This window comes from Numenius arquata, chromosome 11, assembly GCF_964106895.1.
Source record: "Numenius arquata chromosome 11, bNumArq3.hap1.1, whole genome shotgun sequence".
NCBI lineage: Eukaryota > Metazoa > Chordata > Aves > Charadriiformes > Scolopacidae > Numenius > Numenius arquata.
Genome location: NC_133586.1, coordinates 13,144,769 through 13,288,947, shown reverse-complemented (window position 1 = coordinate 13,288,947; position 144,179 = coordinate 13,144,769). Strand labels below are relative to the sequence as shown.

The 144,179-nt window shown below is 37.7% G+C and overlaps 3 protein-coding genes across 9 annotated transcripts in view; 1 reads left to right on the top strand and 2 right to left on the bottom strand.

Moving 5' to 3' along the window:
- CYP19A1 (cytochrome P450 family 19 subfamily A member 1) overlaps positions 1-12,274 on the bottom strand; it is a 15,050-nt gene extending 2,776 nt beyond the window's left edge. The window contains exons 1-7 of the mRNA XM_074155989.1: positions 11,917-12,274; positions 10,126-10,276; positions 7,394-7,548; positions 5,386-5,562; positions 4,534-4,648; positions 2,573-2,687; positions 1,293-1,455 (exon numbers count right to left, since the gene is read on the bottom strand). Coding sequence (XP_074012090.1) covers positions 1,293-1,455; positions 2,573-2,687; positions 4,534-4,648; positions 5,386-5,562; positions 7,394-7,548; positions 10,126-10,276; positions 11,917-12,061 — 1,021 coding nt within the window. The 5' untranslated portion in view covers positions 12,062-12,274. The remainder of the gene's footprint in view (positions 1-1,292; positions 1,456-2,572; positions 2,688-4,533; positions 4,649-5,385; positions 5,563-7,393; positions 7,549-10,125; positions 10,277-11,916) is intronic.
- A 24,696-nt stretch (positions 12,275-36,970) lies between these two features.
- On the top strand, positions 36,971-55,627 carry GLDN (gliomedin). Its single transcript, XM_074155947.1, has 10 exons — positions 36,971-37,261; positions 40,883-40,934; positions 42,988-43,005; positions 44,168-44,275; positions 44,607-44,753; positions 45,450-45,575; positions 50,636-50,716; positions 50,798-50,923; positions 51,642-51,792; positions 55,168-55,627. The coding sequence occupies exons 1-10, from the start codon at positions 36,971-36,973 to the stop codon at positions 55,625-55,627; spliced, it is 1,560 nt and encodes a 519-aa protein (XP_074012048.1).
- Positions 55,628-58,919: 3,292 nt separating this feature from the next.
- DMXL2 (Dmx like 2) lies at positions 58,920-113,891 on the bottom strand. Of its 7 annotated transcripts, none has more exons than XM_074155938.1 (44): positions 113,805-113,891; positions 105,349-105,474; positions 103,559-103,630; positions 102,791-102,869; positions 102,012-102,168; positions 100,971-101,037; positions 98,996-99,174; positions 98,106-98,289; positions 96,919-97,093; positions 95,907-96,140; positions 94,767-95,044; positions 93,888-94,584; positions 90,742-90,863; positions 89,590-89,679; positions 88,099-88,216; positions 87,219-87,338; positions 86,527-86,754; positions 84,121-85,800; positions 83,707-83,817; positions 82,761-82,930; positions 81,320-81,417; positions 80,995-81,160; positions 79,757-80,021; positions 77,900-78,996; positions 76,590-76,781; positions 75,513-75,589; positions 74,706-74,836; positions 73,804-74,052; positions 72,108-72,289; positions 71,603-71,733; positions 69,020-69,105; positions 68,593-68,794; positions 67,424-67,541; positions 66,548-66,610; positions 66,066-66,152; positions 65,864-65,985; positions 64,982-65,120; positions 64,332-64,392; positions 64,118-64,245; positions 62,484-62,561; positions 61,771-61,862; positions 61,123-61,175; positions 60,349-60,566; positions 58,920-59,270 (listed from the first exon to the last, which is right to left on the bottom strand). In XM_074155938.1, the coding sequence occupies exons 1-44, from the start codon at positions 113,889-113,891 to the stop codon at positions 59,061-59,063; spliced, it is 9,219 nt and encodes a 3,072-aa protein (XP_074012039.1). In that variant the 3' UTR covers positions 58,920-59,060. The 7 variants fall into 7 exon arrangements, with proteins under 7 accessions (XP_074012039.1, XP_074012041.1, XP_074012042.1 ...); XM_074155940.1 differs by having other exon boundaries at positions 74,706-74,833; XM_074155941.1 differs by lacking the exon at positions 66,548-66,610.
- Between the last annotated feature and the right edge of the window lie 30,288 nt (positions 113,892-144,179).

Sequence of the window (144,179 nt, the reverse complement as noted above, 5' to 3'; positions counted from 1 at the left end):
AGTTTTATGTAACCGTGCATATTTGGGAAATCTGGTATATTTTTCATCAGCATAAACCCCAGTTTATTAATTTATGATATTCTCACCTTTTCTTTTGAATACATTATGAGCCTTTGTTCTGCTTTCTTGTTAATGACAAAACTCCTTCCTTGACTTTTGTATCACTGAGGGCAACAAGACACAGTAAATAAATCTTTGCTGAAGAGCTGACAGCAAAGGGAACCTGGGAGTAGTCTGCAGATGGGCAATAACTTTGTGAGGACCTTAAATTTTCACCATGTGATTGGGTTTGGCTGGATGTACAGCTAGGTCCTACTGTGGCCTGGCTATTTTGGTTACCATGAGTAACTTCCTCCTAGCTTGATTCCATCAGCACCGGTATCAGCGTTGCCAGTGGGAGCCTTACTTCAACTTTCAAGCCATGGGCAGTTCTAGAAGTACAGGCTCACCACTGCGCTGGCAGGTTTTCAAGATAAAAGGCATCTTTGCTACCCTAGTTGGTCATTTGCTTAAGGGAAAGGCAACAATATTCTACTGTCTTAGAAATCAAGGCTGTGAGAAAGAAATAGGCAAGATGATTAAGTGAGTGGTCAGCTCTCATGAGGACAGTAACATAAGGTTAATTGAAAGTACCTTAGAAAAAGAGTAAAAGACTTGTTATACGCTTTCCAGTGTTTAACTGACCAGAAGTAAATATTGAAAGAGAGTGGATGAAATTAGTTTCTGTATTAGTTCAGTATCAAGCTTTGAATGAAATCTAGAGAAAGGGAAAAATACAAATTTGGAATACCTTGATTGTAATTAAAGAGGAGACCAGTTTGATATCAAAATGGATGACAGCAGAATATAATTTTAATTTTCTCTAATCTTTCCCTTCTGCAGTCAGAGTGAAACTTAGAGAGGTTCCATATATACACAGAGAAATATTGGTGATTTAGAAGTATTTGAAATGAGTGTCCCCTTTGCTATTTCAAGGTAAATGGAAAATAATTTCAATGGAACTTACGAGGTGAGTGCTGATTTGCACTGCTGTTGCTGAGGAGTGACTATAGTGCATTCTTTCTAATAGATTGTCATTTCTGATTATTCCTATTTATCTTACAGATTGCTCATCTTCTTTCATTTGATCTTGAATAAAATATTCTTAATATAATGGTAGTTCACATATTTTATAGCAAATGCTTCTGTTAGAAGAAAACACTTAGAATTTTCAGCCTTTGAAGAATTGAAATTAGATCACTGCTGAAGCAAAATTATAATCCCACATCACTGAGTTTGCAGCTCCTGCTTACCCATAACAGTTTCAATTTCTCTCATCATTTCCTCTTCCACTGTGGGGTGTTCTGCAATCAGTATTAGCATGAAGAAGAGAGTCACAGACAGAGTATCAGGAGCAGCAATCATCATCTCCAGCACACACTGGTTCACGTTCTCGGCAGTCAGATCCCCTCTGTTCTGAAAAAATTGGAAATTTTGGGGAAAATGTTGATTGCTGACCTCTGATGCCAAACAAAGGTCCTATAGCAGTAGAATGGGAAGGACTTAGAATATCTGCTTTAAACAAAAGTAAAAATCTTGATAGTCTTTCAGTCTCATCTCATTTATTTTTTGTCTTTTAGAGAAAAACAAAAAACTCATGTTTTGATGGGTGTGTATTATCTTTCTTTTATTGTCCAGAGGAGGCCACAAAGATGATCAGAGGGCTGGAGCACCTCTGCTGTGAGAACAGGCTGAGAGTGTTGGGGTGGTTCAGTCTGGAGAAGAGAAGGGTCTGAGGAGACGTTATAGCCCCTTCCAGTATCTAAAAGGGCTACAGGAGAGATGGGGAGGCACTCTTTTATCAGGGAGTGTTGTGATAGGACGAGGGGTAACAGTTTTAAACTGAAAGAGGGGAGATTTAGATTAGATATTGGAAGAAATTCTTTACTGTGAGGGTGGTGAGACCCTGGCACAGCTTACTCATGGAAGTTGTGGATGCCCCATTCCTGGAGGTATTCAAAGCCAGGCTGGATGGGTCTTTGAGCAGCCTGGTCTAGTGGGGGGTGTCCCTGCCCATGGCAGGGGGGTTGGAACTAGATGATCTTTAGGGTCCCTTCCAATTCTAACCATTCTATGGTTCTATGATTCTATCTTTCAGAAAAGCAAGAGGTTGTTCTTAGCTCAGATTCTTATTGATTCATTGCCTTTTCTCACAGAGTTTGTGAGCTGTCAGAGATTATACAAGATACGATTTTCATAGCATTTGAAGCCTTTGCAAGCAAAAGGCAATACATCAAGATAAAATACAGGGATTAGGGAAAGACTGGAGGACATTCAAGGATAGATGCAAGAGTTTTCAGGATGTTGTTTAAGCCGTGAAAAAAATCAGCCAAGCACCTGTTCCAGAAAATGCAACTATTCAATGTTTGAATTGCTCTTAGGGACTCTCCAGAACTAACTACTTTGTATCCCTTTATGATGACATGACTTTCAAATAGATACATGAAATTCAAGTTGCAAAGCCTGTGCTGTTAGTGACAGGAAAATGTCAGAAAAGTCAAAGTTAACCATGTTTTGAGTACATTGCCAATACCTGTGCAAAAATCAACTGGGATGCAAAATCCATGTGTTCATCCAACTTTTCAACAGTGGAAAGCTTTTGTCGTTTTTGTTCTATTAAGATTTCCATTGCTCCTTTCAGATCCTTGCTGAAAACAGGTGAAATCCAACATATTGACTTCTAGTATACACTAGCATATTATTAGAAACATAGAGTTTATACCAATAAAAACATCTAAGAATGGCAGAAATTAAGTTTTCCTGAGTGGTTATATGGTTCTCTACAAAAGCAGTAATACTAAGGGAAAGGTGTATTTTCTTATTATTTCTTATCAATGATTGCTTGTTAGTTTGGACAGAAATCTTATTCTTTTTTTAATAGGATAGACTGAAAAGGATGTGTATCCTATTAATGAATAAAGTTTTTAAAGATTTATTAACACTTCCAAATAATTTATTTCCTTCTATTTTATGCTGTATTAGTGAATAAAATAAACTTTGAGAATGTGAGTGACAATTCTTAGAAAACTGTAGATAAGTGTTAGAAAAACTGTACTGTCTTGAAGGTAGAGTTGGTCTAAATGTTTCATATTTAAATAGTAATACTGTGTCAACAGTTTGTGTTTCTGTGGTGGAAAAAAGCAAAGTCCAACAGTTTTTATAATTTTATTTGGGATTTTCAATTATCTATAGATTTGAAGGCAATTCTTTTTAAAAGGTATTTTGAAAAGTTTTTGAATTGAATTCTCAGGCTTTCCATTGGTGTTTGTTATTGTTGGGGTAGAAAATTTGACTGGGTTTTGTAGGGGTAAATGCATTTAAAACTTCAAACTTGGTACAGTTCTTATTATTTATAACATTTTTTTTGTGTATTAGAAATAGCAAATGGTCCTTTTTGCCAGCTCTATCAGAAGTCATCATATCCTGTGGTGGTTCTTTGCATTGCTTTAAGTCCATCAATCTTTATAAATTTTTTTTACAGTAGAAATTTATGAATAAGTCTATTTTAATGGGATTGCTTTTGAAACATCATTTGCTTGCAGGGTAAAGTAATGACTGGGCCACCACAGTTATCTATTATTAGAATCACAGGATAAAGCACTGATCAGTGCCATAATAAAACTGGCAAGCAAATGTTAGAGAAGGTATATTTTGTGTCTAGTTCATAAGAGTTGTCAATTACTTTAGATGAACCTCCATCTTTCCCTTAAAGCCATTATGTTATATTGCACTATCAAAACAATTTATTACACATGCTTCATAAGTAGTAGTTTCTCTCACTCGATGGAATCAATATCCAAAATGAAGAAACTGATTGCTACTTCTTTTTACAGCCAGCCCTCTTTTGGCAAACGACAGCAAATGAGATTGTAAAAAAAAAAAATAAAGAAGAGGCATTTTGTGTTTTTGCAAAGAGGAAGATGGCAAAACATATTTGTTCCTTATTTAGGGTTAAAAAACCCTCGAAATGGATTATCATGCTGACCACCAAGTTTTAACTCAAAAATGAGTTATTGACTCAAAAATGCATGTTGGGGGCACCAATAAATAGAATTGTATCAATGGTTACCTCTTCTGGGACAGTGCCGTGAATGTAGACGGGTTTTCTTGTTTTGATGAACTGTAGCCTACTATTGACTGTCCTCAACTAGAGAGCAAGTGTGACTTCACCCCATATGGTGGCTTTTCCTTGCCTGTTTGAACTGAACCAGTGATTTCAATTTACTTTCACAGTTGAGCTGGCAATAACTAATATTTTGGTGAGTAAACTAAGACTGAATAGACAAGTGCTTTAAATCATCCCCCCAGATCAGCCACTTGTAGCATCAGTGGCAAATTTTGTTCTGTTGCTACCTTGGGTCTGCAGGTAGGGGACTTCAGCCAGCCACCTTTGTGAGTTTCAGAGTTTGTTTTCTAAAAGGCAGAGGAAAATATCAAGGAAGATCTCTTTCTTAGAATCTTATGCAAATGATTTGTAACACTATTAATACTTACACTGCCTCTTCGTATTTCTTGCACAGCCAAGAAATCTTAAAAAAGATGTCGGGCTTTAATAAAAGTGCTTGCCAAGCATCAAAGTAGTTCTGAATCTTTAGTACAATGGCACTTTCTGAAAATAAATGTTAAAAAAACATTATAAAATATAAACCTCAATAGTCAAATAACACAAATGCTTCAGAAAAATTAATAGTAAGGCTCTGTTTCCTACCCTGACTAAGTTCATGGGAATTTGATAAACAATTGGTTTTAATATGTGGTAGACAGCATTAGGAAACATTCATAGCAGACTGTAGAAAAGATATAGAACTTTGTAAAAACTCCTGGTAGCTAGCAAAAAGGAGACAGTGATGTGTCAACCAGAGTCAAATAGTCTCCCACAGGAGAGCAGAAGCAGAACTCTCGCAGCGTATTGAAATGGGATAATTTATACATCACGATAATGCTATTTCTGTCATATGGTTTTGAGGATGAAGAAATCACAGAAGACATAAATTTTCCAGTGAACTTTTCAAGGTAATCATTTAGTTTGGCAGAAAGATTTCCGATTCTTACATGCATATAATATCGGGATTGTACCAACTCAGTGCATAAAAATCTCTTTAAATGGTAGTATTTACTAAGGTGAATGGGACAAGCTAAATGTATTTTTTTTTTTGTCATATAAAATTCTCTTTTAGAACTAAAATAACTCATAAATCAATTTCAATTAATGATATGGTGATGTAAGAGTCTGTTCTTGCTCTGTAAGTGACTGTTCTGAAACAAACTGCTGAGTGATGTCAATGAGTTTTCTTTGGACAGGTGCTTTAGATCCACCATAGGGTATAAAAATAAAGGTGTTAGTACCGTCCAAAGGGATCCCGAGAAAAAGCTTGTTAGATGTGTCAAGCATGATCCGTCTCATGAGGTTCAACACATTGATGTTTCCTACTTCAGTGGTTACCTCCTCTAGTTTGTCCAGGTGGTCAATTGTTGATTCAACACAAATTGCTATCATACGCACCAGACCAGGGCCAGACAGAGCTGAAATGCATGTGCAAAATGATCATAAGATTGGTTAACTTTCCTACTTAGTTACAACTTACCAATTGGTAATAATGGTGTCAATAAAACGTGAAACGTTACCATGTGAGTGAGAGGTATAAAATCATTCTGAAACTTACTGATTTTTCATCTTTTGAAAGAAAACTGTCAGCATTTTGATTTAAACTGGCAATGAACTCGAAGCCCAAACTTTGCTTGCATCCAGCCACCTCATATTTCAGACACACAGTTTATGTTAGGTTCGTACCACACTAAGGAGAGATATTTGGCATCATTTGTTCTACCTTCCTGTGTGGGAGGGTATCCATATCCTCATGTCCATTACAGGCACCGTGGATGTCCTGTCTCATTTCCTTGCAATGACACTGAGTAGGGAAGGCAGCTTGGGGATTTGTGGGGTATTTCTGAAAACATAATTCCTGGGTGCTCTTAAGGTGCATATAAGCTTTGCAGCAACCTACTGGCAACCTGTAACATCGCTCTGGACACGCTGAAGCCTAGCCTGGCCGTGGGCTTTGTGTTAGCCTGCCTTGGTCTGCCAACCTATCAGTGGAGATAGTGTCAGGAGGGATTCATTGCATTTTAAGAATTCAAAATCAACTAAAAGCAGTGGTCAGTTCTGCTGCTATGTAATTCAGTGGGATTTTGATAGGCTTCAGCTGGAATGGATCCAGATAATTTTTAATGACTTTGGAAATCTTGCTGCAAGTACTCCATTTAAATCAGTTTTCCATAGCAGAATTGCTGTAATTGCCTCAAGGGTATTATTTTTTCACATATAAGTTGAGAGGGATTGTATGTTTGTAATTGAGAAGAGAGGAGGTCTGTTTCATAAATAGAGAGAACTGGTAGTTATAGGAGTAAGTAGAAAAACAATATTATTTTTTTTCCTGCCGTCTTCAACCAGTACAAAGTTGCTGATATTTTTCCATAGCAAAATCATGTAGGAAAGGCCCAAGTGTCATATAGGAGCACAGATATATCACACAACAGTACATAAAATTTAAACCAATAGATAAGTAATTTCTTTTAGGTGTCACTTTACTTTCATTTTCAGGCTCTGGAATCACTGTCATAAACTACTGCAGTCTTGGCTGGTGAGAATCTTTTCTGAACTGTGGAGGTTGCAGAACAACAAATGTGGTGATTTTGTTAGGAAGGCTATAACATCATCAGAAGTAGCTAATTCTAATGATATGCAAATGCTGAAAATTTTCCATTTGTGGCAAGAAGGTGAATCAAAATACTGCAGATTCATAAAATAGTAACACTGGAGTTTATTTAGGTAATTTCCTATTTGATTTCAACCTAGTGATATTAATTGCTTCAATCTTTTTCTCTGTTACTACATTGATTTCTGTCATATTAAAGAGATTAATAAATAGTTCTGCTATGCACATCTTCTAAATTAATTTTGAAACTAAAGCTTTTTCCTCCAATTAGAATAAGACAGAAAAGTCTTTGAACTTGGTGGAGGCTGGGATAGGGACAGCCAACTGCATTTATGGAAGTTCCAGTTGAGCCACTATAAATGCAGGACTTGAAATGTAAAAACATTTAAAAACATGGCTTGTTGGCATAATTTAATTTTTTTTTAGTTGGATGAAATTAAGAATCTTCAAAACTACTTCAGGACCATTTCAAATAACATACCAAGCAGGATAAGCATGAAAGAACATGTGCAATAAAATATTTCTATGGATTATGTAAAGAGAACTGATTTCTGTAATTTAAGTATGCAAAGGACAAACAGCATTTCAGAAAATATACGTGCTACAGTGATACAGTGTATTAAGGTGCACTGATTTACCTTTGGTAAAAAAGGGTCGAATTTCTTTCCAGTGTGCTGGGTTGTTATTAAATATGATCCCATTTTCATACATGCCAATGCACTGTAATCCAAGCTTGCTCCCAAATCGAGAAACATAATGCCAGTGTTTCATTACATGGAACACACTTGAGGATCTGGGAAAGAAAGAGGGGGAGTAAAAAGCCCAAAACAAAAATACTGTTTCATAGACTGTATGCAGCATTTTTATTCTGACATGTTGTAGTTGCACTGCAGTGCTGACTTGCATTCTCAATTTAGCAGGAAGTTGAATGCTTGACATTAAATATTGTTCCTTTTACATAATTAAAGAAAATTGATGATGAATGCATTCAGAATGTATAATAGATTTCAGATTTAAAACTGTTTTTCAGTTAAAATGCAAACGGTTACCAAAAGATTTTAATCTGAATAGTGTGGATACATAGAAACATGTAGATACACCAGGGCAATGACCAATGTCAGATATTTCAGAAGATGAGGTGTAAAATATTTGACAGTTGATAATTTCATTTAACAGTTGACAGATGTGTATTGAATTACAGCTATACTTTTGTAGCTATTTGGTACATACAGAAAGCATAAATACACATGCATCATTTAAATATGCCATCGTAATAGGATGATATGTGTGGGATAAATATTCCTCAATAGAAATGTTAGGGAAATCCATCATACGTATAATTCTTTTTACAGTTGACAAGGTTAGTTACATATGCTAGCAAACAGGTTGTGACCAGCATTATTGCTTTAAGATATAATTTCCTTTAGAGGGAGCTAGCATTTTAGAAATGCTGACGATGAAAATCTGATCAAATGAAATCCAACAAAAAGAAAGAAATCAGAACAGAAACTGAAATGAAACAATATGCTACTTTCTTTGCCACGTAGCATACTCTATGGACCAAATCCCAGGCTGCTTAGGTGGATTACTTTAATTTTTCAGTCAGGCAAAGTAAATGGGACTTTTGCTTCGGCAAAATACTGACTTTAGCAGTGCTAGGTTTTCCCCGTAGTTTTGCATTGCCAGAGGTAAAGTTAACAGTGAGATGCTGTATGGTACAAATAGATAAATATGGATTAAGGACTGGAGTAAAAACAGGGAGGAGTGTATCTGCAGGTCCGACCTTCCAAGGAATTCAGCATTTTCTCTCTTTCCTACACTTCCCCACATCTGCTGTCTTTTCTGATTTCCTTAAAAGATTTTTGCATGTCAAGAACACAATCTCTATTTTCATGAACATGAAAAGATAGCATTGAATTATGACAGCTGTCCCGAGGAATGGAAAGGTGCAGGTGGCTCATTTTGTTTCCTTCCATTGCACACATCTACACAGGAGACACATAATAATGTTTTAAGGAAGGACTTTGACATGTGACCCTGTATAAGCAGGTTTGCCTTATGAAATTTTTTTATGAAGTCCTCTAAAAGACGACATCTGTTGTAAACAAGACTGCTACTCCTCTCTATCCATTAGCATCTTGGTATAATTAGATTTGATGGTAAAAATTCAGATGACATTAGTGGAAATAGTATTCTTTTATAGAATCCAGGTTATGTTTAGTTTTGCAGTGAAAGTATGATCCACTGAAAACTTTATTCTAAATTATTGGTTTTTAAAAAAAGTTAAATACTAGTTATCTATGTACTGTCAATGCTTTTAAGCAAGAAGTTTCTAAGTCTGAAGTAATGTATTGACTGTAAAGTCTGCTGCAGCTGTGGCATTGTTTATCAGCACTCCTGATTTGTTTCTGATGAATTGGCAGTACAGAAGGTAGAAGATGGCAATAAGAGTTCATAGCATTTTACATTACCAAAACATTACAACACATTAGTTGATCTATGGGGGATAGGAATTTAAATAGTTTTGCTGTCATGATTACCTCTTTTTACAGCCATAAAACCAGACAGAGATGAAGCTGACTTGCTTCATGTGGCTAATCCTGTGATAGTCCTCTGTACTACGTTGCTTTTTGAAAGCTTTTACTAAATGAAAACTGAGTATGGATCGATTGATATTGCTAATAAAAATGTTGTGATTCCTTATCGATTACACATGGTAAATGTTTTACTACCTCTTTTTTTCATAGCATAACTCAGAAGCATCCAGAAGATCTAATGTAAGAAGAAAGCAACCATCCATGGAGCTAATAAAATGATAGACTGTGGTTTAGCATTATGTTTAATACTGTGTATAATCGAAGTCTACGAGCAATCTCATTAATTGTTGTGGAATTGCTCATTATCCTATAATGCTGCATTTGTTTAATTAGCATGCTGAATTGGAGCCATAATCTTCAAGCATTACTCCCATTTTAAGGAGAAACTTAAGAATTTTGTTTAAGGAAACAAAAGTTTGGCTTAATCCTACGTTGTAGTCAGTCTAGGTTCCTGTATAGTATGTAATCCTAATATTAAATGGAATAGTAAGAGAGACAGTAAACATTTTTAGGATTGAGCCACAGTGCTTAATCTTCCTTTCCATGAGGAAAATGAGAGAATTCACATAGACTTCAGTACTCAAAATATAGTATTTTCTAGTATTCAAAATACTAGAAAAAGGTCTGTGAACAGCAGGAAGTAAAAGGCTTATGTTAGGATAATTTTTGAAAAAGAATAACTTCAATTCTTCTTCAGAAAAAAAAGTAGCAAAGACATTGTAAAGACATGCAAAAGCTCCTCATATTATTAAAGATAGAAAACAAGGATTTACTTGCTGATTATAAATGTTTCTTCACCGCTGATCCAAACCCTCACAAATTCTCCATATGTCTTATTGTAGTAGTTGCAGGCGTTACCTACTCCCATCCAGAGAAATCTCCCATGTGAAATGAGGGGACCAATTCCCATACAGTATCCTGGCCCTAGGAAAGAGGGTAAGAAAAGTTTGGTCTGAGTAGTGCTCACTGACAAGGATACATCTCTGATCATCACCCTTTTCAAAGGAGCTTTTTAATGGATCAGTCAGGGTCCGCACTGCACAGTTCACATATACAATCCCATTCTCAGGTTCTGTCCTAGAGAAGATTGCATCTACATTGTTGAAACCTATGTTAGCCTATATTATTGTTCTATATTAATATCTATGGAAGTCTATAGTCCATTCAATGTATATACAATAAATGACTAATTACTTTTTGATACAACTCCAAATTGCTGCTTTGAGACTAAGAAGAAATGATCTAGAAAAAAATGTATCTGGTTTATTAATTTGTGATTTTAACAAATCCTTTGAGTGATTTTTGTGTTGAAGAGTCATAGTAACACCTACAAAAGTCAATATCCTTTTGATGTAATTAAATGTAATTAATTACATTTCTCTTAAAGTTATTAATACTATAGTGAGAAAACAGATATTTAAAGGAAAAAGTAGTTTACTGCTGTGAACTTATGAAAACATGCTTAAGTAGGAGCTAAGAGTGGATTAATAAGGCTTTAGTCAACAAAGTTCTCAACTAAATCCTTCCCCTATAACTCAGCACCAAATTTCCTTCTTACTACAAAAAGGAAAAAGTGGAAACAACAGGAGAGAATTTGCCTGTAATTATTTTTAAAAGAAAGTTTCCTTCTTCAGGGAAAGCTTAATTTGCCTCTTTTGTCTGCAAAACAAAAATCTAGCTCTATAAAATGAAACAAATTAATTACTTATAAAACTCTTGCATATGCTTTAAAAGTGTAAAAGTTGCTTATGGCTCCACTGTGAACTTAAATCATATTAATTTAGATCTATCTTCTTGTTAATCCAATCAAGCATTCAAATAGAATGAATAACCTTCTGTGAATACTTTCCCCTGTTCTCTAACTTTTGATGAGTTTTAGCACATTGAAGGATGTTTGGCAAGGGTCTTTTCTCAGAATTTCATTCACGTGCGACTGTATTAGTTCAGGATTATTCCTGTTGACACCTTTGGGAGGTGTGTGCACTGCTCTCATTCAGGCAGTAGGTCATTGCATTGCAGCTAACGATGAATAGGTTGAATCAATAGCCATAGTCCCCTACCATAAGCCTCCAAAATATTACAGATGGGGCCCTCTGAAAGGGAAACCATTTGATGTTATTCTGTTCTGCATGGTCTTCAGTGCCAAACATGGAGAGAAAAGTTGGTAATCTACTAAAAGCAAAATAATTTCATAAATAATATTTTGTTTCTAGTAAAGACCACTTAGAAAGCTTTAAACTTAAAACATGTAAAAAGTAGAAGTTTATAGTGCACAGGAAAATACAAACATCCAGAGTTTGTAAAATGGTATTATATCTTTGTAACATATATATAATAAAGCAGAAAACTAAATGTTGTATGTTTATATAACCAAGCCAGGTTTATTACGGAAGTTCTGAGGTTAAATAGAGCCTGATTCCTTTTATCAGTTATTTTAAAAAGCTGTTTTATTTAAACTGACTCAGTAAATTTTGTTGGCATACAATCATTATTCAGCATTACTTTCCCACTTAAATTTGAGAAACCAAAGCTTTTAGGTGATACTATAGGTAAAGTTGAATTACCTGGTATTGATGAAGTTTCTTCATGATTCCATATTAGAAACAGAAAGCACATGAGAATAAGTATGGGCACTGTGGCCACTGGCATCGTATCTGGTACGAGGCTGGTGATGTTGTAGTGCATTGGATTCAGAGTTTCCAGTACCATCTTTTCCAAGAGATTCTGCTTTGCTTTAGAGAGAGAGAAAGGGGAAAGAAGCAGAGTTTTTCAGTGATATATTCAGCTTTAGTCCATACCTCTCAACCCCTTGTAGGTCCTGTAAATGAGCAAATTAGCTCTTGAGGTAGCTTTATTTTATAATGAGAGTGAGTGCCTGGACTGCTTGCCAGGACAAGCTACATCACCAGTCAAAACAGACATGCAGCAGATACTCTTTTTGCTTGGAAATAACAAAGCTTTTCTGACCTTGATATTGAAGCATAGTTTTGGATGCTTTGGCTGACAGAGCTCTTATCTCTGATATTGGCTTGGCTGGGCAATATGGAGGTCTACTCCTTGCAAATTTCTAACCAAAACACAAGAAATTAAACTTTCAGCACATGTGGAAGCACTGAATGAGTTCACTCACAAGCTTTTATCTCTGTTACTTAGCTCTTTTCCTTTCTGCATGCCTGTAGTGCCAGAGTCCTTGAATTTCCAGAATAACTACATCAGTTTTTTGTGATGCAGACAGAGTGTACTCCGGGTTTTTGTTTGAAACAACGTATTGTGGGTTTTTTTATTGTCAGTCTTTGAGTGTACTGTAATGCATGGTTCTTTATGGTTTCTTTATGGTTCTTCTGCTAAATACTTTGAAAAATATAGTGTAGGTCATAACAAACAAGATAATGGATTGTCTGTTACCATATTTCCCCTAGGGCAGTAACCAGCACTTGGCACAGGAAAGAAAAACCAAGCAAATGGACAGGTCTGTTATGCACAGGGGGAGTGGAAGGATTCCTTCAAATTTGTTTTTGACTTTAAGTAATAAAATATGAGAGGTGATTGTACCCGAGAAGGAAGGTGTTATTCTGTGAATGAGAACTCATGTAACCACTGAAAGATACTGCCTGCATCTGCACAGTAATTTAGTAAAACAACTTCTTAATCCTGCTCTGGCAGTAATTAAGAATAGATTTGCTTTGTTCCTTCCAGTGACAATATTTCAAAATTGAATGATGTATTTACTTAATAGGAAGCTTTTTGTTACTGTTTACTTTCATTAAGTGCTTTCTTGTTGATCTTGTACTTTGATCTCACATTGCAGAAGAAAGTACAGCTTACTTTGTAGTAAGTGTCATTGCTATAGTTATATTAAACTAAGCCAAGTACATGATAGATGTTTTCTAGCTAGTAAGGAGATTGGTATTTATGGTCTAAGGGGAAAACGTATAGAGTACAGGCAAAACCCTGGGGAAGAGAGCAAGCAGTGGCTCAAAACCTTGCAGGTGCAATCAACACTCCAGTATTTTTGACAATTGCTCTGCAAGGCTTCTGGTATTGCTGTGATCCGAAATGACCGTGACACAATGCGCCTTTCAGAAGCCTGTATGCTATGCCAATAGGTAGCGGTACACCTCTTAGGAGAGTGTTCATGTACACATCACATCTTGCGCGTGTTCAACTGTTGTATTGTCTTGCATGTTGTGAAAAAATGTTTTTTGTATTTATTAGTTTCACTAATGTACTGTTGCACACTAATGATATTTGTTTATTACAAGTAAAAATGCTAGCTTTAAACTTCCTTGAGGACTATTCGCTACCACAATAAAAACATACCTGCATGTATATATAAATACTTTTATTAGTTTCAGCCCCTTTCACTATATGAGCTCATATTATAGGAGGAAATAACTACACTTAGGGCATATAGTTTCACTTTTTTATTGCTTTTCTCTGGATCTGGATGAACTTCATCTTTGTACTCCTTTGCCAGAGATGGGCTCTGATGTTCTTTGCTTTTTGTTGTTTTTTTCATCTCTGAGACATTCTGGTGTGTCTGTACATTAGTTTCTCTGCCTCATATTCCTTATGAAGAGAAGTATGTAGGTAGTTATGCATTTGGGTGGTATGAAATAAACACACCTATGTGTACAAACCTGTATCTATGAATATTAAATCCATATATATGGTGGAAGCAGGGACAGGAATGGGGCAAAAAAGCTTTTAAAATCAGATAGTGGGAGGAAAGAGACTTATAATAAGGAAGTGCTTTTGTGACAAGAGAGATGGATGTGCACAGGCTGCCTGACTCAACAATTACTGTAGATCTTAACAGCTGGGAAAGCATTTGCCAGCAGAGGGCCCTTCGGATCACTGATCTTTAAGTCTTGACTGTTAGATAAAAAGCACTGAGAAAATTCTGGGTTCTGTTGAATGTTTTCTTGCAAAAGGTGATATGATGAATGCTGACAGGGTCCACAGTAAAGAAAAAAGTCCGTCTATCTAAAGGATAACTGCATTGACCCCTTTTATTCCAGTTAGAATTTTGTACTTAATGACTGTATCAGTAAAAGAGCAAGTTATTTATCACATTATGGAATTGGAGCTGAAAATTTCTGATAATTTTGAGACGAAGGTTGTAAAACTTCTTGAAAACTCTTGAAGAACCATTCCTGAGTGCTGGAATTCTTTCCTCTGTGGTGGTTCATCTGTCAGGAAAGACAATGGGGAAAAAAATCTGCTACTTAATCCCCAAATGTTAGTGACCAGTATCAGCAGTATCTGAAGCAATTACCTAGGTTTAACTAAACAGTTTGGAAAAATAAAATTTTAAGTAGACTGTTTTCAAATAAAAATAAATCTATTGACTTGTATAATCCCAGTAAGTCTTTATTTTTTCAGATAAAATGTTGTAGCCTTCCTGTCTCTCTAGAAGCTGATTCTACGTATTAGCTGTTTTCACACAATTGAGATTGACAGTTTCCTGCAGACTATAAAGGTTCAGTCTTCTACGTGTAAGTGTGTAGATAGTTTTTGCTGTGCATTTCACAAGTAGAAGGCTATTGTCTACCTAGGTAAGTAGTGGGTTTCTTGTATTTGTTCTGTGGATGCTGCCTGAGTGTGCAATAGTCCAGGAGGACAGTGACTCATGGTGTCTGGTGGTTGAGTTTGTATTGGGATATGCTTTGATAGCAAATCTTCAGATTGTTCACATTGCCTTGCTTCATTACATGTCACAGAGCAATCTCAGAGCATGCAAACTGGGGTCTTTTTGGATGAAAATAAATCAGGTAACGTACTCCAAAAGCTGTGTCTCATGCACACCACCTTTTAACGGGGATTCAAATGACAAAACCAATTTAGATCTATATTGAAGTGAACTCCCTTGAAATGTGTATAGTGTAGGGAGTGGATCATTACCACCTGGGTTTTTTTACAGATCTGCTCCCATTGGACCACAGTGTTTGCCAATGTTGGTCACAACCCTCATTTTGTGTACTTGCCATCTTTGTGCCTCTCATTCTAGGTTATCTACTGAGATATCTTTTGGATTAAATTCAAAGTTGTCACATTTTAAACATGGAGTCATTTAAACACACGTTTAGGTATTATGGAGGAGCCATGTATTGAGCTTGGAGCTGTAATTTCTGCAACTTGATAGTCAAAGAGGTATCCTACAGGCTGCTCTTGTGATTTATGTAAGTGATTTTTCTAGTACAATGGAGCTGTAAGTCCTGCCTTTAAACATTCCAAAGAAGTTACTGGATCCCTCTAGTGGTCCTTAACGCCAAAGATCTAATACTGCTGACATATAACCAAGTACTGATCAAGATGATAAATTATTGCTGAAATGGCTAATTTAGGTTTTTATGTTGCTATTGATCATGGAGCTTAGTGAGCTTCCAAAATAAAGTATTTATAATGTACTGTCAGGTTGGTTTGGATGCTGTCTTTGGGAGTAGCCAGTGAAAGCTTTGATATTCTGAACATCTTGATTCAAGTGTATCCTTCTAGAAATCGCTAGTTACTTTAGATGTCTAAACTGATCTTCGGAGCATGAATATTCACATCCTGAAAAATCACTTTCCACTAGAATGTTAAGTCTTCAAAGTAAGTAGCCAGTTGTAAAAACACAATTGCCTGTAGCGAGCAAGACTTGGAGCGATAATGTGCTACAATTGGTAGCCATCTCTCTCATTTCTGGCCAGTGTCCATACTATTTTCTTGCAGCTATTTATACAACATAGATGTGTGAGGCAAGGTACACTATGTGCTTCCCAGATAACTGTACAATAAGGGTTTCTACTTTCTGAACAATCTGTAATTATATGGTGATTTTTCTTTCAGAAGAATAATGATCTGAAATTAGAATTTGGACTATGTCCTCTTCTGATGTTTTAGTTGCAGTCTGATGTATGATTTGGAAAAATAACTTGCCAGTTTCAGTACCTTTCACAAGAGGTCTGATTGTTGCTTAGGAACCAACATTATGTCCATGAAAAATACTATCCACATTAGATAGTAAAAGGGTTTCATCTGAAATGTAGATCTCATGAAGCAGAATAGGTATGTCAGTGCTTGTAAGCCATCAAAAAGAGCTACGGAGATATGCAAACTTATGCAGTGTTGTTAAGAATGTATTTTACTGCCTGTCTACCTCAGAGTTTCCCTGGAATGCTGTAAGTTCTAATTAACTCAAAGCTAACCAGAAAATGAGTTGTGGATGGACAACTGAAATTTCTCTCTACCACACTTCTTGTCAGACTTCCTTGTTATGACTATGGCAAAGCAGACCTCTATAAGGAGGGGTTTCTGTATGTAGCTACTCTCGGTTTTCCTTTACTACTGGGTGGGTAGTTTTGATTCTAATTTGACAGATAGAAGGCAGTTCTCTCTGCCATAATTATGTCTACTGTAGTACTTTTATTGCTAGCAAATACTTTGATCAACTTAAGCAAAAAGTTAGTTGACACAGAAAGGACTACTCTGTAAGAAATGTAAATTAAATTTTTGGCTTTTTTTCTGGCTATAAATACCAAGTATTCTATCAAAGTATGTAAATTAATCCTGAGGAAAATTTATCTGAGTATTTGGAAAAACAAAACTAAGGAAGAATGCATGACATCTCGAACCATTCTTCCTGCAAATGACTTTATTAATCAGGATATATATCATTATAATATACAATATTACTATATATATGTTTTATATATATAATGATAATTACTATATTAATTATTAACTCAGATGTCATAGCTTAAAGAAAGACATAACTTTTCCACAGCAAGCACCAACTGAGAGATCAAGCTAGGATAGAATAAACAAAATATCTGGGTCACTTCCAGATTTGTTCTACCTGATGACCTTCTTTTGACCTCACTCAATCTGTTTTTTCCCTGCTGTGACAACGATGCTTGGAAATGTTGGTTTGTCCAAATTCACTCACTTGCCAACTAATTCCACATTGCTATACATCATTAACAGTCGACAGTGTTCATTCCATGCAATGTATTCTACCTTAACTTTGTCATGATACAAATCTTTGCATGAAATGTAGTAAATGGAACAAAGTGCACTTTAGGGTACATAGAATGAAATCAGAGACCACAGAAACACTGAACAGTTTGGTTTTTTTAATCAGTGGAGCCTGATTGTGGTATCTATAAAACCTAAAAAGTTTTAGTATTTGTTGATGTGATATAAACAGTTTGAAAGGTTGAATGAAGTGAACGCTTCCAAAGGATGACTGTTCTTCAAGAACACTGGGCTATTGTTTTAAAAAGAAACTTTGTAGAATACTTACAAAATATATAACACATTATTGTTATTTTAATACCAAGGATTTGGTTTAAGACCTGCAGATTTTCTACTAAAAAAAAAAAAAATCTTTATTTAGATAGTGACAACATATAATTTACGCAAAGTTAATTACAGTAACTCAAATCAAAGCAGCTCCAGAAGGCACACTTCCCACTCAAAACCAAAATAATAAACATTTCTGTAATCTCTCACACTGTTTGAAGAGAAAGGCTTGAAAACAAATTAAGAATTTACCTGTGTCGTCTTGTTACTTCTTGATTTTTACCAGTGAAGAGTGCTATCGTTGTTACTGATGTGCTCCTTTTAAAGATCTGAATTGGTTTTCTGGTGATCACTCTCTGTGGCATCTTTTATGCAGGTGCTTCTTGTTGCTAAGAGATCAGTTGCTTAGAGATGGAAGTTTGTTTTTTGTAATGGATCAGGGGCCATTGCTATTGAAAAGAAAATTTTGTAATTTTACCTCTACAGCTGAATGTATCTGCTGCAAAATAGCCAGTGATAGAGATACACATGCCTAATGCTGATTAGAATTGTAACTGGAGAGTAAAACAGAAAAGTAAACAAAGTTTATCATTATGTTTGATGGCTCTGAATATCCAGGAAAAAGATTTGTCATTTAACTGGAGGTGCAACTAGCAGAAATTATATTAATACTTTGCCTACGTATCTAAACGTATTTTAATTTCCAACAGAAGGGAAGAAAAGTCTGAAAGCTTTGCTCTAAAATTGGGGTCCACAAAGTTGTCAATAACCTTCTGTAAGACACAATCCTGCACTGACATTGGAAAGTCTTACTGACTATCCTATATATTTTTGTACATACTGTTTCCTTTATATTTCCAGTTGGTTTTCTAACTCTTCAGAATTACTATACAAACTAACAGCTGGTTTCTCTGCTTTGTGGTGCTTCTCTTTTTTGCTGTAGACTTGGGCAACTTGACTTAGGAAACTCAGGAAAATCCAAATGTTTTCAAGAACTGCATTAAGCAATTACAGGAGACAGTAAAATAATGACTGAAGATCTATAGGAAAAGGTAATGATGTTATTAAATGATGATACTAACATAGAAGTATGAATAAGGTAATTGTGCCTGTTACTGTTTGATACACCAATAGAAGTCTGAATTTTCTCAGTTTCTGCTATGGGAAATCCTTAACTGACTCACCTGCCTCTTCTATGAATTTACTCCAAAGAGTCCAAATAGACTGTTTTGTGAAATAGGTTAAAATACTCTTTTTTTTGCTTAGAGCTCTCAAGTTTAGGAAATCCAGTCACTCCAGTCTGTTTTCAGCAAGGCTGTGTTACGTCCTCTGGCAGCGAGACACTGTGCATCCTTGTCTTTCACTGCCAGGCCACAAATGTAAAAGATTCCTGTAAAATGTTTTCATTCTTCTTTTTCTGAATTCACTTAAGGCTTTAGCATTAGCATTTAAAAGGAATAAATAAAAACAAAATAGAACACTTTTAATAAGAAAACCCATCTAATGCGTAAAGGCTCTTAGATCTAAAGGACTGTGATCTCGCTTGGAACAAAAGGTATTTAAGAGTTACGCACAATAGGTCTAGTGATGGAATATTTTTAACTCGGAGAAGTCTAGAATTTTTTTGAATGTGAAATCTCTTTTGAGAAGCCTTTCTTAAAGTAAGTAAGTAAATAAATAAATAATGCAGACAGTTTGGGGAGAATAAGGACTGAATTCATGCGGAAATGCTTCCGGCATTACTGCAACCTCATTGAAGATACACAGCTTGCACAAGCAGAAGCCAACATAATTTCAGTCTGAGAACTGAACTCTTGTTCTTTTTCCATGTGCACACACTCTTCCATATCTATTTATTATGCAGAGAATTGTCTTTCAGAATAATTTCACTGTATAATTTTCCTGGAATCAAAAGTACAAGCAGAAATGGGCGGAACTTTAGTGAACAATTCTATTGTGTCCTGTATTTAGAGCTGGTCACAATAATGATTAAAACCTGTTGTATAGTATTTGATGTTCTGAAAGTGATAGAATCACTTTGTTTTATTTCAAAAAGAGATGACAGTGGTTTTATTTTTTATGCCTACCTAAAAATTTTGGGGCAAGTCATGCATTAATATTTTTTTTGTTTTAACAAGCCAGCTGTATGATTTACTGCTTGTAGTCTAAAGATATTAACATTCTGGAGGAGCTAGATTTGGAGGCCGATTTTGGTCCATTTCATGTTATATTTATTATAGATTCTTAATGTGGACAAACTAGTATGAATGATCAGTTCTGAAGCAGATGGATAATTATTCCATGGATACCAAATCAAGCTTTACGTAGCAGTATAAGTAAGTTACCATAGAAAGTTTCCAGCTCTTTCCCATGATTTGAAACTGGTTTACTGCATTTAGTGTTGCTTTGGTTTCAGCTGCTGAGAGGAATAACAGCTTGCATTGAACTTTGCTTGCTAGTTTTCTTGTTGTGTTTTTCTTTGAGTATTTGCCACTGCAAACACATCTCATGGATTTTGTGTTCTGTCTAGGTTATAAAGGGATATCTCACCCTTGCGTGGTTGCAGCTGTCACTCACAGACTTTGGAGATGGGATGTTGTTTTATAGGTGTTGGATCAGGCTGTAATATTAGACAGTAACTTGGCTATTGGAAAAAGAGCTCTGGGAGGCATATCCTTGGATATTCTTTATTATACATACAAATGGTAAGTATAAACTATTTAACTACTCATATTCTTGCACTCATATTCTTTTAAAAAACTTTGGAATGAGGAGTAGAAACGTTAATACAAGGAATGCAAAACAAATACAATTTCTTTCTTTGTCAGCATGTGTTGCTTGAGGTTTAGGGGAGACCAAGAATGATCTGGCTGATTTCCCCCACAAACATGTTTTGATTCCTTGCTCCATGATCATTTATTTAATCAAAAGTACTGATTTCTAAAAGGAAAAATCTAGTAAAGTTTTTGTTGGGGCTCCTTCTTCTGTCACTGCTATGTATCTGTGTATCTATTTATTCTTACTGATATAAAGAATTTGAGCATGAATAGTAATTCATTGCCAAGAAGCCAATTGAATTGGTCATGAAGAAGTCAGAATAGGGGTTAAATAATGTGAAAATACTTGTTTATAGTTAAACTAGGTTTTTTCAACACTGACTTCTGTGGGATATGTCTTTAAATCAAATATTATTTCCATATACCAGAAAATGTATTTGAGTTCTTTCATACCAAAGAATTCCTGGAACTTTGTATAATGCAACCAGAATGATTGGACTTGTTGTTCACTACAAAGATCTATGGTTGAATATTACAAATTCTTCAGACCCTGAGTAGGCATTCACTGAATTAACAAAGTTCTTTTTTATACTGTTAAAAATAAAGCAGGTTTTTTTTTTGTCCTAAGTATTTCACAATAGACTTTTGAGAAAAAAGGATGCAAAATGCTCTTCATAGTTGAGCAGAAGCGTACACAACCCCATACAGACTCTGTGGCTCTTATGGTAAAATTGATTAGAGTTCTGTTTTAGTAATTCAGGCTTGAATCTGATCTAGTAACTACGTAGAAAGAAATTAACTTCAGTTAAATCAGTGGAAATGAAAATCACTAATATAAGAAGCCGTATTATGAAACTAGTAGGATGGGATCAGGCTCAGATCTTAGTTCTTTTTATGTCCTGATGGTTTTACTGCAGTCATTAGGGTATGAGATAAATGCTCGCCTTACCCCAAGGATGGACGGCCGCTGGCAAATCTGTCCCTAAGATACTCCATGTTGGTTTAGGATAAAAGGAAACAAAGACATCTGTATGAACATAAACTGTCAGCACAAGGTCACACTAAAGATCCATCTGGCTTGGAGCTGCATCTCAGACCCAAGAACAGATGCTAAGTGGCGAGTATAAGTATTGGGCAAATATATATACCTTCCTCTCCCTGCCTCCCCTCCATTATTTAAGGATAAAGGAATTTAAAGTGACAGTCTTAGTCATCCCTATGATTGTGATAACGGCTACCTATCTTTTCTAGGAACTTCAAGAAAGACATTATACTAATTTAACCAAGCATTTTACTCCTACCTTTTCTCTTAACTTTACCATATTTACTATTTTCCTGTTATCCTAAACAAGTCAGATGTCAAGTTCTGAGAGAGCTGAGACTACTGCAAGTATCTGTATTCAAAAATTTCCTGTGCTACTTTATTATTTAGAAGTGTATATTAGCCACAGGAGTAGCTAATATTAAAACTGTCAGGTTCTCTCACTGGTGAGCAAAATTATTCAAGAAAACATACACTGGATATGTCAAAACTTATAATTCCCTTAAAATTTTATTGGATGAACTGCTTGCAAGTTTTGTTTGTTTGATTCTGTTTCTGTCCACTATTAAAGTAATTATTACTAGTGAAGTGCAAAGTACAGCAGAAAGCTTGTGGGCAATCTGCTTTTAGCCCTTGTCTTCCATTTGCAGTGAAGACTTGCAACGCTGCCTTGGCAGGTGCCTGAATGCTTCTTCTAAGCACCTCCTTTGTTTGGCCAGCATCCACTGCACTCTGGAACCTGCTTATATCTCTTCCATCGCATCTTTGTAAGTTATTCTTTCATCCTTTTACAATAGCGTATCTATTCGTTGTCATAAATTCACCCTTTCAAAGAACAGAGTGTACATATGCAGGTGTATTCTGAGGGACTTAGTAGCCCACAACATTGGAAATCACTCATTTCACATTTTGTGCATTAATTTTTCTTATCCAATGTCTTGGAAGAAGCTGGCCTATTTGGCTGTTTTAACATTATGCTCAGTACAGAGATGACCATTTTTGCCTTGCCAGCAAATTTTTCTTAACGCAAATTAGAGTTTGGCTTCTCTAGCTAATGCCGTTTTAAAAAGATCACCTAAGGACTCTTTGATCATGGGCTTGACTGAAATCCATTTATACTACCCACAGTTTTTCTTCAACACCAAGCTTTAGAAGACCTATATTGCTTGTGGTTCTAACACCAGGCTGATTTGGCAATTCTGCTTCTTAGACCTTCACAACTCACTTTCTAAGGTATCTTTCAAACCCCCCAAAAGGGGTGTTGGAAAGTGTTCTACGTGGATGTTCAACATCCAGAGTGCCATGGGGGCCATCGGTTTCAGTAAAGTACATTAGCTGTTATTCTGGATGTTGGATGCTAGGAAATTAATTTTATTTATTTATTTATTTGGGGGCTTTTGCTTATTTTTTAGTGCTGTGTGAACAGAGAAATAATGGCAGAAAATACACATAGTTTAAAGCAAAATGTAGTTGTGCAGGGAATTCCATTTCTGCAGAAAATGAACTTTTTATAGAATTCAATTAAGAAAATAATCACAGGTGGGTAAATTTGCCTTGTCATTTGGTCTGTCTCAACTAGACACAATGGATTTGTTGTATGTGGTGATTGCTAAACAGGTTTATACAATCTGCCAATTGTAGTAAAATAAAAGTAATCTACTTTATAAATTAGATTAACAAAGAATGAGGTAGGCTTATGCCATAAGCCCCTTGTTTCTGCTCTTTCGATGAAGGTGTAGTTATTTCCATAACATCTAAGCTATAACTGCTTTCTGCCTTTTATGTTTCTATTTTGTAATTAAGTGGGTTAGAAAAAAGCCCAGAACAGCCAAAAAAAGTCAGATAATATGCATCTTTGTGTCTCCCCTTGAAGAATAATAAATAATAGAGGAAACTAAAAGAATAGTGGGTTCTGTGAAGCAAACACTTCTCCATGTAAAATCATTCTAGAGTGACCAACTTTTTTCTTAGATAATAGCTGCTGCTGCGTTAAGCAGGAGGCTGGGCTACATGACCTCCCAAGGTCCATTTCAACCTTAATTTTTCTGTGTCCCTATTCTTCTGACATCTTTCCAACAGTGTATCTGCTTCTCTGGTCCCAATCCAACCTATCTCAACCTTACACCAGTGGCTTGGAAATGGAGGGGGTTTTGGATCCCATTTTTCAGTCATCCATAATTCAGGACTCTACTTAGTCAAAAAATTTTAACTACTATCTCCTACTTCTTCCTCTTTAATGAGCAAAGAGAAAGTTTCTGCATAAGCTTGCTGTAACACTCCTGTGCGTAGCAGCTAAATATTTGTGGTGGCTGCTACTCTGATAATATATTACATGTAAAAATCAAAATATCTGTGTGTTTAGTGCAGTGGTCTTAAGCAGACATTCCATATGCTTCCACTAATTACAGGATGCTTCCCCAGAATCTCTGCTTGCTGAAAATTCTTTAGAAAAGTTTAAAGAATACAAAAAAGAAATAAAAGCTTTGGAGAAGCTCATTATACTGTCAGGTACAAAGCATTCAATAAGTGCCTCTTGAAATCCTTTCTGCCTGTACTGCCTTGAGATAGGTACAAGACTTCAGAGATTATCACCTTTGTGGATTTGGTGTTTATATTTTGTTGGGTTTTTTTGGTTGCTTCTGTTGTTGATGGAAAGAGGTTTATAAAAGAAATTCTTTGTGGGCTTAAGCACTCAGATCTCTTCAGTAATTTATTTTATCTGTCTGGAACAGATGCAGATGCAGGAAAAACTTAAGTGGTATGGCTGGATACAGATTCTTTAGGAGCCATTTGTGTATACGTGTTTTTATTTTGTTAAAACCAGGTTTCACTTGGTGCTTGTGTGCTCAGTGCTTCGTTACGACCATTCCTTCCCTGAATAATACATTTGTGTGTAGCTGCACAGGAGCCAGTGGGCTAGTTCAGATTTTCTTTTGAGGGCCATTTTCACCCCAAACCTGTATTGCTTAGCTTAAAGGAGGAGCTGCACACACCGCATTGTTGTTTTGGTGATTTTAGATCTTTTAGCTACTGATAAAAATCATGTAATTCACTCTGGGATTGTATCAGTATCAGAATGTTAACTGTTACTTGAGAATCACCTACCTCAACTGCTACTGCATGAACTGATTACTATTTTGGACTGTACTTTGGAATATTTTGACTAGATTTTGAAAAATATTTGAATATCTAACAGCCCTTCTACAAAGGGACTAGTGATGGCATTCATTGATAAGTCTTTTAGAAATACTTGTAAAGAAAAACTGTCTCTTTGCTTGGTAGTATTGTCTGTAGGAGGTGGTAATAAACCTATTGTCAGGCCTCCAAAACCATGAAAACCTTTCTGAAGCTACAGTATAGCTATAAGGAGGTGATGGGCTGTTTCCCCAGTATTTGATCAGGGCAAGATGCTAGTCCATATAAAAATACCAGATTCTGACCTCTGAAAGTTGTACCAGTGTACTTTTTGACTATCAGATTGATGGATTCTTTTGTTTGATGAATGAGGAGATAATTTTGACATTTCTTCTAAATTTCAAGAGCTTGACTTGCTGGGAACTTTCAATAGTATTTTGTTATACTCCTCATGCTTATGGCAGTTTACAGGAAAATAGCTTTTTCTTAACACTAAACATATGTTGTCATTTAGAAAAGGCCAAAAAAATAATGGAAAGCTTTTGAGGAGAAATGGTATTGTAGGAAAGAGGGAAGTGATGGATAATGGAAAAATTATGTATTTGTATGTAGTTACACTACTATGTGGAGACCAACTACGAATTTTAAAGCATTTTGCTGCAGCGCTAACACAAAACATGACTGAAAGATGTGGTAAAAAGTCTCTCTGTGCTGAGGCGTGCGTAGGGCATAATGCTGTTGGCTCTGTACTTATAGTGTTCCCTATATTGAATATAAAAGTTTATATACTCAGAGGAGCACTAAGTAGACAGTGAAGTTCAATGGAGTTTCCGCTTTAAATGATGGGCTTTTTGTTCTAAATTCAGTAAGAATAGGATAGGTGTCCATTAAAGTATACAGAAAGATGATAAGGTAAGGTTCCAGGGAAAGGATTTTGAAGTTTGATTGTTAAGGCTTGACTTATCTCTGCCTATTTTTACCTCAAAATCTTCTCTCAGAAATCGAGCATATGCTAGTGGTGTGCATTATGAAATTATCCTTCATCCTAATTCACGGTTATCTAGAAAACAACTTCACTTATCTGCCATGTTTTCCAAATATATCTAATAAGGTTATTATTCTTTTTTTAATGATTAAAGGGGTCCTAGGGTTGAAGGGATGTACCGGACTTTGAGATCCTTGAAGAAAAAGGGTTATATTGCTATTGCCTTTTGAAATAGGCATTAGGTAGCTGTTACTCAGCACTTTTCTTGCCTATTAAGAGGATTTAAACCTTGTAATAAAATTAAACTGTGTTTTCTTGGTGACTTCCCCCAGAATCACTCTTTTCATTCTGTCCACATCAGGTTGGTAGAACAGTATTAAAAATCTCCTAATGAAAGTCAAAATGGAAAGAGTTAACAATATGGATATTTTTCTCCTACTAGTCTACCTGCATAAGTTCAGGTCTTCAGACTCTGGTAAACTACACTTGTTAATTCAAGAACTACTACTTATTTTGAAGATGGGGACAGTGTGTTCTTGTCACAGGCAGAAGCAGCTGTAATGAAGTATTATAGGAACAGGTCACGGTTGTGCTATGTAAAACTAACTCTGTATCAAGTATCTGAGCATCTACAGTTTCAGCTTGTTAGCTGTTCAACTTGTTTACATTTTTTTTATTCTCCTGAATTCGTATTACAGCTGGCAAGAAAAAGGAAGAGGTGAAGACTTCTTTGTCCTCAATGTGCAGGAACTAGTGAGGATTATCTCAGATTTTCTCTCTTTGTCCATGGATATAAGACTAATTTGAGAGCAGCTCTTTGGGGTATGGAGAAAGGTGGTTTGAGGGACAATCTGTTCCCTTGTCATGGAAAAATGTTCAGGCTATTCCACGTAGTTTAGGCTGAGTCTTCAGATTGCTACAGGTTTCTTTGACAGCTAAATTCTACTTCCCCTCCTTCCCCCCCCCCCCCCCCTTTTTTTTGTAAGTTCTGCTGCCACAGTCGAGTGACTGTCTCTGCAATTCTTGTGCAGCATTCTCTTATGTGAAGACTACAATAAAAGTGATACAGAACTTGTACTTGAATGTGCAGCCAGAAGCAGGGTACATTCTGATAAATGTTTAAACCACTTCTCCCATTTTTTTCCATTTTAATGTCTTTGAATATGCATGCTATACAAGTATTTCTTATTATTGTTTATAAGAACCTGGTTTCCTCAGGATTTTATCACACTGATACAATGTAAATACTGTCTACTTTACATTGTAACTGCTTGAATGCCAGAGGAGTTCATGTCAGTAAATTTATTTCCTCTTTTGTACAACATGAGGTTTAAAATAATCCTTTATTGGAGTTGGAAAATGTAAGAGTTGAAAAATCTTTTATTAGAACTTTTGTTTCTTATAGTCAACTTTTTCTTTATAAAATGGTGTGTGATTAAAAGCTCATCTGGGTTACATTAATATAACTAAGCATATATATGTGGGCCCACTGCAATGGCTGCAGCCTCCTTTTCTGCAGTATCTAGTTGTAGTGTGTTTTTCTCAACCTGTTGACAGGATTCAGGTTCTTCTGTCTTTCTTTGAGAGAAGCTCCCAAAGAGATAATACACAGTGCTGCTAGTTACCTCTTTCTTCCATTGTTAAGCTTTTCCCTTACTTTTGGATCTTGTCTGTTGCTGCTTACCTCTTCAAAAGTTTAAATTGCTAAGCACTGGTTTTGTTGCTCTAATTATTCATACTTGATGGACTGTGAGCAAATCTCTTCCCTAACTTCCATCAGCTTATCCTATAGAGAACTAAGGAACGTTGGGAATATCTGCTTCTCTGAGTTTTCTTTGCACTGTGATTCCAGTTTCTTGGCCTGTTTTTAAAGTGGATGTGGATGTTTCAGGTATTTTTTAACAAATAGGGATGCTTTCCACCAAAAGTTCAAAACAAAAATGTTAAACTTTTGCTAAAAGCAAAGTACAGCCAAAGCTCTAGTGCATATAATCCCAACCAGTCAAAGCAGCCACTATAAGAGTGCTCACAGAACAAAACATTTTCAATGCTGAAGGTGCTGCAGGCATTTCCTCAGTAGAATTAAAACACTCCATACAAGACTCGAGTTTAGCTCAGAAAGAAGGTACGCAATAATCAAATGAAAATGCTACTAACCACTTTGGGTTTTCCTGAATCCTCTAAACTGCTTTTTCAAGTGCTGTTGCTTATTTTGCTAATGGTACCGATTTCTCTGTCAAGACAGCCTTGGCTGTACAAGCTCTGAAGTGGACAGGGTTCAGAGAAGCCTCTCTGCACCCGCTTTCTGACTGCCATACTGCTTGAAGGCATGGCAGGTTTGCAAACACATTTTCTGTGCATGGTTCTTATTGCTTAACTAAAAGGGTTTTTCAGTAAGTGGTTTTTTACTGTTATATAAATTTGCCTGTACATCAGTCCAAGTTATGAAGTATTTTGTGACTGATCAGCTCCTCATAAAATGCTGGGTTTTTTCCATTTGTGCTGTTTTGGCAAATACAAGAAGCAAGGAATTTGAAATGGTCTATGGAGAAAAAAAATACCATGAATCCAACTTAAAGCCCTGTAGAATTTCAGGTTGAAAATGCTCCTTTAAAATAATTCCCTCTGTGTTGAAATATATTGTTCTAAACTTCTGTATTACCTTCATGTTGTAGAGGCTGAAAATCAGTTTTGTAGAAACACGCATTTTGTATGTTTAGGCCCTCTCATGTAAGTGTTTGATGGAATATTACAACCTAATGCTATACAACACCGTGCAATAATTGTAATTTTCTGCAGAAGAAGCTGCTGGCAAAACCAAAATAGTTACATGAGGTTATGTACCAAAACAACCAAAATTGCCCTGCAGAACTGCAGTCCTACAGCATCCAGTTTGTCGTGCACATTCAAAAGTCTGATAAAATTACTCTTTTCTTAAAAGTCTTTCTGACTTGATCTACTTATTTAGAAAATTACTGGGGTTTTTTTATGTCATGATTTGTGGCATTTCTTATCCTTTTGGTATCGTCAGATCCTTTAATGTGGAGACAAGAAACATAAATTCAGTGAGTGCAATCTGAGGAGGTTCTTCCCAGACGTGGAATGTGCCAAATTGCTTGCTCGCTGATGTGGGCTGTAGCTCCAATGCCTGTAAAGGAACTGAGCATTCTGCCAGGGTGCCCCCTCCATCCTGTATTCCCAGAACAATTTGAATGTTGTGTCATAGCCATGTGCCATTTTGAGATCTGCACGGACTTGCACATTTTCTACTCTGCAAATTAAGACGTACACAGCTCTGAAACAAAGGTGGTTGGGGAAGGGGAGAGAACACGCCCCTTCTTCCCCCTGGAGAAACCTCAATCCCTTCCACACTTTCTCCCTAAACAAGGGAAAATATTCAAAATGCGCTTTTATGTGTGTGCATTCCATTATTGAATATATGTGCGGCTTTCCTGAAAACTGTGTACGTAGGCCATTTATATAAAAAACCCTAGTTAAATTTAGAGTCTAATCTAATAATAACAATCTAATATGTAAGGACTCCATCTCTTGCTTCTTTGTTTAGATGCTATCCCTGTTCTGTGACACCTTGAGATGAAATGATAAAATCTTTGAAATTGAGACAATCTTTTAAGAAATGTGTCTGAATAAGGTCTATCTTAGTATCCCACTTTCCCTGAGTGGTAATACTGCTATGGATACGATTCATTTTCCTTAACTTCAGACCTGTAAGTCTAAACCTGTCTTCTGGACTTGCTTTGTTAGCAGTAAAGGAACAGTAGTCATTTCTAGGTTGTGATTCCTCTTGTTCTCAGGTAGGAGTCTGTGTGGTTGCTCAGTTTCCATACCTGTCTGTAAGAGGCATTGAGGTGTCTGGGAGAAGTATTTAAGGTTCCTCGTTGGTTAATCCAGTGTATGTGATTTTTATCCTGACTATGAGTAAATAGGTACTTGGTAATTATTAGGTTACTAATGGAAATTCTAACTCTTCTGACTGAAGAAGTTCCAATTCTAGATTATTAGTAGACTTTAAAGATTAAAATGGCAGAGTAAATTGCTTTAATACAGTTGGTTTTAATGTCATTCTAACGCATGATTTTACTATCTTTAATAGAGTCTTCTAGTTACCTTTCAGTTATCCCTCTGTATCTTTAAAATTGCAATAAGTTTTACTATCAGGACCTCAAGGAATATGTTCTGTGGGTTTTTCTTGAGTTGATATATAGTGCTGATAATAATCTAATACAGTTAGCCGTTCTCTTTTTCTTGTGAATGTTCTGAGATCACATTGCCATCTTCTTCATTTTTATAAATTATCCTAATGCAGTTGGAGCATTTCTTTTGCAGCTATTATTAAGTTCACTTTTCCGAAAGTTGCAGATACCTGTAGTAAATTCATTATTTGAAATTTCTTCTGTATGATTTGTTAAACAGATTATATAGCGCTATTTCTTTCTCTTGGCTTTATATGTAGTCTTATGATGTATATTTATGTGTGTATAGTAATATATCAAATTAATACATTAAAAGTACTCAAATAGAGAAAAAAATAGTTTTAATTCCCTTTGAATCACAATGGTAAATAATATGAATGACAGAAAGTTGAGGGGAAAGAAACTGGAATACTGTTTGTATTCAATACTTTCTGATTGAAAATTACCAAGAGATACAGATAGCTTTACTCAGCTCTTTGTTAGATTGTACTATGTTCAATACTCGCTGTAAGAGGGATGGATGCAATGTACACGTGATATAATGTGGAGAGGAGGAGAAATTTCTGAAGCAGAGGGGCAACCTTAATGCTGCCCTACTTTATATGCAGCTATTTTTCTTCTTCCAGTCTGATATCCTTGGGCCACAGAGACATCGACACTTTCTCCTTGGATAGATTCCTGGAAAGTGGATGATGTAAGAGCGTTCCCAGAGTATACAAACTCCAAATTTTTCCTTGGTTGTTGGAATACCTGTACCAAAAAAAATGATTTTTTGTTATTTTGTCTGCCACTCTCAATATAGAGACAATTTTGGTTTGATAATTTGTTTGATAATGAATATTCAGTATTTGATTCCTGGTTGGGTTTGGGGGAGGTTGAGGAGTGTCCTTTGATTCCTTACTGAACTGCAGGACCCTTTGCAAAAAGCAAGGCCTGTTTTTCAAGGGTAGCTGTCTGTGGATTTCTCCAGTTCTAGTCATTATTTGCAGATTCCGGTGGTGTTACGAAGATGTGCTAGACCTGTTGACCTCCCTATCATTTGTCATGTGTTTTGATCAGTAGCTTTTATTCCCATAGTTTAAATTATGAATGGGAGGTTGTAGCCATGGTGTTTGAATTGTTCTGTTTGACTTTGCTCCTTAAGTCATCTTTCTCTATGATTCAGCTTCAATTTTGTATAACATATGTATGTGTGTTGGAGGAATTCTGAGTAGTTTTCTGGGAAATTAGTCTTTAGCTGCCAGTGCCCTAATGATGCATCTCTAAGGCATCTTCCTCTGAGATTACTGAATGTTCATTCAAAGACAGTGAAACATTCTGCTGATGCCATTGAATAGTCCTCTTTGTGCTGCATTACTTGCAGATATCTATGGGGTTTATTTTGAATTTTAAACACTGGCTTGGCTTACCTAGTAACAAATTTTCATTGGTTCTTAATTTATCTTTTATCATTAAGACCAGATATTCCAAAATAACAACTGGTACCTCCTTTGCTCTGCATAACTTTATTTATTCTTGCAACTCTGTATTAAGTAGGAATTTCCTGAAATCAGAGGTGGTACTTAAGGTTTCTGATTCCTTAAGGAGCTTCACATCCTTGTGCCACTCATATACACAATGGAAACTTGAAGCTTCAGCTTTTTCAGATAGTAATTTGTTAAGCATTATCTAGCTATTCCAACTCCATGCTGCTGCTTGAAAGGATGTTGCCCTATCTAATTAAATATTCCTATCACCAATTTTCCTTATTCCAGTACTGTTCAATCTGTAACCTTTTTTTTTTAATTGGCTGCTGTTTTGGTAATAATGTATGTTTGTTTAGGGCCTGTCCATTTTCTGGATCTGAATTAATGATTAAGTCTTCCTGCCAAAGTATTGCAATGAAAAAATAATTCCACACACATTTCTTCCTATTAACACTTTCCACCCCAGGCTGAAATACAAAACTACTTGCATTAACCTTTCTGCAGTACTATATAAGAGCATCCAAGGCTTCTTCCAAGAAAAAAAGCCCTGCCTCCTCTGATACAAAATGATCAGAATCATACTATTTTCTGTATATTTTATTTCCTCTAATTCTCAAAAAAAGTTGGTTTTTTTATTCTCCTTTCTTGAAAAGCAAGGCTGTGTATCCAATATGCTATAATCTGTGTGGAATGCGTGTGCAGAAATGGAGTGGGTTGCATTCTGGTGTCTCTCACTGATACAAGCCTGAAGTAATTCTGTGGGGTGAGGTTAATGACAGAGCTTAGTGTAGTCTGAATGACTGTAAGTCTGCTATTGTAGCTGACCTACAGCTACTGCAAAGACATTTCAAACCTACGTATTTTTTCCAAACATGAATAGACTAGGACCTAATATGAATTTCAAAATCAAGCCTTTCTTTTTGCATGTGGTCAGAAGCCCTTCAGCATTTTAAAGCTAAGCCTTCGCTATAGGAACAAGGTTGGTTTCAGTGCCAATATTGAATTGCAACTGTGCTTGGGATAGAGGAGCTCAGCTGCCAGTGTGTCACAGGGTTGGAGCAGTGATAACAGAGGTGAAGAGAAAGGGCATTTCTAGCTCTTACTGTGACTTGCCTTCCTGAGCATATTCAGGCTCAACATAGAGTTGCAACATGTACCAATATCAACTTGTTGCAAAGGAAAGCACAAGAAACTAAAAAGCATTAACTGTGCATCAGTTTGAGAGTCCAAAGAATGATCTTCCCCTTCTACTTTGTTGGTTTGGAGAGCAGAGTAGATTTGGAATCCTAAACCAAATATATTAAACCTCTATCATATTTCCTGAGAAGAAGGGGATTCAGTAAAATCTGGCTGTTGTCAAGGGAGGTTAGGAAAGCTTTGTAAGACCTTTTTCACTTTAACTAGTTCAGGAAAAGAGAATACCTTCTTTCTAATAGCACTCATAAAGATTATAATCTGTGTAATCTTTTAATGGCATCATTGGAGGAAGTTTGGTTATCTCATAAGAGCATCATCCTAAGCAACTCAGCCCACCTCTCAGCTTTAGCTACCCAAGTGAAAACAACATGCCAGTCTCCAGTGGGCTTTATCACTGGGGGGCTGCCTAAATAGATGAGATTTCATTAATAACCATTTTTGCAAAGTAAAACATCAGTGGGAGCATTAGTTAAGTGTGACATGATCTGAATATGTTCTGGGCCTCAGAATAATCAAGTGATATTCTTTATTGTACACGTAGTGTGTAATTTGGTTACAAAAATACCTCTTGCGGTGAAGCTATGTTTTCTCTCCTAACAATCTATTTCTGTATGACTGTACGACTAAGCTGGAATTGTGAAAAGCAGAAATGTGATGTCTTATCTGCAGTTTGCATATTTATATTGATAGTTTATTTCTATTTCCTGTATAACTGGAGATTTCCATCATCTTTGTATGTCATGCTTCACTGCATGTCAGTTATGATGCATGTTTGTGTTAGGACATGCTTTAGAGAAACAAATTCTGAAATGCCAAGAAATAATTGAAGTGTGGCTGGCTAGCATTCTGCCTACCTGAAAAAAAGACTCATGGGTATGTGGGATAACAGTTTTCTCACAGTGGTTGAGATTGCTAATGAGCGTATTTTTTTCTGCCCTTTTGGTAAGGAAATAGGAGTAAGGTTTCCAGAACATATCGGCAGCATTCCCAAGCCTCCATTCTGCTTTGCTGATTGCCGGTCTACCAATGGGACTTCTGATTTTCTTCATGGAGAAGGAATGGAGCCGTCAAGCATGAAGCTGCATTGCAGTTGATGACAAGTGCTGTATGGATGGACCAACATTTCAGGTGTGTTATACAGGGACAAGATTACTAGAAGGAGACATAGGATTATGGGTGGTAGCGGAGGGTGAGAGGATACAGATATGTTTGGATGAAGTACTGGTTAATATGGTATGAGGAGAGACTTGGTGGGAAGCTGGGAAAGGCATGTCTGCAGCCCAGTAAGACAGCTGCTTCTGCTGCTGGAGGAGCTGATAGGACTTTCTAAGCAGTCTGAGCTTGGGAACCCCTTGCCATAAAACTGCACTGTCAACTGATTACTGACTTTCAAAAACAAGGCAATTTCTTGACAGAGGTGAAGCTCTTTGTGTCCTAGCAAACTAAGCACGGTACTGCCCAGACTGCCATGTAACCATATAACCTGTGGTATAGGTAGCAGCTTTGGAGCAATTAACAGTCTAGGGAAGAATCTTGCAACTCTGCCAACTAAGCAGGTTCTGTACCACAGCCTTAGTTAAGATCTTCACAGTGATCCAATGGCTCATTTTTTTAACAAACAACATTCAGTTTCTTTTTGATCATGATGCAGAGAAAATCCTGCAAGATTAGCCAGATGGGGAAACAAGAGTGCTGTATTGCTTCTGTTATTCTCCAAATGGTAGCTCATTATTATTATACTCTTTTTACTTAACTATTATGCTCTGAAAAGGACAATAAAGATGAAGAATTGCTGTTTGTTATACTATAGCTATATGGTCTCTGGAGTGCAGTTCAATTTATGTTCTCAGAAAGAAAGCATTAGTTTCCTGTTATGATAGATACTTACTAGTTTTATTATACCTGTGAAATTATAATCTAAGCTTGCCTAAGATGCAATGTCTTCTGGGAATTCTATGCAAGGTCATATATCTTTTTTTTTTCCTTCACAAGATTAATACTACAAGCAAAACCAAATATGCACTTCTATGATAAGCTAGGATATCAACTGCAGGTAAACAATTATTCCTTTAATCTTCATTGGCATCAGAAAAACTATCCACATATAAGTAGAACTTTGTGATAGCTTCAGAATAGTCTGTCGAGGCCCAAGATGTGCTTTTTCAGGAGGGTTTTACATATTTGGTTTTGTTATTATTTCTTAGAATGTCAGTATTTTAGTGGTGGAACACATTCTAAGACTGTTCATCCTGCAAAAAAGATACGCACATCTGGATGATGTTAGTCATCTTACACATAATAGATTATCTGCAACAATACAGTAAAGAGCTCAAGCAGTAATTTAAATTTCAGTGAGATTCTTTTTTTGGTGAACATTTCATAGGAGGCTACTAGTGGGAATATAAATAGAATCAGATAATGTAGTTGCTGTTTTGTCAAGTTGTTTGGGTTTTTTTAATAGCGAAAATAATTTTGAAATAGTGTACCGTCTTCTGAAAATAGCAATTCAGGTATTAGATTCCGGATTTTTTTTTATAGAAAGCTGAAAAACTTACTGTGATATGGCAGAATTTGAGCAGAACAGATCTGAGATAGTCTAACTGGTTCCTAGGCCATAATATATAGGAAGTGTTTGCACAATACAGTGGAACTTTGAGGTTTTTTCCAAATCTGTCTTCTGTACAGGGTGAAAAAGGCATTTTGTATATATTTGCAGTATGTATGATCTACCAAAGAGATCCCCGTGATCCTGTATTACAGCACACGCAAGAGTAGACTTTAAGACTGTGCAGTGATGCTACAGGGCATCTGTTCAGAATTTTGAGAAAGAGATTAGCATTGTTGGAGCAGGCCCAGAGGAGATGATCAGAGGGAGATTCCTGTGAGGACAGGCTGAGAGAGTTGGGGTTGTTCAGCCTGGAGAAGAGAAGGCTCCAGGGAAACCTTATTGAGGCCTTTCAGTACTTGAAGAGGGCCTACAGGAAAGATGGGGACAGACGTTTAAGCCTGGCCTGTTGCAATAGGACAAGGAATAATGGCTTTAAACTAAAAGAGGGGAGATTTAGACTCGATAGAAGTAAAAAATTTTTTACGATGAAGGTGGTGAGACACTGGCCCAGGTTACCCAGAGAGGTGGTCGATGCCCCATCCCTGGAAACATTCAAGGTCAGGTTGGATGGGACTCTGAGCAACCTGATCTAGTTGAAGATATCCCTGCTTATTGCAGGGAAGTTGGACTAGATGACCTTTAAAGGTCCCTTCCAACCCAAACTATTCTGTGATTCCGTGCTGGTGAGCCTTACACCTTTGGATGTATGATAATTTGCTTCTGTCTTATTTGTCATTACATGGCGAGATGAAATGATGTTTGTCCCTTCTACTTTCACCCTGCTCTACCTAAACCTATCATGACTGTTTCAGAAGGAAAGAGTCTCCAATGCAATGCCTGAGGACACTTTTTGCAGTAATTTTTTATTTCAGAGAGATGAGAACTCTAATATGATGGAGTTATTTTCCTCTCTTGGCTTCTCTACTGTGTTTAACTGATGCAGCAATTCAAATTTGTTTTGACCAAATAGTTCACCCTTCAGTGCCTTGTGGGATTAGTGTGAATTGCAGGTCAATGGCATAGTGAGAATGGAGGCAAAATGCTGTGCCTCATCAGTTGCAGAGAACTGTCATTATCACAGAGTTGGGATCAAGAACCCGCTCTTGGAGGAAACTTGGCATTCAAAAAGCTGTGGATTTCTTGAGACCGATTTGAAGTAGTAACAGTGTAAGAAAGCACATTTGCTTTGTCTTTGAAATTAAAATGTCAGCATTTTAAATAACTTTTCTAAAAAACGTTCTGAGTTTAGTAACTTTTATATTCTTCGGGCAGTCTTCATATTCGGTCAGATTCTGCTGTTCTTTCAATAGTGATACTCTGGATAATTCATTTTCTTATCTTTCCTATGAATTAATTGGGAGCAAAATCTATTATATTAGAGATGTCCCATGTCACAGAAGGGTTTGCAGGAATAATTTCCGAAAAGCTTGTGTTTGAACATCTAAAGCAACAGGTAAAGTGTTATTAGTGAATGACATAAGATGTTCTTAAAACAGCAAAGTGCTTGTATGAGCTGCAGAATGACGGTGTATGTGTCAATTCTGGCAATGCACCGCCATTCGCCGTGGGGGAAGGAAGCAAAGGAGAACCTTGATACCTGGGCAAACGCATGTGCGATTGGAGTCCTTTAAAAGTACGCCGTGACTACAGGCAGGGGCAGTTTAAGGCTGTCCCGCCCATTCCCCTCTGGAAACTACTAACCGCAGCCCCCCGCTCCCTCCCGGGGGTGCGCCCCGCCGTGCTGGGGGCTGCCCGGGCCGCGCTCCCTCCCCTCGCCCCCGGTCCCTGCCCGGTGCCTCCGCTCCGCCGCCACTCCCCGCCCCCCCGCCCCGCGCCCAGCCGGCGTCCCACGGCTCCCGGAGGGGGGGACATAAATCCCTCCCCGCCCGCCGTTGGGACCCCGCGGCGATGGCGAGCGGGCGGGCGCTGCCGTGCCTGCTGGCCGCCCTGGGGCTGCTCTCGGCGCTCAGCGCCGCCGGCACCCTCTTCCTCCTGGCGCAGTGGCGGGAGCTGGGCGCGGCGCTGCGGCAGCTGGAGGCGGCCAACGGCGACCTGCGGGACCTGCCGGGCACCCCCGGTCCCCCCGGCCCGGCTCCCCCCGCCCGCAGCAAGCGGAGCCGCCGCGGGGAGCGCGCCCGCGGAGAGGTGCGCGCCGAGAACGAGGAGATGCTGATGCTGATGACCTACTCCATGGTGCCGGTAGGGCGGCCCGGCCCTACGCGGGGCACTGCCCGCGAATGGCTCCCGCTGGGGCCAGGGCAGCGGCGGGGGTGTCCCGGAGGGGCCTGCGCGCAGAGACACGGGGCCCGGGTAGGAGGGAGGGAGGGAGGGGAGCCGGCAACGACAGCCCTCGGTGCCACCGGTCCCTGGGGCTGGGGACTTTGAGGACAGCGGGGCTGAGGCTGGTCCCAGCTTCCGCCTGAAGCTGCACCAGGCAGGACGTGAGATGCTGGCACTTGCGGTGCCAGGTCTGGCCCGCTGCTGCTATAGGGTTTGTGCTGTGTAAAAATACCTACTTGATGCTTTCCGACTACAGCGCCTGAGAAACAGTAGTCACCTGCTGTCATCTGAGGTCTTGAGAGCCCAGGGGCCACATAGATTACAGGTTATGATTAAACTTTTAGAATTATAGTTACATAGGCAAATGGAGTCATTTGTAGTAGAGTGGATTTAACGAAACTTCGGAAACTTAGTTGCAATAAAAAGCCTTCCATTTTCCAAGGTTTCAGGTTTTTAAATCTCTGCACCACTAAAGGACACTCCCCTCTCTCCTCCCCGCGCTGTGTTCTCTGCTGTTCAGCACCGCAACATGAGGTGCTGGATGTTACTTTACCACCACATTTCTTTGTAATTGATCCATGGCCTTTCGTTGAGTGTTAAATTTAAGGCGGTATTTGATGGGTCAGAAAGAGAGAGCTCTATGTCCTTTCTCTGGCAAAACAGCATAGTTTTTTGCACTTCAGTGAAAAGATTAGCCTTGCTTGGTAGGAACTAGGTCATACAGTCGAAAAACTTTGAATAGATTGAAAAGCTTTTAAGTTCTGAGTCAGAAGAAATGCAAGAAAAATATTACTATTGAAGGAAACTTAGTGGAAACTCTGTCCCAGAAAGGATTGTGGGCCTAGGCCCCCAAAAAAGCAGGAAAGGCTGACTCGAGCTCTTACTGAGGTAACTAATATTACTGACTTAAAAAATTACTTACGGGAAATACCTTTTCAGTGATGTTCTGCTGGCATTTTTGTTAATCAACCATTGCAATTGATTTAACCGTGTTAACATCTCCAGTAATATTAGATCTAATGAGATTGTAGAGCACAGGTGTTCGTAGCATAGAGTTTTGATAATGCAGTTGTTTTGGGTTTTAGAATAAATACTCATTACTTTTTTTTCACCTAAGTCCATTGAAATCCTTGTGCTTTGGGTTTAGCATTTGCAGTACAAGACTTCTGCAAGAGTGTCTTTTATTGAGAGGCAAACTGAAAAGATACTGGATATTTGGTTCTAGTTCTTACTTCCACTTACTAAAGTAGCAACATTTTTTGCTGGACCCTGTGCATCTTACTGGAGTGTTTAATTTCCTGAAGTTTTAAAATCGTATGGTTTTGTACTCAAAATGGTCTTAAAACTAACATCAGTAATACACATTTCAGCTCTTTGTCAATTCAGAAAAAAATATACATTATTTTAGGTCAAAGTGGAATGGAAATCATTATTTTTTGAACCATAATGCTTAAGTTACCGAGGGGGGCTATTTCAAATTTGAAAACTTAGATGACTTTCTAGAAACATAAACAAACAAAAAAAAGGAAAAAAACCAGTATGTTTTCTTTAGATCTTTTTGGATAAGGTAATGTTGAAAAATTTGCTGGGCCAGTGAAATACTCTTCTGTGTGCACCCAAGCTTTTCATCAAAACATTTAGTCAAAGCTTCGTCCTGTTTCTTTTAAGAAATCATCTTTGTGTTTGGCAGCTACAGGCCGTTGTGTTCCGTCCAGTCTGAATCCCTTCTTTGAGTCAAAGGGATCCACAAATAAAATTATTGGTGAAAAGATTCAGATGCTGACAAGGGGCTAAGCGCTGTTAATGCCGTTTACTGTCAGGCGCTCAGGCTGCGATCATTCGTGGCAGTGGATGTCTAGATGGCGGTTCAAATTTTCAAGCATCCCCCTCCCATACCTTCAGTTTTGTGTTTTGTATTTAACTCACACTAATGTAGTAACAAAGACCTGGATACTTCTGTAGCGTGAGACAAAGCTCCTTACAGCTGGTGAGATAATCCCTACTATGCTGGTGGGCTGTAGAATGATGTTGAAGTTGGGCCCTGAATGGAGGCTTTGCCTGAGCAGGATCTCTCCTGTAGTGGAGGCACAGATTTCTGCAGATCGGTGTCAACATCCCCTGCTCTGCACAGCCGCTGGGCAGGAGAGGCCTGTTGTGGCCACTGGTCAAGAGTCTTTGAAATAACTTTAGGCATAAAAAATCATATTTTAGCTTTAATAGTGTCTGTATATTTTTGGTTCTGTGCCTTTTGTTTATTTATTTATGTATTTATAAATATATATATTTAGCTTGTAAGCATAAATATAGGAAAATGGAAAATCTGCTGCTGTAGAAAGGCTGATGAGAGGGTAACGGTCCAGTAAGTTTGTAAGCAGTAAGTCTGAAAGTGAGATGTAAAACAGTGCAAGAAGTGGTGGTTTATGGATATCTAATTATCTGAGTATTGGCCCCATAGTTTAGGTTGTCTTTTTTTTTTTTTTTTTTCACCCTCTCTTCATGAGAAAACTAAGCTTTTAGCATTTAAATAAGATACTTTTATCTGTAGCTTTTCTTGCTGGCAGAGGTGATGCTGGCTGGTTGGGTGACTGGGGTACTTGTCTTTCGTAGTTAAGCTGGAGGTTCTGTTGTGGGCTGTTTGCTATAGCACTCGCTTTGAGTGCCATGTTTTTTAATTGTCACCTGACTTACACTGATTGGTAAAAATAATGCTGCTGAGCTCATTGGAGGGCCCCAAAGCAAGTTGTAATCACTTCAGCAAAAATTAGATTTTCCCATAAAGAGTTGAGGCATTTCTAGTTCATAATATTCTCATGTTTATAATATTCTTATTTCTGCTGGATGCTTTGATGAGTTGCAAAACATTTTAGAGTGTGGACTCTCAGCATGCAGGACATGCAACGTGAATGTTTGCCCAGCCAAAACCCATGTATTTTGTAAAGATTACTTTTTAATTGATAAATCGTAGCCTACTCTAGATTAAAAGCATCTGTATGAATGTCTCTTCCAGCTTGGTTTTTATGAAGTTGGGATTGGGATGTTGGGATTTACAGATCTTGGTTATTCCAAGATAAGAAATCACCTACTTGGAACATAGGTCATCATTCTCATTGGATATGCAATGTTGGAAAAGTTTCCATCATTTGATACAAATATAAAAATAAAATTGAATATAGTTTTTATTGGCTAATGTTGGCTCTTAATACCTTCCACTGGTAGAGTCAATGCATAGACAGCCCCACATGTTTTACAGTAGCGTGTGAACTTTAATGCCTAGATGATACATGGGTTTGGTTGCCCAATATTTTCTTCGTATCTTCAGTAAAGTTTAAAATGAGGTATATTGAACAGATTTCCTATGAGAGAATCACTGCTGAAGAGATGGATGGTGTCACAATGCTAAAGTAGTTCTAAATAGTTTATTTTTATAAGCACAGAGCGGACAGTTGTATCATTGTTTTTGGAATTATTGCTGTAGGCAAAGTAAACTAGATACTTCTATGGTATGCATTGTTTTCAACTTAACTTTCTTTGCAATATTAGGTCCGAGTGATGGTGGATTTATGTAACAGCACCAAAGGGATATGCTTGACAGGTATGTTTATTGCCTTAGGCATTGCACCTATCTTACCTCCTAGAACAGAGAATGACAATGATTTAAAAGAACTTGAGGTCAATGACTACGTCAAAGAACTATGCTATTTACTCTATCAGAATTTACTTATCAATTGGGTTATTCATTTAAAAAAAGATAATAGGTGCTACTTTGGGACTTATCTATACCTGCTTACTATAAATGCTGGAGCTCAGTTGGTGGTCTTTCTTTTCTGAGGTATTTCTTTCCCATTTTCATAAGCAAATCTTAATAGACTCAGGTGTTTCAAATACTAGTTGAGGTTTAGTTTTGGTATTTTTGAGTATGTCCCCACACTTTGAGGCAAACATGGGATGAACATATAGTGTAGAAACTTGCTTCCACTGTTGTAACTGTTGTGGAGCAGTGGGACGTTGATGAGCAATGTGTTTGCTCATCCTGCCTTGGACCACGGTAACAGGACATTTGGTTTCGCGTGTTACCAGGGGGGAGCTGGGACAAGAAAAGATGTGACGTTTATGTGGGATTTGCTGCAGAGAATGTCAGGTAGTACCAATTTAAGGGCTATGGTACAGCTTTAAAGCCTGTAACACACAGAGTCGTGTTCTTTTTGGAAATGAAAAAATAAAAAATAAACCGCTTTTTATAAGTTTAAGAAAACACTTCACTTGCTGTCTGGTTTGTATTTTCAAATGGCTATAAGGGCCATTTGGCTTAGCCGATTTCAACATAAATGAGAACTACCAGAGTACACACAGATGTTAAGCGCTTCTGAAATTGTAGATCAGTTGTGATTGCAACTGGTGCTGAACCACAGACAACCTGAAAGTTTGTTTCTTTGGGCTCCAGACTTCTGAATTCATGCTATTTGGTGCCTTCTGCCCCCATTTTGCTCTCTTGACACTATTAAATTTTGTATCTATTACTGGCTTTCTCTGCTATGCAACATTTCCTACTTTTCAAGCACCTTTTTATTTATCTTACGCTTATGCAAGGAGAAATCAAGATCCTCAGTTTTTGAGACGAGGAAGTAATTGAATGCACTAATGGATGTACCATTGTAGTGTGGAAAAAAAAGGTCATTTACTGGAAAACTGGCAGAAAGATGTTAACTGATGTTACTGCCTGTACTGATTAAAAGGGATAATTGCTGTAATGGTATTATAAAATGGTTTTCACTTTACTCATAATGCTTTCTAATTAATGCTGAAAATTGTCATCTTTGGGGAAATCGGGTAATTACTGTTATTTTCTGTTGTAGAGAGATTTGTTGAAACAAGACAGTACTTTGCTGGCTGGGTAAAAGTGTTCACAGAACTAATTTGATTCTTTAATTGCAGCTACCACCTTTCTTTGTATTCTCCTAACCCGCTTTTCCTGTTTGGTTTTGTGATGGTGTTTGGTTTTTTTTAATTTTTTTTTTTTTTTAATAAAATGTGTACTGGGGATCATATAAGATAGATCTTATTACAGAAACATTTTCTGGTTTACTCTTGCTTTACTCTTTCCTGCTCTGCTCTCTTCTCATTAAGGCCCTGTACTTGAACTGAGTCAGAGAGAGTGAGACAGATTTTATTGTGTTACATGTTCCTGAATAACTGAACTGAGTCCAATTTCTATTACACCAACCAGGTTCTGTGGGGACCTTGGTCCAGTCTGGAGAACAACTATGTGAGAAAGGCCTGCTTGGGATTTAGATGTAGTTAATAGGAATGACAAGACTTTTTTTTTTTTTTTTTCCTATTTAAATAGTCTGAATCCTGAACTGCAATGAAATACACATAAAACACAGAGAAGTGTAGCAGGTAGTTTTATGTGTATTTTCAACAGGATTTGTATTTGTGACCTCGTCAGTATTGTAAGGCTATTCTTCTACTATAATAGGATCTTGGAGAATGCTTATATAAAAGAAAGGTGTTCATTTTGAAATCTTAGGGGCTTTCCTCCCCGTTTACTGTTCTGATCTGGTGTTAATTCAATCTGGAATTGCTTTTTGTTTTCTTGCCAGGTTAAACTCATCTTTTCTTCTTTCTTTTGCTTGTTCTTGTTGTAGGCCCCCCAGGCCCCCCAGGTAAGATACTTGGACAATTGCAGTTGCATTTTTGGGTAATTGAAACAGTTGCTGGTACAAAATATGGAACTGTAGAAATGGATCTTTTCTAGAATAGTCTTCCTTTGCTAATTAGAATGAGGGAGGGTTGAATGACTGCCTGCCTTTATAATTTTTGTATTTAGGTCAACTTGTGCCCCTTCTGAGAGGGGGGAGGTTTTAGACATTATACTTTTCTAGTGGCTGGAATAGAATAGTTTCACATTTGCTAAAACATATTTGATCAAAATCAAATGGAATTGAGAGTGTTTAAGTAGAGATGAATATATATATATATATAAAAAAAAAACCCAAGTAAACTGATATTGTGATTTAACACTAAAAACATCTCTTTAAAAAATGTTGGTTACTGATTCCACCCTCCTGCCTCCCCCATCACTTTTCCTCCTTTCTTATTTAATTCCCTCTCTCTGTTGTCACTCGTGGTTGCTAGGCTGGATGAACTGTCACTTGTGCTTTTTTCTCTGCTGCTGTAGCTGTGGGTCTGCTTAGAATCATCCTCTGTATCAGAAAAGTATCAGGTTCTTTTTGTTTGTGGGGTTTCAAATAGTGACACAGGGGGAGTGATGTCTTCTCTATCAGCCAAACATGGTTTGGCACCGCAGTGTTCTGGGCTAGTAGGTAAATGCTTTCCTTGTGTCAGACCAGTCTGGCCAATATCATAAGTAACATTAAAGCTTATGTGGCTTCTGGAAGGTGTTACAGTCACTGTCAAATTCAGAAATAGGATGGATTCTGCTGTGTTTGTCCTTCAAGTGGAATCCAAAAGGCTGACCTGTGCTGGCTGTGATGCAAAATGTGTACAGTGTTCATTTCATCCAGTTTTCTTATGCTAAGGCCAGGGCAAACAGGCACTTTACCTTTCAGTTTGGTTTCATAGTTTTCTGTTTCTTGGTTGTGGGTGGGTATTTTTTGTTTGCATGGTTTGGTTTGGTTTGGCTGTGGGGTTTTTGTTGGTGTTTTAGTTTTAGTGGGTTTGTTTTGTTTTGCTTTGTTTTTTTTTAAGGAGGATATTCAATTGATATGGAGAACATAGGGGTCAGTTAGAGAATTTTGTGTGGTAGATTTAAGGATAAATTGCATTTAACGGGGAAAATTCAGTTATGCTGTTTGGTTTGTTCAGGGCCTCCTGGACTTGATGGATTGCCTGGCTACAATGGATCAGATGGAGTCCCAGGTATACCAGGACAAAAGGGAGAACCAGGAATAAATGGAAAAAGAGGAAAAATAGGTAACATTTTTTGGGGAAAGGGGGAGGGTGGGTGTAAAAAAGAAATCCTTTCTTACTGTTATATTCAGATGTAACTACTTTGAGACCTTTGTACAGGGAGAAGGGTTTCAATGTTTACAAAGTTGCATGTTACAGAATTCTACAGAAGATGGTATATATATGCTATAGAATATTGCAAATAGCAAAAACAAATTACAGCTACCCAGTTAAATACAGATGTAAAAAAAAAAAAAAAAAGTAGATTGAATACGTTTTGTATTATAAAAATGTATTGATTGATGCTTAATACTACAGCAGTTGTTCTTGGTACTAAAATGCTTTTCATTTCTAGGTGTTCCAGGACCAAAAGGTGATCAAGGACAGAAAGGAGAGCCTGGAGAAATAGGTTTACCTGGCAAGGATGGAATGCCAGGAGGAAAAGGTGCAAGAGGAGCGAAGGGTGAAAAGGGGGATGCAAACAATGATGTGATATTAGAAGGTAGGAAGAAGCACTCTTAGGAGCTCTCTTGCAGCAGTGGACTCGACAAAAAAATACACTCTGCTTCTGAGGCGTGAATGTGGTGCTTCAGGAGGAGCACCAACCAGCATAACCATGTTATCCACAGTGAAGTTTGAGTATTGCTCTGCGCAGGAGATTATGTTCTCTTTTTAATGCGAGTCTTCACAAAAACTTCTGCTTGGGCTTTAGGTTGAGGTGTACATGAATTCCACGTTTTCCAGTACACTTCCAGACAGTTGACCTCCCCCTGCTCTTTCTTGCAGTGTAGTTTTATTTTTCTATTAGAAAATGAGGGGCAGATTTCCACTCAGGAATACATGAAGCAGCCACAAATACAAGCTGTGCAAAATTAATAGCACTGTAACATCTGAAGTTGAGGTCTTAGAATACAGTAAGTAAAAGGCAACAATGCTCTATAACTCTCTAATGTGCCTATAATCCAGACGAGTGAATTGCATTGAAGTCCTACAGCTTGGGAAGTTCCGTATCGTTCACCTTCTAACAAACAGTATCCTACTGAGTTTATTGCACCGTATTTCTGTTCGCAGAAGCCTCTTAAGAAGAGAGAGGCTGTTTTAGAGATCTCTCAAAGTCCATCAGGTGGCCACGTACAGTTCTCTGCAGGTTGCCTGTTCTCTACGGGGCCTGTGACATTGTACTCTGTTTTGTATGTAGGTGCAAAAGGTGAACCTGGACCGCCAGGGCCCCCTGGACCACCTGGACCCCCGGGGCCTCCAGGGAAACGTAAAGGTAAAGGTAAAGCACAGCTTGAGGAGAACATATACAGCAGCAAATGCACAGGTTAGTTCTTTCCAGTGTTCTTTTTAGTATTATGAACGGGTTCAAGATTAAACCCATGGCTCCAAGTCTCACAAAACAGTAAGCATGTGTTTCATTTTGCTGGCATCAGTAAAACTGCACAAGCTTAAAGCAGAGTGTGTGCTTAGGTGTTTTGCTGAAATACAATCTGGATAAGGCAGCAAGCTATCTCCAGTATATTTTTCGTCTTTTAATCATGCTATAGTAATATTCAAGCAAAGTATTTATACATGGTGTTTTCTGTTAGGGTATATTTGGAAAGTAAGAGAAATGAAGTTGAAATTTTTTGCTTTTAAATTCTGAACTTTAATTTTACATGTAAATATAACCTGTTAACCAGGCTACGTTTCACTCTATTCTACAAAATGAAATTGCCTGGTCATTGGCAGAACTAGCTAAGACATCTAAAAGCTGGAGGAATACAAAAGGATTCTCAGACTTTGAGTCCATTTGAATATGTAAGTTTGGGAGTGAAGTGATCTCCAGTTCTTTCCAATGTTGCTATTTATCGTTATTGTATCCTGAATGACAGGGGGATCTTGAGTCCCTTTGATTTGCTGTAGCTGTGTTGGTGAGATATACAGCTAATATTAAGAATGGAAAATTAAAGACAGAGTAGATTCTCTTCAAACTGGGGCTGCAAATTTCACAGCAGATACCGTTAGAACCAAAATATGAGTATCCAGACTGACAGGTCACAGACCGTGCTGAAGTGTAGCAGCTGATACACTTTTTTTTTTGTTGGTTTTTTTTAGTCACTGATTAGAGTGAGTGCTGACATGAGATATGTCTTGTCATGAGATATCTCTGGTATGATTTTCAGGTGTGCATTACCAGTAAATACTCATGGATTGAACTTGATGTTGTGGGTTATTGAAAAAATCATGTCAGTGTTTCATGTCACAGCTTCTATCCATGTCTTAGAATATCTTTTTCTCAAATAGATTAAAATTGTGCCTCAGATAAAATCCACGTGTGTGCGTGAATGTGCTCGTGCATGTGTGTTACTGAGCAAAACACTGCCTCTGCTGTGTGGAGCACATCTAGAGAAGGTTAATTGGCATAAACTCCTCCTCTGGCAGGTGACTGGTTGGACGTACTCTGCTGTCTTGAACAGTGCATTTTGTAAATGCATTGACAGATACAGTGTCCTGTCTGGACAGGCATGTATTCAGGCATGGAGCATATTTTTCCATGCCTGAAGTTTATATGGATTTAAATATATTAATAATAGCTAAGTACTTTGTGGAAGAAAGCATTGGTGTCAATGTGATACCAAAGGCTATATTAATATTCTAAAATCCTTCCATAGTAAACACATTTCTTACTGTGCTTTTATGAATATTTCTATTTATCATAGAAGAAATCATTTTAAATGGGATTTTTCAGATAGGCTTGAATTTCTTTTTGCATGTTTGAGTGGGAATAGCTTCTAAGAGGTTAACAGGGACATTAAGACTCTCTGTGAAAGTATTTGCAACTTTTGTAATCAACTTCATTTTCAACAACATTGAAAAGAAAATGTAATTTCTGTGATCTTTGCTCTCTCTAATGCTCCAAACAACTCTGTTTTGAATTAGAGGTATTAAATGAGGGCTTGATTTTTCTAATGCTTTTAAGTGCCACTTCAGGCACATTGAGGGGGAAGAGTGGTCGCAGTTGGGAAGGCTGGTGCTTGGAAATCAAGGATGTTCTACTCGTTTTGTCGTGAAAATCAGCAGATGTTTTTTAAAAGTATTTTAAGGTGGATGTCTGAAGTTGCTGGACTTTTGAAAATCTTGGCCAACAACGTTATGCCCATTCCTGAAAACTCTCTCTCTCAAAAAATCTGGTTTTGAGACTTGCATTTCAAATCATTTCTATGTACTGGAAGAGAAGAGCCTTTTTTTTTTCCTTTTTGGCCAGTGAAGAATTAGTGGTAGAAGATGAGAGGAGCTGGTGGTTTGGATGATCAGCACCACGGGTTCCACAAACATTGTGGTATAGTGATAAGTGGAAAACTGTAGTTCAAGCTATTAGCTGATTGTGGAAAGCAAAGAGCATTGTATTTCTTCCTTACTCCAGCTTGAGAATGGAAGCAAACTTTTGGGTTTGGATGTACATACTGGATCTGGCTGTCCTTGTCCTTTACCCCTGGATGGTGTTGCATTTAAAATGGTTGTGGCTTTCAGTGACTGTTGCTACCCCTGCAGTTCTGGGATGAATTTTCCTCCCAGCTGAGATGCCTGTTTTCGGGGAGGTCAGAGTGATCCTATCAAAGAATAGCAAAGGATGTCTCAGTTACTAATCTTCCACGTTTCTGGAAAAGAGGAGAGTTATCTGCAACAGTTTTTGGTAAAGTGGGATTTCTTTTGTAATTGGGAATGTAGTTTTGTGACAGGCCCACCAAAAGGGAAGAGCAGAACTTTGTGCAGTTATTAAGGGTGAAACAAGCAGAGCAATTTGTATGTCTCTCCATTAACAGGGTGATAAGTTTTTATGTCACAATCATTGTGCACAGTTTGCTGAGATGAAAAATATTTTATTATTATTATTATAAATCCTATTAACCAGTGGATATTTAATACTGGGTGCAACGTACATCAATCACTTCCACGTCTTATTTTTAATATAGCATGTAATTGTAATTGTAGTAGCATGTAATAACCTCAATCAGGAGACACTGGGTATGGAAGTGTTAAAACAGAGCCCAAAGAGCCTCCTTACAATGGAAATTAGGAAGCTGGAGCAGAAATCTCATCCTATTTGAAATTCAGAAATGCATGAACTGTTATACAAGATGGAATTGGACCGTTTACTCAGGTACCGCTTTTCAAGTGTTGCAACAGACTGAAGTGCTTTGGAGGATGAGCCATCTGATGGATTTCTGATGGATTTTAAATCTCGGAATGCAAATGGGAGTTATACTCAAATAACTCTGCAAAGGGATCTTCCTCAATGAGCATTTATGTTTTATGAGTCAGTAGGTTGTGGGATCCTATTAACAAAGTTCAAAGTATAAAGCAGCTTTTGTAATTAAGTATTCATATCCCTTTGAAGAAAAGAGAATACACATGCTGATTTACAACTGTAATTAACTTATTACATAAGCATACAAGAATGGTTTTTTAAATTAAATTTTGAATCAGGTAAGACTTTATGTCTTCAAGAGAAGAGAATAATTAGTTGGAATCTCAGGTGTATTTGTTCTCAACAGTAGTTAGCTAATTCTAAAGGAAACAAAACACCCCTGCTCCATCCTTCCCACCCTCCCCAGACAAACAAAATCAGTAGTTCTAATGTCATGGAAACTCCAGTAAATCTCAGCCAAAATATTTTAGGACAGAATCAGTAGGTTATTTATCTTTTTTTGATGGAAAGAAAGCAGTGAAAATTCCACATAAAAGTTTCTGTCTTTTTAATCTTAGTTGCTTTCTGTTTCATGCACCTGAAAGTTCACAGAAAGCATTGCAAATATCCTCAAATCCAAATAGTGCTCTCGGTTTCATAACAAACACTGACCTGGTCCTTGACTGCTCCATAGACTTAGATAAACTACTGTATTAGGGAATGGCTCATTCAGTTACCTGTATCTATTAGACTTGGCACAAGAAAATTAGCTTGTGCGTTGCAACTCATAATTTCTGCTGAGTCGATTCCTTTTTTTGAGATATTTTGAGATCAGAAGCTGGAAAGGGATCTAGAGGGATTGCTATAGGCTTTCATCATCCATGGTCGGATTGACTTTGTGCCTTATTTTGGAGATATGCTGTGACACTCACAACTTTCAAATCATATCACCAAATGTCCTGGATAAATGCGTGGGAGAAATATGTGTTGGTCTTGCTCTGTCTTGGACTAGTTTACTTCTGGATGAACAAAGACAAGACACAACCTAAAGGAGAAAACAACAATCCGGTATTGTCTGCCCTTTCTTTCCTGAATATCACACTACCCTTTCAGCATTACTTTAAAGTTATTTCGTATTTATACTGTCTTTCTCATTTAAACTACATCACAACCCTGTAAATCCTAGAAATATATTGGAAGGCAACAATTAAAATGCATGTCCAAAATGATTTGCAGCCTGCACGCCAGGCAGTGTGAAACGTGTGAGGAGATGAAAGTTGAGAATGGAATTAGAAAACAAGGCTACAGTGGAATGGGGATCTCTTCAGCAAAGAGCTGAGAACTGTTTGTTCTCTGTCATTATTCATTCTAAGCAAAATGAAATGTGTTGCATTGTTTTAAAGGCAGAAGAGGTATCTGGGTTTATAGAGAAAGGTCCATAAATAATTTCAGTCAGGCATTGTTTTAACAGTAAACGCTAAGAGAAAACCCAACCAGTTCCACTTTAAATAGTTGAGGGCTGGGGGAAAATGTTTCCAGCTGTTTCTTTCTAATGTGAACCATTTCTCTGTGTATAAGGAATATGGTGCAATTTCCCTTAGACTTTCATATTGCTTCTTTAAAGCCATGGATGACTGACCTGCATTCTTATGTGTTGTGTGCTCAGTGTATGTGTTAGTACTTTATTACTCTTGGGCATTAGCAGCACGAGCGAAACTTCCAGTGGTGCCTACAGAATGGCCCCCCTCTGCTGGGGTATGCAGATATGGGCATGAAGCTTTTGGGTTTAGACATCACTCATTCCCGAGAAAGCATTTTTGGTGTTACTGCTAAATCAGCCAGCTGCCAGCTACCTCGGCTGTCAGAAGGTATCCAAGGAAAGGGGTAACCCTGTCTTTCTAAGCAGCTGCTCTGAAATTCGCAGATAATGAATTAAATCTATTGAGCAAAATTAGTTACTCCTTTAACGTTGACTGTCAGCCTGACAGCTTTAAGGGAACAAACCAGCCCAAACACTTCATTTCCTTGGTAGAAGTGAGAGAAAGTTGTTTTTTTTTAATCTAATTTTTTCACCAGACCAACCTAAGCTTTTTTCCCAGGTGAAACAAAGTCCCAGTTGTCATTCCTTTATTTTAGTGGAGTCACTGATGTGCACATCTCTTGTGTCTAATCTAGAAAAATGACACGTGTTACCCTTTCTCTCTCAACTCTAGGTGACACGTGTGCTGTACCGAATGATGATACCCTGGCTGGAAAAGCTGAAGAGAGAACCCCTGGTCCTTCAAAAAAAGCCGGTAACTTGCTACAGAGCGTGACTAACTGCTACTTACTGTTTTTATGTCACAGATAATGGACATGTGCTTTTTCTCTACTAGAATGTGTCATAACATCTGTAGGAAGTCCTGTTCACTTTGTCAGCGTACAGCAAACGTTTGGAACTTGGATGCGGGAACCCGCAAATATAAGCGATGAAAGGATTTGGCTTACCATGCATTTTTCAGGTACAGCAGGAGTAGTCACTGATCAAAGCTTAGTTGTTATACTAATAGGGCTTTCTTAATTCCTTCAACCAAAACTAGTACTTCTAATCAAGTACAATTGCCTTTTTACCCACATCTTTTTCAGAATATTTTCCTTATTACCATACTTGACTGTACATATGGTTATGGACATTTGTAGTACATTCAGACATTTTCAGAGTCAACATCAGATTTTGGAAATAGTTTGAGGATTTTAGTTTTTTTTAACCAATCCAGGTTTAAATGCCTGTTGTTCATGCCTTTTTGCTCATTTATTTCAACAGTTTCCTATGGCTTTACTTCCCTCAATTGTAGCTCGGATTTTTGCCTTTTCATTTAGCTGGGCATGAAAGCGAATCAGATGCTGCCTGAACTACATTTAGTGCAGGAAAATTTCCAGGACCTAAGTGGAAAAAGGACATACTTTCTGTATATTTACCCAACTGTGTTCAGAATTAGGGCCCATCAGGTCAGTGGGAAGCAGGACCTTGAACACCTTTATAGATTTTTTTGGAGTGTTTGTGTATTATTTTATTGTGTTCCAGCAAGTTGAATCACTATTTGAAAACACAAATACAATTGTCTGTCTGTCAGATATTTGATTGAGATTGACTTTCAGTAGAAGTTGAATTTTAGGGTAGATTTCAAAATTAGATGGACTAAATGATAGTCCTTTTTTCATGTTTTACCCTTCGTTTAGGAAACTCTATAAAAGAATATGAGAATTCTAATGCCTTGCTGAATGACAGCTACAGGATCATTAACATCACAGGATTCTTTTATGGATGCGGTCATGCGGTACAAAACAATCATCTCTACTATCAAAAGGGAGGAACCAATGTCATTCTGAAGTAAGTCAAACACAGCCGGCTTAAGGCAAGTGATGTTGCGGAAGGAGGAGCAGTGGGTTAGAGTGACAGAGGTGAACCTCAGAAAAGCAGACCACTTCCCTTGTACCGTTTGATGTTTCTTTTTGGTCCTATCTAGGATAGGAAGAATGGAGGAATAGTCAGAACAACTAATTCTTTCCAATCTGTAACTGGAATGTGGGCCACTGGCCTTTCATCTGTGTGTGCAGATGCTGTGGGAGGAGAGGAACAGGGAGGGTGATCCGGATCCATTACTCTGCTGCGACAGTCAGTTCTTTACACATTGCTCGGCTCTGCGTCTAAGGGGTGAACTCGAGCAGTTTAATACATAATAGGACAACCGGGCCTCCAGATTAACAAGATGCCATGTGCAGAGGTGACAACAGATTTTTCTTTTGGTGATCCTGGGGTCTGGCGGGTTTCAGTTATACATTACATTGCTGTGGGTGGTGTTGCACTTGGATTCTTTGCTGTGTTCATAGTTGTGAGAAAGCAATGAGAAAAGCAATTGACTAAGGAATTTGGGGGTCAGAAAAAAAGTATTTGATTTAAAAAAAAAGCTGTGGATCTACCTGCATCAGAGTAAGAATTGGTTCAACTGCAGTTTGGGGGGTACAAATGAGTGGTTATACGATTGTAGCCCACGTGTGGAACTTGGCTTATCCAGAGCTTCTTGCTGGGTTGACGCACATGCCTTGCTCTCGATAGCACTGTTCTGAGCCGGTGGGGGCTGAGTTAATGCTGCTCGTGCAGAGGAATGCGCTCAGGCACCAGCTGAGGACATGGCGACCTGGGGAATTGCACATTGCCTTGTGGAGGAGTGGCTCCGCTGTTTGATTTCCTCATAATAAGAAGCTCCTACAACTCTCCAAATGTATCTCCCTGAATTGGAACTGGGAATTACATTTCTTCAGTTTCTACTAAGAACAGGACAGACAATACAAATCAAAACCAAAATCTCATGTTGTGGGAAGAGCCAAAGGAAGACAGTCCAAGGGCAAGTGCAAGATTGCATCTGCTTTCAAGTTCTCTTACATGACTCTGATGTTTGAGCCAAGAACATTACTGCACTTTGATGTCTATGCCTGAGCAGGTGTGAGTGCTGCCTTCCTATATTCATGTGGATGCCAAGGAATGTGAGCAAGCTGCTGGGATTCTATAATATTTATTCTGTCAAAGACAAGCCCACTTTTTGGCAACCTCCTTTAAATATCTTTGGGGCTTTTTGTTTATACATCTGTAAAAGACCGTCTCTGTGTAAGCAATATACAGTGATAGGACAGAGGTTCCACACCTTTGCTTGTTAATTGGGAAATGCCTTCACGTACAGATGAACACAAGCTATTTGTGGAATTTTCAAAACCTCTTTAAAGTTGCTGTTCGGTTATTCGCTCTAAGGTTATTTACCTTTAGCACAGATAAGATGAGGCACTATGAATTCTGTGACAGTGAAGTCCTTGATTTTGGGCTGCAGAAAAGCTTCTGGGAGTTTTGTATTGATTTAATAGAAAGAACAGATGAGGACCTGGTTGGTTTGCTTTGCAAATGTTGAAAAAATATTTAAAAGGAGTTTCCTGTCGTATTTAAAAGCTGGTAAAACTAGGTTTGTCTGACCTTTGGCAGGTCTGATGATGATGCTCAGATCCCTGACATTGATCGCTTCATCCTTCCTTTGTTTCATAACGTTCTTTCCCACCTCTCTTGTATTTGGTTAACTTCATTCATTTTGGTGATCAGGGAAGTGTTTGTAGCTCAAGTTCCCTACAGTTAATGAAAATATTACACTGTATCTTGTCATTTGCCCCAAGGTGCCAGAAGATTGAGGAACCTCTGAACCATTTGGAGTTCTAGGCCAGACTGTCCTTCACTAGGGGAGGGGAAGAGAGAACCCTCAGGAGTGGAACCTCACTCTTCTGCTCCCTTCAGGATTTTCAAATAAAAGAGGAAAAGACAGGGCATTCTGTGTTGCGGATCTTGCACATTTCTAATGAATCCTGAGATGCTTTTTATCTTGTTGGCTCTTTATAGAAAAAAAATCCTGAAGAAAATCTGCATTTCTATGTGACTGTTCCTGCTAAGGGCTATCCTTCTAGCCCTTGCCCTTGCCCTTGCCTGAGGTTATTTACAAACACGAAGCAACTGATTAGATTAACTGGGTTGACACACATTTCTCAGAAACCTTCTCCAGCCTGGAAGCCCTTTTTTATTGCACGTACATGATGCTGGAATATGGAGTTGCCGCAGATGTGAATTTTACAAAAGCTGAGGGGAATCATCTAGTTAGTCATTCCTGACTTTTCTTAGGATGATTTTTCCAGTCTAGGCTCTCAATGCCTCTTCCACAGAAAAATTATCCTTCTAGTATTTTTTCTCCTATTGTTCCTGGATCTGAAATGTTCCTGTCATTAAGCCCGTTTTTTTCAGAAAACTTTTGTAACTGTGGCAGATTCCTGTATTGAGTAATGTTTTTCCTTTATTTGAGGAACGGAGCTTTCCAGCTAGATGAAAGTCAGACAATGAAATGTGCTTCATTACAGAAGGCATTACTTCAAGGGATAAAGCGTACTCTCTCTGCCTTTGCTGAAGTGCTGCGTTTTTCAGTGATTAAATGCTAACTGCAAATGTGTCTTGATAGTAGCTGATTACCCTCTTCAATAGTAGAGGAACTCAATTTAGCAGCTCGGTGCCGCTGTCCTCAGATTATCATCCTATTAAGGAATTTCAAGGAATAAAAACCATTTTATACCTCAGAGATGAGACATTCAGGCTCTCCTGCTGGAGGCCAGCATGAGGTCAGAATTTTGGCTCTGCAAAAGTAGAATTTTTATTCCTTTGATGTTTACTTGAGCAAATCACTGCATTATCTGAACTGTTTTCAAAAGAGGAACTCTAAGACTAGGTGAACCTGCCCGGAACTCATGCTGGTTTGGTGAATCACATTTTCTCCCTTTAGTTCCCACCTAGTAGAAAGCAAACTCCTGTACAGATTTCATTTCCCAAGTTTGGGCCTTCACCTGGTATCTAATTCTTTTTCATACCCATTCCTTTTAGTTGCTTCTTTCATCCTAGTGATAAAAAAGCTCATAGACTAAATAAAGTGAAACCTACCCAAAGCGAGTTCATGCTCTTGTGCATCTTTTAGATTGGTTATTACTTTGGAATTTTCTCCCCGTGTTTTGGAAAGCGCTTTGAGTAGAATACTTCGTTTTAAGAGACATCAGGATGGTCCTTGAACTCAAGTATTTTCAACAATGCTTCTATCGCTAATAACGCACTTTGAATTGATTCAACCAACCACTTTGTATAAAAATGAATTTTTAGCGCAACATACTGAATACTTACTTTATCTCATTTCAGGCTTGGGCTTGATAAAGCATCGTTGGGAACACTGCTAATTGAAAATGCCTTATATCATGGTCGTAACTACCTCTTTTCTAACTCGAAGACGTATTTCAACGTAGCAGTGGATGAGAAGGGTCTTTGGATTATATATGCCTCAAGCACTGACGAAAATATAATAGTAGCACATATTGATGAAGAGACATTTTCAGTCATTCGGCATATCAATACTACCTATCCCAAGTCCAAGGCTGGTAACGCGTTCATAGCGTGTGGCATTATGTATGTTACTGATACTAAAGACATGACAGTAAGTTTTGCTTTTGATTTATTGAAAGAGAAGCAGATTGATGCGAGGTTCGAGTTACGGTCTTCACAGTCTGTTCTCGCGATGCTTTCGTACAGCCTAAGAGATAAGAACTTGTATACGTGGGAGAACGGGAGCTTAATGGTATACCCTGTACATTTTGGCAGATGAATATATTTTAAAGTGTCGTGTATGGCAGCCATGTTTGACTAAATAGATTATTTAAGCGATATGATAGACACACGGGGGTCTCCTCACTTGGTATAATTTTCTGTTCACCGACGGTGGTTTGTGAGCGTTTGTAAAATGGAGATCGGGGGCCTTTGTACAAACACATTTCAATTCTGTGGGCTCTTCTCGGCTTTTAAAATAATCTCTGTTCACTATTGCAGCTGGCACACAGCACGGACTTGCTTTTGTTTTTCCCCTGTTATTCAGCCAATAATTATATCCAACGTACGTTGATTATTCCACGGTCACGTGCTCAGCAGAGACTATTTATAACTTTCAGTTGCAATCATCTCATCTGCAGTCATTCTCTAGCCAGTGATTATGGTCTAGTATAAATGTCTAAATAATGAACTTTTGTGTACAAATACCTTTGTCATTTTCACTTAATACTTTCCGCTGATTCTCCATGAACATTTTTTTTGGACAAAGTTATGCAGCTGTTAAAAATAATGGGAATGGAAATAGTTCTTAAAATAGGAAAAAAAAAAAAAAGCAGAAAGCTTCAAATTTGACATATCCAGTGAAATAAAAAGCAAAATCCAGCTGAGGTACAAGGAAAATGGGAATAACGGCATTATTAAATATTGAATATACATGAAATTGTGTTTAGTAAATGGAGTGTGGGAAGAAAAGTAATGGGGTATAAAACTGAAGATGTAAAATTTATGATTAAAAATCCTTTCTTAACAGTGTTTGAGTTGCTTGTGTTGCTACAGATGCTTCCTTGCCCCCTGACTGCCACGTAAACTCTATCACTACAACTTGCTTTTAATTATCCTTAATTATAGTAAGATATGTTTCTAAAAATTTTTTTTCCCATGTTCATCTATAGAAATGGAATCCTAAAAGGAAGGGGATTTTTTTTTGCTGCTGTTCTTAGAAAAAATGAAATATCTGGAGCAGGAATGCATGTATTTGTCATAGAGCTTAGCGACTTCATTTGTTGTTAATCTTAATCCAGAGATTGCCCACTCACATTCAAATTTGTGAGAGCTACGGTGAGAAATAATGGAATTTGTTTTAAAATTTAATTTAGTTCTGATTTTTGTTTCAGATTTCTAAATTTAACATTGAAACATAAATCCTCACTGCTGCTTTGTGTGTCTGTATTCAAAAATCACGCTCTCAGAAAGCCCCTACCTGATAGTGGTAGAGTTCACGGATCTCATCCAAATACTTAGAAGCGAAGTTTCACTTAAACCCTGAGCTGCGCGGAGCTGTTTAATACCCCTGTGACATCCAGGCACCATCAAAGGGATTAGTGACTTTGGGAATGTCTGTGCCTGCAGAACCTTGTCCAGCAAATGTGCTGGAAACATCCCTCTGCTGCAGCTGAGGCTCAGCGTGTGATACAGCGCCCCTCTCTTCTCAGCACACACTTGCTGGTTTTACTAAGGCCAGGATTCAGGGCTCGCGTGCTACGAAGAGAGATGCAGAGGGAAATAAAAATGCGTAATTAATACTTTGAACCAGTATATACATCAAAACTCATACACCAGCAGTTCTATCTGCACCTGTAAAGTGCAAAACTTCACAGTCAAGAGCTACAGTTGGTGTATATGGGGCTTCTCTTGACTTTTGTGGGGTTTCTCTTGGTTGGTAGGCTGCTTAGTCAAGTTCTTTGTTGGTTTGTTTGGTTTTTTTTTAAATTGAATTATGGTACTAATAAGGTAGACTTTTTGCCTAAAAAAAGAAAAGCTCAGCAATATATGTGGGCAAATATGGTTCAAGCCAGATGTGACAGGTTCTAGATAACATGCCTATCTTAAATGATGTTACATTTCTGAATTGTTGAATCACTCGAATGAACCTCTTGGAGAAGGAAGGCCAGCCCAGCAAATTCTGCCTCCTTTCTCAGTGACAGAACCAGGCCGTGTTTCTTGCAGCTGCCTTTGCTGGAGATGAAGAACTAAATTCTGTTAACCTATGCTTTTCTAGGACAGCTGAAAATAAAATGCAAACAGCTAATCCTTTTTATCTCAGCACAGTCTGAGGTCAAGTTAAAGCTCGCTCAGGCAGCAGCCAGCCAATCTGCCGGAGGTTTGGTTCAATCCATTTAAATATAAGGAAGAGTTCTGGAATGGGCTGTTCCATGAAATAAAAGTAATTTATTTAACTTACAAAGGGAAAACTAAACAATGACATTTACTCTTCTTTCTTTTCATACTTCCCATATTTCACAGCCTGCAATTTAAAATCACCTTTGGAGAAAGGTGCTTTTTATTCTAGTATATTTTACAATACAGCACAGACATCAAAATTTTCATTGGAGGAATAAGACAGTTTGTTAACATTTAAATACGCAGACATCCGTTCCAGTCTCTTAAGAACATGGTTCTTTTGTTTACAACAGAAAAATACATGTGATAACTGTAGCTAGTTATATTACAAGCAAACAATATTGAACTCTGCATAGTTTATACAATATACTGTGGTAATAATTTAATTACCAGTTTTATCCGCTATTTACGAGCTGGCCACATAAAGCCTGACATTCATCTGAAATGTGGCATTATACGTTCCATTGGTATTCTCTTAACAGCTTCATTTAATGAAGTATTTTCCGGACAAATGAATTTTAAAACTAAAAGCTGACTAGAATCATGGATGTCTTCACTACAAACATTTAGTGCTTGCAATACATTCCTAAAGTAAAGGCAGGTGTCCAATAGAAAACATAGCTGTCAGAAGGAAAGGAGGACTGTGTGCAAATTAAAAAACATTGCATCTAAAAATGTGTTGATGTGCAAGTTACAGTATCAACTGTGTATCAATACTAACTGGGAAAAAAAAATCTCAGCATAAAACGATACATGTCTCAGTACGTTCTTGATTGCACATGTTCCACGGCATTTGCATCCATTACACTTTCTTGCGAAAATCAAATACACTGAGTACCCTTAATTAAAACTAAGCTATTTTACAACGAGAAGTTGTACACATGCTTCGATTAGTGGGAAAAACTGGAATAAAAATAATCAGAATCACATCTGAAATGCTTACTGACTTGTAGAGCCACAGTGCGTGTTTAGTGACCGACGACTGTCAGAGTCTTTACAATACACTTCCTAAATGCAGCGCGGGGGCTACTGAGCAATAACCCACCTGTCACTGCCTGTACTGGGTTCAGCTCTTTGCTTCTACAGTACCGTACATGCATTTCCACCCCAGTGATCCCGATGGGCATACTCAAAAGATACCTGTTGTAGAAGTCTTTTTTTTTTTTTTTTTAAAATCTTTTTTCCCCATAATACTTAATGCTGCAGTGACTGCTTTGAAAGGAAACAGAACGTTTCCTTTCCACAGTGCGTATCACCGTGATTTTAGCTACTTAAAGGGACATTATAGAAAACCAAGATTAGCTCACATAACGCTACAGAATGTCAAAAATGCCCGAAGGTACATTGAAAGCATTGGGAAGAACCCTCATTTTCAGCGTCCCGTCTGCTCCACAGGAGAAGATACGACTGCCTTGCACAGTTTCAATCTGGGTGACACCAGCACCAATGTTTCTGAAAATGGACTGCTTAGCATGTTCATTTTTAAATGAATGAATTAAATTATAGCCAGTCAGTCTCCACACCTGTATCAAAAGAATGACAAATAACAGAAGGAGATTACAATTAGAATTTGTATTTTTTCTCTAATGTTTCCAATTCCTGGCTGTTGTAAACCCTATCCAGCAAAGATAAAGGGTATTTTTTGCTGTCTATGAGCAACAATTACAACAAGCCCAAGAGTCTTGAGAGGCTCCTGACGAAGCATAAGGCAAGAGAGCGTAAGGCTGCCTTAACGTGGGCAGGCTGAAGCTGCCCTCTCCCAGCATCCCCCCCCCTTAACCTGCAGAAATGGACAGGCTGCATTTGCATTTGTATCCAAGATGACTATGGTCAGCTTTCCAGCAGGTGGAAATGCTTTTCCGCTCAGGCATGCTGCAGAGAACAAGCTGCATAATTAATGAGCACGCAGAGTGGTAGCATGGCTGGCTGAGCTCTCCGCTGTGTCTGAAGTTGCTGGAATCCTCATCAAGACCAGGCCACGAAGTGTGCGGAGGCACAGAAAGCACCTATTCGGAAAGAAACTGTTTTCTCCTTCTCTTTACCATGTTCTTGTATTTCCTTCCTTTAGTATTCAAGAAATAAGTCCTTTAAAACAGGGACTGTATTTCTGTTTTGGGTTTTGTTGTTGTTTGTTTCTTATAACTATAACATCTCAGTAGCTGTCTGGGGCTACAGCATCAAGAGAAAAACCAACCCGGTGTTACAGAAACTACACAATGTGTAAGTTACCGAGCGCCCCCTGTATTGCAAAGGGAAATAGCCAAAGGCAAAACCAGATTTAAGAGAGAAAAATAAAGCTAAGATTTCAAAGTCACGTGCTTTGCTTTATCGACTTAAAATTCAGTCACACAACTTTAAAAAGACCGTTTAATCTCCTGTAGCGGAAAACAAAACCTACTTGCTTTAGGAAGGATATTAATATATTTATGTTTACATTATAAAGGTAAGGCAAGCATTCTGTATATCAAGTGTAGGTTTGGGGTTTGTTTTTGTTTTGTTACTGCATGCCCCTGGCTATTTACAGCACGCTCATCAACGTATGTCCATGCATAACTTCAGCTAAATACTCTCCCCTTCAACTCAGCTCCTCCAATGCCTTACCTTCATGTTACCTTCTGCTGAGCCTGTAACAAAATAGTCCTCAGAAGGGTCCAGTGCGAGGGCCTTAATGGCCGATTCATGCGCTTGGAAGGTGTAAAGGATTTGCCTCTGTCTGATGTCAAAGACGCAGATATATCCCTTCCTACCTCCAGAAATGAGCAGTTGATGTTTAGGTGCGTACTGAAGTACTGTGGCACCGTGATCGTGACAAGTGAAGGCTGAAGAAGAAGGACGTCAGAATTTAATAGACTTGAAAATATAAGTAGCTTTCGATCTTAAAATGCATTTCTTCTATAAATTGTTATCTGAATATTTTCTAACTTGACAGATATGCTCCTTTGTATGGGCAATGTCATATCCGTCTGTCAACTCAGACGGAGTTGCTTCTACTACTGCCTACTGTTGTCTTTTCCTCTGTGCTTCAGCAGAGTACTGGATATATTGATTAAGTGCCAGTTGAAGTGGAAGCCTGCACACACATAAGAGTTCAATAATGCAGCCTTAATTAGTCAACTGTAATTTTTTTTTTAGGACTGTATTCAAATATTTCAGACTTTATTAATATGGTCACAAAACCAGCTTTGTATATGACATTCTTTCTTCAGACTTTTCTCTATAGAGCAGATTAACATCACGCCAGAGACTATACAGTCCCAGTTCTGGTGCACGCACAACACATATTTACACCGATTTCCCCTTGCCCCAGATGCACACACGTGCTATATTGCCTTAGTCAGGAAGAAGCAGAAGTTTAATTTTCACTGCAGTACTTACCATGTATAAGACTGTTACCAGATGAAACCAAAGTGTCCCAGAGGCACACATTTCTGAGGGGACAAAAAAAAAAAGTCATTATGGCCTGTTGCTAAGTGATTCCTGGGGTGACATGACTCAAAGTGTTCATGTTTTATGTCAAAGCCTAGAAGGTAGAACTGAACAAGGAGCTCTTGACTCTCTGCAGTCATTGGAGAGCATGGCCAAAGAGTTAAAAAAGCTTTACTTCTTTCTATGCTCTTTTATGCTCCTTAGTGAACTATACTTTCTGCCTTTAAGATGTGTACTAATCCTAGGTTGTACCAAGAAATTATAGAAGTTGTTCTTTTCAGAGAAAAAGAATTATCTCGCCTTTGCTGAACATGTTTCTCCCCAGCAACGGCATTACTTCAAACTAGTTGCATTTGGAATACACCTTGAGAAAAACCTGTTTAACTGTTTAACCTGTTTAACCGTTGACCATTTCTCACAAAAACTAAATTTGGGGAACAAGCAAGTGAAGGAATGATGGTCAAAGACACGATCTGGCAAGTTCAAGCTTAACAAAGCCTTAAAACGGCAGCCACGCATTAATGCACAGGAGCTAGCAAGTTAATGGAGATGAATAGGGAGCTTTGGTGAAATTCCTCATTGTCTCTTTAAACACACCTGTTATCATTGGACTGTCCCGATGTTGCAACTAGACTTGAAGAGGTAATAAATGCAAAGTCACTTGTGGTTTTACTGTGGCACTGCCAACTCTATTAAAAACAAAACAAACAAAAAAGATGCAATCTTACCAGTTGTAGTCAGCATCAAAAGTTCCTATCAGTCTGTTGTCACTGATAGCGTCACACACACAGTCTTTTAAACAAAGTTTAAAAACTTAGGGGCAATGCAGTTTGAAATGCTCAGAGAACGGAGCAATGGATTAAAAATCCAGTATAAAATAAAAAGATACTAAAATAAATGAACAAATTCACAATACAGTGCATCACAATAGCCTGAATTTCAAATTCAGCACAGTCTTTGTATGCTGTTAAGCAGCAGTGAAAAGAACTGAAGAGTGTATTTTTACTAAGTTTTTGAGTGCTAAAGTCATTACTGCCAGCTCTGATTTGTAATTTAGTCAATTATTATTAGGGTAATGCTGAAGTAGCATTTATAATTAAAGTGCAGCTTATGGTTATTGCACAATCAGTTTTCCAAAGATGTATAATTGAAATGCTAGAGCAGTTTTGATAAAATATGCCCATTAAAAAGCAGCAATATGAAAAACGTCTCAGTGAAACTCTTACGCTCTTGGCCTGCCTGAAGTCTTAAAGACTTAACTTTCCTCTACAAAAAGGAAGAAATAGAAATAAAAATTTCTGTTCACTCACCAGATAGGGCTTAGGATTCGAGGTGGTTTGGTTTACTTGCCAAATACTTAGAAATCCTTCACCATCAGCAACACCACACTGCAAGGAACGAACAGCATTTGTCAGCATAACGTACTTGGTTACTGGATGCTTCACGGCAGTGAACAGCTGAGCGCAGGAAAAACCTGATCTAAACGCCAAACCCCTGCCTGCGCATTAAACCCCAAACCCAATGATTGTCACGTTAAAAAAAAAAAAAAAAAAAAAAAAAGTCGTTTAGAAGGCAAGTGAGTTCAGTGCTGATTGTTTAATGATTGTCGGTTTCCTACATGGCTAATTCTTTTCTGGAAACTGAGACTTTTTAAGTGTGGAAGCTTATGTTTCAAATCTTCATTTTAAATGCTCAAACTTACAGAGGCATCATTCTTTCAGGACTCTACTCGGAAATGCCTAGGAAGGTAAGATGGGTGCCAGCAGGTCACAAAAGCATGGTAAGAACAATTATGGAACAACTGTACTATGTCATGAATGGTAATATGACTGAGTTATATGTGTTAACAAAGTGCATAACAATTAATACTGTATATTCTATACAGCATATTCTATACCTACAAACATATTCCAAAATGTTTTTAGAAATATTTAGAATTATTTTTTATATTTTCTCCTGTTAGTCAGGTTTCATGAGTCCTGCCTGAGGGACCTCCATGTGAAGCAGCAGGGACAACTAGTACATTTTAGTTTCTTACTTAAAATTGATTCCCATGTGATGTTAAGACTGCAATATCTTGAAACATAATCAAAACATTAACTTTTAATACAAGTGTAAATGAGATTTTATGCTACCTAGGTATGCTGGGAGATGCTTTATATTTCCAGCTGGTTCTAAATGTTGATCTTTGCTATTTTATAGCTATTTTACAGTCATGCCCCAAATCCTTTAACTTACTTTTTATGGCTTTTAAGTACAATGAAGTTAAACAGTTTGTCAATAAAACGCAGACAAAACCTGCTAAAGTAACAGAAGGGACAACATGAAAAACTGCAGTGGTGGGTATTCCTCCCAATTTCTTTCTTTGTCCACTCTGTTTTCTGCATCTTATATACCTCAAAGAATCATTTCTGGCCAAAGCGTGTGGCTCTTTTGTACCCTCTGCTCTCCACTGTACTGGAGCATACTTAATTCTTCAACTAATAGCTGCATTTATAGGTATCTTCTCAGTAATACATTCTGTCAAAACTTTATCTTGGCCAGAATACAAAGGGTGAAGCACTTCCTGAAGACCTGTGCCTAGGCTGATAGATGTTTGCTTCTACAAAATAAGTAAGCTCAGCATTTTTTCTTTAATTTAAAAAGGTCTTCACACGGGGGACAAATTTTGGAACAGGGAGAACAAAAAGTCTGCAAACGTGGCAAACAGGATATAGGTTAGCGGTGTGAAGCTGACAGAAGAGAAAGGAGAATAAGGGTCAGTGTTTATTACAGGCTTCCATCTGCAGCCAAAGTGAATGGCGTGACAGTGCCTATGCCATCACTCTAGGACAGCTGAACAGTTTTGTGTGTCACCAGTTAAAGCTGGTTTAGAAGTCACAGCACAACCAAGTGTTTCCTTATGAATAAAAAAAAAGGGAAAAATCCTAAGTGTTGTACTTACCTTATTGCCCTGGGAATTGAAATACATTCTTGTAACCCTGGCGTTCCCAGCCTGCCGGAAGCAGACCAGTTGCTGTGGCCTCGTCCACTCAAACATTCGAACGCTACCATCTTGTGCTCCTGTAAGATCTAAGATTAAAAGATAGATGTTCATTCATACTACAGTATTTTATAGATAATTATCTACTCTGTACTAGTAAGTGGGATTCACTTACAATACTGATGGACTGGATGTGAAGCCATTCTCTTGACGTTATTCAGATTCCTTTTAATAAGCTTCATATAAAAAAAAAAAAAAATTTGAAAAAAAGACACAAACACACTCTTCAATTTTGTTTATAGTACTACCTAGTAAGTGTCCCCCAGTTAAAAAAAGCCTGTTAAGCTAACATTATTTGCCTCTAATTATGCTTAGTTGCAGTATGGTAATTAAAGCCTGTCTATGACAGCTTTTATAGACATGAAAGTTCAGAACAGTATGAATTTTGTTTTCTATTATACAAAGAACTTAAGCACATACCGATGTGTATGCTTTTGGTATTAGTCCCAGTGCAAGAATTTAAAGTTTGGGATTGTTCTGGCTTTGGTTGGCTTTGTTTTGTCCCCAGAAACTCCAGGTCCTACCTCAGAGTTCCCCATAAGAAAGAGAAAAACCTGATTTCTCCATTATTTTCAATTTCACAACAGTTCTGTGCCACAATATACAAGAAAATGCTTAGTTTGGCCTTCTTTTTGTCCAAGTCTAGGCCTTTTATGTCGACATAGAATTAACAGTATGATGACTAATGCACACCAGGTCTCTCTACTAAACAGTACACTAAAAAAAGCAGCGGTGTCCTGAGCTGCACACAACAGAAGTACTCACCACACCAGCTCCAGTGCTAGTTTGGCCACTGCCCAGCCATGGCATAGATGGAGATGGTTGTATCTGATTCACTCCAAAAGATGGTGCAGTTGACTGAGTTAGTGTTGTGGTAGAACCACGGAAATCAATGTCATCAGAACTGTAAAAGAAGAGCAGTGTTCGGCTTTAAACAAATGTTGCTTTGTTCTTACCAATTCCGTTTGCTTATCTGATTGTCAAGAGCCTAATGGCAGTGGGTAGAGGAAGTGATTATAATGAAACTATAAATTGATAACTCTTACGCTTACATCGTGCAAATGCTTTCCACGTGCTCCAAAGCTATGGGTGTTCAGGCTCAACAGATGACCCTAACTGTGGTAGGTAGATGTTGAGAATATAAGCTCTCTTGACAAGAATATTGTTGGAATATTCCTGACCTGCGTGCTATAGGCGACTGTTCTGTGCAATGGAGCGTGGTAGAGATGAGCGCTTGCTGCAGTTGATACACGCACAGGTCTCAGCACAATAGTGGAGGAGACGGCAATTTAGGCTGTTGCGTTACAGAACTAGCATCACGTACCACAACCGGCCTCAACTCTGCAACGATGCAACTGCAGTGTTTCCAAAGTAGCAATTCCTTTATTAGCTTACGCACCATGGGATTTTACTTCACTGTGCAGTGCAGACATGCCCAAACCTCTCAAAACCTTAGTTTCATCATGTGTAAAGCAAAGACAGTAATTATTCTTCTACCTTCCCTCACTCCTTTGTAAAGCAATCTGAAACCTACTGAAGAATAATTGACTTTTTTTGCATGATCCACTTGTGCTTCACACAGGTATTGTATATGCAGCCTCACAGAAAACCAATACTTTAAATGTAACCACAAAGAAACAATCCTACCTTTTAGACTCTCTGTCATATTCTTCCCCGATCCATATAAATGACTGAGCGGCCAGTAGAGCTGAAATATCAAGTTCTTGAACATCATGTGTAGATGCCAAAACAATTTCATTGCTGTTTGCCTGTGCAGCACAAATAAAAAAATTATACTAACTATAATTAAGATCTTTTTATTACACTTACTGTAGTATTTGAGGCTTACCTTATTAACTGCAAATGCCATTATCATATCTGACTCTTTGTGAATGATTTTTGCTTTTCCTCCAGGGTAGCCAAGGTCTGCTTCAACCTACAAAACATTTGTAAGACATTTCAATTAGCATAAAAATCCATTTTGTAGAGGTGCATTCAGACTGCAAAAATCTCTACAAAATTCATGCAAGAAAAGTTCAGTGGCCTCAGCATCGTTTAGGAAGCTAAACTTTAGACTTCTCATACTCTTTGGTGTTCTAGAAGCCAAAAGTTTTATTTGGGTGTAAGAAACACAAGGTTGTGTGTGCAACGCTATTTACAAGGTGTTCACTCATCCCAATTATTAGGACATCCAAAGTTAATTCAGTGATTAAAAGCCTGCCACACAGACTACACAGAACATATAGCTTCTGTTAGTCACGTTAGAGAAAGAAAAGCCAGTTCCACAGAACTTTTAAGAGTGTGCTAGAGGTTTGGGAGAAGGGATACTACCTTGTTTTTGTGATCTTCTGCTACGCAGTTTTGTTTGACCTGCTCCACACGATCTTCTACAGACTACATAACATCACACAGTCACAAACACAAAACACATGCACAAACAAATATAAAAAAAGAATGAAACATTCCAAACTAGATTTTAAAGGCCACTCTGTCAGTAAATGATGACAAATGTATTTTTAACTTTTTATAAAAGGCACAGAAACTAAGACAGGAATCTAAACAAACTCACTTAAAATGCAATGCCTCCTACATGAACACAAAATGTATGATATAGTAAATAAATGGAGAGGTAATACACACACAAACTCCATACTTACAGGAATTCCTAAAGATATTAAGTGGCAGTACACTTATTTCCCATGGTTTTTATGTGTTGGTTTAAATTTTCAGTTAGAACTCATTACAGTTGTAACTGGTACAATTCATAAAGCCCCATATTATATATTACTATATAATATTACTTTTATATGTATATATTACTCATGCATATATACATATAGACAAAGTAATAGCCCGTTTAAATTTCTTTTTCAATATGACATACAAAAAAACCCAGCTATGTCAATACTCAAATTTATTTACTGATTACCATTATCGCAAATGTTCTGTTTCTTTCTTAGGACAGTATTCAAATACATACAGGTAAGGTGAGGTATGTCTTGTCTGAAATTATTTGTTTCAGTTGATATTTCAATAAACAACATGACAGTCATGTTGATTTAAAAAAAAAAAAAACCCGAACACTGTTAAATGAATGAAAGGAAATTGAAATGCCAACGAACAGATGGGAAAAAAATTTAAAAGAAATACTGAAAAGACTGAGGAACAGTTATAATTGAGCTTTCCTTTAAAAAATCCTTTGTTTACCTCACTTTGCTTTCTTTTCTTTGTGAATATGTATCTTATGAAAGTCTCCTGAAGAAGTTCTTGCTTCACAAGAAAATGCCAGAGTCTTTTTGCTGGAAGAGCAGAATAATCCTTTGATCTGGATAAAACAGAAGGAAGAAAAAAAAAAAAACAGGGAAAAAGCTTCAATGTAATTAAAGGTGGACAAAAAAAAAAAAAAATCTAAAGAAAGACTCTGAATGACTTCAGATGAAATTCCAATTTGAAGAATAAAAACCCCAAAGTTTAAGCTCTAATTTGTTCAAGGCAAATACTGAGATACTTTTTTCTTGCATTTTTTAAAAATCCACATTATGTCACTAACTTCCAAGTACTATAGTTTAATCTGCTGACTTGCACTTATGTCTATATTTGCGCTCTACTAAAATTGCTTTTATGTTGTAATTATGCTGGCTGTACAGAATTTCCTTATGTATTTCTTTCAGTATTCAAAAATATTTAGCTCATATATGAGCCAAATAAAATTAATTGCCTCAGCTATCAGGACAAATATTTCTAAGAAGCAGTGCATATTTGTAAGAATATTTTAATCAAATCCTATAGCAGTATCAACCGTACAAATCCAAATTCAGATACAGTGAGCAAATCTAAAGTTGTATTTTAGTATATTAAGAAAAGCAAGCTATTTTTGAGTTGACTGTCTTCTGAGTTGCTGTCTGCATTTAAAGATACCTGCAAGCATGACATTGGTCTGAGCAAAAGAGGATTGGCTTTACAAGGACTGTACTACAACTTTTTTTCTCTCCTCCTCCTGACATCTGCATGTATTGAATAACTCTTTGTCCTTTGTTGCTGAGGTAGGGTGGGAGACAGCTGCTACTGGAGGAATAGTAAGAAGTTGAATAGTGTCTTCCCAGCAGCAGCAGTTACCCTTGATTTGTGGTCCTCCAAGCTCCGTTCTTTCCTTTCTATTTTTCTTTCTTGCTGCAGTTGTGAAAGGTGCAGCAAAGTACAGGTTGCTGCAGAAGGAACAAAGGGATGTGGGAAAGCAGTTTCTGTAAAGCATTGCCTAGATGCCTAGAACTATGATCTAACCAACCTTCCTTTGGCTGTTTAACTTTCAGTGGAAGTACTCTTTAGTAGTTCTATAATCACAGACTGTGTTTTTGTTAGGAAAAAAAAATACTCACTTGAATGGTGTGTTTTCAGGTTCAATCATTGCTTTATTGCGGAGAATGGCTGGTCCTGCACCCACACCAAGGTCACTAGGGTAAGTATTGATGTAGTTTGGTGGTGGCCCTTCAAACTGGTCCATTCTATCTTGAAGAATCTGTTCCCAGTGTTCCAAATTTTTTATTACAGCAATGCCCAATGGTGATGTTACAGGCAGATCTAAAGACATATTAACAAAGTAAGGCTTAGAGAAAAAAAAAATAATCCTGTATAATAAAACAGAATAATACAACCATCCAAAAAACAATCTTGAAAGGAAATGTACTGTTGGCAATTGTAAAAATAATGCATTAAATGATAAATTTAAAAATGAAAATTAAAAAGCAAGGTCTGACAGAAAGCCACTTATACAGAAAAATAAACGTAAAGCAGTATTTAACGTACCAGTGAATTCCAGACCAGCAATGGGAAAGAAGTTCTTAACATTGTGCAGAACTAATTTTACCATTGTCAGATGCAGAAGAGCCCAGCTGTGTAAAAAAAATAGGTTTAGTTGTGTTAAAAGAATATTAACAGAATTATCTGCAGAATATTTTTCTCCTTCTACCAAATACATAGATTAGAAAAAAAGTGTAGATGGTTCACTGAGGTTTAATAAAGCTACTTATATATCAACTATGCAACACAAGGATGCCTCTGAGGGCACCTGGCTGTAACAGCTTGTATCCCCTTCTCTTTTACAAATCCCAGATTATCGTACTCTTCCCCCAGATAAAAGAGTGGGCATGTGTGAGCCTCTGCAAGGCTGAGAATTAAGCACAAGCTCCCTGAAACATCTCCATGAAATTCTCCACAAAATCCCATTGAATACAGACATTACTTGAGTTTGGCATTCATGGCAGAAGCTTTCACACTGAAGGAGTCTCTCACAATTATTAAAGACAAAAATTCTGTACAGTAGAGGTGTAAGAACCAATGAGAGACTTGAAGAACACATAAAAGAGCCATCATTTTTTATACCAATATTACAATACTGAGGTCTTCCGCTTTATTTCACAGAATCACAGAATCACCTAGGTTGGAAGGGACCCTTTAAGATCATCTAGTCCAACCAATGAAAAAAAAAACAAGAAAAAAGAAAAAAAAACAAAACACACACACACAACACACCACACACAACCCACACACACACCACCACACCACCCAACACTAATCCATATCCCCGAGCACCATGTCAACTCCTCTCTTGAATACCTCCAGGGATGGTGCCTCAACCACCTCCCTGGGCAGCCCATTCCAATGCCTGATAACCCTTTCCGTAAAGAAATATTTCCTAATATCTAACCTGAACTTCCCCTGGCGTAACTTGAGGCCATTGCCCCTTGTCCTATCATCTGTAACTTGGGAGAAGAGACCGACCCCCGCCTCTCTACAGCCTCCTTTCAGGTAGTTGTAGAGAGCAATAAGGTCTCCCCTCAGTCTCCTCTTCCCCAGACTGAACAACCCCAGCTCCCTCAGCCTCTCCTCGTAAGACTTGTGCTCCAGACCCCTCACCAGCTTCGTTGCCCTTCTCTGGACCTGCTCCAGCACCTCAATGTCTTTCCTGTGGTAGGGGGCCCAAAACTGGACACAGTACTCGAGGTGGGGTCTCACCAGTGCTGAGTACAGGGGGATGATCACCTCTCGGGTCCTACTCACCACACTATTCTTGATACAGGCCAGGATGCTGTTGGCCTTTTTGGCCACCTGGGCACACTTTCATTTATCTTGCAACATTTTCTCTTTTGAGTATTCTATTTAATATGCCCCTCATTCAAAAAACTAAACGTCATGCTTGAATCAGTAGTCTAAACCATCATTCTACAGCTGGCATCATGGTACCTCATGTTCTTTATGTCTTAAAAATGAAGATAGGGGTTTTTTTATTTGTTTTTTTCCCCTTCCCCCCAAATGCAAATCACAGACCTCTGACTTCCTAATCCCATTTTTTTAGGCAAGTAAATGGGGAACTGTTACTGTGATGAGAATTTGTCACTTCTGTAATCCTATTGCCACCGAGAAGTCTATTCACAGTACTAAAACTCCAGAGGGCTGTGCCACCATCCAGCGTGACCTGGACAGGCTGGAGAGCTGGGCAGAGAAGAACCTAATGAGGTTCAACAAGGGCAAGTGTAGGGTTCTGCACCTGGGGAGGTAGAACCCCAGGCACCAATATAGGTTAGGGATGGATCTTCTGGGAAGCACTACTGAGGAGAAGGATCTGGGAGCCCTGGTGGATAGCAAACTCCATGGGCCAGCCATGTGCCCTTGTTGCCAAGAGGGCCAATGGAATCCTGGGCTGCATAGGGAAGAGTGTGGCCAGTAGGTTAAGGGAGGTCATTCTCCCCCTCTACTCTGCACTGGTGAGGCCAGTTCTGTGTCCAGTTCTGGGCTCCCCAGTTCAAGAGAGACAGGGAGCTACTGGAGAGAGTCCAGCGTAGGGCAACTAAGAGAGGATTAAGGGATTGGAGCACCTCCCTTACGAGGAAAGGCTCAAAGAGCTGGGGCTCTTTAGCCTGGAGAAGAGAAGGCTGAGGGGAGACCTTATCTATGTTTACAAGTACCTAAAGGGTGGGTTGAAGGATGATGGAGCCGGACTCTTTTCAGTGGTTTCCAGGGATAGGATGAGTGGCAATGGGCACAAGCTGGAACATAGGAAGTTCCATTCAAATATGAGGAAAAACTTCTTTACGGTGAGGGTGACGGAGCCCTGGAACAGGCTGCCCAGGGAGGTCGTGGAGTCCCCTTCTCTGGAGATTTTCAAGACCCGCCTTGATGCAGTCCTGAGTAATGTGCTCTGGGCAATCCTGCTTCAGCAGGGGAGTTGGACTAGATGATCTCTAGAGGTCCCTTCCAACTCTGACAATTCTGTCATTCCGTGAAAATTATTTGACTTAAACTGGATGGCACAGAGGACCTGTATTTAATTTGGAAGCAAAGGTAAGCACAAGACGTAATTATTCTAAAACAGTGGCAATTTCTGCTAACCTGTAAGAATTGGCATCTTTGTGTTCCTGGATCTGTACATCAGAGAGGAAAGCATCATCCTCTTCCTCATCACTGTGAATGCTTTCATCGGAATCATATATAACACCGCTGTCTGATAAAGGAAGAAATGGCTGCAACGCAGAATAAAAGTCTGCTATAAAAGCAATTTTCTGATCTCTTAATATTCAACTCTTACTTTAGTTATCACTGTCAGAGAGTTTAGATCACAACAACTTAATCTATATCTAAAAAAATCTAAATCTGTAAGTTTCCCTAAAACATAAGCAAGTAGCAAGGGGAAAAGCGTTAATCTCGATTATTGGCAAAAGATGTGTTTTGAAACTTAAGTAACAGACTTGTAGCCTCTTCATCTTTTATTACAAGGACTCTATGGCTTACTATGAAGAACACTCAAAATTTTCACATTAATTTTGTCCTTTAAAACTTAACAGAGAAAAAAATATGCTTTTATGAACTATAACTTGTATTTTCCATTTTAAATTACCTTTGCCATAAAATAGTCCCACATGCTGAGTTCTGGAGGGATAAACTTTTCTTTGTAAGAGGGTCTTTCTGCAGGTACAGGCGGTGGGACAGTGCTATCTTTTACTGGTCTTCCTGGCACTAGCATTCTCATGTTAAACCGACGGCGATGTTTATCCATTTCTTCTGATGGAAGAGGTGGTGCTAAATTCATGTAATTTGAAAAGCGGATATTAACATTGAATCTTTAGAAGTGGCTGTATTTTATAATTGAAGCAACTAAACCCATTGTTATTAGTACTAATTTCTACTATGTCAGAAATCAAAGCCAGCCTAAATAAAGTAAGTGTAATCATAGAAAAGTTAACATGATAAATTCAATAATTGTAGCACTTATACATTGGATTGGAAATACATTTTATTATCTGGATTAAGTTCTCAGGAAATGTAGCTTTTAAGTAAAAAGCTTTTAGCTGAAAAATTTCTCGAAGAAATTTTGTTGAGAAATAAAGGTAATACACAAACTTTCACTAAACTGCAAACTGCACAAGCAGCAGTAGGTATTCAAAATACAAGCCAAGGAACTCTTAAGAGAGAGAAGAAAACGTGAATAGAGAAACAGGCTTTCTGAAAACTGAAGTCTATTTAAAAGGTGTTACTGGCCAGGCAACATTGAAGATCACACTTACTTTATTACAAAGGAGCTAGATATTTAAAGACCTTTTTTTTTTTTTTTTTTTAAAAAAAAAGGCACTATAACATTCATCTACACTGCAAATTTTTACAAACCTTCATTACCATCCTCTGAAACATCAGAAGCTGTAGCAGCTTGTAGGTTAAAGGAAAACAGAATACATCTCAAATGAAGACATGACTTTTATATAAGTTATTCACATTAATATCTTGTGAAAATAACTGCCCTAAATGAGTTTAAGTTATTCCATGAATGACAAGTATCTGTTGTGCATACTTATAATGGTGCATTGCCTTATTACTGTTTTGTTTTATATTTCAGATATGGAACATCTAATTTTTGCGTTAAGTTTCAAGCCTATTGATGTTTTGAAGGTCTACGTGACATGATTTGCAGTATGGTTGCAGTGTGAAGTCTATGACAAACGGTTGTATTTGCCTTTGTCTCCAGAGCCTGAATTCAGTCTCTGCCTTTGCTTTTCCTCATGCAGCATATTAAGACATGCTCATCTGTCTTTGCAGAATTCCTGGTTTTAAGTGGAGCTTACATATGCATCAACTATTCTTCTGACAGATATCAATATTTCCTTTCTGTGGTCTTGTGCAAGGTGAAATCATATCTCACAATAGAATTTTTTTTCAGAAATACCATTTCTAAGTTACTACAGACTCATCTCACACACACAGAAAACCATAGGTGTAACACTGATGTATACCATCTGTTTTTTCACTAAGAAATAGTGACTGAAAGTCCTGAGAGATACTATAAGTAAGCATCTAATGGCAATATAATAGCTGTACAGTTTTTATGACAAATTCAAAATGTGCTGGGTGCCATTACAAATGATAATTGCAAGATTAATATTTTTTTCTGCTTTTTAGTTAATATAAAAGTTTTCTTGCCAATAGATATTTAAATTCTGCTTTTTTGGTTTTTGTCTTTAAAAGGAAGGAAATCTCTCCTACTGGGTTACTAAAAGGTATAAATTGCAAATCGTTAGTATGACCTTCAGAGAACAGAGTACCTGGAATATTCTCTGACTGCCTTCGAGGTTTTACGAGAAGTTTCACTCCTCCGCCAAAAACAGCAGCCCACATTCGACTGTTCAAAGGATGGGCTGCTAGTCGAAATAATTCATTACATGAATTGGTTGCCAGGGCGTGTATAAGGAGACTCAGGTAGACAGCTACAACAGCTTCACAAAGTAGGATGTTTAACTTTGGTTGATCTTCATCCTGAGCTGAACTTAAGAGATTTATAAGTGAACTCACACCTGCAAAAAGAAAAGAGGACGAAATCTACATTAAAAGAGTAGGAGTACAAATGGAAAAAAGGAAATTTATGTTAAACATATACAAATAGCCACACAATACTTTTATTCAGATGAAAAATACTATTAATATTTTTCTGAAAATCATAAAGATCAAAATTTAAAAAAGCCTTCCTGGGTCTGGGATTTCTGTCTTGTACCTCTCTGCAAATACTACGGGCAAATACTATAAAATTCCTGCATTGTTTCCACAGTTGACCTCAAAATAGTAAATTGATGCTCATACATGGGGAGTAGTTGTTTTGATAGCTACAGTGAGTATAGCATAGATCTAAAACAGTACTGTAGAAGCAGCTGAGAGAAACAGCTTTGCTAGGGAGTCAGGCATACCAGAGGAAAACATTTTAGAGAGACAAATTATCAGCTTATTAAGTTTATCCTAAAGATCATGGTCTCTTCTTAAGCCAGATGTTTGCCATATAGAAAGTTTGTTTTGATACGTGAAAAAGTTAAAGGCTGTTATTAATTTGAGAACTAAATCAGACTTAAGAACACTTCTCCATCACTGCTCATCCATCATATAACAGAACAGTGAAATAATTTTGAAATGTGAAGCCGGGCCAGTGGTGCTAAGAATAACCTTATTTTTGTCTCACCAGGCCACTGAGCCGGGGAGGAGTTGGGAGTTGCGTGCTCTTCAATGCTTTCTGTCCTCAGTCTGCGTCGATCACTCAAAAGCAGTCCTTGATAAACCATCCCTGTAAACTGATTCGCTTCTGTTTGACTGCTAAATACAAAATTAATTTTTTCTGATGAGAAAGGATTTTAGAATATTGTTGTAATGAAGTGTAGTATATATACATGCTTCTCATTTTAATCAGAAAATGCAACATTTAAAATTCTATAGGACTAAGAATTTTTTAATTTCATGGTATACAATACATTTTTAATTAAAACTTGAAGTGTTTCTATGTGGCATTATCAATTTTAATATGGTATGTGCATTGCTTCAGATATGAAAAAGGCTTTTTTTCAAAAATATTAATAATACATTTGTTCCTAATAATTTTTAAAATGTTTTTACTGCATTGTCTTTCAGTTCCAGTTTGGAATATAAACTGTCTGAAACCCCACTTCTGTTAGTGTCAAATGCTTCCCCTGCACCCCTGTTCAGCAATGAACGTGCTGTGGAATACACCATTCAAATATTTTTCAGAAGTATCCCAAGTGAGAGTGAACCAGATTTTCCTATTATTTATTGGAAAGAATCTTAAATGATCAGTGTTATTTTCTCTACGTAAAACTGATCTGGCTTATCAAGGCTAGCAATATGTAAACTGTGTAAGTATCTATACCCATACACATGTATTTAATCTTTTTTAGACACATGCATGAAGAATTTCCATTTTGGATACACAAAGTATACTCCAACTGTAGGACTGTAAGAAAACTTCTGGTTTTACCTGTAGCTGTGGCTGTCACATAGTGCTTGATAAATGGATGCAGAAAGTGAAGCTGCTAAAGAATGAAGTGTGTACACCTACAATGAAAAGAGCCAATAAGCTATACATAAGTTTATATAAAGGTGAGTAAACTACAATTCTTTCTAAACAGCATTGTAAAGGTGTTATTCAGGAACGTCCTAGTTTGAAACCAAGTGCAGGAAATAGTAACTGAATGTTATTTTAAGTTTACAATACAGTACTTTGAAAATTGTAAGTGCTTGTTCATTTGATTGCAGTCAAAACCTTCCAATATTATGTCAAGATAATTATTCTAATATAGAACTGCCACAATGTATGACTATACTGAAGGAGTCATTAAGTATGTCCTGTTATGACAATGAATTTGATAGAATGGTTCCTGGAAGCCATATTATATAATATCACAGTTCAGTATAGTAGCAGTCGCTCAATATACATAAAATACAAATGTTTGTGTAATCATGGTATGATTTTTTTATCTATAATCTCTTTTTTTACCTCAGTTATGTGCTTATAAATTTTTAGAAGCCTCCAGGAGTAAAAAGAATAATACTCTGTTACTGCCTCACAAGGCAACAGAAACATTCCAGTTCTTAAACAGAAGAAATGCAAGGATTTCTTGGAAAGTCCAATATTAGTATCTATATTAATAGAAGGCTGTAACGTAACTTAATCTCCCATCTTTACTTTCATTAACCTCCCTACAGGATTTGACCAGAGTGATAACAATTAGTTAACTTATATGATCATGTTGTTTTAAGATTTCCACCAAGAAATCCACCAAACCACCAAGAATTCAGTGGTTTAGTGAACATTCACATTTGGAATAGTTTCCTAAGAGTGACCAGAATTCGGATGAAAGGGAACTAACTAGATTCAAAGAGACATCAAAAAGCAAGTGGCTTCTAGCATTTTGAGTTCGCCAGGCTTATGGGAGAAGGTCAGGATTGTGAAAGGGTAAGTGTTGAAAAGTTAACCACCACATTTTATTTTTCGCGTGCTCACTCCTCATTTTATAAAAAAATCATTTAGCATTTCCTGAAAGCTTTTCATTACCTTGACATCTTCAACATTAGGATGCGGTGGTGATTTCATCTGCACAATAGTATAAAGAATATCGTGGATGTGGTTGTTTAAATACAGCACAGGATTAGCGATCACAGTTTTTGTGGATGCTATGCTTGCAGAAAGCAATGGTAGTGTTGTGGGTAATGGAAGTGGAGACTGGAGTTGTTTTACAGTAGTTTCCTGTTTAAAAGAAAAGCCTGCATTTAAAATTACTGCTTTGAGAAAACAAGTTTTAAAAAAATGATAATTTTACATTGTAAATGTTTTTCCAAGAGGGTTATTTATCCTCTTTCACTGCTGTCTACTCAGTACAGACAAGATTTTACTGTGCATGATGTCAAAAGTAAGTTCTCGTTTGCTATAACAACACGGATGAGACCTGATAGCCAAGTTTGCTGGAACACTTTTTGAGTTAGTGCAGGAAGAGTATTTTTATGTAGTTCATTAGGAAGTGTTGGGATTGTCTATTAAGAAAAACTAAAACCACACTTGCAGTCGCATAAGTTGACATATTAATCATTGTTCTGAGTTTAATAACAAAAGTCAAATTTGCACTAATCTGAGTTTCTCAAGTGGTAACTAACAGAATCTTTTTTACTCTTAAAAGTATGTGCTAAGCCTAGTACCATCATAAAAATTGTCTACTGCTCCAATTTGAAATGTGAGAAATCTAGGACTACAGCAAGTTAAATGATTTGTCCAGTATCAGATTATCTGCTGTAGCTCAGATTAGTCATTAACATTTGCTGGAAAATATCTCTTCTTGTATGAAATAAACGTAGAAAATGCCATAATATAGTAAAAGGGAGCACTGCCCTGTCTGACTTGGTATTATTTGTTGAGCCTTGCAGCTAAAATCCCATTCCTTGTAGCTCCCTTGCACAACTTGCAGAGGGGCAGAGAATGATATTTTGTCATATTGCTGCAACTGTGAATTTAATTTAATATATATGTACCAAGAATATTGTAAGTCAAAATTATAATTTCATTAGAACACACATAGAATGCTGCAGCTATAATACAAACAGCAACATTTATATTCCATAGTTATTGGCAGCCTAATTCTCAATGTCATATAACAGACTCTTAAGAACCAAGTAATCAGGATGTGGAAAAGCAGCACACCTAAATACCAACTTCTTTCTCCAAGAGCATTAAAATTATATTAAAATTATCTTGACCATTAGACTTGCAGAACATAGGAAGCATCTGTCTAGGCACAAACTTAAGCATTTGACAAAACTGACAGTCCAGAACTGTTTACGCTTGTGACTAGAAATTAGTTGAATTCGTTTTACCTGCTGTGACTCTTGCAGCAAGAACTTGAGCTCCATCCTTACAGATGCTAAACCACCACCTTGTGCCCCATGAAGACTACAATAACTTAGAAAAACTCTTAGAAGAGCTTGGTTCTTCTGCAGCCACCACTTTCGTCTTTCAGCATGTTCTCGTTTTGCTTGTAACCTACGTCTTTCTATCTGGTGCCGTTCATACGAACCAATGTCTGGCTTATCCGTAATATCATCATGATCAAGTAAATCCCCATTCACTTTGGTGTAAGTTTTACAATAGTCTTTGCCCCCTGCATCATGGTTGCATATTTCATGCATAGCAGCAATCTCTTTTTCAAGCCAGTTGTACAGCTGAAATCTGAGCTTTCCTCCATCTACTTCATAACCTGTAGCCAAAGTCCTCAGTTCAGTCATAAGGATCTTCAAACAGGCTCTGAACTTCAGTTGTTCAGCAATAACATCAACTTCAGTGTCTCCTGCATCAGAAATCTCTCCAAGTGGTGTTTGTGGGACGTTGGTGTCAGAGGTTCTCTCATCATCTCCACTTTTAGAATCAGATTTTGAGGTTTTCATCATTATACCAACATCCTTGTCCTCTTCATCTGACCCATTTTTGTCTTCACCCCAATCAAGAGTAAGGGGCTCATCATCAAATTTTACTGCTGGTTGACTCCAGTCAAATTCCGCTGAAGATTCGACAGTATTCTCCAAAGCAAAGGAAGTTGAAATTGGCTTTGACCAGTCTATGTCACCACCTCCAGCACCATCCCTTAAGGCTTTGGAATCCGAAACACCAGCCTGTATTGGAGGACTAGATGAATCTTTCTCTGCAGCTACAATAGACTTTTTTCTTACTTTTGGAATTTTGGAAAGGACTTCAAGAGCTAGTACAGGGCAGCCCACTTTAAAATGAGCATTTGCAGTAGTGAAGAATAACTTTCTTTCTATAAGATTAATTTTATCAACAAAGCTTTTCTCAGTTTTTAGACCTAAGGTGGCCAAAGTGCCTTCTGGTGAACTGAAGTATCTTCGGATGAGCAAAGGGTGGGTCCGAAGATAATTGTAAAAACTGAATACCACAGGATTGCATGACTTGACGATAACTAAGGAATTAAACAGATATGACATCTATTGAAAATGGCTTTAAAACAGAATTATTCTGTTTTGCAGTATTTCCTGCATTACAGAGATTTGTCAAAACACAAAGACAGTTTTGGGTCTAGTTGCCAAAACAAAATGAAAGAATTACTTATTCCCCGCAAAGAAATTAAAGGTATGAGCCTGGATGAGTGGAAAGATACTAAGTTCCCTCATTTGCTTTGCTGTTACATTCCACTCAGCTAAGCCTTAAAAAAAAAAAAAAAAAAAAAAGCCGAGATGATCAGCCAGGTAGAGATTTCCCCAAGGGAAAATCTCAAAGGCTACAGAAACTTATGTGGCCACAGTGTCACTTAGCATTCATCTCAAAAGAGACAGGATAGGAAATCCTGCTAGAACACTGCTAATTCCTGGAAGTAAGAATGTGAATTTATGTCCACTGGAATAAAGACTAGCCAGCATTCACTAGTAGAGAGGTATTGTAGGGAAGAACCAAACCAAGAAGGCCTTCCTGAGCTTGTTTAACAGTAGAACTAAGTTCAGTATTGGGAGGTTGGAGACAAGTCCTTGGAAGAAATTGGGAAAAGATTTATTTTTTTTTTTAAAGAAGAAGTAGAAATAGAGCAGGCCAGTACATAAGCCAATTAATGATTTCAGCATAATGGCATGTCAGGAGAAGGGACCGCATGCATACACAGGAAGCATTTCTCCTTCTCTATTTTGTCTTACTAAGTTTGTCCCATCAGACTAATGTTTTTCCCTTACCTGGGTTTTCATCATCATCTTTAGGGGTTTGTTCCAATAACGTGTCCAGTGCTCTTGTGTAATCTTTCATTATCCAGTATGCAATGCTCCTCAGAAATGGATCAGAATGCAATTTAGTACAGCTGAACCCAGTTCCATCCTTACAGCAACCCAAAATCTTTTCATAAAGAATGGAGGTGTATGTGACAGAGGTTTCAAACTCTGATTCATATAAACGAGCAATAACCATAGCCAACTGGATGTCTTCCATTTTCTCAAGGCAGACCTACGATAAGAAGTGGGGAAAAGGTTGCTTTATGACGGAAAGGTGGTTTTTTAAAATAACAATGAAGTGAATAACAATACGTGTTTACAGAACATAATTTTTTTATCATTTTATCTGTTCTTTAATGTATATATTCATCTTTGGGTCAAAAATGTGGTGACATATCTAATTAACATTTTGTTCTGTGTTTGGAAAGAGGTGTGCTTTCTTCTAGTTCAGGAATTATGATATGCATAGCGGTATATCAGCATGTCAAAATTATTATAGCAGAAGAAAAGATAAAGATGTTTATTTTTATTCTACCTAATAGAATAAAAAAAAACTTCCAAATTTAATGTTAATACATCACTGGTAAGATATTCTTCACACTGTCCCATCTGCAGAATTACATTTCTGAGGAAAATTCCTTATGTTCTCAGGTAAAGACAAACATACTGCATACAAATAGGCAAGATAACTAAAGGTTCTCTCATTCTCATTCTCTCCTGAAAGGTACTGCTTAGATTATGATCCTGCTTACAGCTCTCACCTCCCTCGTGGCAGGCAACATCACAGCTCCCCTAAAAAGAGATCCTATGGCTGCTTTAGAAGAGAATTTTGACTTCTTTAAGTTAATGTTGTAACAATAGGTCATGCAGAATAGCTGAAGGCTGAACAGAGTGCTACAACCTGACTGTGCTGATCAAACAGAAAGTTTTGCCAGAAGGGTCACGACTGGTATTCCCAAGAGTGCTTCCACTCAGGACTGATGTATCTGAACAATTATTCTGGCCACCTAATCAGCTTCCAATCTGCTTTTCACAGTGTTATGGAGGTAAATAGTAGTCTGCAGGGCACACAGGGGTCATGTGTGGACATACCATACCATTTGTGCTGCCACAATTTGTGAAAACATGAGCAGAAAACAGCTGATAAGGATGCAGTTACAGAGGTCAAATAAGAAACTGGAACTTAATTTCTCAAAAGTGGATACCTCTATAGCATCTTTCAGTGAACCTGCTAGCAAGAAAAATGCAGCTGATTGTTCAAAGCGTTGTTTTCCCAACAAAGCAAAAGCGTTTTTTAATGCAGCTTTGCGCCATCTATCTTCACTGAAGTTGTGGCTGAAAAAGGCCGTCATCTTTTCATCATGCTGGGACCTGCATAAAGAAATGCAATGTACACAACTACTTATATAACCTTAGCAGACAATCACTTGAACAACATCACTTTAAATTAAACTCTAATCTCGAGTGAGTTCTGCTTTGCATTCCTGGTTCAATTCAGATTTTATCAAACTTACAGTTAGCAGAACTCACCTAAACAGACCCCACACCACTGCCTTTTTCTTCATAGCAAGGTAAAAAAGTGCAGCATCTAAGGCATCATTGTTCCTCTGGAATGAAGCTTTTGCAACCTGTAGTATATAAAGCCTACTATTATTACTGAAAATATAACAGCTGCTTTTAGCTAAATAACATATATGCTCTCTGTCAGGGAGTAGTGTAGGTGACTGTATTATTATTACAAAGTAACAGTAATTTCTGTCAGAATGTTTTATTCGTATATGACAGCTCTTATTACACTGCAAATGTTCTTAAGAGTCAGAAAACCAGCACTACTGCAGACATTAATCCCTCTTAACCAGTGGGACGTTATAAACGTGCAAATAAAAATCTTTTCCTTAGAAGTGTTACAGTAACTCATACTACCAGATGAAATTCCTCTTGCAACCTATTATTTACATATACTAATACAGGTGTTTCTTTAATGCACACTGTTTGGTTTTCATATAGGACTCAAAGATGTAATTGCATTTGAATTGGAATACTAGGATAATTAAGTTTTGCTCCTGGATTCTTTGAGCATCCTGTAACTTTTTAAAGCGTATTTTTACAGCAGGTGACTTGGAAATTTAGTAAACTCGTAAAGTACTTCTGTTCCACAGACATTTCAGAGATTGCATTATTTGTTGTAATTCAAAGCAAAAGCTAGTAACTATTCAAGTCCATGAAACTTCAAGTTAAAAGAAAACTGAAATTCTTATTAAAGCAAGAATTTAAATCTCATTTGTAGCTATGGGAGATAGTTTTAGATACTATCTCAAAAATATATTGCATTTTATCCATTATAAGAGCTCCCATAAGAAAACTCTGCATACAAATGAGATTTGGTGTTATTTTGGTTTTGCATAAAATAGGTGCATATTTCTATAAAACAGTAATTATACGACTCTTCAGAAGAGTAAAACCTGTACTTATTTGCAGTTCAGATCTTTTACGTTCTATAGTACTCCATTATAAAAAATACAAAATTTGCAAAAACATCCTTTATATAGTTTTTATTGACTAGTATTTTTAGACACATTGATTTCTTAAATAAAACCCACTGCTGAACTCAAAGCATAATCCCCTGTTTAATCTACAAATATATAATGTCTCATATCTCTGAAAGCGAGACTCTTCTTACAGTACTTAATATGATCTTTAGCATACTGTGAAGTATAGGGGTTGGAGGGGAATTACATGCTTTGGAAATATCTTTTCCCTACATCGATTGTATTATATTTTACTATTGAATAACAACATTTGTAAGTCAGGACCACCAACATTAGCTGGCATAGAAAAAGCTAGTTACACGGTCTCCTGTGTACTCAGCTGGGCTGAGTACAAAGGAATCTGCTATATACAAGTGACCATGCGTATCTGTTAAGGCATATCTAAGAGCATGTAATTATAATTTGTAAGCAATAAAAGCTACCTTCTCAATGCACCTTCGGAGTGTGTTGATATTCCTGACCCACCAACCAATACCCATAGCTCTTAATTCAGACCACTGTGGGTCTCCTTTCTGGATAGCAGGAATCATATTGATCAACTCCTCCTCAGCCTCAGAATGAAAAGCCCATGCAAAATGGCAAGTAGATAGGCCTAAACAATAACATAATAAAATTCAGAAGATTAAGACTTGTTAATAAGCAAGTGGAATATGTCAGAGATGCAAAGTGGGATCTCCAGGTAGATCTGAGAGAGATTGATGAGACCATTTCCCTCTACAGGAAGTAGAGCTGCTAAAGAAACAGCTGAAATAACTTTTTGCTCACTAGGGATGTCTTCTCCTCTGTGCGTCTTCCATCATTTTCTAGTACCCATTTCATACGCACACTAGAGTTATACAGTGAAAGACTGAAGCAAAAATATTCTGTTATTGCAGAGGCAGACCCATTCTAGGCCAGAAGCCTTTCTGTCTGCTGCTTAGGTGCTAAATGCTTTTCTTTCCTGTATTTCACAACAGCATTTACTCAAGATTCAGCAAGGGAAAAAACCTGCTGTGATGAAAATAATAAAGAAATCTTTAAGGGAAGGTAAAGTCATGGTCATGTAAAGCAGTATCTTCATTCCTTCAGCAAAAACAATGACATATACATGCAATCTGTATGTTATCTGATTGGGAAACTTATTTACGCCTCAAACTGAATGAGGCAGAATTTTTCTTCTCTTTTAGAGCCATGCTTTTTTTTGCTATTTACAATGTATATAGGGAAGCCTATACTAAGCCTTTGCACGATAAAGGTCTTAATGGAATAGATATAATCTAAAATGAATATGCAGGTAATAAAAATACCATAATATTATAAATCAAACATAACCAAATCCTGTCAGGTCAAGCGGATCAAATGAAAGCAATATTTCGCCCTACGAATTACCTTGGTGAAGCAGCTGAACTCGATACAGAGGTGGGAGTGATGTCAGAAGGCAGGTGTGCAAGCGCATAGCCAACAAATAGCGTAAGCCACATTCATCCAAGGTATCTCTTCCTGTGAAATAGAAAATATTGACTTTTGAACATGCAGGTGCCTGCAAGAGGCATTATATACAACTTATATGCAGCGTGGGAGAAACATACATTTCTAAACTTGCTGAGAACCTGAACTACAAGTTATTTATTATGTATGAAACATAAGTAGAAATTTATATTTAAGTGGTTTTCTTTCTTATTGTATCTAATCCAAATAACCAATGCTAGCTCTCAGCTTTGTTATCCCAAAACACCCAAGAACTAAATTTACCTTTGCTGAGAAGAACAAGAGTGTTAATTCAACAATACGTGAGCTACTAACCTGAGTAATTCTTATCTCTGTTCTCATCTAGTTCAGTGCTTGTTGTGGCCACAGTGTCTGCCAAAGCTACAAGGAACATCTGCTCCAGTCGAGTGAGGCCTGGCAGACTTGAGTGCATCAGGTGGCTCGAAAGGACACTAGCATGTTCTCGGCCAAAGTAAGTCGGACCGTACTGTGACAGATTAATAACTTTGGATTTACTCTCCCTCTTTTCAGGCTCAAAATCAATGAAGTCTTCAGTTGTAACAGGCTGAATCTGGAACAGATCTGAGTACTGATCCTCCGTTTTTCTCTTAGCATGGTCTTCAGAACCCTGAGGTATTTTAGAAGTTTCTTCAGAAACATAAGTGGCATCTTGATCTGCAGCGAGCAGCGCATACAGTGGCAGTGGGGGAATTGAGTCTATCTCTGTGTAGTCTCGAGTACCATCTTTTCCAGCTGTGATGGTATCCTTTGCAGTACTGCCACTTACACTAATGGTGCGAGAAAGGTGGCGTTTAGGACCGGCTCCTTCTCCAGCTTCTGCATCTTTAACTATTGCAACTTCTCCTGCGATACATTTAACTAAATGCGATAGAATGGCTTTGGCTCGGCGAACTTTACCCAGATCCATAAGTTCTAATAACTGGGTTGGATGATACTGGGGTAGAGTAGGTGAAAGAACATGAGCAGCCTCAAAAAGGCCACCATCCTGAATTACAGTTGGAGTGCCAAAAACATCATCCACAATACCTGCCCCATCAATTACACTGGTCTTCTTCACTATCAAGCTTGTTTTGAGTGGATCTTGTGTTGTTGAGTCTTCAGTAGTAAAAACATCACTTTCTCCATCACCAAACTTGACAGCGTGTTTCCACTGGGCATAAACATGCATTTCACAGTCCATTCCCACTACCAGTATACCATCTCTCACCCAGGACAGAGAAACAGGCAGTGAAGGAGTGCCATCTACAGACGATACCAAATCAATTGATCTAAGCAACACCCACTTTGACTTTATACCTTGTTTTATGCTACCACCTAGTGGTAAAGTAATGACAGCTACTCCCTCTTTGCTGCTAGTTTGATCTGTTACAATTCCTGAAAGTCTTCCGTACATGAAGATGTTGGCTCCAACTCCAACTGTCAGTATATGTGAGCCATCTTCTTTTGATACCCAGTCCAAATGCACCAAATGCTTGATACTGGGCACCAGGTACTTGTCTTTATTCAAACAAGCATCTGATTTACTGTAAACAAATAAGTTACTATCTACACTGACCCTTGAATCAAGTACACTTCCAACCTTAACTAAATCATCCAGATGAATTGTCTGTTCCAAAACCCACTCTGATCCTCCAGTAGACTCACATTCAAGTATACAAACATGCATGGAAAATTCTTTGGAAACAAAACCATTATGCTGTATGGGTTGTTTGTATGCTACTGCAAGACGCCCTGTGTAAGAACAGCTAACAGCAACTGGCCTTCCTACTATGCTCACTGTACTGCTGTTGTCTTCTCCTTCATCGTTCATTAAAGGCCATTTTCTCCAATGATATGTTTCTCTTTCTTCATTGTTGCTGTTTAGGTCTGTCTCTACAGTACATCTCCAGAACCGCACTCTGTTGTCTGAACATGATGTTACTATCAAATAAGGTGCAAGGCAGACTGGGTATATGGACGAAGAACTCAGGTGACCTGAAGTTAGAACAAACATATTTAGTTTTAGTAATATAGAGTAGAATGCCTACAAGGCAGACGTAACACTATCTAACTACTGATAGAGAACTTTACAACTTGGTATTATTTTTCTAATCTGGAGTTGGGTAAGGGCAAACGTATTAAGACTGGTAACAGTCTTGCAACTTTAACATTACTAATCATTACTAATCATTTGCATTTCTGGTCACTGTTCAAAGAAGATAAATGAGTACTGAAATAATTCAGAGAAGGGTTTTTAGAATAACGAGAGGGACACAGAGCCTTAATCAGAATTAAAAAAATTAAAGAAGTTAAGATTAGGTTCCTATAGCCTACCAAAATGAAACCTAAGAGGGAAGAGGAAAAAGAAAAAAAAGACAGGAGAGAAAGACAAACAGAAGAAGGTGTAAGTGCAACAGGTAAAACAAGCATATATACCCAACACATTAAAGCTGGCAGATGACCAAGCAGGTACAAATTTTTCATTAATAAATTAAGACTAGAAGTTAAGTTTCCAACTATTAGAGCAGTAAGTTTCAGGGGACTTGATAACGTTTATGAAAGGGTAACATGACACAAACACTATGATTTGAGAGAGCCTTTTTAGTCCCGTGTTCCCTGTATCAGTAAATCAGAATACGATAGGCTGAGGAGATACAATCCTAGAAACCAGGAGGTAAATTAGCAAACCAACTCGATAGAAAAAAAAAATGTTAAATTTACCTGCTGAAGGAGTTGCTCGTATTACTTCTACACCAACAGGAAGATCCAGAGGTTGGCTATACACAAGTCTGGAGCTCAGAATGAGTTTACTAGCAGTCTGAAGATTAGCAATTGATGAAGATCGTGGAATGGGACTTATGCCAGGTGATGTATCTGGAGAAGAATCCACAGTCTTTTGCTCAGGTACACTAAGCTTATTCTCTGATGAAGCAGCCTCAGTTGGTTTTGCTATATAAAAAAAAAAAATAATTGCCAACATTGTTAAAAAATTGTTTATAAGTAAAGACAAGGCATGAATATCCTATAATCAGATTTATCTTTCTTAGCAGTGCTTAAGTTACACAGAAAATAATTATGATATGTGCAGCTTGCATTAGTTTTATCATATGCTTTGACTATTTGTTTTAAGATACCCATAACATTCTGAAATACTGATAGTTTAAAATAAAGAATCCAATGCTTAAGTACATTACTCGCCCCACTAACATATTTTTATATTACTGTTGGTATAGAATGCACCAATGTTTGTAAGGAATGCTTACTGCTTCTATTACACTGATAGATTAGCCTGAAGATTCCCAACTTTGAGGCTTCTGCTTGACAAAGGTGACAATTTATTTTAAAATAAACCACCAAGCTTTAAGTTTTATTTTAAATAATATAAAAGAAACGTCACAGTAACAGTCACTCACCTAAGCAGGCTTGCACAGATTTGAGATGAAGATGCCACATCTGGAGAACAGAGCAGCCATTACTATCTTTCTCAATTACTACTAGGTAGAACTTTTCTGAGAAAGGTGGTGGACGATACCCTGCAATTTAAACATACTGTCACTATCATGAAGGTTATGTTCAACATAAATAATTTTCAATAACAGAAGAATCTCTAAAAATTAGTAAAAAAAAAAAGGCTTCCTCTTTGAAAGAAATTGCTTGTTTATAAAATGAAATATTCAAACAGAAACCATTAATAACATTTTTAATCAACATTTTGTTTGCTCATAGCTACACAAGAATTATGAAAATAGAGACAGACTGACTTACAGACAACCTGAGTATTAGTGGCAAATCTAATTTTTTGGATACATTTGCCTTCCTAGTCAGTTTGAACTATTTTGCTAGATCATAAAGACTCTTTTCTACCTGCCTGCTTGTTTCCTTTTTCTTTTAAAATTTTAAGACTACTACCAAATTCCCCAGTTATTTTCTATTGTATTAACTTGGAAGTCAGATATATTCACCTTATCACCTGGAACTACATGTTGATGCAGAAAATACCCTTTTGTTCTATTTTGTACGCATTTTTATATATAACATACAGCATACAGCATTTTGAAAAACGGACTTTGTCATATAAGTTAAAATGTTTTACATTAAGCAAATTAGAATGCTTTTGTTTAATACCGTTACCATGTAAACGACAATTCATATAAGCAACAGGAAGCAGCCATTTTACTGACTTCTACAGATTCTCATTAAAAAGGAAACTAGCATATGCTGGCTAGATTTCAGTATTTTTTAAGGACATTTTTGGTGCCTACTTCATTCATATAAGTTATCTTTATGCTATACCTTGTGATGGTTGGAAAAATATCTCAGTTTCCTTCCCTTCCACATCTTCCTTATGTGGTTTGTATCCCAAAATGAAGTCTTCTTGAAAGACATGAAGCAACTGTGTGTTTGCGCCACACTGAAACATTAAGCAACAGTTACGCTTCCAGAATGATAGAGCAACATTTTGTACTAATGCAATTATTTCTTCTGTGCAATCTAGCTCTGGATAAGGATCACTTTCTTTTATAATGTTGAAAACTATTTTAATGCATCAGAAAGACTAAATGCTTCCCTCTTATACTAAGAGCAGCATATTCTAGAACCTATTGTTTGTACATTCAAGTAATTTCACTGAAATGTACCATGCTAGACCAATTCTGTAATAGCATTTTTGCCACAGTTATTGACAGATGAATTAGAATCTGATTGGTTTTATTTCTCTAGGTGTTGAATAAATGACAGTGGCAAAAAGTCTTAAGACTTTTATCCCTCCTCAGTAGGAAGACATGTCTGCAGTGAATTGCTTGGGAAATTTATGGGAATGAATTGCAGATTTTCCTTCTCTCTGATAACTCAACGTCTGTCCTTGATAGCAACAGACCTCTTTGCAGCACTTCCACCTCTCTACAAAGGAGGCTGCTGGCAGTGAAATCCTTTCCTGGAGGCAAGGAAAAATATATTCCCCAAAGACAATGATGGCGAAGTGTTCATGTTGCAAAACACCCTCTTTTTCCAGAGAAATATGGAAAGAGATTATTCCCTGTAATCACCTATAAAAATTCTAGAAAAACATTTTATCAATCTGAACTTAAAATTGAAGATTCTATGTGATTAATACTTAAAAGACATGGAAATTTATTGACAAATAGATGAATACTTCCTTATATATGTCCAAAACATCCAGATGTCTAATTAAGAAATGGTAAAATGCAATGTTTTCACAGGCTGCTTCCTAACAGCAAACAGCACAGAAACATGTCGGATCAAAATAACTGTGAGTAAGAACTGCCTTCTCATTGTTTGTAATGTATAGTTGTATTAGTTAACAGATAAAAATTTGTCTTACAAGACAGACAAAAAAAACCCGAAGTCACACACGGCTATGATGCCTATATTTTGGAATGGTTAGGTCTAGTTTTTAGGTTTGGGTTTTGTTTAAATGTTGTTCATCTTTTTGTTTGGGTTTGTGGGGGATTGCTATTTTTTTTTCCCTTTAAATTATGATGGTTTGTAAACTAGTCTTTATTTAAGTTTTGTTTTCATCAAGAGTTATGCTTAGAAAATATTGTTTACACTCTAATAGGCTTTAAGCTCCCAGCAGCCAAAGAAAAGTTACCTGACTAAAATGTTCAAGGTGTATCAACATCCACAAAAATTCAATGCAATCATTACTACCATAGGGATATGTCATATCTTTTACTTATTTTCAACAGATTAGGTTAATTAACAGACAAAGCTATTTTTAGACACCTTTATGTAATACTTTTAAAGAGTTAACCATTTATTTACTTTGTTAGTTATTGCATCGAGTTCAATAATGCATCCTGGTCGAGCAGTAGATTGTTGGCTCACAATGTTAAACACTTCCCCAATAAGTTTCTGAAACAGAGCAAAATGAGAAGAGTTAGTATTTTTCCTTCAGACAGAAAGAAACTGCGTCATTTACAATAAACTGATGCTTTCATTTTTCTTGTTGGCTTACACTGTAACAGATTTCTTCCTGATGTCATTTTGGCACTTACCAATAATGTGTTTATCAAGACATCTGCACTGGTGTGCGTCTGCAGCTATTAATGGGGATAGCACACCAGTTTTTATATAAACTAGATGTTGTTTATGTAAAGATTTATCTTTTCATAACATAACTTGAGTTTCTCATGGCACAGATACTAAGTGTACTGCTTCACTTCTGTTTAAAACTTCAGGTTTTGTCACAGCACGTGAAAAAAAAAAAAATCAGTACTGCTTTTATAAAACTGAAGGCTCTATTGATTTTTGCTGGAATGTTTACAATCATCGCCCCTAGAACAGATTCCGCAGACTGACCTGAATACTGACAGGCTCTATCTTGCAGGATAGCTTAACAAATAAGAGAAGAATGGGGAAAAAAAGGAAAGATGTGCTTCTTTATACAATAATGGTGCAAGTTCAGGCTTTATTGTCCTTAGTCATACAAATGAAAGATAAAAAGGATGAAAAAATTGCTTATTACAGAAAAAATAAGAGCTAATATTACCCTTAGAAATAACCTGCTGATTCCCCCCATCTCTGCCCTTCCTCATGTATAAATGTAACTTAGGTGGATACACCTAAGTCTTGCTCTTCTGTCTTCACCTTCTGACTTGCTCTTGACTCCCCTCTTTTGAGAGGACAAAGAAAGACAATTTTTCCTTTCCCCATCTGCTACACGTCAGGGAAACTTGTCATGGAAATTTTGTTTCAGTCCAGCCAATTTTAGTAGTAAGAGCTGCATTTCTGTCTGCTAATGTTCAGAGACAGCTGCAAAACATGTAATTATGCAAGGTATAATGCATAAGATCCTATACATGGACTGGCACAAAAATTATACAGAAGTAAGTGAAGATAAAGCACTGGAGGGAAAAAAGTTACCTTAATTAGTTTTATTTTAATACCTTTAAACCATTGCTATGTAAAACTTACAGATGATTCAGGGTCAGATAATTCATCTAGAAGTTTTCGTGCATCTACAACGGCTTGATAGAGTCTCAGGTTTTTGCCATCAGATGCAACAAAACAAGCACTAGCAGAGTTGCAGTATGTACCTAATAGAAAACACAAAAATTTAATAGTTAAAAAAAAAATAGCAGTCAAACGGCATCTGGTACTCTATTACAATCCACTTCAAACTATCTGAATATGTTTCTAACCTAATTTTCATAACGTACTGAAGCAAAAAATGTAAGCAAACGTGTGATTTAAAACACCATTATTTGAACTTTGAAATAACCCCCTTTCTGCTCATTTATGTAACTGAAACTCCTCATAAAAGTTGAATAATCTAAGCAGAATTCATGTATGTTCACAAACATAGTCCACATATGCAAAAAACAGTATGTAGTACACCTAATGGAATGCTGCCATTCCTTAAAACGGTTATGTTCTCTTCACTGTCACCTCTAAGGAGGTGCTCAGAAGAGCTAACTCTAGCTTCCCTAGGTTGTCAAGAGATGATTTAGAGTAGGAGTCCAAGGTAAACAGTTCAAAAAAGCTGTATTAGCTATAGCTTTTTTCCTTGTTTACCGTCTCTAGGCTCTTTGGATAAAATCAACCTCTATGAATATTCCCTTTTACCCTCCAGTTAAAGTGCAGATATAAAAGTGGAGGGAGCAATTTCTATGATTTCTAGCTTTCTATGATGCCATAACTGGTTGGCTGGATGAGGGGAGGGCAGCAGATGTCATCTACCTTGACTTCAGCAAGGCTTTTGACACTGTCTCCCATAACATCCTCATTGGAAAACTAAGGAAGTGTGGGCTGGATGAGGGGACAGTGAGGTGGATTGAGAACTGGCTATGTGACAGGACCCAAAGGGTAATGATTAATGGAACAGGTTCAAGCTGGAGGCCTGTAACCAGTGGTGTCCCCCAGGGGTCAATACTTGGTCCAGTCCTGTTCAACATATTCATCAGTGACCTGGACGAGGGGACAGAGTGTATCCTCAGCAAGTTTGCTGATGATACCAAGTTGGGTGGGGTGGCTGACACCCCGGAGGGCCGTGCTGCCATCCAGAGAGACCTGGACAGGCTGGAGAGCTGGGCAAGGAAGAACCTCATGAGGTTCAACAGGGAAAAGTGTAAGGTGCTACACCTGGGCAAGAAGAATGTCAGGCACCAATACAGGTTAGGCGTGGACCTGCTGGAGCCAAGCTCCGAAGAGAAAGATCTGGGAGTCCTGGTAGACAGCAAAATGACAATGAGCAAGCAATGTGCTCTTGTGGCCAGGAAGGCCAACGGAATCCTGGGCTGCATAGGGAAGAGTGTGGCTAGTAGGTCGAGGGAAGTCATTCTCCCCCTCTACTCTGCACTGGTGAGGCCACAACTGGAGTATTGCATCCAGTTCTGGGCTCCCCAATTCAAGAGGGATAGGGAACTACTGGAAAGTGTCCAGCGAAGGGCAACAAAGATGATTAAGGGATTGGAACATCTCCCTTATGAAGAAAGGCTAAGAGAGCTGGGACTCTTTAGTCTGGAGAAGAGAAGGCTGAGGGGAGACCTTATTAATGCCTATAAGTATCTCAAGGGTGGGTTGAAGGAGGAGGGAGCCAGACTCTTTTCAGTGGTTCCCAGTGACAGGACAAGGGGCAACGGGCACAAGTTGGAACATAGGAGGTTCCACTTGAATATGAGAAAGAATTTCTTCACGGTGAGGGTGACAGAGCCCTGGAACAGGCTGCCCAGGGAGGTTGTGGAGTCCCCTTCTTTGGAGATTTTCAAGACCCGCCTGGATGCAGTCCTGAGTAGCATTCTCTAAGCAATCCTGCTTCAGCAGGGGAGTTGGACTAGATGATCTATACGATCCCTTCCAACTCTAAAAAAAAATTCAGTGAAAATTCAGTGAAATACATCCTTAGTAGTGAATAATATGTGAAAACCTGTAACAGAGCGTCTTTTGCTTCTCTACAGTATAGGGAACAGGCTTGACACAAGGTTTTCTATTCTGATACATGTTTTCCTCTTACTTTTTAAGAGGGAAGCAGTTAGCTATTTGTGCTTAGAAGATTTTGTGGGATTCAGACAGCACAGAATGTTACTATGTGAGCACAGAAAATGGATTTATCTTACCTCAAAGGTATGTTATGCATTTATTGAGCTTTTTTAGGATTTTTGAGATTGTACAACATCTTTGACCCCCATTTAATCATTGCAAAGGTCAGACTGGCCTTAGCATAATAAAATAACCTGGCATTATTAGTATAAAATTTAATGTTACATCCACAGCACAAATGACATTTTTAGTACTGTATACAAAGATGACAACCGCTACAACAGCATAATTAAAAAATAAGTGTCTGAGTGGCTCAATAGAGTAACATGTGCAGAGACAATTATCCTAACTCCAACAGAAAGCCCTAAAATTAAATACAAAACCTGAAGAATTGTCCTAGGGCATTACACATCAGATGTACTGCCTGACCTCTGAAAAAGTATTGTTTGCAGTTCTGTAAAGTTAATGTAGTCTCTTTCTTTAAAAATCTTTTGTGTTCTAACTGGCCTTTTGTAAGCTACTGATGGCCTGAAGAACTTCAGTATTGTTTCAAGATCTTCTAAGCAGAGTTCTTAGCCAGCATGTTAAAAGATTTTGATACTGTAAACTTTGGATTAAAATCTTTCCCAATAATTCACATGTTCTAATGGTCCAAATACTAGCTCTCACTAGTTCTGTTCAACCCACTGCCTCCTCTAACACTATGTGGCCCACAACCCAGATGCCCAAGTCATCAGAACACCTGCATTATTAATACCAGTGCAGGGAACACTCAGTGAAGCTGCGTAAAACGCTGAGGAAAGGGATAATCCTGTTCTTTGTGATAGCGATGATTCTTTACTCACACAAAGAGGTTACTGAATGTCAGCTGATCCACAGTAACTACAGACACACTCAGACTAGATTAAATGTTTTGAAGTAACTTAGCCTCAAATGAAATAAATGCTTAATTTGCACAATACAAAAAAATTGCTGTAAAGTTAATATAAATATACTCCAAATACAATAAGAATTAATTTGTTAAAATAAATTACATGTCTCATGGTGTTAACTCTATATGGAAACATGCTAAGTATACTCACCAAGGCAATAGCTGGGAATAAGTGTTGGAAGCCAGGCTACGTTAGAGAAAGCGGAGGTATGAAGAGAGTTAATTCGAGCCAATTCAGATACTCCTCCAGTGTATGATAAAGGTCCTATAGGGTCTACACGCCACAGAATCAGCTCACTATAGATTGCATTTGGGTCATGGAATGTACGGGTTGCTGCATTTTTAAGTTGCTGCCTAGAAGAACCTTTCACATGTTTTATAGGATCCATTACTCTGTTTATCCTGTCAGAGTCCCAGGAACTGTCTGATTCAGGAGTTAATAGAGCATTATGATGAGAAGATGTTAGCAGTAATGGTAACACAGAATGGCAAGCTAGATCATTGAGATGAAAACGGTGACCACAATATCTAAATTTATGTGATACAGTTAGCACAGTAGTGAAAGCTGATTTATCAGCAAAAGTAACTGCCCACTGATTTAGAGAGCCATCTATATGTTTGGAAATCATCATTACTATGGGAGAAATTATATTCACATTTGAACTGTCCTGGGCACAGCTTGGTCCTTTATTTCCTAGAGTCTTATCGGGAAAGTCCATTGTATTCTGATGTATAGCATCACTGTCATCTTTTAAAAAGACAGGGCAAGCATACATCATAATATTTTTGCTAAGGGAACTAGCATCTCCTGATGGAAACGCAACAGGAATCCTAGAAGAAAATGAAACCTAAAAAAACAAAAAAGAAAAGAATTAGAATCTAATAACTCAGCTTAAGACTGAATAAATGTTAGCTGTTTCACAGGAAGTACTTAAAATTAAATTCATACTGATGTTCAGATATAAAAGAAAGGACACAATGATTGTTGATTAAGATCATAAATCATAAAACAATTTCAAATGTACAATACCTGAACTTGTCGAAAGATGCCTGGAGTGTATTCATCCAAGTATTTCACATGCCACACCAGAAAGGTACCATCAATAGGGTGGATAGTAAAAAGCATATCTGGATTTCTGTTCCATTCAGTTAGGAGCAACTCAATTTTTCGATCTAACAAAACTGTTGGAAGAGGCATGCGTGGGCCAGCTAGTAGAGATGTCTTAGGGCTTCCCTCTCTTTCTCCATCTTCATGTTCTGAAGAGCCTGTACCAGTCCCTGTCTCCGATTCTCTGTCTATAGACAAGTCTGCAACAGAAATGTGCCATTTTATCCATTGCAAAGATTTCCCTGTAAGTTTCTATTCAAAACAACACAGCATTTTAAAATGCGCTAATAGTGCTATTTTTATACAAACTGAGGGTAGAAAGATGTTTCTTTGGTCTGTCTGTACAAAAATACGAGGCCCTGGCTTTTGACTATTGCTCCTAACTATGCAATACAAGTAGTAATAAATATAACCATCAAAATCTAGATACTAAGCAACGCCCTGTCTAAGATTATTCTGGTCACCTATATAAACCCACGCATTTTATATGAATGTTGGTTCCAAATTAATGTGGGGTTTTCTGGTATTTATAAGGTAATCATCAAATATGTGGTATGTGATCGTTGATGAAATAGTATTACATGTTCAGTAAGAATTATCACACGCTGAACTACTGCACTGGTAATCTAGATTTTAGGAACCTAACCGTCATAAATAATACAATGTATCATCTGTTTACCGTCACTAATTGGTCTTCCAATACTGGAAACAGTGCAGTTGCATTAAAATGGAGCTATGTCCAACCCTTCTTAAAGCTTGCCATAAATTGGTATGTAATTACTGACAACCTGATTGTTAGTCATAATTTCATAGGTCAGTGGAATATATCCAAAATGGAAATCAAAGACAAAAACTACCTTTCTTTTTCACTGTGTTTATTACTATTGCATTCCAACAGAGTACATCATTGAATTTTTCATGCCTACAATTACCACAGCCAAGATTTCAGCTGTAAATGTCTATTTTACATTACTGATAAAATATTAGCACTTGTAATTCTTGTGCTAAAGAATTGCATTATTACATTAATGTGCTTGTGCTACATATCTCAATATTACTAACCATGATCTAATTTCATATGTAAACCTCTCTCTTTTTCTTCCATTTCTTCTTCCTCTTCAACCTCAACATCAAAATCTTGTTCTAGTTGTTGTTCAGAAATTTTTCTTAGATGCTGCATAAATACTTCAATAGAGGATGTAAAATTAAATTCTTTATTATTCAACCAGTGAACAACGAAGCCTCCATTTCCTTCATCTATATTAAAAGCTGTTCCAGCCAAGACTGACGGAATATCTGTGGACAATTTTAAACAAATAAAAAAAGCTATATATTAAACGGCCCATCTTTTTTTTATATATATATATACACACACATATATAATATAACAGATTTCTTAATTGAGACATTTAACTTGTTTTAAGTAGAAAATAATTTGCGCCTATAAGATTAGACAAGGTAGGATGCAGATGAAGTTTTTACATACAATTTTAATTAAAAAAATGTAACAATATTTTAGTATCAATAAATTCACATGAAAATTGATTCTTACATCAATGGTAAATAATACTCAACAGTTCTAATAGCTCAGTTTCATTCATTGCAGTGTTGTCATTTCATGGACAGATTTTAGGTAAGGCACATGATTGCTCTTCAATCGTTTCCTTGTTTAAAATATTCTGAACTAATCTATAAAAAGCAGCTGCTTTCCTGCCAAAAAATCCAGTACAGCTTTTTTTTGTTCACTATATATTCTGTAGGATGCAAATACTTTTTTCATCATATACCATTGCCTCCCCAAAACCAACAATGCTAAGTAGACTTGAAATTCAGGTTTCTTTTGCTTTCTGATGTGCAAAGATGAATTTAATTGGCTTTTAAAAATGCTGAAGGTATTCAGAAAAAATTCAGCCTCATTTGTCTTACAGAACTCTATGCCAAGTAACAGACTTGTGAAATAACAGTCTTCCTACAAATTCCCTGTATTCAGTTAGGCAAAGCAAAGAACATGCATCAAATTTTTTTCATTTTGTGCAAATATATTATTACAGTTTAATAAATGGTTGTATTTCACCTGTAGTGGGGTTGATGCTTGCAGCTATATGGAAGTGACCAAGTGCATTTGCATGATGTGAAATGTGACGCTGAACTTCATGAGTACCCTGTTGATCTGGCAACACATCTGTGTGGGTAACAAGAACCGAAGACCTCCTTTGTCCTTTTCTCATATTTTTCAAATGGTGAATTGTCTGGTTTAGTTATAAAAAATAAATTAAGAAACACTAAAAAACCATAAGGTAGAAATTCACACTTACATAAAGCCTAAAGCTTTTTCATTTCCTTCTAAGAAATGATGACTAATTTCAAAAGGATTATTTTAAATAGATTGCAACAGAGATTACTAACACTTATGTACGTCAGTTCTGGCCAAAGGCAAAGCTATTCTAACAGTCTTCTGAAAGTTCTCTTATTATCTGCTCCAACAACAACACAAAAATAGGCGCTATTTTGTGTAACATTCATAAACAAGATTACAACAATCTAGAAGCAGTAACCTTCGCAATATCATTTTATAACCAATTATTATTATGTAACTAAAACTTGCTGAAAGTACAACTGATGCAACAGCCCAAAGCGTACTTGGTTCTATTCTTCCTATTTCTTGATACTCATGATATATAAGTAGTAAAAACTTGGTCTGATTGCAATAATCTACAAATTAGTGTTGAGGTGGTTGGGTTTTTTTTCTTTCTTTCTTGTTTTTATATTGATAGGTTTTCTTTTACTGTAAACTTAATAGACTTGGTATGACTGCCACTGAAATGTGGAGCCCCATATTACCACCTTTTGGAAATGCAATTATCAAATCAGAGAACTAAAAATTAGAAGTTTATTTATTGCTTCCACTATTTTTATAATTACAGACTTTCAGACCCGATCAGAAATTAAACCATCACTTACTATTCCATGTTAAACACTGTCTTTTCCCAGCACTATTAGTTAGCTATAGAAAAAGCAGATTGAGTTTTAAGAACATGGAGCTTGGGTGCAGAGATGCAAAGTCTCTGAATTCTCGGTGTTTAATAGGCTGTTCTTCAGTGTAGTAACAGACTTCAAAAACTGATATGAAATAATTCAGATTATTCTGTTATGCTTATAACAACTAAATAATACAAATTCTTAAGAGTTCTACATCCTTTAAATATTTATGTTTTAAGAATCTTGAAATAAAAAATTGACAGAATAAGTATTTACTTGTACCTCTAGTGCATGCTGTATTTTGTCCTTTTGCTTTCCAGATTGAGACATGGTGCTGCTAATGCTGGAAGTGCTGGTTTCACAGATCTGCTCACCGAGAAGAGTATCTTCTGGTAACAATGTCTCTGCCCACAGCCGACAGATGCCATCAAGACATGATGTGAGTAACACATTACAGACCAAACCCCTAACGACAGATATATCAAGGTTACTACCCAATGTAATTAAATTAGCTATACAGACACAGCAGAAATTGGGGGAGTATACAAGTATTTAGTAGTTACTGTTCCATCCAAACTTCTGCCTCTTGCTTAACTGAAGGTTTTATATCAGTAGTGATTTTTGGCATGCTGATAAAAACAAATTATTGGGAAAAATGCTTGTTAATGGTTATTATTTGATAAATGCAACAGTTATTATAAAACTGCAGTTATGAAACTGCCTAAGCTATCTGACTTGCTGGACTATGTGAAGAATGCATAAGTTTTACTAAATAACGAAATGTGGAATTGAGCAGCTAATGAAACACCAGTATATACAATAAGGCACAGAAGATAGCTTACTAAATTCTAATAATTTAAAAAAATATTTTATCTCCAATGTCATGGCACCATTTGGTGAAGACGAAACCTTACATTCATGCTTCCTGGCACAACTTGAGAAGGCACTGAAGTTTAGACCATATTTTAGAATAAATCTCACCTGTTAACACGACTATCACTATTGTACTAGGTAATACAGAAGCTTATGGGAAGATGCTGACATGCTTTATTTCTTGAAATTATAAGCAGAGAAATCTAATCACGTTCTTGGTGGCCAAATTTTAAGCAGGGTGTTAAAAAATACTTGGTCAAAGACTTGCTTGCCTTTTTTAAAAAAGAAAACTTTCAAACCTGGGCATGTACTTGCTAGTGTTACGCCACGAAAATCCTGTAACTGCTCGAGGATGTGCCAAATAAACGAATGAGAAGTGGACAACCCCTGAGCATTTTTTCTTCTCTTCGTTCTCTTGGGGCAGAAGAGAGGACTTCCAACCAGTCATAGGATACCAAACCTTTAAGAGGCAGTCATCCTAGATAAAGCAATAAAAAAAAATGGGGTTAGCTAGCTATTATTAAAAATGTCCTTCATGAAAACTTGATCTGTGGCCCAGAGCTACGGGCAGTTTTTCAGACAACCCATTTCCAAGACCACTTATTTCGTTGATGGTCATCCTGGAACGAGTTACAGGACTGAAGAATTATGGGAGTGGAGTGTTGCCAGCAGAATAAGAACTGTTTCTTCCAGTCCAGTCAGCCCCCTACTTTCCTCTTCTTTCTCTATGCATTTTCTGCATAGCACATACACACACTTAAATCCCATGTCCATTTCCCTGCAAAGATAGAAGCCAGAAATAGGCTGCCACTCACGCTACAGTATTAAGCTCATTAACACTCAGTTTCTCCACTGAGACAATTCATGCTGTAAGTCCCTATTGGTTCCCATGCACAGGAAACCTGACTTTCATGGAAAGCACTGTACCTACTGAGCACAGGCACACAACAGAGGAGCAGATGCATATTTACAAGCTTCCCCTCCAACAGCACAACCTGTGCTACCTTTCTGGTTTGAATGGTTGGGCACCACTGACGTAATTAATTGAAACTGACACAGCAATACTACACAGGCTGATAAGTGAGACTTGAGTATGACTACACTGATGTGAGCTAAGGACAACGTTACTAACATGACAACAGTACATTATACTGGCAGGAGGCCACATCTCTGGATTTCAAGCACTTGCTGCTGGCGTGGAGATACAGAATAAAGTAAATAAATAAATCACAAACCTCCAGGAGTGTAGATAAAAGACAGTATTTCCTGACAAGCATCAAAAAGTACAGTATCTGACCAGAGATTCTGCAAGAAGGAAGTCTGACAGGCAGCCCTGTTAAGAATTACGATCAAAGCTGTGTATCTCATGAAAAAACTAATATAGACTGTCCTACAGACAGAAAATGACTTCTGGAACCATCCGCCTCATCTACTTAGCCAAATTCTTAGCTATATAAAGGTATATTCATGGGAAATAGAAATACGGAATGAAACAAATCCTTTGATAATTTACTAACCACAAAGATTCTAAATGCAATATTTATTAGGGTGCTGTAAGTACATTTTTAGTCATAAAACAATGCGGATCATGATTCAGTTGCCCTCTTCAGTAAGTGTAAGGAAACAAAGGTTCCTAAAATTCATCTCATTCTTCAACCAATATTAAGTGCAAGCAATAAATGCTTACCTAAGCAGCCTTGAAAACCAAAGGCAAGGACACAAATGAGGTGACATTAAAGGGAATTGTTAATTGAAAATTTAGCTTGAATAGCAATTTGACAAAAAATATGCCAAACTGAAATAGAAGTTAAGAACTGATAATTGAACTCAGAATTCATTAAATGGAAAATCTTTTCTAATTTATCCACTGAGGAGTGCATATTATACCAATTTAAATGTGTATGCGTTCTGTCATAATGATCTAATATTTATCCTCATTATTTCCAACAGAAGTAGAGAAATATGTTTATGCTTATCTTAAAGTTCATTGAAGTATACTTTATCTAAAATATATATACAAGTCTGTATCACTGTCACCATATTCCAGGTTGATTCTCAAGTATTCAATCAGAGGACACAGCTAAATCCAATTTCTTGTTGCTGAAATTCATGGAATTACACGAAAATACAGCATTACACGAGATGATAATTTAATTTAGCTTAGACTACAATGGAGCGTATGGTCCAGGACTATTCTATAATACTTATTTACCTTTCTCAAACAAATGCAGAATATTGCACGCACTTATTTAATTATTCTTTTTCTGTACTTACCTTCCCAGCTGTTGCAAAGTATTCACCATCAGGAGACCATGCCATCAAATGTACTGATATCGCAGTCCTAAATAACATGAGAGTACAGTTTCAAGTTGTAAGTAGAGTCTATTTATTCTATAGTATTATTCCATATATATCGAGTTGATTAAGTATTATTGTTCATTATTTAAATGAAATATATTAGTATTTTATAGTTGTTACTTTAAGCATACTTTAGAAATAGCTAAGCATAAAAAGTATTTGCTATAATGAAACAAAATATTTAGTATTTTCAGTTTTACAGAAAAACAGCCCATAAAATAAATTGTTTTACATAGGGCAAGCCTAGGCTAGATCCAATGAGATCCCAGAAGCGAAGTTTGTCTCACCTGCTCTTCTACTCCCAGTGAGGCCAAGACAAATAGTAGGAAGAAATGAAAGTGAAGATCTTTTAGATAACTTGTGATACTATTTGTCTGTGACTACAGCTTATGGGTCAGCTGTCTGAAAGAGGAAACTACCCTATATAGTGCTTTGAGGGCACAAAACCTAAAACAGCTTCAAAAAAGTCAAGAGAACACAGGTTCATAGGCAGCTGCTTCCCAAGTCTGCATGTATCTAGAAATGGCTGATCATGAAGCACTTCCATAACACGGATCTCAAATAGAACCAGGCAGAAGGAGTTTCAGGACCCTCTTCCTAAGATTCAGGAAGCAGCTCATCTTAATCAGTGCAGCATATCTGCCTGCTACCGCTCCTCTGTTCAGTCTCATCCAGTATTTCAACACTACTTTCAAAGATGAGAAAACAGGGACAATTTTGATACACTGTAGCCAGTGTATCAGATAGCCAGTGCTACAGTGTGGGTAAGCCTTTGACTAGGTTGACTGGACTAGCTGGTGATAGGTCATTTGAAAAAGTGAAGAATTTTTATTTGGAGTAACTTATGTTTTAAGATGTTTTAAAAGCAGATTTAAAAATATGGTTTTGGAGAGAAGACAGGGTTGATATATGAGGTGGCATTGCAATTTCTCTTAAAATAAAAATTATCTCACTCACTTGCACTGCCAGACACATTTCCAGTCATTTAGAACTGGGAGAACTTTATCATCTTTGATCTGATTGTCAGGATTATAATCTTCATCTTCTTCTAGAACGTCACTAGATGGAGGGGCCCACAATTGCAAGAAGTCAGTTGCTGTCAGCAGCCTATTACCTGAAAGTGAGAAGTATCAACGCTGTGAAACCATGATGATGCAGTTATATTGAAAGATTAAGCCTGTCATCATATTTTGTTGAGAATTATTCAAAACAGGTCGAAAACTCAACTTTATAAAGTCAATTTGAAATGCAATAGGGTATTCAATTATATGTGGCTTTATTCAAACATTTTGAATTTAGAATACTGTTTAAGAAAGAACATCAAGGTTTTTTGGTGACTTCAAATGATAAATCGTAATTAATAATCAATCTTGCAGATGCTAAATAGCCATTCACATCTCAAATAAATACACATTGTTAGACATCTTATAAATATCTGTGTCCAGGTACATTGCTGACTTTAATTGTGATAAAATTCAATTTCAATGATTACTTGTGGCAATTTAAGTCAGTTAGCAACTTAATGCTGTGATTCCCAAACTAAGATCTTGCATAGGAGACTCAACACTTGGCACAGCAGCTTCACAAATGTGAACTGTAACTTCGCATTTTACACAACACTGCTTCGGAACAGATAATCTAAAGTTTCCATATTCATGCTCTCACTTTATTACAATAAAAATCATTTGTGTTCAAGTTCTCTTAACTACAAATGTTGAACAAATACTTCACACTACCTTGAGGATCCCATGCCAGGTTGTAAGTCATAGAACTGAGGAAGAATTGCCCAGTTTTAAGCCACTGACACTTTAGTTGCTGTAGTTTTAAAACAATAAAGGATTAATTCTCACATCAACAGCAAAATACAAAGATATCAGATTTTCTGTATTTATTAAATTGCTATTAAGCCTGTTGCAAAAACATTCAGGGCCTAGTAGTAGATTGCTGACTCCAGTTTTAATAATTTCTTTGTTTTATTAAAATCATATGCATCACAGGGTGCCCTGCAAACCAGATCTGAACCTGTCCCATACAAATATATCTATAGATTACTTTAGTTAGGTCATACATTTATAACAACGTAAGAGGTGACAATATAGATGCAACAATTGTGAAACCTGCTTGAGACCATACTTAATGCTTGAGTGCTCGGCCATGGCTGTGCTGTTAAAACAAGCCTGGGTACATGTATACACATCTAAGTCATATTTCTGTACCACAGATCTGACGACCTCTTCAAGTTAAAGAAACACCAACTTTTCACCATGTCATTCTAGCAGGAGATTCAAGAACAAGATGTTGTTGTGAACTTAGGAGGAGTACAGTCCCCAGTTCGATTAACACAGTGGAAGATTCTACCCATCCAATTTTATTATGGATGGTGGAAAATGTTTATCCATTAGTCTTTTGTGTGCCAATGTAATATGATAATAATAGGCAAAAGTCTGTCTGCCGGTTAAGTCTAAGAACCTAAACCGAATTACAATCATGAAATATATACTTACACAATTTCTTTTATGAGAATTTATACCAAGCGGTTCAAAAATACAAACAGCATTTCCATACGATGCTGCAATCTGGAAAGAAAATATTGAAGACTCAAAATGTAAGGTTAGGAGATAAGTGTAACTGTTACTTCAAATTAGCTATTTAGTATTCCAAAATAGGTAAGGAATTTCCAGTACCTCTTCTATGTGCTGTGGTTCAAGAAAAGTTAAATTAATACAAATGTCATTAACTGTGTTATAGGTATACTCTCCTAAGGAATTCGAGAAATACATACTTCTGAACAAGCCTATCTTTAAGATTTTAACTCTAAGTAGGGAAGATATTCTGTTCAGTGGTATAAACACTGTCAATCAGATCTAATATATTCCTCTAGGGTAACTACTGTTAATGCATAAGGGAAAGCTGATGCCTTCACTACTTCTTCTCACGTTCTGGCTACTTCACAGCTAACTAATAAATTAATTATAAGTGTCTGGCTCTCAATGTGTTCCCAGATTCCATTTTGTATCACTAAATAATAATTATGAGGAAGGGGACGAAATGTAATTCTATTTTGAACAGTTAAATACATTTTGAGGGGAAACGGTAAACAGAAAAACCAAAGTACTTATACCACTGAACCCCTCAACTTCTTTCACCCACTGATTTCACAGAACCCTCCATATACAAAATGGTCTTTATTGGGAATTTATCTGGTCATGTTCCTCATATGCATATATTTATGAGTACTTTGGACTATCTTTAAAAGTCCTTTTTCTTCCTTAAAAGATTTTAAAAAGAAAAACTGTTTAAGTTCTTCCCATTCAGGATCTTGTTTCCTCAATACAGAAATTATGTAAAAGTTTCATGACATTTATTATGAAATCTTACTTCCTCTTTGGGGGGAGGTTGCAACAACACATGCCCAAAGAAAAGAACAGACCCTGAGTTCAGAGTGCTGAATGCAGAATCACCCAGGGGTTCATGGAGATCTTGCAGGGGCCACCTGTGCAGCCCCAATCTCTCTTCCAGTCCTACTGGGACTGCAGTGCAGGGGCCTTGCCAGCTAAACCTGCCCGATTCCTAACTAGGGCTTTCTCAATACTGCAACCAATTTTTAACTAGCTAATATTAGTGGGCAGTGACAACTGACAAACAAAATTTGCTCAGTGCACTACCATAACTCATAGAAAGTAGTTTTTTTCTCAGCAATCTAAACTGTCTCTTCAGCATTGTTTAGGGATTAAAAATAAAACCCCATAGCCAGTCAAGGGATCATGACAACTCATACTGTAGTACTTCTAAACACACTAAACATGCCTAAGCTTCTCTGAAAAATAAAATATTTCTAATTTATTACTTTGCAGGACACACAAACACACACACGTGTGTATATATATGTATACACGAATGATTTATCCATGTCTTCTTTAGCTAGATGAAAGTATACAATAACACAGACAACAACAATTTAGTATCATTCCAGTTCTGATACTGTACTGTAACTAATACATACTTCCACATTTTTCAAGACCTGTTATTGAGGATTCTGGAAAGGAATAAAAATCATTGTTACAAGATGCCTTCTGCTCCCCCCCCCCCCCCCCCCCCTAAAACATAAATTGCTATTAAATTAAAACAATTCTCTACTACAAAAAATGTTACTTAAAAAGTTACAGATCAGTAAAAACTGATCTTTGTCATTAAATTAACTCATTAATACCATTAGTATTATGTAGCTGTTGAATTATTTAGAGTATTCAATTTTTAAAAATAAAATTCTATACAAATTTATTAAAATCCTTACCCTGCCTTGTCGTTGGGAGCACTCCACACAACTAACTTGGATGTTTCCATGTTTAGCACCGGGAATAATTTGCACACATTCAAAGTCATTTGCCAGAATAACAATGTCACAACCAGAGCCATATGCCTGAAATGTTTTTTAAAAGAAATACAATTAAATATGTATTTTAAAAACTGAATACTTATTAAACAACTCACGTTTTTGAGAGATCTTGTTGCAATGGAGATTTTCACAGATGTTACGATGTAGCTGGTTTATTCCTTGCCAATGCAGGAGCACCAGCAGAACAAGCAACAAGTAAAACTAAAGTAAAAAAAAGTAGCAAAGGAGACATTAAATCTCCCAGGGTTTAAATCGCGGCCAACAGTGGGGAAAAAAAAAAAAAAAAAGCCAAAAACCAAAATACAACCCCCAAATGTGTTCTAGAACTTAAGCTCTGGTTTTTTTAGGTTTTAGATTTATTTTTTTTCCCTCCCCTCCAATTCTTGTTGCCTCTTAGAGCAAGGCAGCCAAGAGCTTAAGTGATTCTTTTCTGTAAGAATCCAATTTCTGGGCTTTTCTGAGTTTTAAGAAGCGCACATTACTGTAAGACTGTAAAACAACAAAGATTTGTCTTGGATATATTGTATCTTGTGCAATACACATAACAGTCTAAATAATTTGTTTAAGAATAAGTTATAGAACAATGATAGCTTGCAGCACCTTTTATCAGCAGGATAAATACATATATATAACTCTACCTGTCTGCCAACCTTTCACCTTAGTGTGCTAGAATATTCTAAAAAGTTTAGTCACTCCAGATGATCTGCTCCACTGAACTCCCACATTCAGGCATAGAAATCCCTCCCTAGCATCAATCTACCAATAACCCTTTTTAAAGTAAACAGTTGTAGCTAGAAGTCTCCTTAAAGTAAGTTTTCTGCTGATTCCAATATGATAGGCAGAATTTTTATGACAGCTGAATTAAGCAGAGAGCGTGCAAGTCCTCAACAGTCAATTCCACATGGTACAAAATTACTTTTGTCATTTTAACTTGTCCCCTGCTTCTTTCACAATAATTTCCAAAATACCGAGTCCTAGTCCTCTCCTTTTAGGCCAATGAGTTTAAAGGCTACCTGTATTATTTTTGAGAAGTATATGAGAAGTTTTGAGTATTTCTATAAATTTACAAGATGTAAATTGATGGGCACACTAAGATAATGGTGCAAGATAACCACTGGAACTAGAACAGGCAATTTAGGTCTTATGACCTTCTATGTCTACTTTTGATCCTCCTGAGAAGGAACAACAAGTGAGAAAGTCTGAAAAAAAAAAGCTTAATTTAGTGAAAGTACAGTCACTGCTAAAAACAAGAAAGGAACAGCAATACAAGCAGCAAAGCAGAAACTCAGGCCTCAAAAATTAACACACCATACAACTGCACACACAAAAATGAAAACTGCATACAAAACAGATTGCCTAAGAGATTTCCAAGGTCATCTCACAAAAATAAAGTAACAGAGTGCTGTCTGAGTCCCCAAGCCCACAACCGTTGTTCTGGGAAGCTCTGAGGAACTGATACTGGAGTTATTTACAATGCAAGCAGGAGAGGAAAAAAACAGCTGCTAAAAGGTTGTTAGAGGGAGATTATCAATGTAACAGACTCTCCTAGCTCCTTGATGACCAGGCTATGCAAGTATTAGACCTAGTCTGGAAGGGAATAAATTATTATTAAAATGGAATAGGATTATTTCCAGAAAGACAGATGAGATTCTGAGATAAACTCTGGCATTGAACAGGAAGTCTTGTCTTTTTGCCGTTTTCCTACTTTTTATTTTGGAATTTGTTACCAAACCAACTCTACCAGCAGTGTGGAATGCTGGACAGACCAGCAATTGTTCACAAGTGGGAAGGAAGAAGATAGAGACCAGGACGCAATTACCTGTAAGTTGACAGGAAAATAAAGGTAGGGCCTCTTGTTCCAATAATTTATTCAAAATTCTAATGTTCACATGCAATTGATTCTGCTACTATTTATTTCAAAGGGTGAGCAATTAAAACAGCAAAGAATTGAAAGACTCACCTTCTTTTCAACTGTCCACCTCATAACTACTAATGCAAACCTACTGAAAGGCACGATTTACATTGTTAATCTAATGCAATAAAAAAAATTAAACCAATCCACTTCAAACAAGGACTGAAACCTTTCATACCCCATTTTTTCATTGTCAGTACTGATAGTTTGAAATTTGCAAGTCAAGCTAAATTAAACATAATTTATCACTAGTTGCAATCCTGTTAGAAGGAGATACGGATGGTTGCCTCAAATGATATAGGGAAAGGAAAAGACTTCTTGACTTTAATTTCCTTACACTTACAGTTCTTAAACATGCATGTTTGTATGTGTGTGTATAATTGATAAGGCATGAAACAAAATATTTTTCACTTGAGTATGTCTGTTAACTCTGTGAAGCAAAATAATTTACTGTGTTCCACTTGAAATGTTTTAGTTTCTCTTCTCTCCTGTCCCCTATCTGCACTTATTATAGAAACAAAAGAGTATTTTTCTGGCTAATTATACTATTCAGCATCTTTTCACAACGTTAAGTGAAAAGGTGGTTGTGAATTAAAAGCGTGCTTTACTGTAGAATTTTTTTTTTCTTAAAGAATCATCAAGATGTAGAGACCTTCTCCTAAGTGAAATCTTATTACTGTCACTCACATCCCTCCTACTCTTTGCCTGTATTTGGCACTGCACCAACAAGTGACTCAGCACACCTAAGTGTCCTATGCCAACAGAGAGGATTTAGTCCCTTGGAGACCGTAGCTGGAACACATTCTCAACAGAAGGGCATCAGCCTTCAGCTCTCAGTTCTCTGAGCAAGTGCTGTCTCTTGGTTCTGGGGCCATTTTCTCAGTGTAAATATTTATTCTGAGAATGTCTCTCATTTCTTGAAAGTATATTAAGGTATATTTACCTTAAATCTTAAATTTACTTTAAGAAGTACATTTATTATAACCCCAACTTTGAGAAAAGATGCCCCCTCATTCTAGAACAAGTGTTCACTTTTTCACATTTATAGTCCCCAATTTTCTCAAAACAGAAAAAGGTCAATATACTTTTCTTACTGAAAGATATTCCGCATTTCACATTATTTGTTTAAATACAAGTTTTCAATTTGATTGCTTTTATGAGACTTTTCTAATATATTCAATATATTAGCATGTGTATACTTGAATAGAAACCATTTCTATTAAATGCTCTTTTTATTTTGTCCTTTCACTCATTAAGCTGGTAATGAAGTAGAAGTTCCCTACATTGGCAAAGAATAGGGAAGTGTCATAATATGTATCATCAGTAGTTCCTTCTTAAGGATTCAGCTGACATCTTCGGGGAGATCATTCTTGCTACCACAGGTCCCTCCTGCCAGAGTAACAGTGGCCACAATATTTGTGGTAACAGACTAACAATCTGCATAGCCTGATAAAAGGAATGGAAAATTGGTAAGCCATACAAAAAGGAAGGATGGAAAATAAGATGCTGAGATCCTGTAATAGATGAGAGCAGCCCAGAGGCCTTAGACAAACAGAATTATAAGCAGTCACTGAATGAAGCAAGTGCAGTAAAAACCACCCACATGGAGTATCTGCCAACCTCCATTTCTAATGTCACTGATAACTTCAAAGAGAAAATTAAATGGAGTTGCAAAACTGCCAGAATGCAAGGATGACTTGCAGGATCCATAAGCAACTAATAAGCTGTAGTTTGCCAATGTCTGCTCTAACTGTCAAGATCTTGGACCACTGAAATGAACAACGACAAAGCTCTAATTGAATGCACGAGCACCAGATAGAAGTAGGACAGTCTGTCCTACCGTAAGAGTTTATGCTATATCCTCAATTTTCAGATAATACGAAAGAAGCATGAGCATCTCTCTTTTTCAGCTGCTCATGTCTTCCTGTTTGGTTCTCTAAGTTTACTGTTGAACACTGAAACTACCAGACATGGAAACAACATTCCTTCACCTTTTCAACTTGGCTTTCTTTATAAAAATATTCTTCTCTGTATTAAAAAAAAAAAAAAAAAAATCATTCTTCTCTTTTTATAACCTGCAACTCTACAAATTTGGCATAAGTGAAATAGACTGGATGTCCCCAAGCTCCAGTGTGTACTATTAAAGGTACGGGGACATTTTCAAGATGTTAAATGATGTGGAAGAAACAGAATCAGCTCACAGTGGTATTTAAAAAGAAAAAGTTCATAGACATCTAAAATGACATAAATTAACTAAAATCTGTATTAAAACCTGAATTAAAGCCTATAATGGCCTTATGGTACTCCTCCAGTATAACAAACTTATCCTTAAGTTTTTGGTTATGGATAGTAAACATATAAGATGCAGAAATTCCTCCACCTTCCTGTTAGTGATGAAGACACCCAAATTCTGAAACATTTCCAAACTCTCAAAGGACACAATACTTACAATTCCTCCCCCATAAGTACTAGCAGAATTACATACACTTAATGCAAACTAGCAAAATAACTGGGAAAAAAAAAAAGCCAACCACTACAAGCCTGTAGAACAGGCTTTCCTAAACTGATGTTTGAGACAAATTCATGACTAAAAACACTTTACAATATGCTTACACACAGAGGTTAAGATATAAAAGAATGTGGCAAGGATTCAGAAGTTAAGTGTCTGTAATCCAGTTCACATAAACATGACACAGTGGGGAACATATAGATACATGCAAGTATTAATAAACAACTAGAGGGATTTTTAAATAAGGGATTTAATATGTAATTTTTCAAGAAGGATAAGGTAGAGGAGAACCTGATACAGCAGAGAACACCTATTCTCAGTTGTTGTATCTTGTGGACATAATGGTGTGGATGAAGATTTTGCTGTTTTCAATGAAGTAAAAAAGTTTACATGAGTGTGGGAGACTTTACTTTGCAACAGCTTCTGAAATTCATTACACAGTTCCAGGCCAAATATCAGTACTGGCATGGAAGATGCCAAGAAACTTGTCCTTTTAAAAATGGTAAGAAATAAATTATATTTTTTTTACTTCTATCAGAAAAGTTCTTATATGCAGATACCCCTAAAATCTGATATTCTGATTTTTTTCATTAGTAACATTTGGAGCTCTGTATTTTGTGCATTTAATAACACCTCTTACAAGAAGTAAATATTCATTATCTTTCGTGGGACAGTAGCCAGAGCTTGCAGTTTTCATACTTATAGACTCTAGCCTTTAGATAACTGACATACATATGGATTTTTAAATTTTTTTAAACCTAGACTTAGAAACAGCTACATTCTGTTCAGAGTTTCGGGGGGAAAAAACCAACCCTGAGCTTGGACAAAGGGCAGAAAGTTATAGAAAGAGAATCAGAACAGCTCATCTTTATTTTAAACCACCTTACTCCATATCGTGGAAAGTCAGGTTGGTAACATACATTCCACTCAGAGTTAGGGTCAGTAACTGAAATTGTCTCAATGTAAAACAGCTGGTTAACAACAAAAGCTAAGTGAAATCAACCATGGTTTGAAAAATGCAGTTTGCTACCTTTAAGAACTTACTAGCTGCCAGTTAGGCTATATGGTTCAAATAACATACCATTCTTCTGTCTAGACAGGGTGTGTGCTGTAAGGCCCTTCTGTATAAAGCCCAACTCTGACCTTCTGTAAACTCGTTTGTGAAACATGGTTAACAATATTTGCTGAAATGAGAACATGAAGCAACATCAAATTGGATAGTGCACAGAATTATTACCAGAAATGAGAAAACCAGAACTTCTGTCATTTAGTACTTAAATCCTCTGCTTATTCAGTGTCCTGTTTGGAGCTCATACAAAGGGAAGCTGAAGAAACTGCCTGGTAGAAAACAGCATTACAAAAATATTTGCACCCTTCAAACACTTCTTCCTGTGTATTACCCACTCTAATAGACTGGGTGCAATACAACTACAACATCCATAAGCCATTTTGTTAAAAAAACATCTCTTTGTTTGATCCCTTGTTTGGGAAACGCTAGGTACGTGGTAGGATTGCTGCAGGCAGATGTGGGAGCGTAGGAAGGAAAGAACACCATGTGCATTTCAGATAATGGATACACAAAACCTTTTTTGCCAGCTTACAGGAACTGTCTAACCCTAGCTCTATTTCTTTGGATTTGTTTCGCTTGATGGAGTCACTAATACTTGTTTTTTAGCAGGTAAAGAAAAATTAATGGCAAAATTATTTCTTTTCTCTTTCTTACTCTCAGAATAACTAGATGAATTTCACTAAAGCTTTAATAAAGTCCTGTTGAGGCAGAACATGTTATCATCTTAGCTCTGGCTACACTGACTTGGAAACTAAAAGCCTACCTTTATCCCCAGCCATGTAAACAAGCCAACAGCAAACCAGAGGAAAGGAAGGATGAAGAAGAACCTGAGAATTGCAATGTCCCTAATCAGGTCAGAAGATAACACGTTCCTTCTCTCAGAATCCAAAGATTACTGGAGTTAGGCATCTAAAGCAAGTTCATCTTAAGAGGACGTTTTTCCTCCTCCTTCAAAAAAGGGAAATAGCTCCAAAACTATTAACTAGTGAATACATATATACACATTCTACTGTTTAGTAGAGTAACTTTAACGTAATTCATTTCTGCACATAAAAAAGCCATATTTTTAAGTCACTATGATGAATCCGTTGTAGCAATTTTGAACTAGCGATTTTGAACTCACATATTTTAAACGAATGTCCTAACATCAGCCAAAACCATAAGTGAGCACATAAACAATGGTTCCTCTACCACAGTCTAACTTCCTGTGTATTCACGCGACTGATTTCCTAAGAATCTAGATACAAGACCCCGAACTATTTACACACAGATGTTTTTAACTGTACAGTTTACTACAGAATCAAGGTCTAGGACTGCAGGAAATAACACCACTTATACAGAGAAAGGAGAAAAAGGGTAGAATAAAGTTAAAGCTGTGGAAGTCCAGAAGATACCTTTATTAAAACACACTTATCCCTTCAGTTCCTTCTTTACTGTATTATAAGAAATTGGATGCAGCAGCCAGAGAAGACAGTGAGATCTGGTACATGCAGTTCCATAGTTAACGTGCTACCAAATGATTATGCATTTTTTTGTAAAACATGCATGTTTTACATGTAAAACATGATTTTTGTTCTTGGAAAATTCTTGTATAAACCATAATATATATCATTCATTTTTTATGTTCTCAGAACTATTTTAAGAATCAGCATAAAGTTGTCTTTTATAATACTAGTTAATTGACTTTTCATGTCGTCACAGTAAAAAGAAACACATTAGAATATGAGTAAACAACTTCTTATATAAATGTAAAAAGTAACAGAGGTCCCTTTAATAGCAGTATGGCTGCATAGCAGCAGAACAAGGAAAATAAAGACAGACGTGGCACCTTTTATTTCTTAAGACATTCAAGCATTCATTACTGAAATTAGACAACTATGATAATCTAATGTAAGCTTTAAATGTTTGACAAGTCTGCTGACAGTTATCTTAGACTAAAAGTGATGCTCTGTATCATTTAGCTTGGAATTGTTTTGTGGCTGGGATATAGTCTTGTAAATCTTAATACAAAATCTAATGAGACAATTTATTCCCAAATAATAACATACTGTTTAGATGATAGTATGCAAAACACTGCAGAAGCTGATCACTCATTAAAATCAAAGAAGCATATCATAAGCTAAAAAAGTGGAAATTGACATTAGAATTGACAAAAGTAGTCTGTGGATGATAAACAGATTTTATTATATAAATTACTGGATTTTTAAAATTTAGTTAGTGTATCTCTTCCCATTTCTTTTCTCTCCTAGTTTAAGAGATGCGTGTCAAAAATTTGTGTTTTATTAACCACAGTAATTGAAGCCAGACGCTCATCAATAGTGGATAGGCTTCTTCAGAAGCCTAGTGCAAGAGTATTTTCTCTTTGAAGGAGGACCATATGCAAAAAAAAAAAAAAAAAGGCAGCACCCAGCACAATTTGGAGACGCACAATTTGGGGGTTTCCCTACTAGAATTCCAAGGATCCAGGGAGCACTCGCCCGAGGGGCCGGCTGCATCCGCGGATCCAGCCTGCACCTGCAGCTGTGCACCGGCGAGACCTCTCCGGGGTGTGCAGCAGACGGCGGGGCCGCGCTGTCTCCTCTGGCCCTGGAGCCCCCGCTGCCCCCCCGGAGGAGCGCTCCCCCCACACCCCACCCACAGATGTGCCGGCTCTAACCCAGTCGCCTTACCCCCACCGCCCTGAGGCCCCGCTCGTAATCCCCGCCTCAACGACCCCGGTACAAGGCCCCGCAAACCGCCCCGGCAGGTTAATCCCCTCCGGCCCCTCCCACCGCTCGCCCCGGGCCTACAAAACACCTTTCCTTCCCCCCCCCCCCCAACTCCCCACCGCCTCAGGCCGGGCGCCCCCGCCTCGCCGCCATTACCGTGAAGGGGATGTCCTCAACGCTGCCCACCGAATAGCAGTTGTCCCCGGGGTTGACGGCGCCGGTGAGCACCTGGTGGAGATGCATGGCGGCGCTCCCTCACCCCCTCTCCCTCCTCCCCCAGCTCTCCTGGGGACGGCAGCGCCGCGGCCACCGCCGAGGAGGAGCGGAGGAGACCCGGATGGCGCCGCGCTCCCGTGCGGCCGCCGCCGCGAGTGCGCGCGCGCGAGGGAGGGAGGCGGCGCGCGCGCGAGGGAGGGAGGCGGCGCGCGCGCGAGGGAGGGAGGCGGCGCGCGCGCTTCAGTCAGGTGAGGAGCGCGCAGGCACCGCCTCCGCGCGAGCGGCAGCCGTTGTGCGCGCGCCCGCGAGGCAGTTAAAGGTGGGGGGGGAGGAGGGGCAGCCCTGAGGCGGGCAGGGTAAGAGCAGAGTGTGGGGTTTAAGTGACAGAAGGGAGGGACGGACGGCCGAGGAGGCGGGGGGATGCGGCGCGCTGGGCTGACGCCCCGAGGTGAGAGGGTGTCAGGGCGCTTCACGGGGACGCGAAGGAGGAGAAAGAGGAGGGGTGTGTGTGTAATGGGGTGGATTTATCCGCTTGCTGCTGCGTTCTGGCCGTGAGGCGGGCCCGGGAGGCGTGTCCCCCGAATGAGGAGCGGTAAGTGTGCTGAGGGGGAAGCGCCGGCCGGCGGAGGAGAGGCTGGGCAGCGCCTTGCTGGCTGGAAGGCGGCAGCACGGTGGGCTCTGGGGGCATGTCCCTCAGGTGCTCTTCGTTCCAGAGTAGGGCTGACATTACAAGGCAGAACTGCTTTGTGTCAGTGAGAAAGAGTGTCTGTGTTTCACGGTCATTGTAAATAGCCATTTACAGGAGGTTAGTGAGAAAATTACCAGTACTTGATACTAAAAGAACAATATGAGGAGGTGGGGGACTGTCTTGTTTCATTAAGGTGTTTGTTTGCATTTTATACACATTATGTGACCTCACAGAAAATATGGTGAGACTTGCTGCCTTTTTTGTAGTAATTGCTAAACATTGTTGAAAACAGAAGCCTTTAAATGTGCCCATCCTTTTCTGTCGCAGAGGCGTGTAGAAGGCTGGATCCTGAAAATTATTTGGAAGAGATTCCAAACTCTGAAGGGGGAAAAAATACTCAGTATGCTGTGCGTCGTGATATAAGGAAAATTCTCCATTTTCTTGTACTAGGTCAATACAGTAGTCTTGCAGTTGTATCACTGGTGCGAACGACTGAAGCTGCAAAGCTAACTCTCCTTTAAAGTTTATGGCAAATTTGCCTGTCAGGACTGCAAGATTCATCCTGCCTTATACTGCTTCTTGAAAGTGTACGTGTTTTACTAAATATGTGAGTTTACTCAGAATGTAGAGGTAAATCCAGATGTAATCAAGTAACCTTTGAATGGAAAAAACATTGTCATCAGAAAGCTTAAGACTTGATCTACTCCCATGCTTGTTAAAGGCAATCTCCTTTTAAAGGGAACAGCATCTCTAGCTGGGTTGAAAGAGGAAAAAACATTTTGATCTTCAATTGACCTGGTTACATATGCAACCACTATTGAATGTTCATATACTTCTACTGATGCTTATCATTCCATAACTTCTCTTGTTGAAGATTCTTCCATATAAATTGTATGCTTACAGCTGATTTTTATTTTGAGTAAGACTTTTTTTTGAAATGCATACAACAGGACTTAGAGGCAAAAGCAATGTGGTGGGCTTTTTTGCATGTTGTTTGTTTTTTGTGTTTTTTTTTTTGTTTGTTTGGTTGGTTTTTTTTTAAATGAGTGGAAGTAAGCCCACCAAATGCCTGAAAAGACAGCTGGCTTTTGAATTGGCACAGGCAGTGCATAATATTCAGTAGGATAACTGGAGATCAGGAAAAGGAAAGCATTTTCCTTTTTAGGTGTAGTAAAGCTATCTGGTTTTGATAGCAAAAAGTCTTAAGTGAAAGCAGAGTACCTGCAGGATCAGTTCAATCTTCCTGGGTAACAGGCATGATGAGGGAAAATGTTGGTTTTCAGCCCAGTTGTCTTTTACCTAATCAGAGCAAGACTGCCAGTAACTCTTGGGCATGCCAACCGTGAGGAAGACTGCCACTTTACTCTGCTCTGGTGAGACCTCACCTGGAGTACTCTGTGGAGGTCTGGAGCCCTCAATATAGAAAGGACATGGACCTGATGGAGCGGGTCCGGAGGAGGGCCACCAAAATGATCAGGGGGCTGGAGCACCTCTCCTATGAGGACAGACTGAGGGAGCTGGGGTTGTTCAGCTTGGAGAAAAGGAGGCTCCGGGGAGACCTCATAGCGGCCTTCCAGTACCTGAGGGGGGGCTACAGGAAGGCTGGGGAGGGTCTGTTTACAAAGGCCTGCAGTGACAGGACAAGGGGCAATGGTTTTAAGTTGGAGAAGGGAAGATTTAGATTGGATATTAGGAAAAAGTTCTTTACCATGAGGGTGGTGGAACACTGGAACAGGTTGCCCAGGGAGGTGGTTGAGGCCCCTTCCCTTGAGATATTCAAGGTGAAGCTCGACGAGGCCCTGGGCAACCTGGTCTAGTTGGGGGTGTCCCTGCTGACTGCGGGGAGGTCGGACTAGATGACCTTTGGAGGTCCCTTCCGGCCTGGACCAATCTATGAATCTTATTGCTTGGGTTGGTGAGACAATTTTCACAGTGTTTGACTTGTGTGGTACTCTAATTCCTCTGAAACTTTGCTGTGGGACAAAGAATGCATGTCATCCTGAAGCAGGTAAAGTAAAAACAATGCCAATGGGTTTAATAGTAAAATACTCCATTTGTGGCTGTGGAAACCTATAGACGTGACTAGCTCTGCACAGAGCTTTCAGCAAGAATCATTCTGCAAGTATCTGTAGATAAGGCCTTCATATTCTTCCTGAAAACAAGTATTTTCACCTGAGTCTTGCTGACAGATTTGTTTTATTTACCTTAACTGATTCTTCCTTATTAGTGACTCAAATACCTCACATTAAAGTAATTTTTGGTGCATGTAACAGTGATTTATTTCTATGCCCACGAACATGAAGCAATCTCTCATATATATATATATATATAAAAAATAAGTGTTTAAAGGGCCTTCATTCTTTTCATTTTTTTCTTTCATTCCTGACTATCTTGCTTCATTCGATTACTTTCCTTTCTTTTTAACCCTAAGAAAATGTGCTGGCAGTACCTCTGCTGGAGTGTGTTTGCCCAGGAATTCCCTCCTTTGGCTTGAAGTTAGAGTTGTGGGAGGGGAAGCTCTATTACCTCAGGAGAGCGGCTGCTGTATAGAACCAAAAGGTCTATTTAATTTATACTAATAAGCTGCAGTTGGAGCTGCCTTAGGTGGAGTTTTAAGAATGTGTTAGGAATGCTGAGGGTGCTTTGCTCTTGGCTTGGTCTAGTAAGATGGATTAGATCATCCCTCGAGACCTTGTCTGTATCACGTATGAGGATGACTGCACTGGTTTGCCTTCTGCTTCCCAACTACGGGGAAAAAAAAAAAAATCTATAGGTATTCAAAGGTTGAGGCTTTCATCATCTTTCCTGCTGCTTCCAAAAAGAGAGGGAGGCAAAGGAAAAAGGTCCAAATTTAGAAAACAGACACAACTACAATGATGCTATGAAGAAATATCTTAGTTTCATTTGCTGGAGGAAGAAGTCTTTTCATTTGGCAAAAGAAGGTAGTATTAGACAAAATAATCAGATGTACCATGTTTTGATATAGAAACCATGATTATATATAAAAAAAATCTATTTTTTTTCCCAAGTTTTTCTTAGTGGTAAAACAGGAGAATTTTTTTGCTTTTGGCAGAAGGTATTTTATGGCAAGGGAGAAAATTCAAAAGACACTTCTGTGAAATTTGCATAGGGAGGAAATCCTAAAGCATATGCAAAAGAAATGTGGTGCACGCAGCCTAGGGAAAGAAAGCAAGACTCATAAGAGGCATCATGCAAGATAAATACCTATGCTGGGACTGCCTTTTATTTCAAAGTTTAAATGCTGAACTCCAGCCTTGGTATCTTGAAACCTGAAGAACACATCCTGTTTCAACCACTCTGTCATTTTTCTGTGCTCCTGAAGGCCTTTATCTTTCCACAAGAAATGGAGAGGTTCTGAGAACAATGCTTTTATGATTCTGTGAATATTTTCTCCATGATCTTAGCGTCATAGAATGCAAGGTTGGAAGGCACCTCAAGGATCGTCTAGTCCAACCTTTCTTGGCAAAAGCACAGTCTTCTCTAGAAGATGGTCCAGCACCCTGCCCATCTGAATCTTAAAAGTGCCCAAGAGATGGGGAATCCACCACTTCCCTGGGGAGATTATTGCAAAGGCTGATTGTTCTCAATGTGAAAAATTTTCCTCTTGTGTCCAATTGGAATGTCCCCAGGAGTAACTTGTACCCATTACCCCTCATCTTTTCCATGTAAATCCTTGTAAAAAGGGAGTCTTCATCTTCTTTGTAGCCACCCTTTAAGTACTGGAATGTGGTGATAAGATCTCCCCAAACCTTCATTTTTTGAGGCTGAACAAACCCAGTTCTCTCAGCCTTTTCTCATATATATATATATGAGATATATATTCTCATATATAGAAAAGCTTTCTAGTCCTTTGATCATCTTGGTGGCCCTTCAGTCCTTCTTTGGACCCTTTCCAGCCTGTCTACTTTTTCTTTTTTTTTTTTTTGTGTGTGTGTGTAGGGGGGGGACCAAAACTGAACACAAGTGTGGCCTGACAAGTGGTGAGTAGAGTGACTTCTTTATCTCTGCTGGTGATGCCCTTGTTGATGCAACCCGCCATCCTGTTGGCTTTCTTTGCCATAGCAGCACACTGTTCACTTATATTGAGTGAACTGCTCCCCAGCCAGCTAGATCCCAGTCTGTCCTGCACTCCTGTGATAGCCTCCAGGAGGATTCATTCCATAACTTTCCCAGAGACTGAAGTAAGACTGATGTGCCTATAATTTCCTGAATCCTCCTTTAAGCCTTTCTTGTAGATGAGGGTGACATTAGCGTTCTTCCAGTCTTCTGGGATGTCCCTTGATCTCCACAACTTCTCAAACATTATGGAGAGTGGCCTCGCAACAACATCAGCCAGCTCACTTAACACCCATGGATGGATATTGTTAGGGCCCATTGATTTGTAGGGATCAAGCTCCTGTCATAGTTCATATACCAACGCTTTCTTCACTGGTGGTGGGTCTGTGTTTGTACCAACCTGGGTTTTCGTTCACAAGGCCTGGGGCTTAACAGTGCTGGTAAAGGCAGATCATGATGATCCATGATGGTTGTCTCAAATGTTCACTGGATTCTTGAATAAATCATATTTTTCCCTGAAGAAAAACTACTTGCTGTTCTTCTCTAGAACTCAAATTCAGCTGTTAGCTTGGAGAAAATTATGTTTCAATCTATAAGATGCAACACCTGTTCTATCTTACTAATTTTTGGACTGTAATGTGGAGGTTTTTTTGCTCTACCTTTCTTATTACTGATAGAACAAGATTGCCCCCATAAAGATCTTAATTTGTAAACTGTTGTTCATAGTCTATTTCTGTAGAAGACCTTAAAGGCATTCACCTATGAATGAGGGTCACTTCTTCCGTACTCCTGAAAAGACCTTGCTTCAGCACAATTTTTGCTTGGATATATTTAAAAGATCATGTTCATGGGAACTGACAGTCTTGCCTCCCCAGGGCAAATGCTGAACATTTTTGGCAGTGTATAGATGTCTAAACATTTCCTCTTGTCTGAACCCTTGCTGTCCTATAGAGTAATCACTCGCACTTCCAATTTACAGAATTAAAAAATAAAAACCTATAGCATTAAAAATTGCAGCAAAAATGAAACTTTTCAATAATTCCTTTAAACCACAGTCAGGTACTTGTCGAGGAAAGAAGTAAAGATTTCAAATTCTAATCTGTTAGATGGTGGAGTAGGGAAAAGGACAGATAGTTTAAACAGCACAGAGGAGTTCAGGCACTTAGTCGAAGGTGCTGATTTTTTCCATGGCTAAAGAGAAGGCTGTGTCTGGGAGTGCTATCTCTTAATTCTCTTCAGAAGCTTCAAGGCTTTTGTTTTCTTGCCGGTCTGTCTAATCATGATGGCAGTTCCAGACTGGTAGAGTGTTTTTCGGGGGAGTGGGATAGGATTTTACTAAGAAATCATTGAGTTGGTAGGTGATTGTTCACTTATAAGTACTTAGATGCTAAGAAAGTAGAGAGAGAATAAACATAGATCACACATAGTAGTGATTTGTGGCATTACATTGGGCTTTATTGACATAGGATTAAGTATTAACTAGTTACGTTGGCTGAATTTATTTGGTGTACTTTTTGCTCAGCGCTTATGCTATACCAAAATTAGTGACACTTACAGTGAACAAACATTTTTAGAATAATATCTGAATCCTAATGTATGGTAGGAGGCACTGTTGTTTTAATATAAATATTCTTCTTCAGATGGAAGAATTAATACTTTGTACTCTTGCAATTCTGATCATCTGTGTATCTTGCCTTTCTATATGTCTTTCAAGCATCTGGTAAAATAGAATTCTTCCAGTGAAGTTCGAAATGACTGTGTGCAATTAATTCTAAGTACATGTTCTTTAAATTCACCTCCAAATGATGATTTAGTAGAATGATAAATGATTTTATTGTCAATTGCACATAACTTTCCTAACATCGGAACAAGCATTCTGTACCAGACTGAGCGTTCTGATGGCACTAGGCATATATGAAATGTTCTGGGAATTTCTCCTGGTCATCTTTTATTGAGGAAAAAAAAACCCAAAACAAACCTCAGATGCATACTGAGTCATACCGTGCTGCAGCAAAGATTACAATTCTGCATCTCTCAAAGGCAGATATTGCTGTCCTTAAGGAGGTCATGAAAGGTATTGCATGGAGTTATTTATAGCACAGACTCATATCCAGCAACTGGAGGACACCAGAAGAAGATTCCTATTATGAACTTCTGATGATGGTGTTTTCAGGTGCCGACCAGATCTTCAACACCAACTGTTTTATAAGCACCACAGGAACAATTCTGCAGTGAAGCCTGAGGAAGACTTGAATTAAAAGCCCTTCTGGGAAACTTAAGCCAAAATATTTCAGACTGACACTTGAAAAGCTTGCCATCAGTTTAGGTTTGTGTTGCTTTCTTAGTGGCTCTTGTACTGTGTATTTCTTGAACTTCAAGGTGCCTTGTCACTAACACATCCTAACTTTATAAGATCCAGATTCTTTTTCTTATTAGAAGAATAATAGCTAAGGGAATAACTTTTCTCTTCTGTTATTTTCATGTTGCTTTCCACGTAGTACCCTTCTTGAATTTTACTGGCACTTACATAGACTGTTTAAAAGAACATGTGCATCTGCATGTTACATGCCATGTCATTTTGCCTAACTCATTTTCTACAGGTACCTGAATGTATCCTAAACCAAGATATTCTTAAGACTCACTGGCTTTTGGTAAGACCTTAATTACCGTAAGCCTATTTTAATATTATCTATGCCTCAAAAGATTGTGTTATGGGTTTTTAAGTTGTAAGTAAAAACAACCAAGCTTATAATACTATAGCTGTCACTCTTGCTTCCTGTGAACTGCAGATGCAAATAAAAGTATGCAATCATTTATGGATTTAGCTGTTCAAAGTCACTATGAACCTCTGATTTTCTTCTGTTTGCAATATTAAAAACCAATAAGCACTATCTTTCAATCCAAAGGTATGTTTGCATTGGGTGAAGAAGAGTATAAACAGTATCCACGGGGTTTAGTTTTTGTTCTTTATATGCTCAGCAGAGTCTCTGAAGAGCATATGTGAGCAGCAGTTCCTGTAGAGTACCTAGCTAGGTCTTTCAAACTGCCCTCTGAAACATCTTCCTAGTTTCTTGACTATACAGGGAATACATTATGAAAAGATGTGTGTAAAAATAAGTCTGAATTTGCCCCTTGTGCAACATGTCACAGTTCAATGCAATTGATGAACCCCAGCAATTGGCACACAGTATAATTTGGTTTGGTAGTTCTTTGAGGATCTAACTGTTAACTCTTTAATACTCATATCTGTAGCATAAACTTTGTGACCTTTTTGACACTCGAGTGGAACTGTTGATAATTAACCCAATGGCATTTTCTTGTGTCGAGAACAGCAGAGCAATTTAGCTATATGGTCTGTGGCTTAGGCAGTATGTGTTTACTGTGGGTAATTTTGAGTATTTAATTTGCTCTGTGGTTTTCCAGTGAGCCTGTCAGGACAGATTTGAATCATTTGAAGTAAAATGGTTATCAATATTCCTTCTTACTAACATAACTCTGAGGCATAGACTGGGATTTTACTTTTCTCTGCTGTTTTGACAGCAAATATGTAAGATCTTTAGTATACATCCAGGGGAGCTTGCAATTGAAGTTGGTATCTTGATTTATATTGTTCCTGTTTTTTTTTCAATGTACTAAAAAGCCCTGCAACTGAGACCTCCAGATACCCTATGACTAAATGGGGTCAGTGTGAAAAAGTATTTTATCTAGAACTGTTGTTATCCTCATTTCTTTTTCAGGAAGGCAGAGATTTGTCATCTTTGCTTGGGGTAGTTAGTGAGCCATAACCATGGAGTTCACTGAACTTCAGCAGAGGTTTCTTGGTTTAACACCTGCTCATAATTTGTGTCCACAGAAGGGCCTTTGAAAATTTCTTGCAGTAATACGTAAAGAGCATTAATATTTAAAGTGTATACACTATATATTTGTAAACTATGTTCTAGAAGTGGCATCTAAGGAGCATATCTCAAGAGCAAAGTGTTATCTATGTATTTAATTGCTAAGGTAAATCATGCATCGTGTAGGATTTTTCAGAGTATTGGTAAGCTTAAGGATGACATCTGTTATCTGTGAAGCTCTATGGACTTCATAGTTTTGAACTGGTGACTGACTTATTTTGTGGGATTTGTATTACTTGTAATACATAATAAAAAGCAAGTTAACTGTTGACAATAAACTAGATATATTTCCCAGAACATATGGAACAACTCAGTTCTCTGTGCCTTCTTTCTAAAGAATGCAAGAGGTCTGTACGGATTTCTAACTGTGGAGATTCTTAATGCAGAGACATTTAAGGATTGTTTATGTCAACATATTGGTGAGGAACTGTGGGTTTTACTCTAGTCTTCAAACTGATTTGCAGAATGCTGCAGTACTTGCTGAGGTGAGATTTGCTTGACTCCTTATATTGTATAGCATTGAGAATCTCTAGGATTATTTTGGGATTTGAACTGCGTGTTCTGATCTTGCAGACAGTTCTGAGATGGTAATAAAGATGTATGCTTATGAAAAACATCCTCTCGGTTCCTACAACTGCAAACAGGATATGAGAAATGAACTGAATGCTAGCCATGATTAATTATGCTGTGCAACCAATTCGCTGAAAGTGCACTCTGGCTATCCAGTCATATACCTTTAATTAAGTCAAGATAAAAGGTAAAATTTGGGCCTAAATAAAGAAATAGGTTTTGCCAGTGACTTGGTTGGTGGGAAGAGTGTTTCAGATTTTCTGTTATTTGTGTCTTTGGAGTTTTGTTGTGCTTTCTTAGCTCACGTATGTGTTTCTGTCCCATGTCATGTGTTGCACCCATGCTCGCTGCCCCCTCCCCCACCCTTTTCCCCTTTTCTGTATTTTTTTTTTTTTTTTTTTTTTTTTTGTCCCCCTCTCCATCTCCATCTCCGCAAACTCTTGAATTCCCTAACTCAGTTTAATCAAATGCTGAAGTCCCTTGTATATATTATGGAAATTCTTGACAGGGTAGAGAAGAGACACTTTAAGCCCCCCACCGATGGGAAAGCTGCATTGAGCTGCAGTTCTCTCGTTTGGCACGGGAGGAAAATGGATGTTGGGACCTGGAAGGAAGTGATAGTGTTATAGAGAAGGTCGATGTCACAAGGGACATGCCAGGGTGGTAAGAAGGGGACTGAGGATGTGGCAGCCCGTGGGTAACCTTCATTTGATCCATTGCTTATGTAACCACTCGTCTCACAGAAAAGGAGTCCTATAGTGTTACCAGCCAAATACATGTGGCAGCTGGTTTCTTGACCTGTCTCAGCTTCAGTTTCTTTTGGCTGAATTAGAATGGGTGAATTGGGGTTATCTGCTTTTGCCTGAAAAACAGAGGGAAATGTTAATTTTGTAGTCGATAAAGGAGTGATGAAAAAACTAGCTGTTCATTGTGTACAATATAAGGAGAAGCTGGTGTTGAGCACTCATTACCATTGAGATGAGTGGCATGTGCAGAACACCTCTGGCAGGTCAGCAATGCGTACGTGTGTTCTGAGGGTGTACACAGGAGTAAAGGAGTTAAATGATGGTGGTATTTGCCAGCAGCATGATATGGAAATGCTGCCCACTGCATCACACAGATCTGCTACCATCTGTTCACAAAGGTTTACTGCACTGAGAGGAGAAGAAAATTGTATAATATTCCTTATGTTACAGCTTATGGGAAAGCTTGCTTTTCTTTTTGCTCTGGATGTTTATTTTCTCTGAATTCATTTAATTTCTGTGAATTAATTTATCTGAATAAAGAGACTCTGAATTAAGTCTCTTTATTCTTAATATTTTGAAATTTCCATGGATGTTATAAATTTAAGTAAAGGAGCTCTAGTTACATAATATTTTCTTCTTTATCTAATCAACTTTTTTTTTTGTTTTGCTTTGCTATTCCAGCAAATATGTAAACCCAGTAATTAAGGTAGCAGGACAAGCAGTCTGTTACATGGATCATATGATATTTTTTATATCATGTTGATAATTCACCCAAAAGGGATCATTTCACAATGACCTTTTAGTCGTAGTTATCAGTCTATATCTTGGTTTTTAGAGTTAAGCAGGTCAAATAGAGTAATCACAATCACTATGACATTTGTTACTGATGGGTGTTTGCCATTATTCTTTGCCAAATAACCTATTTAAAACAGTTTTATTTTTAGTACTGACTGTGCAGCCCAACTAAGGCTGTGAGGTGGTCTGTGTGTATAGGGTCTTAGACTACCAGCGTTTAGTATCAGGTACTATATTGTAAAGGTAAGGTCAGCTGGTCTTAAATACAAGTTTTTATTGAGGGCCAGCTGTGTAATAGCAAGTATGAGTAGGACCATTCAGCATCTTTGACTGTTTTCCCATCAGCAAATAGCTGCTTGGACACCAGCTGGGCTGTATTACTGAACTGTACTGGAAGATTTGATATGCACAGCATAGGGGATCTGTAAGCAGTATATTCTGATGTTCAAATGGTCTCCGGTTTTCTCTATCGCAGTCTTTGTGTCTCTAACCTGTTCTGGAGTCATCAGCTTTCACTGAGCTAAAGAATCTGCCAGTGTCTTGCTGGTGATGAGAACAGTAGTTGCTACCTCTTACCTTCTGTCTCTCCTCTCTGGGGATCCTTGGAGCAGGAGATATCCAGGCTGAACTTCTGTGTATTCCAACTGCTTTTTACCAGCAGCACCACAGTACACCTCAGCTGTTGCTGTGAGTAATGGGTTAGGTCAACCTTGAATTTGGCCTGCTTTGTATCAAAGAGCCAAAGTAATGTTGGCAGGCTCAAGAGCAGCCAATTGCTCTCTGTTTGGTTCTTGAACTAGGCCCAGTGCCAGCACAAAGATTAATTATTCCCATTATGTCCTGGTCCTAAATAAATAAATAAAGCACTGAAAAGGAGAGATGCCTAGGAGAGATGGTTGAATATTGCAAATGACTGGATTATTTGGTCCTGCAATGACCAAGAAATGAGATAGATATAAATCAGCTCCTTTGCAATCTAGTTATATAGCAATTTATTATGGTTTATACAGCTTAATTTGGTGCTTGGGTCCTTAGACCTCTAGCACCATTGTAAATTCTCCATCTGTGCAGTTGTACTAATGAAGTAAAGAACTCAGATTAATCTATAGAGATGGCTGTTGACCGGAATCCTGTTCTGAAGAAAACTCTGAAAAGTTTTATTGAAAAAATATAAACCAGAACAACTATGAAGCAGGAATTAAAAAACTGAAAGAAATTTAGAAGTACTAATTCTTTTAAGTATTTGGGAGTATGAGACACTGAGCTGCCTGAAGTGTGATTTTTTCCCCACCACCTAAAATGCATAACTTGGGAAACCTGGGAGCTAATGCTGCAAAAGCACCAGGAATCCTTTCCAGTTCCAACTGCAGAGACTGAAAGCGACTCTAATAATTTTTTTTTTTAATGGGGAAAAGAGGTGAGAGGGTCTATGTATTTTGCTATATAGACGCCAAAGGCCTAAGGGAATTATCCTGTTACCTGCACAGATAACATTCTCATTCCCTTAGGAATTATCCCGTTACAGAGTGAAAAATGACTGAACTTTATTAGGTCAATTACTAGGTTCAGTCATTTTACAGTCGTGTTGACCTGGCTGTAAATTTGTATTCTTTTGATGATAAAAGACATAGATGCAATATATAGAAATTACCAATGCATTTTAAAAAAAAGTAATATCTACAATATGGGTCTGTTTCTAAACTTTGGTCTCCTGACTGTGCCACCTTCCAGGGAACAGAGTGGTTGAATGTTGCTGGCTTTTTTTGTTTTGTTTCCAGCTGACAGAAACTGAACAGATGGGAGTGGGAGAAAAAATGACAAGCCAGTGCAGACAGTGGGATTAATTTGTTGGGGTTTGGGTTTTTTTGGTATTTTTTTGTTTGTTTTGTTTTTAATTTGGGAGTACAGTGTACTTGCTGCAGAAAAGGCAGCAAAAATATACAAGTATGTTTTGAGTGTTGTTTGTCCATGCCTCAAAAATTTCTTTGGTAGCTACCTGGATGTATTGGGAAGGGAAAGAGTCTGTGCTACTATATTTAGAAAGAGTTGCATCTATAAGGTAATACAGCCAGCAGCATTTCAGAGCTCTGCCAGATGGTATTAGCTGTGAGAAAGTTCTGTGATTCATTTGGCAAAATGTTCGTCATGGCAACTGAGGAGCTTCAGACTTGATGGTCCAGCCATGGTTGAAACCACCATTGGTCTCACCAAATGTGATGCTGGACATAAAGAAAACTTCTCCTGGTGCTAGTTTTCAACCTGATTACTTTGCCCATTCAGATGCAATTGTAAATTGGTTTTGCTTATAGTTCCATCTCAAGGTTCAGCAGACCTTAAATTTACTATTTCAAAACCCTGAAATATCTACTAAAAAATATCAAAATTTTTCACTGTATTTTCCTTTACCTCGTGTTTATGGTAACTGATCAAAGGAGAAATGAGTTTTCACTTTCATTAAATTCTCTCCTCCATGTTTTGGAACAAGCAGTAGGAAGATTAGCCCAGGAATGGGATATCTAGTAGAAGAGCCAAAAAGAAGGAGTGGGGAAAGGCTGGAACAACACTGGATTCTTTTCTTCAAATAACTCTTTGGGAAGAAGATCTGCAAGGTGGTATTCTGATGATCTAAGCTAGCTAAAATAATATACCTCCGTATAACTTCGTTCTCAGTTATGCTGTTCTCAAACATTTACTATTCAGTTTCTAGTTTATTGTCCCAAAGTTCAAATCTGTCCCTCCTTGCTAGTAATAAGTAAGCAGCACTACTGTGAATTAGATCAGAATAATTTCCCAAGGAATACTCTGATAGCTGCCTTGGAAAAAAGACTAAGCATCCTCAGAGGTAACATCACATAACAAGTTATGTTTCAGGAAGGACATATGCTGACAGACGGATGTCTACAGAGACACAACAGAAGCCTTTCAGACTTTTTATAATCTTTTATAAGTTAAAGAAAATATCTCGAGGGACAAAGATGGTTGTAAACCAACTCCCCTCCCACCTGTAAAACTGAAAGAGTACAAAACCCATGGAATGTTCAAGGCTATTGCAATTTACATAGTCAGAATCACCTATATAGGAGCAGGGCTTCCTATGTCAAGAAGTGCTTATGGAAGAATTCAGTCTTCATCAGTCTCGAGAGAGAGAGACAAGATCTTCAGTTTTCTCTATTGGTGCAAGTCAAGCTTTTGGCTCTTTTTTTTCTTCTCCCACAAGTGTGTGAGCTTTGCTGTTGTGCAAATGACAGATGCCAGAGAACCTTCAGTTATGAAGTAATTTTTCTGATCCCAGGCTATCTTTCTAGATACTGTGATCAAGAAAAGTGTATTTAGAAAGAGCCTGTGCCAAAGAGATACTTTGGGTCTTAGTTAATGTACACCAGCACTGCTTCGCTGTGTTTAACAGACCTGTATCTGCTTACATCATTTCCAGATCATTCTCAATCTCATTAAAATGTCATCCAAATATATATCTATTCTATATATCTATATTTTCTTTATGCATACATATGTATATCTTCCTTTTACTAAAACCATAACATACATATTTTAAAATCTAATGAAAAATATGTCTGGAGAAAAATGGCAAGATAACTGCTAGCTTATCTGTGCTTTATTCTGACCAGACTGCTTCTGCTCGTGTCATCTTGCCAGGTTTCTTGGAGTGAGTGATACATGCTGAATCTGACGTGCTCTGGGCAATCCTGCTTCGGCAGGGGAGTTGGACTAGATGATCTTTATGGTCCCTTCCAACTCTAAAAATTCAGTGAAATTCAGTGAAATCTTAGAGTTGCATAGCACTGGGGAAAGGGAAGCACCAACATACACATATTGTGTACATAGATACATTACATATGTATTGTCTATGTATGACCCTATGAAGTTGCATGCTAGGTATCTGATGTTAAATCACAGAATAGTAGAGGAAGGGGAAACAAACATTCAAATTTCCGTCAGTCAGCATACAGTTTTCACAAAGGGAAGCCTTTATTAAGTAGGACATGAGTTTGGAATGATGTATGAAAGAAATGGAACTGCTGGTGATGTCATATAACCATATACTGAGGTGTGCTGTTATTAGCATAACATTTTTGTATTCTATACACTTAATGTATTCTACCAAGATTGTGAGCAGGAAGTAGAAAATTTATTCTTATTGAATAATGATCAATTTTCAAGAATCAAGGGAATGGGTAATGCTTTACTTTTTACTGACTAAAATATCAAAGAGAATGAAAATTAGAGTTACTAATGAAAAAAGAAAGTGCTTAAACTGCAAGGATAAACTTGATCTTAGTAGATCAAGATTAGATTTAAAGCAATGTTCTCACAGCTGATCCTTCCAATACAAAATCAAAAGAACTATTTAGGTATTGCACTTAGAAAACTAAATATTAAATGTTGTTGTACTCTGGCAGAAACTGTATCTTATTTTATAGTGAAAACACTTTAAAAAGGTTGATTTTTGTCCTGAATGATTTATTGTTTGTGCATCTTTTGTTAAGTGACTAGAAGGCTGACAACCTGACACTTGACAACCTTCTTCCCTAAACCTGATGAAAGAAAATCCTTTTAATTCAGCTGCTTTATTCAAGCTAAAATAGAGAATTGCTTGCGGAAAGTTAATTTACTGACAGCAAAAAAAGAACTAGTTTATAGAGTCTCACCTCTAAACCTCACTAACAGATCAACCACACAGATGTACAAAGCACACTGAAAAGTTCTTGTCAGTGCTGGATTTTAGTATCAGTTGATTAAAAAATGATAACAAAGGATCTGTTGATTTTTACCATAGGAGCACATTGGCTTTTTTGTTCTATTTGACACCAACTAATTAGGTTGGTCTGTTCTCAGAACAACTGCATAGAAACAGTTGCTTTCATGTATTGTTAGTCTACGGCAGGATTTCGTTTCTTGCTAAATTGAATCCTATTCAGTTAAGAGATAGTATTGATTCTTGGGAAAACGCACAGAGCTCCTGAGATTCTGTACTCCCATTTATTCATCTGTTTAAATTTAATGCTGGTCCTAAATACGTGGGTATTTTCTGAAGGCTTGGGGTTGCCAAGCACGCTGAAATATTTCCAACAGAAAATACGTGTAAAATGCTGTAACTTGCTGCCTTTTTTATAGAACACTAGTGACACCCGGTGGTTATATTCGATTATGGACTAATATACATTATAAAATTTATTCTCAGCCTTTTTTTCCTTATAAAAACTGCAGCTCAGAAAACCTATGGAAAAAAATTTGAATAAGCTTAAGTAAAGGGAATAAAGAAAAAAAGCACTTCAAACTTGTTTTGAAGTGTTTCTCACTTTATCACAGACTTAATGACAATGGGGAGTGTTCTTGTGCTGTAAGGAATGCGATCCTTTTCCTTCTTTCTCTCTTTTTCCTATGTCCCCTCTTTATTTCACATTTTAAAATAGTATACTGTATTAACATATGACTTATTCTTCTCTTCTGCTATGACTTAGGTAACTGTACAGAAAGCTGGGTTTACCATTTTCCAGTGTACCTTTGTACTTCTGTACCTTGCTTGTTTTGCTAGGACTTGATTTGTTGTTTGGCAAATACATTTAATAATTGATTAACGTTTTCAAGGTGTTTTGAAATTATGGGTCATAAACTATTTATCTTGTTATTATGTCAACTGTTGCCTCATTCATAATCAAAACCTGCTGTGGAAGTCAGTGAGAGTTTTTTCCTACCAGTTCCTTAGGATTAATTTTTTTGATTCAATCTGTAGCAAGAGGTCTGAGCATTTGTCTAAAAACTCAGACTTGAAAATAAATCTCCTACATACGAATGGTCCCAAGGGTAGAGATTCCAGCAGAGGGTATGAAAACGCCACACAGCCAGACTTTATACCCCAGCAGAACAAAGTTGATATGTTCTTACTAGTATTCTTCTGGGCTTTAGAAAGTTGGAGGAAGAAAGGAAAAGATGAGTTGAGAAGGGAGATGGTGATGGTGGTGGGGAAAGGTAATCTAATGTGTATAGAAGCTTAGCTTATGGACCTATCTGTGTACAGCTAGAGTATGATGTAAACTTTAAGCTTCACGAGGAAGATCTGGTTCAATTCCTTACTCTTACACGTACTTGGGGAAGTTGTATAGTTCTAAATATGTCTGGTCTTCATCTGTAAAATGGTGATATCAGTGTTTACCTGTTTTTGAGAATAAATATATTAAAGCCTAGTGAGATTATTTTTTATGGGAGCCAGGCCAGTGCAGTATGCAGGTGCTTGATTTGGTGGACCTAACCCATGCATTGTCTCTCACTGAGAAAGGAAAATGAGTCTTTCACTCATAGGAAGGAAGGAGGAAAAAAAAAAGTTTTGTGGAAGAGAAAGCCTGTTGGCATTGATTTTAATCAGGATAATACGTACTACTGTTAGGGAAGACTATGAGACTTCAAAACTTCCCTCGAAGGCAGGCACCATTTACCGAGCATGGTAAACCCTGAAGTTTCTTTTATCTCCATTTTAGAAGGAAAGCTTAGCTAGGATAACTTATGGCCTTATTTTGGTGTCATTGCCTTTGTATGAATTTGTTCAAAACTTTTATTACCTTTCTTGAAATGAAACATCTCTATGTTTCTTGCCTGGCAGTGTGCTAGTCCCTTTTCAGAAGATGCTAAGGGTGATCTGAGAGAGCATGGCTGCACTTTTTCAGCATCTGTTTCACAAGAGATGCTGTTGTTGTGAAGGGGGTACTTTTGAGTCTTGGAATGAGCTGCAAAATGAACTGACCGTAAACCTGAAAATAGTCACTCAGCCCTCAAAGTTTGTCTTTTAAGCACGTGGTATCTATAGCCCTTACTGTCCATTTCTGTGTAATACTGATCAATTTAGAACAGGTAGTATTTTCATTCAGTTTGGCTAGTACTCTGCTTTATGATTGCAGAGGAGAATCCATGAAATCGAAATGAGACCAGTGTGAGATTGATTTTCTTATATCTGTCTTACTTTATCAAGACTTGAGCTGAAATATTCCAATATCATGTTTTTTTCAGATGCATGCCTTTAACTACTGAATATATTTATCATATCTCCCAGAGAAATGAATAATACCATGAGGAGCTATTTAATCATGAGCATGGAAACTGCTCTGCAGATTGTGCTCTGACACTGCCAGTCAAGATGGAATAAGAAAAATAATTCCAGGAAACAAGGTTTCAGATTCATAGTTACTTATAAAGCAGTAAACGTAACCTGTACCTTCTAAACAGCACAAAGAAATACGTACTGAGGGAAGCAACAGCATCTGTTCTATTAACTAAATTTAGAAATGCAACATTAAAATTGAACTTACAGTTCTTTGTGATGTCTGCAGATACTTCTGATCATGTTATCAATACTGAGAGGCAGCCTTGTTGAGGAGACTGGATTAAGAATATTCTGAAGGACAAATACTGAGCATATATCCAATTAGGCTATGAAGCTTGATACAGTCACAGACAACCAGCTCCAAACCTCTAAAAACTCATCTTAAGCCTATTCTGTGTTATAGCAGTTCTTCCTGGTATAGTTGCACAGTGAATTTTGTTTTGCTGCCAGATGAAGTCAGGCTGGTGTCAGCTGAACTTGTGAAGGTGCAGCATTTGTATGGTGTATGTGTGTTCCAGTGTGACAACATTAACACAGTTGTGATGAGGCATATTTCTTTCACATAGACATGGCCTTAGGCTACTGCCCTTTAGATTATAAATGTGAGGACTCCTATGTACAACTGGAATTTAAGGGAAGAGATGGTGCTGTGGGGGAGCCTACTTAAAGACGAGAGATAAGTGAATGGAAGAAGATCAAGTGAGAGATCAAGTGTAACATTATGACTGCACACCTCAGCAAGATGAAGCAGTGATGCTTCACAGTGACAGCTATAGGACTTTTGTTGCTCAGTGTGACATTTCTCAGTGTTACAAAGACAGTCTGTGTTCTGGTTGTCTGCAGATCCCATCTGCTTTAGTTGACAATATTTCAAGGAAGGACTTTCTAAATGAAATATCTGCCTGCTGTTGTTCACTTGACATCACCAGAAGAGTGTATGGATATGTGGAAGCCCAGCAGACTTGTGGGCTTAACTGTTCTTGCTTTATCCAGTGGTTGAGTACAGGTTTGTACTAAGTACAGATGCAAGGCAGAGTTTGAACTGGAGCACAGCTATCAGTTCAGGTAGCATAGAGTTATCGCCATTAATTGCTGTGCCTCATCGTGTGTGCTTTGTAAGTTTAAGTCAGATTTTAATAAGAGCCTTTCTCTTCTCGAATCATGATAGTTAAGAAAAAATTCAATAAACTGACAAGGGAATTTATCATATCATTTCTTCTGCTTTTGCATGAAAAACCTACAGCTGAAGAGATTTGTTTAAAATTCTTGCCTAGGTTCAGCTATTTGGAAAAATGGAATGTGGATGTAGGAGACTTTAGGAGGCTGAGTCTGCACCCATGGAAGGCAATGGTAAGAAATACAGGAACATCAGTGTGAAGAGGAACAACTGCTAGGAGGAGTAGGCGTTCTCAGCAGCACCTCTGTAACAGCCACTCGCTCTTTAAAATATAAACACATCAGAGTGTCATGATCTGAATAAATTTTTTTACAAGGAGATTGTGGGTTATTTCAACAATTTGTTAGATTATACCAAAATTTTAAGTCTTAACTAATGAACACTCAGAACGTAGTTTTTAAGTCTTGGGGTTTTTATTTTTTGGGTTTGGTGTTTTTTTTTTCGTGTACAAATCAGACATAGGCATCAACCAGCAGAGATGATGAGGTTGGTGCCAAAGATCCAATTTTCCAGCAGTTGTATCTTTCTGTTGAGAAGTGTTTACAATTTCTTGGCACTAGCAGGCAGATAAGGGAAATGGCTGAGGCAGCGTGGTGAGTTTTTTTTTTTTTTGCCAAACTCTTCATTTTTTGATAGAGAGAATGTCTGCAAAATCTCAGCTTCAGAGTATATGTTTCAAAAAATTATGTGTCTGAGGAATGCAGTATGTAAATAGAATGGGTGGAGTTGTTCTGCTGGGTTATAGCCAATACAACACAGCCTTTTCACGTTTGCTTGAATTCTAAACAGCTGTTTGATTTGCTCTTGAATTGGGCATTTTACAGCTGTTATTCCTACCTTTGGACACAGGAGTTTCCAGCCCTTCTTGTAAGAAGAAGAAACACATATGTGCATGGAATGTGGATTGGTTACCTTTTACTTGAAACTATTTTTCTTTATTCTTCTGAATTCAGAAGGATAAATCATACTATCACGGGACAAGTTAGATAACAATTACAGAATGAAGAAGGAAGAATGAAAAGCACACAATTCTTGATCAACCTGTTGACTCGTGTATTCATACAACTATACATTCATTATTCATAGTTCATAGTTTCTCAAATTAATAATAGTCAATATGAAAAATTCAGGAAAAGAAGAATGGGCTAAATTTAGCAAAGTATTTTTTTATTAAAAATAGTAGCAGCTCTAATTTCAGATGAATAGAAACTGTTTCCAAACATAACAGTCACTGCCAGAGGCTGCTGAAGTATTTCTTTACATTTAATAAATACTTCCCAAAATGAATCAGCATGATAAGTTGCAAAATTACAGGTTTGTGTATTTTTTTTTTTAAAAGAAATATTAGCATTTACAAAACAGCAGTAAATTCAAACTAAGTCCTCCTGTGATAAAATTAAAAATAAAAATGAACCTCAGGATTTAGAGGCAAGGTAGTGCTTAAAAAAAAACACAACCCCAAAATAAAAAAATCCAAAACTGTTCATGCAAACACATTCTCCTGCTGGAGTTCATAATTATGCAATGAGCCCTGCTGCTGGTTCTAAGTTTCTTCTGTGCGTGATATGAAAAAAATATATATGAGATTTAGACAGGTGCATAGTCAGAGATTTACCCAGCATGGGAGTAGGGCTGAGCGCACAGGTACTGTTATGGAGAAAAATATTTCCAGGTTTGAAAACGTAGCATAGAAAGCAAAATGATGGCACTTGTAATTCAGGTAACATTTATAAATATTCTGCTATTAAATAACATAGATTCAGTAAATAATCTGCCTTAGTTGTATTGTATTTTAAAGTATTTACTGAAACTAAATCCATTTATGTGACATTTTATGGCACATTCTAACACTTTTTAGAATGGTATTAGGAAAAAGCTCAGCAACTTGTTTTTTTTTATATTGGAGCTTGATCCAAAGCCTATTTAAATAAAAAAGATTGATTAGTCATTTGATAGGACTGTGGCTCTTATACTTTAATTTCTGGCATCACCCCAGAAATTATTAAAAGCTCTAAAAATATTGTTTTGTGAAAGCTGTAATTGAAATGCAGTATTTGAATTGAATATTACTTATTTGAACGGAAGGGCTGCCACTATAACTTTCCCTTGAAAAGAATCATACTTGTAACAAATAGAGTGCTTGTATGGGTTTGCTCAATGGATTAAACTGCTAATAACCGATGGCTATTTTATGTCCTCCAAAAAAGAATCCTTAGAAAAAAGAGCCCAAGTCAAAGACTAAAAAGACTATCTCTTTTCATTTGGTGGTCCCCTGGCCTTGCTTAACATAAAACCCTGTAAGAAGAGGTCAGCTATAGAAAATGTTCAGATTACTTGGGAGTTGATCTGTGCTATTTATGCAATCTGAAAAAGATTGGTTTGAGAAAAGATACAGAAAAATTTTATTTTTTTTTTTTTTAAATGACAAAACCTTGGAGCAATATATGGGAACAAATTATCAGAAAAAGCAAATCTGAAGTAATGAAGCATTGACTTCATTTTTTTTTTTTTTTTTAAAGTGCTGTACATCATTGGTGGGCTCAGTAAACATCCCATGAAGAAAAAGGTCGATGAAAGTTCTTCTGTGTTCAGTTCTTGCTGTGGTAAGGGAGCACAGCAACAAAAATGGTCTTAGTGTTTTTGACAACCTCAAGAGAAGCTTGAGACATAGGACAGGACAAATATGAAAGCTGCTGGATTGTTATTTCCAGCCCAGCATAACCCATAAGATCTGGATGGTACAGAATCCCAGTCACTCTTGATGCTTGTTTTCGATACCCCGCCTCACCAATGCTTACACTCTGACTCCACACATCTAAGTGATCATTCCCTTGCTGAGGAATGACAAAGACATGACAAAGACATGACAGTCATCAGCTGTTCATTTGAAGAGGGTTTTTTGGTGTTTTAGAGTTTGTTTTTCTTTTTTTTTTGAAAATTGTTAGCTGACAGGCATAGTGCAGTGACTTATTGGGAAATGTAGGCAATGACGAGACCAGTCATGTTTCCCAGGTAGTATTGTAAGTATCCTTTTTGTTCGAGTTTATTTGCATTTTGGTCAAAGATGTATGGCAGTTTAATGCACGCTGCCAAAGCACTTAAAATGTTTAATGAGTTTGGATTCCTAGTCCAATACCTTGAACAAAACTGTGGTGATTTCATTGGAAACTGGAGACTGCCCTGAAGAGCAGCTATAGCAACATCTTTTGTGATCACATTTTAAAGTGGCAGAAAATACTGGATTCTTCTATATTCTTTAAATTAAAACTGCAAAATTCTAACCCCCAAAGTGCTGCAGAGAAACCAGCTTGCTGAGATTTGCTCTGAAACAGCTCTGCAGAAGTATCCTGTATTCAGAGCTTTCTCTTTTTATCATTGATTGTGCAGCTGTGTCTGAAACTTGCAGGGTAATTTGTTTCCTGTTCCTCTCTGGTTTGGCTTCCTTTTCATCTCTGGTGATGTCATCTCAATTTTCAGATCATCTTCATTATTTGTTATATTCCCCTACCTATTTCTTCTGAAGTGAATGAATCTGTGAATATGTTTCCATTTGTTGTTGTTTCTTGTTTCCAGTCACTTGTCATATGTCCAAAATTCATAGAATCGTTTAGGTTGGAAAAGACCTTTAAGATCATTGAATCCAACCATTAACCTAGCATTGCGAAGTCTACCACTAAACCATGTTCCTCAGCACCACACCTACATGTCTTTTAAATACCACCAGGGATGGCGACTCAACCACTTCCCTGGGCAGCCTGTTCCAATGTTTGACAACCCTTTCGATGAACAAATTTTTCCTAATACCTAATCTAAATCTCTCCCGGCACAACTTGAGGCCTTTTCCTCTTGTCCTATTGCCTGTTATTGCCTATTGCCCTGTTATGGTTTGAGAGAACCCATAACAATTTATTGTCGTTAGACAATTATTGCATCACGCGATGACCCCTCCCCACCCGGAAAGGGGAATCGGGGAACACAAAGAAACACAAGGGTTGAAGTATAAATAGATGTAATAGACTAAGACTAAATAATTAACAATAATACTAAAGAACCAGTATTAATCCCGATACTGATATAAGATATACAGAAATTATACTCAGCCAATTCTATCAGCAGGAAGCTGTGCACTCCCAGCAGTGGATAGCAAGTATCAGACACTGCGAGCGCAATGGCTTCAGGAGGAAGGGAAGGCCTCAGGGCTCCGGCACCGAGGCAAGAAGTTGTCCGGATCGCCGCCATCAGGGAGAGAGAGAGCCCGCTACGCAGCAAACTTCTCTAATTTATATTGGATGTGATGTTCATGGTATGAAATACTCCTGTTGGCCAGCCTGGGTCAAATGCCCAGGCCTTGCTCCTCCTTGTCCCTGCACCTGGCAAGGCTCGAAAACACTAACCTTGAATCCCACAGAGCCTGGCTGGCTATAAAGTAAATATTTTCACAAATTCAGACACTAGAGTCTTCTAAAAGTGTAATTTTCCCCAGCATTAGAAGAAAAGTTAGTCCTGTGTCTCTCAACCCAGGACATGCCCTATTGCCTGGGAGAAGAGATCGACCCCCACCTTGCTACAGCCTGCTTTCATATAGTTATAGAGTGTGATAAGGTCTCCCCTCAGCCTCCTTTTCTCCAGACGAAACAACCCCAGTTCCCTCAGCCTTTCCTCATAAGACTTGTTCTGCAGACCCCTCACCAGCTTCGTTGCCTTTCTCTGGATGTTCTTCAGCACCTCAATGTCTTTCTTGTAGTGAGGGGCCCAAAACTGAACACAGTACTAGGGGTGCAGCCTCACCAGTGCTGAATACAGTGGGACAATCATTTCACTAGCCCTGTTGGCCACTCTATTTCTGAAACAAGCCAGAATGGTAGTGGTGGTCTTGACCACCTGGTCATACTGCTGGCTCAAAATTCATCATTCTTAAAAGGCCTTGCCTGGATTGAAAAAGTAATGATTGCAAAGGTGCTAACATTCTTCAATATTCACAGGGACTTCTTATGGTATTGCTTACATGTTCTGGGTGGAGCTGTGCTGTGTGTTGGTCAGCCACTTGCAAAGGAAAACTAGTGATCAGACAGGTTTTAAAATGTAATTTTGTAGTGTTTAATGGTTATTACTAGACTACAAGCTTTTTTCCCTTTTAAGGTTTCTGGTGCAGAGATGAGGTATTTTAGCTGGTTTCAGTTGAAGAGGATTGCTATGCTAAATACTAGTTGGCATTCAACTGGAGGGTCATAGTATTCTAATAGAAAACTGTCAATGTATCAACATGGGCTGTTTAGCTATTAGCATACTTGCTGCCATGGTTCCTCCAGACTGGCACTCACCCTGTGTCCATGGGGATAGCACAGGTAGGTGCTATTCCCAGTAGACAGCACTGATAAAGCTTGGCAATATGAATGCAGGCTGTGCCATGCTGAAGAATACAGGCATTTTTATACGCTAGAATCTTATAGACTGAATAATGGTTTGGGAACACAAATAGATTTGGGCTCCCAAAATATGACAGTTTTGTTGGTATTATAAATAATTGAATTACGATAATATTGCCTATAGATGAAACATTCTCAGTGGACCACCATGCAAAATCCTTTTACATTCCAATTCTGCTAATGGAGGAGTCGGTTTTGATGTTAACAGACGTGACAACTTTGCATCTGACTATTCAAATGCACTTGACTTGAGTAAGGTTTTTGGGTTTATCCCCAGTCCAGAGTTGTGTTGATCCAGGCTGAATTTGTGTCCAGCTTTTTTTGTGAGAAGTACACAATATTGAGACTAGAAAAAGATGAAAATTTCTGTATCATACTTGAAAGTGTTTGTCTCTTAGGGCCTTAGGAACAAAAGAATTTTGACAAGGTTCTTCTGCTCTTTTAACCTCCCAGTAACAAACCTGATAGATGGTGCTCTGTCTCAGCTGGTTGTGTACCAGCTACACATGGGTGCAAACCAAAGAATTTAAAGTATTGTAAAGCTGGAAGAATAATGCATAAATTTTTTCACAAGAGGGGACAACACAAGAGGGTGTGTGAATCATGCCTTTCTGATTGAAAGCAACTCTCAGGATTTCATGGAGTCCTACTTTTCCACTTAATAAGATCTTATTTTTTTGACTTGCAAGTAGGCTCCTGTTTTGCAAAACTCATTACAGTTTGTTCTTTTCAGAAAATGGGTTCAATCATGATGCAATTTAGATAACTAAGTAAGTTGAAGACTGTCATCCTAAAGTATATGATGTAGCTATTAAACAAAATAAATGCCACATTTAAGAAATTGCTTTTTGATGTGTTGTTCGTTCCTTTTCTGATTGTTCTTCTGATGACTTGAGTGGAATTTTGGTAATTGGTTCTTGGAAACATTGGAGTGGTTTGAACCTGAATAGGTATCCAACCCAAATTCATCACTGTTGGTGAGTTTTGTTTTGGCAGCAGATACTTCCAGCAGCATGGACGTGTTTCATACTAATGTCTGCATGTGTATTTCCTCTGTATAAAGGTTTGCTTGCACATGCTTACCCAGAACCTCTGTACCCCAATATGTTAGGGAAACCTCTTTGCAATGTTTAACAGTGGCATGGGTTATGCTAGTTGTGAAATACCTCTACAGAGTAACTAATGCCATGCATTCTTCATAGTAGTGGTCATTTTTCTCCACATTCGCTTGGTTACTTGCGACGCTGTTACTTACTCCAGCCATCAGCTTGCATCTAAGCATTAATTTCAACATCTCTAGAAGCTAAAATTAGGACTGTATCTTGTATGTATCTATGTATGGAAGTTCTTATAAAGTAATTGCATACTGACTCATTTTTTTTCTCTGCTTTGAGAAACAATGGGCTTCTAGAATTTTCTTCAAATACAGCATTCTTTTCCTCCTTTCTGAAAAAAAAAGTGCCTGGAAGGAGACACTGTGTACATTAATCATGAAAATTCAAGCATGATCATTTTTAAAATTGTCATCAACTGAGAGTTTAACTAGTAACTGTTATAATTCCTTGAATTCAGGGTGCAAGTCACTCACAAAAATGTAGCCCCTGTCCAAACTGAAATTTAATAAATTGACGTAATCCAGCATTCATTATAAAAACACTGAGCTATGTTTAGGTTAAAGTCTTGACCTCTCCCAGCAGGAGGAGTCAGAGAAGTGTGTTATAATCATACTTCATCTTTATGTACTTTTGGATTGTGTAATAGGGTGGATTTTCCAGCAGAGGGAGAAGTATACTGAATTATTGGGAGCTGAGCTGTAACTTTGCAACCCCTAGTTTAGCGAAGCTGTATGCAAAGCTGAAAATTCCTGTTACTTTGCTTAGAAGACGTACTTACTTATTCTGACTGATGTTCTTTTGAAATGTCAGTATATCTTTCTGCCGAATTTGTTACCACTAATTTTTATATAATCATTGTTTTGGTATTTTAAAAACATAATCAAATAGCTACGTGCCTGTTTTATAGGGTGCTTTTTTTTTTTCTGCATCCATAATAGCTGGTCTAATGAGTTGTACTTTTCACTGATTGCAGTGATAGCTGTTCCTTAATTCTTAATTAAACTATGTTAAAATATGCTTTAAGGGACATATGTGTGATAACATTGTTTGTCTAGTCATTAAAAAAAAAAAAAGTCTGCTAGAACAGTGTGTTATTTGAAGAGAAATGTGAATGAAGGGTACAGCATGCTCTGGATAAAGAGCAAATCCATTGATGTGCCAAACTTGGTATATACATTTTGTCATCACTGTTCTTCCTTTACTGGCCCCAAATCTGTTCTCTTCCTTGCCCCTTGCTGTGTAAAGCACTTTAGCCATGTGCCGAGTGTTGGTTAGTGATTTGTTGGCAACGCATGGTTTGAAGTATGTATTTTAGTCTGTGGAGCTACTGTACAAAATCTTTTAGGTGCTATTTTATGAAAAAGAGTAGTGTCATCCCCAAAGACTTTTAAGCAATAGAACATTTTGTTGCAGAACATGATAAATTTTGATCACTGCTGTCTCAGCAGTTTCAGCTTTGTTTTAAGAGACTGTCAGAGAGAGAGGGTGGTGGAGGTTGTTTCAGCTTTAGTGAGGCCACGTTTACTCTCTGTAACAAAATTAACCAATATGGAAATAATTATTCTGCAGTTACTAAATCCTCTGTCCTTCTTGTGAAAGTGGCCATGTTCAGCAGTGAAACTAACGGCACTGGGAATATTACTGGATAACTTGTCCTCAGAGACCAATTCATGTAACACTGTCAAATTACACAATGTCAGTGCAAGGTATTGAAGAACACATTACAATGACAAATTAGAAGTGCAAGGTCCTTTGAATAATGTAGTTCCTATGAAGGTGGAAACTCATTTCAGAGTAGCTCTTGGGACTTCACAGGCTATCTGGGATTTATGAATATGGCAGATATTTTTGTTTTTAAGGTCTAGGGGAGGGAGGACTAGCTCTATAGTAAGGCTCTTGTTTATAAGATGAACTTGCTTGTTCATATGAGATGGCAATATACCCCACTGCCTCCCTTCTACAGGAATTTGCATATAACAGTTGTTTAGGTAATTCTTAAATTCACAGAGCAAGAATTGAAAATTTAATTTATTGCAATAAGGAATTACCGCAGCTCTGTTAGTATCAATGATGTATAGAAAAAGACATATGATTTCTATACATATGATGTATATAAAAAAAGTTATAATTCTAAGCCTTTGCAGGGATATAGGCTGCTTTAGCTGACGCTGAGTATAGTAGCATAGAGCAAGTATTAGATCCCTGTGAAAGGACAGAAAACTTCTTTAATCAAATGGTATTGGGGACTGGGTCTGAGCAAAATAAGGTAAAAAGCTGGATACACGAAAGGATTTAAGAGCTCAGTCCAAAATTACAGTCCTTAAAAAAACTCATTTGCTTCTCAAGCTTGGAACAGCCTACCTGGTGTAAAGTGATGTTCTTGTTTTTTAGGGGCCAAGTGTTCTTTTTTTTTTTTCTTTTAAAGCTTGGATTCCACAGTAATGAGCACAGATTTGCTTTAGCAACATTTAGTTTAATTGATTTTTTTTTTTTTTTTTTTTTTGCTTGCTCACACATCTACTTCTATCTCCAGAATTGAATGAAACTGGGAACTTCAGCTCTCCACCTGTGTTCCACTGAAATAATGTGAAATGGCCTCTTGCTTGTGATGGTACTAGAAAGCTGTAATTCTGCTGTGGTTCACTTCACAACAGACCTGGAGCATCAGAAGGTTTAGCCTACTGTGGCCAGAGTTTTAAGCGTATTGCTAAACCCAAAAATGGGCCAACTTGCATGATTTCTTGCTTTATTATGAGTATTTCATGATGAGCTGGTTTGGTTCAGTGGTTAACAAATGGTTGACAAACAGTCAGTGTGTTTTTACATTGGTGAGTTCATCACTGTGACATCTGCAGTGGTACTTGAAAATGTAAGATTCTTTGCTGAGAGCTGTCTGTGAGTGTTTAAGTGTTTGTGTTTTAGCAGTCTAAGGATATTGAGGTAAAGTGTTTCTCCACTTTCATGTCTTGGAAGTCTTATGAGCAAAAATGCAAGAGCATCTACTAGCCAAGTGTCTCTGAATTGTGTAGTTCACAGTGGTGCTAACTCAGCAGCAATGAGACTGACAGTTTACTCCTTTGGAGAGCTGTCAGCAATGCTGATGAGGCAGCAGCAGGATACATTGGCTAAACCAAGTATCTCAGTGTGGAAAGTCCTTTACCCTTGTAATAAGCTTGTAATAAGATGAGGAAAAAATGGAAAAACATAAGAATTTAATTTTAGTGTAGCACCAGATCAGCAACATCTAAAGGTCAACTGGAGGATATGTACAATAGCAAAATCTCTTTGTCTTTGAATTCTTGGTTCTTCACTCAGCTGGCTCAGCAAGAGGGTCGACTCATGCCCAGTCAAGCTTGGCCTAAAAGCGTCTTTGGCAAGGCAGTTCCCTTTAGGACCAATCTACACTAGTGTAAATTGAAAGGGAAAGTGAAACAAAAGGAAGAAAGGGTGTAATACAATCATTCTTGGAAGAAGAAAAACAAAACAGGAGAAAAGGAAGGAAGTAAAGGGGAGATACTGTGTGCATTCAGCACTCTTTAGCATGCTTAGTGCTGCCCTAAATATTTGGTAGGCATTGCCTGAAAGTAGAAGTGGCCTGAATGCCTTGGTAATACTCAAAGAAGATAGATAGGCTGTCTTTCTGGCTCCTTCTCTTTTCTTCTCTGACCTCTAAGCTTTTATTTGAGCCCAGTTACTCCTGCCAGGGCTTGCTGAGCTCATCATTTGATCTCACATTCTCTCTCCCTCTCTTCCATTACAACACAGCTTACTAAACCTAGAATAAAATCCTGCTTAATCTGCTTATACTGAATATGGTGGCATGCATGACAGGAGCTAGTTGTGTGTAAAGGTGTGATTGTCATTGTCACTTTATTACCCTAGCGTGCTCTTGGAGTGAAAAATACTGAGGTCACAGTAAGGTTTTGATATTCTTTGTCAAACATTACCTGATTTCTTCTGAACTTCCAGTCCATTGTCATAACTGCTGTTACTACAATTATTATCATTTAGATAATTTCTCTAGTATTACTAATACATTACTGTATTCAGATTTACAGTTGTGGCTGGGAATGTTGCTATGCTTTCATTTTACGAGTCTGCTTTTATATGAATGATTTTGCTCCTTTTATTTCTTACACAATATAATACAATTTGCGGATATTTCTGCCTAGAGTTATACTGACTGTTGATCAATTAAATGCTGGCAGTATTATTCTAGTTAGCTTCTCTATGTGATGTCACATTTCATGTACTTCATCTGTATATCTAAATCTGTATTATAGTTTGACCTAGAATATTCTTAGGTTATTTGGCTATTTAATACATGGAGAGTTACGCTTTCCACCTTGATCTGCTGTGAGTTACAGCACCTGACATTTGCATTTTGAAGTCTTGGCTAAAAAGGCATAATGAACACTTAACCAAATGTCCACCAGTCACATCAGATACTGCTCCAGAGAGGTTTCATTTAGTCCTTGCTTTCTCTCTTATCAGGAGACACAAAGATGTCTGACACTGCCAGACTGTCTGACTGCCAATTGGCAATGCAATCCTATCACTGCAATTCAAGTGAACTTCAATGTGCTTCATTAATGCTTTGTGCCTTCCCTTCGATTTGAATAACTGTTATGTAACTGATTTCACATACATGCATTTCACAGCAAAGAAATGAACCCACAGCTCCTCTTAAAAATGCATATTATATAGTAAT

What these genes read in the sequence shown, in the direction of transcription:
- GLDN (XM_074155947.1), top strand. Translation starts at nt 36,971, where the DNA reads ATGGCGAGCGGGCGGGCGCTGCCGTGCCTGCTGGCCGCCCTGGGGCTG. An exon ending in CAATGATGTGATATTAGAAG is followed by an intron (nt 44,754 to 45,449) that starts GTAGGAAGAAGC and finishes TTTTGTATGTAG; the next exon opens with GTGCAAAAGGTGAACCTGGA. An exon ending in GGAACCAATGTCATTCTGAA is followed by an intron (nt 51,793 to 55,167) that starts GTAAGTCAAACA and finishes ATCTCATTTCAG; the next exon opens with GCTTGGGCTTGATAAAGCAT.
- DMXL2 (XM_074155938.1), bottom strand. Translation starts at nt 113,891, where the DNA reads ATGCATCTCCACCAGGTGCTCACCGGCGCCGTCAACCCCGGGGACAAC. An exon ending in ATTCTCATAAAAGAAATTGT is followed by an intron (nt 102,870 to 103,558) that starts GTAAGTATATAT and finishes TTAAAACTACAG; the next exon opens with CAACTAAAGTGTCAGTGGCT. An exon ending in CGAATCCTAAGCCCTATCTG is followed by an intron (nt 61,863 to 62,483) that starts GTGAGTGAACAG and finishes TGTTTTTAATAG; the next exon opens with AGTTGGCAGTGCCACAGTAA.